The 144,179-nt window shown below is 28.9% G+C and overlaps 2 protein-coding genes and 3 long non-coding RNA genes across 6 annotated transcripts; 3 read left to right on the top strand and 2 right to left on the bottom strand.

Moving 5' to 3' along the window:
• The first annotated feature begins 3,064 nt into the window (after nt 1–3,064).
• LOC143922944 (integrator complex subunit 12-like) lies at nt 3,065–89,992 on the top strand. 2 transcript variants are annotated; one of them, XM_077446375.1, is made up of 3 exons: nt 3,065–3,187; nt 88,962–89,261; nt 89,331–89,976. In XM_077446375.1, exons 1-3 carry the CDS (start codon nt 3,086–3,088, stop codon nt 89,661–89,663), a joined length of 735 nt encoding a protein of 244 aa, XP_077302501.1. In that variant the 5' UTR covers nt 3,065–3,085; the 3' UTR covers nt 89,664–89,976. The 2 variants fall into 2 exon arrangements, with proteins under 2 accessions (XP_077302501.1, XP_077302500.1); XM_077446374.1 differs by lacking the exon at nt 3,065–3,187 and having other exon boundaries at nt 85,283–89,261; nt 89,331–89,992.
• On the bottom strand, nt 45,592–48,551 carry LOC143922657 (uncharacterized). Its single transcript, XR_013261612.1, has 2 exons — nt 48,264–48,551; nt 45,592–47,712 (listed from the first exon to the last, which is right to left on the bottom strand). It is a non-coding gene; the product is annotated as an uncharacterized LOC143922657 (long non-coding RNA).
• On the bottom strand, nt 72,777–75,786 carry LOC143922526 (uncharacterized). The gene is made up of 2 exons (XR_013261585.1): nt 75,567–75,786; nt 72,777–73,237 (listed from the first exon to the last, which is right to left on the bottom strand). It is a non-coding gene; the product is annotated as an uncharacterized LOC143922526 (long non-coding RNA).
• On the top strand, nt 82,679–86,384 carry LOC143922943 (uncharacterized). Its single transcript, XM_077446373.1, has 2 exons — nt 82,679–82,852; nt 82,947–86,384. The coding sequence occupies exon 2, from the start codon at nt 83,275–83,277 to the stop codon at nt 84,226–84,228; it is 954 nt and encodes a 317-aa protein (XP_077302499.1). The 5' UTR covers nt 82,679–82,852; nt 82,947–83,274; the 3' UTR covers nt 84,229–86,384.
• A 13,180-nt stretch (nt 89,993–103,172) lies between the features above and the next one.
• Nucleotides 103,173–104,390, top strand: LOC143922945 (uncharacterized). Its single transcript, XR_013261672.1, has 2 exons — nt 103,173–103,436; nt 103,949–104,390. It is a non-coding gene; the product is annotated as an uncharacterized LOC143922945 (long non-coding RNA).
• Nucleotides 104,391–144,179: the final 39,789 nt, after the last annotated feature.

Genomic DNA, 144,179 nt, shown 5'->3' on the forward strand with positions numbered 1-144,179 from the left:
ACCGAAAAATCAAGGTGGACAAAAAATGGTCAAGCATCAAAAAAAAAAAAAAAATAGCCAATGTTTGGGAATTCCGAGTCATATTATATTTACACGATCAATCATAAATTGGGATTTATTTCAGTGAATTAAGATTTCGAAACATACTTAAGTAATTATAACTCTATAAAATTGCATTATGATACAGTTATTTTCTTTCTTAATTATAACATGTAAATTAAAAAGCAGAAATAGTAGATTGTAAGCAGAATATACTACGATGACAATTCATATGTGTGTAGCGGCTGGCGAGCTTTTCTGAAATAAAATTATTGTGTGGAGCGAATAGCTTGTTACAGGGACGAGGAAGAGATGATACAAATTATAACCATTATTCTCAAATGCTTATATTATATTTTCCAAATAGCAGTTTTGTGTAAACAAGATTTAGGTAGACAAGTTTTGAAAGGAGTATCTATACAATCAGAATGATATTTGACAGTTTAGATTTGAATAGGATGTGTGATTGTAGAGTGTTGAAACAATAAAGGTTTTATTTGTTTATTTAAGATATAGCCAAGCTTAATAACTGATTATATTCAATCACACAAATAATAATGTATTAATATATTTATGTAAATGTAACCCTCTGTGGTGACCGCCGGGGTTCTGGCAGTACCAATGCGATGCACGGTCAGTCACCGTTTTGCGGGAAGCATTCTCTTCGTCAGAATAAACAACACCGTCACTGTTGCACTCGCCTTCCCCCATACCTCTAATAAAATATCTATCGAAATACCTAGGTAACATTTTCTTATCTAACTTATAAATAAAAACCAACATATATATACATATTTTCAGAGTATCATCAAATTTATTAAATACTTTAACACGGATCTTATACTAATATACCTATGTATTTATGTGCATCTAAGATACTCTTCGTGGCTCTATTCTGTAATGTTTGTAGCCTATCTTAGCCTAGCCTACAGAAAAGATCCACAACACATAAAATGTGGTCGGACAATTGCATTATATATGATAACTGCCTCCACCACATCCACTATACTATGAAAATAGCATTGAAATCACTTGGAAACGATCCACGTTGAATTTGATAGACCAGCATACAATGAAATCCATCCCGGCAAAAAGCTTTATGGATAAGCCTTGTGGAACTGATGTGGAACCCACGGGGGTTATGTTTGTATTCTTTTAAAAGATGGACATGATAGAGGAGGGGCAGTAGATGTTAGATATGCGTTCAGCTATATCAGCGGCTTCGAAGAAAAGTGACTGACTGACTGACTGACTCATGAATGGATTATATATGTCGCGGTCGGTATGAATGCACACACGTCAAATGTCAAATGTAAAAACGTAAACAAATGTCTGTTAGTGTGTGTGTGTGTGTGTGTGAGCTATCGACGCGAAACGGGTGGCGAGGAGTAGTAATAGCGTAAATTCGGATGGGAAACTTAGATATGCGCACAGTAAATACAATGATTTATTATGTTTTCAACACATTATACATAAACATATTCTTGAATATATATTATTTGGTTTGATTTTTAAATGCTTTTTATTATTACGAAATTATGTTCACAATACATATTATATCTACATATTTTAATAGCTACTGATCTACTGATCATTTTCTATTTTATTTGGTTAGTAATCATTTGTATTATATTGTGGCGGCTCGCTTATACGACATGGTCGAGTTTGGTTGCCTTCCTGCGAGTGGGAACCAACTCGGCTGGGTTCGGAGAGCCACTACTCACTCTTCCTTCAGCTGTCATATAATAAACACGTGCATTAACATGCCAGTCGTCTCATTGCGGTACGCCCTGCGCTACGCCCGACGAGAGTCGCCGCCAGGAGAGTCCAATTTGTATTTGAGTTGGATATTAGTTATTGTCGTTTTTTCGAAATGCAAGTGGCAAATATGTCGATCTCGGAATTCGAAATCGTTCCCCCCTTCCTCCTTGCTTGATCTCTGTATAATTTATATAAAATACAGTCGCCATACAAAAAGACTTACAACCTGTTGTTATTATATAATCTCCCGCCCTTTTTCCACATCACGCATCCCACGCACACTACACTAATACATAGATACCGATATTATTGACTTGGATGCTATAGACCAGTCCACTACTTCTGAATCTTCATGCATTGAATCTACTGCACGTTTACTTAGCATAAACCATAGGCGAATATAATCATATTTTGACAATATTACTGATTCTGAATGTCATCAACTTGATAGAGCATTTGCTAAAGCAATATACATATGTATCAAACTGTCCTTTATCTATTGTTAAAATATAAATACATACATAAAATTTTCAATGTTTAAGAGGATCTTGTATTACATATATTAAATGTATTTTATGCATAAATTTTGAATAAATATGATATTTGACATTCAAATAATTTTATAAAAAGTCTTATATTTAAATTAATATGACCTTTCTTTAATAATTACCTATGTACTAAAAGGTAATTGGACTATTCGTCACATTGCGGTGGTCACAAAGACAATTTTTCCATGAAAATCGCAAATACACAATATTTGGCACTCGAGTTCTCGTTAGTATGATAGTTATCGTTAGTATGATGGACTTTTCGGCTGCCAGATGTTCCATTATACAGATTTTTTTAATCTCTAGTCATATCCTTTATAGTGTTTACTTTTTTTGTCTTTTACCATATTAATGTTATGAGTAATTAGTGTTTTATCTCATTATCTATACTAAGCGATTAGGCCCCGTGGACCTATCGGCTTCCGCCGTCTTCCCCATATATTCTCATAAATAAATAATATAATTTGTAGAAAAACACCTGTTGCTTTGTTGTGTCTTAAATAAAATAGCAGTGAGATTTATTGACATCGTGTCTAGTAATGATTCGCAATAAAGAGCAACAGTTGGTTTTTGTACAAGTCATGCAGTAGTCGACCATTATACACCCATATCCCAATGAAGTATTGATTAATTCTGAAAACCTTTGGCCTTCAGTTAATATTGTATCGGCTAGCAACACAGAATTTTTTCACTATCGGTTTTTCGTCAGCCACAGCTTGTCAGTCTACGACGTCACGATGTGTGCCTTAGAGCTGGACCCCACCATCTGCCAAGCTCTGCGATTGCTGCACTCTTCGAGCAGCGATTCTACCGACCAATTGCGTTCAGCTTTAGATGAGGTGAAATATTTGGACACGGGGCGAGAGAAGAAAAAGGAACGCGAAAAGGAGAAAGATACTGATCTGGTTGAGGTACTGTTTAGTTTGAGATCTTAGCAACTTTTAACATATTGCATTTTTATATTCATATTTTTATATTTTCAAATTTTTATATTTTTATGTTTCATATTTTTATATATTTATCTTTCATATTATTATTTTTCATTATAATTTTATTTCTCATGTTTTTTATATTTCTATATTTCATGTATTTACAATTTTATATTTTTATTTTTACAATTTATATTTTTATATTTTATATTTTTACAATTTCGTATTTTTATATTTTTATATTTCATGTTTTAACAATTTTGTATTTTTGTATTTGTTTTATCCATATTTGTCTTTTAATTAATATATAATATTATTATAATATAATAGGAATTAATTTCCTTTTTATATAACCATAGTGTCGACTTGGAGTTGATCTGTAAAGTCACTATGGCAAATTTGTGAATAAATAAATAAATAAATAAATATATATATATATGTAAAAACATCTGATTAAATCTCATGACAAAAGAAACTCAACCTTTGACTTTTCTAGGAGTGTCACAGTCCAATTATAAGCAGTGTATGACTTGTCTCGACGCTCTAGACTTCGACAATGCGAGCAGCATTAATTCTCCGCCGATGGTGATCGAATGTTCTTCGTCGTCGACTGCCAGCGGTCCGATATCTCCGGAAAAAGCCAATTCTGTGAGCCCCCCGCCTCAAATCCCGTTGGACGAGCTGCCTACTCCTCCCAAGGTTGTAACACCGACTATAAACATCATATCGGGCGATCAGCGGCTTCAGATTGTCAAAAAGAAGTCGAACAAACACCGTGAAAATAAGCGAAACAATACAAAATAAACACATTGCAATTTTTGTTTATCGTTTAACTTGCATAATCATAATGTTACATTTGGCCTCTTGGTGGTATATTCGGTATGTTGACAAAATTGTGAAATGTAACAAGAAAGGTTGACAATGTTTCAAAATCATCTAAAAAAAAAAAAAAATTATCAAAAATTAAATAAGTTTATTTGTGAAATTTACTAAATGTTTAAAATAAATAATTTAATCTCAAAATTGATGTATTGTGCTCACTATTATTTATTGTAATGTTGTATCCTGAATAATATCAAATATTTTAATTTCAAAATTGATGTAATATGTATTGTAACAATATGTCCTCGATAAATTCAAATACAGGTATTCCTCGACTTACGACGGAGATACGTTCCTGAACCTCGGTCGTAAGTCGAATCCGTCGTAAGTCGAGGAATATATTTATATTTTTTTTTTCGGTGATTTTACTTACTTTTATTAATACAGTAATTCAAATGAATTCATATTTAAATTTAAAAAAAAATCTACATCATCCGTACTTATTAATTATAAATTATACATCCTCATCACTTATCACATAAGTACAATCCATTTCTTCATCTTCAGTTTGAGATACAGTCGTATGAGTTTTTTTGAAAAATGTGTCTAATTTTGTTTGAAAATTATCCTGTATTTTTTCTCTATATATTTCTTGGTAGCATGCAAGATTTTCTTGAATCCTGCGGTTCACATTTGAAAATCTTTCAATGTCTGGTTCCATCACTTCAAACTTTTGTATTCCTTGATTAATTAAATTAAAAGCAGCAGCCATTTATTTCAATACAAATTTTTTCAGCGGTTCCGCAGATGTGATTGATTTATTTTCATCAATATCCTCTTCTGCAACCATTTGAGTTTCAAGATCTAATAATTCTGCGTTGGTTACATCTTTTAAATCATTTTCAAGAAGTTGGTCGATGTCTTCGTTATCTACGTCAAATTGTAGACGTTCGCAAAATTGTACGATTAGGTTAGTAATATCCTCGACATTTTTTTTTCTTTTTCGTATATGCAAAGAGAAACGGGTTCAAATCGATAATTTTTAAATAATGAGCTTTAAGAGACGCAATGGAAATCGCTTTTCAATCTTGTCTTCGATCCAAATCACTAGTAATTTTACCATTTGTTGAATGGGTCCGAGTCTTTTTTTATTTATTATTTTAGATTTGAATGACAAGGACGATTTTAATTTGACGGCTTACGATTTTTTTTATTGTTTTATCACTTCAAGTTTCATTTCTAAGTCTATCACCTTTCTCTTTTTTTTAAAAAGAGTTTATTTATCAGTCACTATCACGTTTCTTTATCACACATTATAAATCTTCTTATAAATAAAAATTTGAGCATTAATCAACACGAAATTAAGAAAATAAACAACAAAAACAATAACGAACAGTTATGTAACAAACAGTAACGACCATATGAGTATGTTACCGTCGTGCTATTGGTGACGAAACCCAAAAGAATGAGTCATAACTTAATTTGTAAAACTACTGATATGTTTCATTTCTTCCGAAAGAGAATTCCCCGTTTTCATACCTCACATCCGCTTGAGATTTATCAATCAATTTTTGAAAAATAATTAATTAATAAATTTTTTTTTTTTCGGTCATAAGTGCGAACCGTCGTAAGTCGAGGACTACCTGTATTTGAATCTCAAATTGATGTATTGGGTTTACTATTATTTATTGTAATGTTGTATCCTGAATAATATCAAATACTTTAATCTCAAAATTGATGTAATATGTATTGTAACAATATGTCCTCGATAAATTAAAATATTTGAATCTCAGATTGATGTATTGTGCTCACTATTATTTATTGTAATGTTGTATCCCGAATAATATCAAATATTTTGTAGGCGGGGTAGGTAGTGTTGACCGTATCCCAGCCTAAAGAAACACTGTTGTGCTTGTTTTAAGTTGTTTTATTGTTTGCCCAAATATTGTACAAGTGTATTAGAATATTTGAGGAAGTTTTCTCGAAGCGGTTATTGGCTGTTGACTTGGTGTCGTGCTGGCCGCTGGATCTGCAATGTGGTAGCTGGTCAGATGCTGGATGTCGACTGCTGTCGTGGTGGATGCTGCCTGTTGACTGGTCTGCTGCTGTGTGTCGACTCTTGTTGCTGTGGGTCGACTGAAGTTGTTTGGGCTGGACCTCCTTTTATATTGTTTTTGGGGATCCACATGACCTGTGTTTGGCGATTGATTCCAAAAAGTGCACGTGGTGTTTACGTGTGCAAGTTATGCGAGGAATGTGGTTTGTTGTTTAGGGTGGACGTTTCTCGAATGTTTGGCGTCGTTTCACTCGATTTAGTTTAAAGGATACAGGTGTTCTTCGTGTCGTTCTGATTGGGTTGTTGGGGTGGAATATGCTCGAATGTTTGGCGTCGTTCCACTCGATATAGTTAAATGGATGCAGGTGTTCTTCGATTCCGTGTCGTTCTACTTGGTTTGTTGGGGTGGAATATGCTCGAATGTTTGGCGTCGTTCCACTCGATTTAAATTATTGGATGCAGGTGTTCTTCGTGTCGTTCTGCTTGGTTTGTTGGGGAGGAATATGCTCAAATGTTTGGCGTCGTTCCACTCGATTTAGTTAAATGGATGCAGGTGTTCTTCGACTTGAGATGACGTCAATGGTTGAGCGTGAGAAATGTATTCTCCGTCGCAATAGATTTCGATAGTTTCGATTTGCGGTGGCGAGATTTCTACAATTTTAATCTCAAAATTGATGTAAAATGGATTGGAACAATATGTCCTCGATAAATTAAAATATTTGAATATCAAATTGATGTATTGTGCTTACTATTATTTATTGTAATGTTGTATCCTGAATAATATCAAATATTTTAATCTCAAAATTCATGTTATATGTATTGAAACAATATGTCCTCGATAAATTAAAATATTTGAATCTCAAATTGATGTATTGTGCTCACTATTATTTATTGTAATGTTGTAATATCAAATATTTTAATAATATCAAATATTAAATATTTAATAATATCAAATATTTTAATCTCAAAATTGATGTAATATGTATTGTAACAATATGTCCTCGACAAATTAAAATATTTGAATCTCAAATTGATGTATTGTGCTTACTATTATTTATTGTAATGTTGTATCCTGAATGATATCAAATATTTTAATCTCAAATTTGATGTAATATGTATTGAAACAATATGTCCTCGACAAATTAAAGTATTTGAATCTCAAATTGATGTATTGTGCCTACTATTATTTATTGTAATGTTGTAATATCAAATATTTTAATAATATCAAATATTAAATATTTAATAATATCAAATATTTTAATCTCAAAATTGATGTAATATGTATTATAACAATATGTCCTCGATAAATTTAAATATTTTAATCTCAAACTGATGTATTGTGCTTACAATTATTTATTGTCATGGTGTTTCCTGAATAATATCAAATATTTTAATCTCAAAATTGATGTAATATGTATTGTAACAATATGTACTCAAAAAATTAAAATATTTGAATCGCAAATAGATGTATTGTGCTCACTATTATTTATTGTAATATTGTATCCTGAAAAATATCAAATATTTTAATCTCAAAATTGATGTAATATGTATTATAACAATATGTCCTCGATAAATTTAAATATTTGAATCTCAAACTGATGTATTGTGCTTACAATTATTTATTGTAATGTTGTTTCCTGAATTATATCAAATATTTTAATCTCAAAATTAATGTAATATGTATTGTAACAATATGTCCTCGATAAATTATAATATTTGAATCTCAAATTGATGTATTGTGCTCACCATTATTTATTGTAATGTTGTAATATCAAATATTTTAATAATATCAAATATTTAATATCTAATAATATCAAATATTTTAATCTCAAAATTGATGTAATATGTATTATAACAATATGTCCTCGATAAATTTAAATATTTTAATCTCAAACTGATGTATTGTGCTTACAATTATTAATTGTCATGTTGTTTCCTGAATAATATCAAATATTTTAATCGCAAAATTGATGTAATATGTATTGTAACAATATGTACTCAAAAAATTAAAATATTTGAATCGCAAATAGATGTATTGTGCTCACTATTATTTATTGTAATATTGTATCCTGAAAAATATCAAATATTTTAATCTCAAAATTGATGTTGTATGTATTGAAACAATATGTCCTCGATAAATTAAAATATTTTAATCTCAAATTGATGTATTGTGCTCACTATTATTTATTGTAATGTTGTAATATCAAATATTTTAATAATATCAAATATTTAATATTTAATAATATCAAATATTTTAATCTCAAAATTGATGTAATATGTATTATAACAATATGTCCTCGATAAATTTAAATATTTTAATCTCAAACTGATGTATTGTGCTTACAATTATTTATTGTAATGTTGTTTCCTGAATTATATCAAATATTTTAATCTCAAAATTATTGTAATATGTATTGTAACAATATGTCCTCGATAAAATAAAATATTTGAATCTCAAATTGATGTATTGTGCTCACTATTATTTATTGTAATGTTGTAATATCAAATATTTAATATTTAATAATATCAAATATTTTAATCTCAAAATTGATGTAATATGTATTATAACAATATGTCCTCGATAAATTTAAATATTTGAATGTCAAACTGATGTTTTGTGCTTACAATAATTTATTGTAATGTTGTTTCCTGAATTATATCAAATATTTTAATCTCAAAATTAATGTAATATGTATTGTAACAATATGTCCTCGATAAATTATAATATTTGAATCTCAAATTGATGAATTGTGCTCACCATTATTTATTGTAATGTTGTAATATCAAATATTTTAATAATATCAAATATTTAATATTTAATAATATCAAATATTTAATATTTAATAATATCAAATATTTTAATCTCAAAATTGATGTAATATGTATTATAACAATATGTCCTCGATAAATTTAAATATTTGAATCTCAAACTGATGTATTGTGCTTACAATTATTTATTGTAATGTTGTTTCCTGAATTAAATCAAATATTTTAATCTCAAAATTAATGTAATATGTATTGTAACAATATGTCCTCGATAAATTAAAATATTTGAATCTCAAATTGATGTATTGTGCTCACTATTATTTATTGTAATGTTGTAATATCAAATATTTAATATTTAATAATATCAAATATTTTAATCTCAAAATTGATGTAATATGTATTATAACAATATGTCCTCGATAAATTTAAATATTTGAATGTCAAACTGATGTTTTGTGCTTACAATAATTTATTGTAATGTTGTTTCCTGAATTATATCAAATATTTTAATCTCAAAATTAATGTAATATGTATTGTAACAATATGTCCTCGATAAATTATAATATTTGAATCTCAATAAATGTTGTAATGTAATTCTCAAGTAATGTTGTATCCTGAATAATATCAAATATTTTAATCTCAAAATTGATGTAATATGTATTATAACAATATGTCCTCGATAAATTTAAATATTTTAATCTCAAACTGATGTATTGTGCTTACAATTATTTATTGTCATGGTGTTTCCTGAATAATATCAAATATTTTAATCTCAAAATTGATGTAATATGTTTCGTAACAATATGTACTCAAAAAATTAAAATATTTGAATCGCAAATAGATGTATTGTGCTCACTATTATTTATTGTAATATTGTATCCTGAAAAATATCAAATATTTTAATCTCAAAATTGATGTAATATGTATTATAACAATATGTCCTCGATAAATTTAAATATTTGAATCTCAAACTGATGTATTGTGCTTACAATTATTTATTGTAATGTTGTTTCCTGAATAATATCAAATATTTTTATCTCAAAAATGATGTAATATTTATTGTAACAAAATGTCCTCGATAAATTAAAATATTTGAATCTCAATAAATGTTGTAATGTAATTCTCAAGTAATGTTGTATCCTGAATAATATCAAATATTTTAATCTCAAAATTGATGTAATATGTATTATAACAATATGTCCTCGATAAATTTAAATATTTGAATCTCAAACTGATGTATTGTGCTTACAATTATTTATTGTAATGTTGTTTCCTGAATAATATCAAATATTTTTATCTCAAAAATGATGTAATATTTATTGTAACAAAATGTCCTCGATAAATTAAAATATTTGAATCTCAATAAATGTTGTAATGTAATTCTCAAGTAATGTTGTATCCTGAATAATATCAAATATTTTAATCTCAAAATTGATGTAATATGTATTATAACAATATGTCCTCGATAAATTTAAATATTTTAATCTCAAACTGATGTATTGTGCTTACAATTCTTTATTGTCATGTTGTTTCCTGAATAATATCAAATAGTTTAATCTCAAAATTGATGTAATATGTATTGTAACAATATGTACTCAAAAAATTAAAATATTTGAATTGCAAATAGATGTATTGTGCTCACTATTATTTATTGTAATATTGTATCCTGAATAATATCAAATATTTTAATCTCAAAATTGATGTTGTATGTATTGAAACAATATGTCCTCGATAAATTAAAATATTTTAATCTCAAATTGATGTATTGTGCTCACTATTATTTATTGTAATGTTGTAATATCAAATATTTTAATAATATCAAATATTTAATATTTAATAATATCAAATATTTTAATCTCAAAATTGATGTAATATGTATTATAACAATATGTCCTCGATAAATTTAAATATTTTAATCTCAAACTGATGTATTGTGCTTACAATTCTTTATTGTCATGTTGTTTCCTGAATAATATCAAATAGTTTAATCTCAAAATTGATGTAATATGTATTGTAACAATATGTACTCAAAAAATTAAAATATTTGAATTGCAAATAGATGTATTGTGCTCACTATTATTTATTGTACTATTGTATCCTGAAAAATATCAAATATTTTAATCTCAAAATTGATGTTGTATGTATTGAAACAATATGTCCTCGATAAATTAAAATATTTTAATCTCAAATTGATGTATTGTGCTCACTATTATTTATTGTAATGTTGTAATATCAAATATTTTAATAATATCAAATATTTAATATTTAATAATATCAAATATTTTAATCTCAAAATTGATGTAATATGTATTATAACAATATGTCCTCTATAAATTTAAATATTTGAATCTCAAACTGATGTATTGTGCTTACAATTATTTATTGTAATGTTGTTTCCTGAATTATATCAAATATTTTAATCTCAAAATTAATGTAATATGTATTGTAACAATATGTCCTCGATAAATTAAAATATTTGAATCTCAAATTGATGTATTGTGCTCACTATTATTTATTTTAATGTTGTAATATCAAATATTTAATATTTAATAATATCAAATATTTTAATCTCAAAATTGATGTAATATGTATTATAACAATATGTCCTCGATAAATTTAAATATTTGAATGTCAAACTGATGTTTTGTGCTTACAATAATTTATTGTAATGTTGTTTCCTGAATTATATCAAATATTTTAATCTCAAAATTAATGTAATATGTATTGTAACAATATGTCCTCGATAAATTTAAATATTTGAATCTCAAACTGATGTATTGTGCTTACAATTATTTATTGTAATGTTGTTTCCTGAATTATATCAAATATTTTAATCTCAAAATTAATGTAATATGTATTGTAACAATATGTCCTCGATAAATTAAAATATTTGAATCTCAAATTGATGTATTGTGCTCACTATTATTTATTGTAATGTTGTAATATCAAATATTTAATATTTAATAATATCAAATATTTTAATCTCAAAATTGATGTAATATGTATTATAACAATATGTCCTCGATAAATTTAAATATTTGAATGTCAAACTGATGTTTTGTGCTTACAATAATTTATTGTAATGTTGTTTCCTGAATTATATCAAATATTTTAATCTCAAAATTAATGTAATATGTATTGTAACAATATGTCCTCGATAAATTATAATATTTGAATCTCAAATTGATGTATTGTGCTCACCATTATTTATTGTAATGTTGTAATATCAAATATTTTAATAATATCAAATATTTAATATTTAATAATATCAAATATTTTAATCTCAAAATTGATGTAATATGTATTATAACAATATGTCCTCGATAAATTTAAATATTTGAATCTCAAACCGATGTATTGTGCTTACAATTATTTATTGTAATGTTGTTTCCTGAATAATATCAAATATTTTTATCTCAAAAATGATGTAATATTTATTGTAACAAAATGTCCTCGATAAATTAAAATATTTGAATCTTAATAAATGTTGTAATGTAATTCTCAAGTAATGTTGTATCCTGAATAATATCAAATATTTTAATCTCAAATTTGATGTAATATGTATTGTGACAATATGTCCTCGATAAATTAAAATATTTGAATCTCAAACTGATGTATTGTGCTTACTATTATTTATTGTAATGATGTTTCCTGAAGAATATCAAATATTTTAATCTCAAAATTGATGTTATATGTATTGAAACAATATGTCCTCGATAAATTAAAATATTTGAATCTCAAATTTATGTATTGTTCTCACTATTATTTATTGTTATGTTGTAATATCAAATATTTAAATAATATCAAATATTTAATATTTAATAATATCAAATATTTTAATCTCAAATTTGATGTAATATGTATTATGACAATATGTCCTTTATAAATTAAAATATTTCGATCTCAAATTGATGTATTGTGCTCACTATTACTTATTGTAATGTTGTAATCGGAGTGACCTCACCCTAAAACCTGGGTAAGAAGCTAATAGAGAAGATGGAAGCTTGGGTAATCATCGACACGATCGCGTCAACGGTGATGCGCAAGAAGGAGGCGCATGAACGAGAGAGAAGAATGCACGCGAGATGAACGGAAGAAAGGAAAGAAAGAAGACTAGAAACAAAGAATGAATGAAGATGAATGAATGGACCACCACTCTTTGAAGTAATACACATAAGTCCCAGAGTGTGGAGGTCGGGGGTGGGGTTTAGCCGGTAAAAATCCGGCACTACCCTGCATGTCGGACTGTAGGCTGTCTTTCGAAGATTCCCCACCTCCAGCGCAGCGAAAAAAAAAAAAAAAAAAAAAATGTTGTATCCTGAATAATATCAAATATTCTAATCTCAAAATTGATGTTATATTTATTGTAACAATATGTCCTTAATAAAGTCAAATATTTGAATTTCAAATTGATGTATTGTGCTTATTGTTATTTATTGTGTATTCCACGCTTCTGTGGGATTTCGTAACTACCATGATTGCGACATCGTCCGCAAAAGCAACGGCGCTGGCATCCTCCGGGAGCTCCACACTCAGTAGCCCGTCATACTTAGCGTTCCACAGGACTGGTCCGAGGACAGAGCCCTGCGGGACGCCCGACGAGAGTCGCCGCCAGGACAGATCGGTTTTCACAGTATCTCTCCAGCAGTCTCGTCAGGTAGCGGGGTACCCGATGGTCCTCCCCCACGGCTCTTAGGATATTATCCCATCGAGCCGAGTTGAAGGCATTTCAGATATCCAGCGTCACCAACGCGACATGCTTGCTCCGCTTCACAGATCCTTCACATGCCGATCGTACTGTTCCGATGACATGGTCGAGAGCGTCAATCGTTGATCGGCCCCGCCTGAATCCGTATTGAAGCGGGGAGAGTCCCGTAGCGTCATCTTCGAGGAACGGCTGAAGTCTCTTAAGAGTCATTCTCTCCAGGAGCTTCTCGAATCCATCGAGCATACACAGCGGCCTGTAAGAGGACGGTCCCACCGCAGGGCTCTTCTTAGGTATTAGCACAAGCTTTTGCCTCTTCCAAACCCCGCCGAAAGTCCCCTCCCGCAGACACGCGTTGTAAACGTCGAGTAGGACATCGGGGAAGGCCCTCCCTATCGCCGAGACTATTTCGTTCGGGACTCCATCCGGGCCCGGAGCTTTGTGGGCCTTGCGGCCCTTCAGAGCCCTTTTGGAACAGCGGGCATTCTTCGCTATCAATTAAGACGTCGAGCGCTCGCGTTCGTTCCTGGTGTTCCGGAAAGAGCTTATCGACCACAGTTTTCAGATTCTCCGGATCGGCCGACCGACCGCGCAGTTTCTGTCGCACTATTTTGTACGGTAGTGAGTACTAGTAATTACGTCAATTCGGATGGGAAACTTAGATATGCTGACAGTTTAATTATTCAATTAATTTGACAGTTTTCATGAAAGCCTCATAGCGACAGCTAGCATTCGGCAATAGCATACGCCTACGCGTACAATATTGCGTTGTTATGGAAACGGTACGCGTGTTTTGAAACAAAAAATGTATTCGAAAGGGCACTTCTATTATTATAATATTGTAGCGTATGCTAAGTGCAAGTGGGCTAAACAATGAGAGACCCCCGATTGCACTTAGCGGCACTCGATCGCATTCCCGTGGAGTTCTTAGAACTGACAACGCCAAAGCGTGAGACTGCACATCCGCGTACGTGACTAAACAATGGGAAAGTAACCGGACGTCGAAGATATCCTTAGCGACCTGTCCTTTATAAGGAGGTACTTAGACCATATCAGTGGCGGCTCGTGACATTATGCTGCGTACGGACCAAACCAACGACGATTTTGGGCCAACTTTTAAAACCAGTAGCGTACAAAATATCGAAATAAAAATTAAATTAAATTAAAAAATTGAAATTAAATATCAAAATTAAGCTAAAGAGCGAGATTGAGCTAAAACTAGACCATCGTTGATGTTTTGAATTACAACAATGTTTTGAATTACGACGATACGCATTTACAACCAGAGAAATATTATAATTTCTCTGATTAAAAAAAAATCTTATTATTTCCTAAAAGTACTAATACATGATATATTCTCAGTAACTGTGCATTACGGGGAAGTAAAAATAATAATTCTTTGATTGTTTTTCGATCTTAGTGCGTATCTTCGTAAATCAAAACATCTTCGACAAACAAAAGTCGAGGAATACCTGTATGTGATTATTGATGATCTAATTTTAAGTCAATCTCAAAAATTTATTTAAATTGGGCATGTTCTTTTTTAACTTTCAATATTTTATTTTAATTTAATATAATGATTATAATTTTATTTTGATATTTGAATTTAATTTCAATATAATTATAATAGTTTTAATTTTGATATTTAATTTCAATTTTTAAATTCAATTTTTATTTCGATATTTTGTACGGGTAAACGGACTACTAGTCAAATGTGAACCTGTCACAGGACAACTGGTCGCTCTAGATCGGTCACTCGTGATCATCCGTCACGCTAAAACTGGTCACGAGAAAACTAGTCACACGCTAAAACTGGTCACGAGAAAACTGGTCACACGCTAAAACTGGTCAAACCCAAAAATTTAAAATTGGTCACACAAACAAAAATATTCTCAAATACTTTTTATTTACGAAATTTGTATTATTATCGACTAGACATATGTTCGAGCCAAAGGCCCTCGTGGCCGTTGTTTGTGGTCTTCGCGAGGAGTTCGCGGGAATCTGTTAGCCCATCTGACGTTCGCATCCGAGTTGGTTCGCATGGCAATCTTGGCATCCATGGCATTTCACCTTGACAGTTCGAATGTCAAATCAAAATTTAATCTTAATTCACCGCGGTAAATGTACCGCGGGAAGGTCTACGAAAACACTGATTGTGATAGTAAGAGGATCCTTTATTTATGTAAAAAAGAAGGTCGTTTTCGTTTCTCAGCTTCCGAGCCAATGGGACGTTGCCATCGGCTTCATCTTTAATATGGACGGTATCTAAAAGTGAATTCGTCATTTTATAATGAACTTGTTTCATCTCATCTACATAAATAAATCGTCGCTAACATTATTTGTTTATCTTTGTTACATTGTAAAACATTTTCTATATGTCATCTATATATTATAATATATATTCAATTGTAAATAGGTTTTTGAGCTCTTTCTCCTTTTTGTTGATGAAACTGGATGATGATATACACATAGTGCTGGATCTGCTTGGATTTCGAGTTGTACTCGTACGTGCTGCTAGTTCTGCGTCACGGACTTGCGATGTCACCGTCACAGGTTGCACCGTTTCCTTTGAAGATTCTATGGTAGATCTGCTCTCTCTGCATACTGTGAATTGGCTCTGCACACTGTCTGCTTTTTTGTCAGTTGTCCTGTTAGACGTCAGAAGTCTCCGCTTAGAAGATTCTGGCAGTTGGATTTTTCGCTAGATTCGAAAGGATGAAAATCCACCTTGTCCACTTCGAAGTTGTCTATACAACGGTTGTTCCTTCGTTTTAGTAGTGATGTCCAGTTGTTCAGCTATATCCGCACCAATTTTTATGTTACGGGGACAAGTAGGAGATGGTGTAGAATATTATAGTCACAGATTTTGTCAAATGATTATATTCTTTAATTAGCAGTAAATATAAACGAGATTAATGTACAAGTTACTAGTATCTCGAAGTGCTAGTTAGGCAGTTTAATCACAAGTGCCTTTTGAGACTCTGTTTGATCGCAAGTAACTATGTAGTAATCACAAGTTACTAGTGAGGCAGTTTAATCACAAGACTGTCAGAAATGTATTAAGTTAGTAAGAATTCAATAATATTTTTCTTCAAGTAATTAGTAATACATTGGTTTATTTAAAATCTATAACTATACTATAAATTAGAATAATATATTATCATTATTAAACATATATGTATATTCAATTAAATCATTGTTTTGTTACCGAGTTATTCAAGAATACACATAACAATAGTTTTTACTTGTTTGATAATTATTATATCAATATATTTTTATTTAATCAAGTAAGCAAACGGTTTGTTGAACTGCTAAATACAAATACAAATTTTAAAAGTCTAAGAATTAAAGATAAATTATATTATATAATTTTCAAATATAAAGTTTCAGTAAAAGTTTCAAATGATAATTTCATTTTAAATGTGTCTATAATAAAATTGTTCAACCAATTTTTTTCTAAAACATCCATTGAATTTCAACAGGCACAATAATAATTCATTAAAATGATAAAATAATGTTTCTGAATTATATAATATAAGATTTTTAAGTATAAACTACTTTCGAAGAGGAATTCGAATAGTTTTTTTTTATTTAACGTGTTGTTTATAGCGTTAACTTTTCGAATATAATATTCCATTACATTATTCTATGATGTATGGTATATTTTATTTTTGATGTCGTCAATATGTGATGACAATATAAGTACATGAGTAAATTGTCATTGCATTAAAATAATTCAAAAATCTTTTATTTATCAACAACTTTAGTTGTCTTCTTTCTTTTTATATTATATGTATACATAAGAGTTCAATAATGTTATACATATTTATTTTTAAATATTGTGTTCATAGTTCTGTCATAGAACTAAATTAATTGTTATTTTTAAATTTCTTTATATATTTTGCTGGTTATAAAATATTAATAAAATATAAATTTTAACGTTGAAACTAACATGTCGATATTAAACCTTTAGGTATCAGGATAACTGGTTTAAATAAATTTAAACAGTTTAATTAATTTTCAAGTCATATTTATTTATAGAATATAAAATATTTCATGAGATTCACTGTTATAATAAGATTTATATTTGTTTCTAAGAAATTTACTTTTAGCTTTAGATTTCGGTTTATTTAGGTTTTTATAACTACATATGTTGGTTTACGATTTATATAAGTTGTAGATTGCGAATCTAAATGGTTGTCGATTACTTACAATCTTCTTCTCGAAATTTCACATGGTTTTTTATTTGATTTATTTTTTATTCTATGATATTTAAAATCAGAATTCAATTTATTTTACGATTTACACTTGCCTATACATACATATGTATGTGTATGTAGTGTTTAAGAACATATCAATTACGTAATTTATATGTTTATATAATTCTATTCTAATCAGTTTGTTTATAATCCGTGTAACGAAGGTTTTATATAGTCATTTGAAATAGTTCGACTATGTTCAAAAGAATAGTTTATTTTTTAATTGACAATAAGTAGTTTGAATATATTGAATAATGACAAGTTTTACAACTACTGTCAAAATTAGATGTGAAATCTAGTTTTCGATTAATCTAATTATTATATGTATAACTTTAAAAATAAAGAAATTTCGAATTGTCTGTTGCAACAATTTAATATTGATTATAATGATTCTTAAAATAATGAGTTTATGAATATTAACTATCATCATTTGGAATTGTTTATTTTCGATTTAACTAATTGGATTTTTTTTTATTATTATTATTTTTTTTTAATATTTCAAAAGTTATTAGTAATATATTTTTTAATTCTTAATTAAATAATAATTATTATAATAGTTTTGATTATTCGTAATCAAATTATTCATTTCACGTCTATGTAAGTTGTAATAGTGAAACTGAATTTCTATATTTTTAAATATGTATAGGTTGTTTATAAATTTTATAAACTTAAGATTTTTAAATATATATATTTGAAATGTAAGATTTTCCATAATCTTTTATTCTTTTATGATGAAAAATTTTACACTGACCTTTCATTATTAATCTTTATACTCGATAATATATGATTCGAGTATAATAATTCGATAATAATTCCTTTATAGTATTTTAAAATATATTTGACTTTTCATTTGATATAATTTTTTTTTTCATAGATACTGATAATTTTAATTATTTATAATTTGAAATATTTTTTTTTATTTCTTCAACAATATAATGCAATGTCCTACATAATATATGATCTTTATGATCCAAAGAGATTCGTCAATCTTAATAAGATAATTTCATTAGTTTGGTAATGAAATTTGGTAATGAAATTTTAAAATTCGTAATAATTTAATTTATGTAGTTCTGATTCCATTATACCATTATATTATATCTGATTCTAATTCCATTATATGGACATACGTTATATGTACGTAGTCAAAACAGTAGTGTTGAAGTTAATTTTAAGAGATTTATGAACGATATTATAATCGTATTCTTCTAATAATGATTTGTGTTTGATGGACCTAGATTCAAGATCTTTGATTTAAAATAGCTATTGAAAAGTGATTTATAACAAATGTGAATTTTCAACAGATGAAGAATGTTCTAATGTTGAATAATTCCATCATTCTTATTTTATTTTATTTATTCTGAAAGTATACATTTATGTGAAAAGTAGATATTTAGATATCTTACTTTGTAATATGTAATATTACTAGCTTTTTTAGTGAAAAGAAAAGAGTTCAGAAAAATAAGGAGTTATAAAGTACGAAATTAGTTAAAAAAAATATAATTTTGTTGATCTGATCACTTCAATAGATTTTTATTTATTTAATAGAGATGTGAGGGTTTAAATGTTCCTCATCAAAACTTTGGATTTAAGATATTAATAATAAGTAAATAATCCTAGAGATATTATAATAAGCATCTTTCGCGTATTTGTATTTTATTTTGGAGCATTCGAATTTGTCGAATTATATTTTATTCCTTTCATTTTATTTTTCAAAATGAAATCCAAAAATGATTTTCAAGTTGATACATATTTATTGCTAAGTATCAGTAAGTCAATTGATACTTCTTATCTTATCTAATATAATAATTTTAAGTATCTAATAAAAATAATTTTTATTTATAGTACATATATTCATTATTTATAACTTCAAATCAATTTTCTAATTTTTTCATATATTGTATAAATGAGAGGGATCGTATAACCCTATTTATACGATAAATTTTATTATTATTGTTTATTATTAATTGTTTCAAAATAATCTTCGATATATGCAAATAAGTGGCTTGTCGATATATGATGCTTCGATATTGTATATGCTTCGTTTATTATTAATTGATTCGATATATGCTTAAATAATGTTTAATATTTAAATCCTTTTTTTTTATAACTAATTAATTGCTCTTATAAAATGTTAATAATAGCATACATCACTGTCTGTGATATAATTTAATTCATAATTGAAATTTTTAACTTTATCTGACAACTTTCTGCTTGAGTTTCTTAAAAAACATGTTTTTTTTTTTTTATTGAAAATAAAATGATAGATCAAAACAATAAATTAATTTGAATCTATGTATTTATGTTGATGATTTAAAGTTTAGTATACATACATGTAGAATGTACATACATATGTCATAAGTGATTTTAAAAAGAGAACACTAGTCATAAATCGTGATGTTATCCAATTTACGATTCTTCATTTGGGTACTATTTCCATTATCAGTTTTGTTTTTATTTTTATTTTTTTAAATACTTCCCAGATTAGTATTCGTCTACGGGATTTACGGTTTTACTTTGATTATCAATTTTTTATTTCGGAATTACCGAACTCAATAACACATTTTCAGTGAAATAGTTAAAACGAGTTGGTTTGATATATTGTCAATACAGGCGGACCTCAACTTTCGCACATTCGACTTTCGCACAATTCGCTATTTCGCACATTTTTAAAAAATCGTTTTTTTTTTTTTTTTTGGTGATAATGCAAAAATGTTTGTTTGCGTGCAATTCTTTCCCTCTCCTCCATTCCCTGTTGCACTATGAAATGCGTATGAACGAGCCCGTACTGTGAAAAGTGTTACATCCTGCACGGCATAATGATGGATGAAATCTTTGTCTTATTGGATAAGTGACCAAAATCAAAAAAAAATCCCTCTGAGTACTTCAATAATTCAAGCTAGAGCTCTTAGTTTGCATAAGGATTGGAAGGCTAGACTAAAAGAAGATTCTAACACGGTGTTTCATGCGGCTGGTTTTCAAATTTTAAAACAAGATATTCTTTACACAATATTAAATTCACTGGAGAATCAGCTGATGCGGATGAAGATGCTGCAAAAGACTTTATTTCCTCATTGTCCAAAATTATTGAAGATGGTGAATATTCCTCTAGTCAAATATTCAATGTAGATGAGACTGGTTTATTTTGGAAGAAGATGCCTAATCGTACATTCTTATCAAAGGAAGAATCAGTTGCCCCTGGTCATAAACCTTCTAAAAACCGATTGCTTCTTGGTGGAAATTTAGCTGGTGATTTAAAATTGATGCCAATGTTAATTTATCAAGCAGAAAATCCTAGAGCATTGAAAGGGAAAGATAAAAATTGCTTCCAGTCATTTGGAAATCAAATAAAAAAGCCTGGGTTACTGCTTTAATATTTAAAGATTGGTTCACTTCACATTTCGTACCAGCAGTAAAGCAATATTGTGAAGTTAATAATTTACCATTTTAAATATTATTAATCTTAGATAATGCTACAGGACTCTCATACAACCCATGGACCAAACAGTGATAGCTACGTTTAAACGATATTATATGAGGTCGATAATGAATCAGGCCATCAAGACAACTGACATGGAAGGTGGGCCCACATTAAAAGATTTCTGGAGGAATTATAACATATGGAACGCAATAAACAATATTGGAGACGCGTGGGCTGAAATAAAAGAGTCAACAATGAAAGGTTCATGGAGAAAACTATGCCCACAAATGATGGGTGATATAAATTTTGATGAAACTCCAGAAACTATCACACTTGAAATAGTTCACTTAATGAACGAACTTAACCTAGATGTTAACATTGAAGATATTAATGAGATGATTGAATCTCATTCTGAACCCATGACCAATGAATTTCTAATGGACCGACAAGAGAACGAGAATTATATACATATTGAAAGTGAGGAAGAAGAACCAGAAGAAATCATTAATACCTTAACTATAAAAAATATGAACGAAGCTTTTACGCATCTCGAAAAGTTTTTGAACATTATGGAAGACTGTGATCCCAATGGAGAACGAATATCTCAAGTACGTAGGGCTATTCATAAGAGTACTGTATGTTACAGAACACTATGAAGAAAAAAAAATTGTCATATTCAACTAACTCTTGACAAGTTCATTACGAGATTATAATTTGTCGTGCCTGAATACGATATTTTCCACCTAAGTGAGTGTAGATTATCGGATGTTATTTTAACATATGTATCTGGCAGCCTTCTCTTAATTTGAATGTGATGTGTGTGTGGAATCTTAATCTACTCTCTTCCATTTGGGCCTCGCTGTGATTTTTTTTTTACTATTTTTCTTTTGCAGAATGTAAAACTAAGAATAGGATTTAAGTATTTTATTTACGTGTTATTTTTCTTTTGTTTTTATTTTTTATTTTATCGTGTTTTTCTGCTTTTGCTTTTTTGCTTTTTATTTTATGTATTTACTTTACTTTTTAATGTATATAAATAATTTTTATTTAATGCATACATTTTTTGCTTTTTTTTTTTACATCCCTCTACTTTCGAACATTTAACTTTCGCACACATTTTCAGGAACCAATTATGTGCGAAAGTTGAGGTCCGCCTGTACATACAGATAGTTAAATTGTCAGTTAAATGCATTCAATGAAAATTATTTATTTTTTTATTCTGGATAACATGTTCGCATTCATGTCATTTAAATTTCCGTTACAATATCGATTATCGCGATGTTCTTGAACGAAAGTGACATGATTTTTCATTTTTATATTTCTTCGAAGTAAATTTATTTTTCTTTTTATTTTTACCGTAGGTTTGCATAACGTTTTGTTAGTGAATCGAAGTTCATTTATGAACTTCGATTCGTATGTTCGATTCGTTCATTTATGAACTTCGAAGTTCGGGGACAAGTAGGAGATGGTGTAGAATATTATAGTCACAGATTTTGTCAAATGATTATATTCTTTAATTAGCAGTATAAATTAGTATAAACGAGATTAATGTACAAGTTTGTATTACAAGTTACTAGTCTCGAAGTGCTAGTTAGGCAGTTTAATCACAAGTGCCTTGTGAGACTCTGTTTGATCGCAAGTAACTATGTAGTAATCACAAGTTACTAGTGAGGCAGTTTAATCACAAGACTGTTTGATCGCAAGTGAGGTTCAATAGATCTAACATGAGCATTTATACACAAAAGAATGATAAGTTTTAACCAATCACAGAATGTTGGTAAATAACAAAGTGATTAAGATACAGAGCAACATCCGTGTGTAAGACAGTTTTAATATTTGATTTATGTATCCTTTGAGAGTATCGAGACATTATTGAGTAGAAACACAATTTATCATAGAGATAAATAGTGATAATAATATATAAGGTTAAAGGGTATTATACATAAGTATATACATAGGTTGTAAGATCGTACCACATAACAATATAATACTATGATTACTAACCAAATAAAATAAAATTGTAAAATAGAAGATGATCAGTAGATCAGTAGCTATTAAAATATGTAGATATAAGATTTATTGTGAACATAATTTCGTAATAATAAAAAGCATTTAAAAATCAAACCAAATAATATATATTCAAGAATATGTTTATGTATAATGTGTTGAAAACATAATAAATCATTGTATTTACTGTGCATAAAAGGTTTTTTTTTTTAATTTTGTCCCTGTAATTTAGATTTAGGTACATACATATATATTTTCGAATTTTTATGTTATGCATTTCAAAGCAGCAAAATCGTAAACTTTGTGTTTGTTTTTAACAATACGGATAATCGTGGTTCTATTGTACATACATATTACTTACTTATCAATACATTGGTAATTAAATCGGTGATAGTCAGCAACTCGAAACAATATCACTTGTACTATTCCATATTTTTCACTTCTCATATTCAACAATTAGCAATGTTTTATATATGTACGAAACATGAAAATATAGGTCTGATGCATGGATCTTATCTCAAAGCTACGAATTGAATTGCTCCCGATGAAATATGAGCGATCAGGCTCGACGGCTGCAGTTTTTGACGGATTAGTGTATATATGTGGAGGCACCGAGGAGTATCCCAATGATTCTTCGATGTGTTTTCAATGTTACCAGCCAACATTAAATATTTATTTACATACTTACATACAAAGAATCTTTCGAAATTATATACTCAAAAGAAAGAAAATCAAGCCCACTAAAAGCTAACAATTAAAAAGTAAAAAAAAAACATTGTTTTTTTTACGAAGAATTTGAAAATTCTTATGATAGAGTTTTTTATTTACGATTTAATTATTATTCTTCCATAAAAATAAATACATAGAATGACCGTATATTTAAAGTAAATGATATAATAAATAAGTAGTTTGGGACGATTCAGACTTACCCATCAGCTGTCGTCATATCGCTTTGGACTTGCTCGATGTAATTATTAAAATTAATTTATTAAAAGTACCATAATGATCGTAAAGCAATACCACTTGCTTGGTAATTATACAATTTCAATTCTATGCAAAGTACTTCAAATCGCCGAGTGTTATTAGCATAAGATGAAACGTACAATAAAACAAAAATAAAAAATTATATATATATTTTTTTTATATGTGTATAATATTTAATAATATAAATATAAAATAATGATTTTAAACTGATTTTATTATTATTTTAAGAGTTTTTAATTTATTTTAAGAATTTAAGAATTTTTGTGTTTGTTTTTAATAATACGGATAATCGTGGTTCTATTGTACATACATATTACTTACTTATCAATACATTGGTAATTAAATCGGTGATAGTCAGCAACTCGAAACAATATCACTTGTACTATTCCATATTTTTCACTTCTCATATTCAACAATTAGCAATGTTTTATATATGTACGAAACATGAAAATATAGGTCTGGTGCATGGATCTTATCTCAAAGCTACGAACTGAATTGCTCCCGATGAAATATAAGCGATCAGGCTCGACGGCTACAGTTTTTAACGGATTAGTGCATGTATGTGGAGGAGTAGTTACGAAATCCCTCAGAAGCGTGGAACACACAATAAATAACAATAAGCACAATACATCAATTTGAAATTCAAATATTTTAATTTGTCGAGGACATATTGTTACAATACATATTACATCAATCTTGAGATTAAAATATTTGATATTCTTCAGGATACAACATTACAATAAATAATAGTAAGCACAATACATCAATTTGAGATTCAAATATATTAATTTATCGAGGACATATTGTTTCAATACATATTACATCAATTTTGAGATTAAAATATTTGATATTCTTCAGGATTAAACATTACAATAAATCATAGTAAGCACAATACATCAATTTGAGATTCAAAAATTTTAATTTATCGAGGACATATTGTTACAATACATATAACATCAATTTTGAGATTAAAATATTTGATATTGTTACGTACGCCGTGGATTGAGCGAGTTGTACTTAGACCAACGGATATCTGTTATCGGTTAACTAAATGCATGCACTTACTTCCAAAGATTATATCTGGACTCTAAGTGCATTTAGGCTAAACAATGACCGTTATTAGTTAGTTCTCAGAATCGATACGGGAAGACCCAATGTCTTGGAAATACATATCCGAATACGTGACTATACAACAGGTAAACAGATTAGGCGTCCTGAGAGATCTACCCTTTATAAGGCGGTACGTAGGCGATATAATTCATTCTGGACGGAGCAGTGACAGTGCGTGTAACTCCTGAATCATCAATAAATGCTGTGAAACGACTGTTGGCCTTTTTCTTGGATCCTCCACACACCCTTACGTAACACTGGTCGTCAGAAGTGGGATCCAAGATGGGCCGTGGAACAAAGTCACCAGTGAAGGAAGAGAAGCTACAGCGAAGCCATCCTCGGGAGCTGTAGGAGAGAGTTCGAGCCATGGAGACACGAAACAAAAAAACATACAGAATCGGTCATCACATATTCGGTTGTTGAATCGCAGTTATCACTGCAACTCGACTTTGACATTATCATTAGTGGCCGCCGAGAATTCATCGGGATGACGGAAGGAGGTTACGAAACGGGAGGTTTCGTACAAGTGCTGCCGGGAGAGGACAACTTGGGGCGCTGTCAAAGGCAACATCGAGGAGCAGCATCCGGCAATTGCAGAGTCATCCAAAGGGCGACCCTGGCGAGTGCAGTTCGCCAGTCTACTTACGCCGCAAGTAGCAAGAATTAGCGGCTGTAGGTGACGACGATCCACGGGAAAGCATCGTCGTCAGAAGAGGAGCGGAGATCGACTACAACTGAGAGATGTCGATTACAAGCCACTATTCCCTTCAACTGTTTGTTGAGGGCAGATGTCAACGAACTGAAAAAAAATCTAATTGGAAACTAGTCGAGTCTAATTGGAAGAGTCGGAAAGTAAACGGATTGAAATGGAATTCAATCGGAACCATGCAACGGCAGAGAGGCACATTTATCAGATTGGATAAATGTTGGTTGGTCAGTCGGCGGAGTCAATCAAGTCACTTTTGGGAGGATAGAGGCACCGCTTCAGAGGGAATGGCAACGGAAGCACGTTCTGTGTGGAACGTTGGTCTGCAGCAAGATGCTGGGCCACATGAGAGGAAGACGGGGCCACCGCAACAAATTTGGACGTTGGGGAAACGAGCGACTTGGATCAACCACGTGAGGGCATTTGAAACCGAAGAAACGCCAGATCGCGACTTCAACGAGAGAGAGTGGAACAATTGATATACGTCAACATCGAAAAAAATCTAGTTGGAAACTAGTGGAAACACGAGTACCTGAAAAAATACATGGACAGTTGCAGCAGTGTTTAGATCATCTCGCAGATGTAACGGGAAAATACATCAGAAAGAAATGGATTTCAGTTGGGTCAATGGAACGGAAAAGAAGCACATTCAACAGAGTGGCAGACTGTTGAGTGCACATTTACCAATGTCAATGGAACGGAAAAGAAACACAACCAGCAGAGTGGCAGACTGAGGTGTGCACATTTTCCAGGGTCAAGGGAACGGAAAAGAAGCACCACCAACAGAGTGGCAGACTGAGGGGTGCACATTACACACACACCCTTACGCAACAATATTATTCAGGAAACAACATTACAATAAATAAAAGTGAGCACAATACATCAGATGAGATTCAAATATTTTAATTTATCGAGGACATATTGTTTCAATACATATTACATCAATTTTGAGATTAAAATAATTGATATTATTAAATATTTAATATTTGATATTATAAAAATATTTGATATTACAACATTACAATAAATCATAGTAAGCACAATACATCAATTTGAGATTCAAATATTTTAATTTATCGAGGACATATTGTTACAATACATATTACATCAATTTTGAGATTAAAATAATTGATATTATTAAATATTTAATATTTGATATTATAAAAATATTTGATATTACAACATTACAATAAATCATAGTAAGCACAATACATCAATTTGAGATTCAAATATTTTAATTTATCGAGGAAATTTTGTTACAATACATATTACATCAATTTTGAGATTAAAATATTAGATATTATTCAGGATACAACATTTTTTTTTTTTTTTTTTTTTTCGCTGCGCTGGAGGTGGGGAATCTTCGAAAGACAGACTACAGTCCGAACTGCAGGGTAGTGCCGGATTTTTACCGGCTAAACCCCACCCCCGACCTCCACTCTCTGGGACTTCTGTGTATTACTTCAAAGAGTGGTGGTCCATTAATTCATCTCCATTCATTCTTTGTTTCTAGTCTTCTTTCTTTCCTTTCTTCCGTTCTTCTCGCGTGCATTCTTCTCTCTCGTTCATTCGCCTCCTTCTTGCGCATCACCGTTGACGCGATCGTGTCAATGATTACCCAAGCTTCCATCTTCTCTATTAGCTTCTTACCCAGGTTTTCGGGTGAGGTCACTCCGAATATACCATTACAATAAATAAAAGTGAGCACAATACATCAATTTGAGATTCAAATATTTTGATTTATCGCGGACATATTGTTTCAATACATATTACATCAATTTTGAGATTAAAATATTTGATATTCTTCAGGATACAACATTACAATAAATAATAGTGAGCACAATACATCAATCTGAGATTCAAATATTTTAATTTATCGAGGACATATTGTTACAATACATATTACATCAATTTTGAGATTAAAATATTTGATATTCTTCAGGATAAAACTGTACAATAAATCATAGTAGGAACAATACATCAAATCGAGATTCAAATATTTTAATTTATCGAGGACATATTGTTTCAATACATATAACATCAATTTTGGGATTAAAATATTTGATATTATTCAGGATAAAACATTACAATTAATAATAGTGAGCACAATACATCAATTTGAGATTCAAATATTGTAATTTATCGAGGACATATTGTTACAATACATATTACATCAATTTTGAGATTAAAATATTTGATATTATTCAGGAAACAACATTACAATTAATAAAAGTAAGCACAATACTTCAGATGAGATTCAAATATTTTAATTTATCGAGGACATATTGTTACAATACATATTACATCAATTTTGAGATTAAAATATTTGATATAATTAAATATTTAATATTTGATATTATTAAAATATTTGATATTACAACATTACAATAAATAATAGTAAGCACAAAACATAAATTTGGGTTTCAAATATTTTAATTTATCGAGGACATATTGTTACAATACATATTACATCATTTTTGAGATGAAAATATTTGATATTATTCAAGAAACAACATTACAATAAATAATTGTAAGCACAATACATCAGTTTGAGATTCAAATATTTAAATTTATCGAGGACATATTGTTATAATACATATCACATCAATTTTGATATTAAAATATTTAATAATATTCAGGATACAACATTACTTGAGAATTAAATTACAACATTTATTGAGATTCAAATATTTGAATTTATCGAGGACATTTTGTTACAATAAATATTACATCATTTTTGAGATAAAAATATTTGATATTAATCAGGAAACAACATTACAATAAATAATTGTAAGCACAATACATCAGTTTGAGATTCAAATATTTAGATTTATCGAGGACATATTGTTATAATACATATTAAATCAATTTTGAGATTAAAATATTTGATTTTATTAAATATTAAATATTTGATATTACAACATTACAATAAATAATAGTGAGCACAATACATCAATTTGAGATTCAAATATTATAATTTATCGAGGACATATTGTTACAATACATATAACATTAATTTTGAGATTAAAATATTTGATATAATTCAGGAAACAACATTACAATAAATAATTGTAAGCACAATACATCAGTTTGACATTCAAATATTTAAATTTATCGAGGACATATTGCTACAATACATATTACATTAATTTTGAGATTAAAATACTTGATATAATTCAGGAAACAACATTACAATAAATAATTGTAAGCACAATACATCAGTTTGAGATTCAAATATTTAAATTTATCGAGGACATATTGTTATAATACATATAACATCAATTTTGAGATTAAAATATTTGATATTATTAAATATTTAATATTTGATATTATTAAAATATTTGATATTACAACAATACAATAAATAATAGTGAGCACAATACATCAATTTAAGATTCAAATATTTTAATTTATCGAGGACATATTGTTTCAATACATACAACATCAATTTTGAGATTAAAATATTTGATATTTTTCAGGATACAATATTACAATAAATAATAGTGAGCACAAAACATCAATTTGCGATTCAAATATTTTAATTTATCGAGTACATATTGTTACAATACATATTACATCAATTTTGAGATTAAAATATTTGATATAATTCAGGAAACAACATTACAATAAATAATTGTAAGCACAATACATCAGTTTGAGATTCAAATTATTAAATTTATCGAGGACATATTGTTATAATACATAATACATCAATTTTGAGATTAAAATATTTGATATTATTAAATATTTAATATTTGATATTATTAAAATATTTGATATTACAACATTACAATAAATGATAGTAAGCACAATACATCAATTTGAGATTCAAATATTTTAATTTGCCGAGGACATATTGTTACAATAAATATTACATCAATTTCGAGATTAAAATATTTGATATTCTTCAGGATACAACATTACAATAAATAATAGTAAGCACAATACATCAATTTGAGATTCAAATATTTTAATTTATCGAGGACATATTGTTATAATACATAATACATCAATTTAGAGATTAAAATATTTGATATTATTATATATTTAATATTTGATATTATTAAAATATTTGATATTACCACATTACAATAAATAATAGTAAGCACAATACATCAATTTGAGATTCAAATATGTTAATTTGTCGAGGACATATTGTTACAATAAATATTACATCAATTTCGAGATTAAAATATTTGATATTCTTCAGGATACAACATTACAATAAATAATAGTAAGCACAATACATCAATTTGAGATTCAAATATTTTAATTTATCGAGGACATATTGTTACAATACATATTTCATCAATTTTGAGATTAAATTATTTGATATTTCTAAATATTTAATATTTGATATTATTAAAATATTTGATATTACAACATTACAATAAATAATAGCGAGCACAATACATCAATTTGAGATTCTAATATTTTAATTTATCGAGGACATATTGTTACAATACATATTAAATCAATTTTGAGATTAAAATATTTGATATTATTAAATATTTAATATTTGATATTATTAAAATATTTGATGTTACAACATAACAATAAATAATAGTAAGCACAATTCATCAATTTGAGATTCAAATATTTTAATTTATCGAGGACATATTGTTACAATACATATGACATTAATTTTGAGATTAAAATATTTGATATTATTCAGGAAACAACATTACAATAAATAATTGTAAGCACAATACATCAGTTTGAGATTCAAATATTTAAATTTATCGAGGACATATTGTTATAATACATATTACATCAATTTTGAGATTGAAATATTTGATATTCTTCAGGATACAACATTACAATAAATAATAGTAAGCACAATACATCAATTTGAGATTCAAATATTTTAATTTATCGAGGACATATTGTTACAATACATATTACATCAATTTTGAGATTAAAATATTTGATATTTCTAAATATTTAATATTTGATATTATTAAAATATTTGATATTACAACATTACAATAAATAATAGCGAGCACAATACATCAATTTGAGATTACAATATTTTAATTTATCGAGGACATATTGTTACAATACATATTAAATCAATTTTGAGATTAAAATATTTGATATTATTAAATATTTAATATTTGATATTATTAAAATATTTGATGTTACAACATAACAATAAATAATAGTAAGCACAATTCATCAATTTGAGATTCAAATATTTTAATTTATCGAGGACATATTGTTTCAATACATATAACATCAATTTTGGGATTAAAATATTTGATATTATTCAGGATAAAACATTACAATTAATAATAGTGAGCACAATACATCAATTTGAGATTCAAATATTGTAATTTATCGAGGACATATTGTTACAATACATATTACATCAATTTTGAGATTAAAATATTTGATATTATTCAGGAAACAACATTACAATAAATAATTGTAAGCACAATACATCAGTTTGAGATTCAAATATTTAAATTTATCGAGGACATATTGTTATAATACATATTACATCAATTTTGAGTTTAAAATATTTGATATTATTAAATATTTAATATTTGATATTATTAAAATATTTGATATTACAACAATACAATAAATAATAGTGAGCACAATACATCAATTTGAGATTCAAATATTTTAATTTATCGAGGACATATTGTTTCAATACATACAACATCAATTTTGAGATTAAAATATTTGATATTTTTCAGGATACAATATTACAAAAAATAATAGTGAGCACAAAACATCAGTTTGCGATTCAAATATTTTAATTTATCGAGTACATATTGTTACAATACATATTACATCAATTTTGAGATTAAAATATTTGATATAATTCAGGAAACAACATTACAATAAATAATTGTAAGCACAATACATCAGTTTGAGATTCAAATTATTAAATTTATCGAGGACATATTGTTATAATACATAATACATCAATTTTGAGATTAAAATATTTGATATTATTAAATATTTAATATTTGATATTATTAAAATATTTGATATTACAACATTACAATAAATGATAGTAAGCACAATACATCAATTTGAGATTCAAATATTTTAATTTGCCGAGGACATATTGTTACAATAAATATTACATCAATTTCGAGATTAAAATATTTGATATTCTTCAGGATACAACATTTCAATAAATAATAGTAAGCATAATACATCAATTTGAGATTCAAATATTTTAATTTATCGAGGACATATTGTTTCAATACATATTACATTAATTTTGAGATTAAAATATTTGATATTGTTCAGGAAACAACATTACAATAAATAATTGTAAGCACAATACATCAGTTTGAGATTCACATATTTAAATTTATCGAGGACATATTGTTATTATACATATTAAATCAATTTTGAGATTAAAATATTTGATATTATTAAATATTTAATATTTGATATTATTAAAATATTTGATGTTACAACATTACAATAAATAATAGTAAGCACAATTCATCAATTTGAGATTCAAATATTTTAATTTATCGAGGACATATTGTTACAATACATATTACATTAATTTTGAGATTAAAATATTTGATATTATTCAGGAAACAACATTACAATAAATAATTGTAAGCACAATACATCAGTTTGAGATTCAAATATATTAATTTATCGAGGACATATTGTTAGAATACATATTACATCAATTTTGAGATTAAAATATTTGATATTATTAAATATTTAATATTTGATATTATTAAAATATTTGATATTACAACAATACAATAAATAATAGTGAGCACAATACATCAATTTGAGATTCAAATATTTTAATTTATCGAGGACATATTGTTTCAATACATACAACATCAATTTTGAGAATAAAATATTTGATATTTTTCAGGATACAATATTACAATAAATAATAGTGAGCACAATACATCAATTTGAGATTCAAATATTTTAATTTATCGAGGACATATTGTTTCAATACATACAACATCAATTTTGAGATTAAAATATTTGATATTTTTCAGGATACAATGATACAAATAATAATAGTGAGCACAAAACATCAGTTTGCGATTCAAATATTTTAATTTATCGAGTACATATTGTTACAATACATATTACATCAATTTTGAGATTAAAATATTTGATATTATTCAGGAAACAACATTACAATAAATAATTGTAAGCACAATACATCAGTTTGAGATTAAAATATTTAAATTTATCGAGGACATATTGTTAGAATACATATTACATCAATTTTGAGATTAAAATATTTGATATTATTAAATATTAAATATTTGATATTGTTAAAATATTTGATATTACAACATTACAATAAATAATAGTGAGCACAATACATCAATTTGAGATTCAAATATTTTAATTTATCGAGGACATATTGCTACAATACATATTACATTAATTTTGAGATTAAAATATTTGATATAATTCAGGAAACAACATTACAATAAATAATTGTAAGCACAATACATCAGTTTGAGATTCAAATATTTAAATTTATCGAGGACATATTGTTATAATACATATTACATCAATTTTGAGATTAAAATTTTTGATATTATTCAGGAAACAACATTACTTGAGAATTACATTACAACATTTATTCAGATTCAAATATTTTAATTTATCGAGGACATTTTGTTACAATAAATATTACATCATTTTTGAGATTAATATATTTGATATTATTCAGGAAACAACATTACAATAAATAATTGTAAGCACAATACATCAGTTTGAGATTCAAATATTTAAATTTATCGAGTACATATTGTTACAATACATATTACATCAATTTTGAGTTCAAAATATTTGATATTATTCAGGAAACAACATTACAATAAATAATTGTAAGCACAATACATCAGTTTGAGATTCAAATATTTAAATTTATCGAGGACATATTGTTATAATACATATTACATCAATTTTGAGATTAAAATATTTGATATTCTTCAGGATACAACATTACAATAAATAATAGTAAGCACAATACATCAATTTGAGATTCAAATATTTTAATTTATCGAGGACATATTGTAACAATACATATTACATCAATTTTGAGATTAAAATATTTGATATTTCTAAATATTTAATATTTGATATTTTTAAAATATTTGATATTACAACATTACAATAAATAATAGCGAGCACAATACATCAATTTGAGATTCTAATATTTTAATTTATGGAGGACATATTGTTAGAATACATATTAAATCAATTTTGAGATTAAAATATTTGATATTATTAAATATTTAATATTTGATATTATTAAAATATTTGATGTTACAACATTACAATAAATAATAGTAAGCACAATTCATCAATTTGAGATTCAAATATTTTAATTTATCGAGGACATATTGTTACAATACATATTACATTAATTTTGAGATTAAAATATTTGATATTATTCAGGAAACAACATTACAATAAATAATTGTAAGCACAATACATCAGTTTGAGATTCAAATATATTAATTTATCAAGGACATATTGTTAGAATACATATTACATCAATTTTGAGATTAAAATATTTGATATTATTAAATATTTAATATTTGATATTATTAAAATATTTGATATTACAACAATACAATAAATAATAGTGAGCACAATACATCAATTTGAGATTCAAATATTTTAATTTATCGAGGACATATTGTTTCAATACATACAACATCAATTTTGAGAATAAAATATTTGATATTTTTCAGGATACAATATTACAATAAATAATAGTGAGCACAATACATCAATTTGAGATTCAAATATTTTAATTTATCGAGGACATATTGTTTCAATACATACAACATCAATTTTGAGATTAAAATATTTGATATTTTTCAGGATACAATATTACAAATAATAATAGTGAGCACAAAACATCAGTTTGCGATTCAAATATTTTAATTTATCGAGTACATATTGTTACAATACATATTACATCAATTTTGAGATTAAAATATTTGATATTATTCAGGAAACAACATTACAATAAATAATTGTAAGCACAATACATCAGTTTGAGATTAAAATATTTAAATTTATCGAGGACATATTGTTAGAATACATATTACATCAATTTTGAGATTAAAATATTTGATATTATTAAATATTAAATATTTGATATTATTAAAATATTTGATATTACAACATTACAATAAATAATAGTGAGCCCAATACATCAATTTGAGATTCAAATATTTTAATTTATCGAGGACATATTATTACAATACATATTACAATAATTTTGAGATTAAAATATTTGATATAATTCAGGAAACAACATTACAATAAATAATTGTAAGCACAATACATCAGTTTGAGATTCAAATATTTTAATTTATCGAGTACATATTGTTACAATACATATTACATCAATTTTGAGATTAAAATATTTGATATTATTCAGGAAACAACATTACAATAAATAATTGTAAGCACAATACATCAGTTTGAGATTAAAATATTTAAATTTATCGAGGACATATTGTTATAATACATATTACATCAATTTTGAGATTAAAATATTTGATATTCTTCAGGATACAACATTACAATAAATAATAGTAAGCACAATACATCAATTTGAGATTCAAATATTTTAATTTATCGAGGACATATTGTAACAATACATATTACATCAATTTTGAGATTAAAATATTTGATATTTCTAAATATTTAATATTTGATATTTTTAAAATATTTGATATTACAACATTACAATAAATAATAGCGAGCACAATACATCAATTTGAGATTCTAATATTTTAATTTATGGAGGACATATTGTTAGAATACATATTAAATCAATTTTGAGATTAAAATATTTGATATTATTAAATATTTAATATTTGATATTATTAAAATATTTGATGTTACAACATTACAATAAATAATAGTAAGCACAATTCATCAATTTGAGATTCAAATATTTTAATTTATCGAGGACATATTGTTACAATACATATTACATTAATTTTGAGATTAAAATATTTGATATTATTCAGGAAACAACATTACAATAAATAATTGTAAGCACAATACATCAGTTTGAGATTCAAATATATTAATTTATCGAGGACATATTGTTAGAATACATATTACATCAATTTTGAGATTAAAATATTTGATATTATTAAATATTAAATATTTCATATTATTAAAATATTTGATATTACAACATTACAATAAATAATAGTGAGCACAATACATCAATTTGAGATTCAAATATTTTAATTTATCGAGGACATATTGCTCCAATACATATTACATTAATTTTGAGATTAAAATATTTGATATAATTCAGGAAACAACATTACAATAAATAATTGTAAGCACAATACATCAGTTTGAGATTCAAATATTTAAATTTATCGAGGACATATTGTTATAATACATATTACATCAATTTTGAGATTAAAATTTTTGATATTATTCAAGAAACAACATTACTTGAGAATTACATTACAACATTTATTCAGATTCAAATATTTTAATTTATCGAGGACATTTTGTTACAATAAATATTACATCATTTTTGAGATTAAAATATTTGATATTATTCAGGAAACAACATTACAATAAATAATTGTAAGCACAATACATCAGTTTGAGATTAAAATATTTAAATTTATCGAGAACATATTGTTAGAATACATATTACATCAATTTTGATATTAAAATATTTGATATTATTAAATATTTAATATTTGATATTATTAAAATATTTGATATTACAACAATACAATAAATAATAGTGAGCACAATACATCAATTTGAGATTCAAATATTTTAATTTATCGAGGACATATTGTTTCAATACATACAACATCAATTTTGAGATTAAAATATTTGATATTTTTCAGGATACAATATTACAAATAATAAAAGTGAGCACAAAACATCAATTTGCGATTCAAATATTTTAGCTTATCGAGTACATATTGTTACAATACATATTACATCAATTTTGAGATTAAAATATTTGATATTATTCAGGAAACAACATTACAATAAATAATTGTAAGCACAATACATCAGTTTGAGATAAAAATATTTAAATTTATCGAGGACATATTGTTATAATACATAATACATCAATTTTGAGATTAAAATATTTGATATTATTAAATATTTAATATTTGATACAATACATCAATTTGAGATTCAAATATTTTAATTTGTCGAGGACATATTGTTTCAATACATACAACATCAATTTTGAGATTAAAATATTTGATATTTTTCAGGATACAATATTACAAATAATAATAGTGAGCACAAAACATCAGTTTGCGATTCAAATATTTTAATTTATCGAGTACATATTGTTATAATACATATTACATCAATTTTGAGATTAAAATTTTTGATATTATTCAGGAAACAACATTACTTGAGAATTACATTACAACATTTATTCAGATTCAAATATTTTAATTTATCGAGGACATTTTGTTACAATAAATATTACATCATTTTTGAGATTAAAATATTTGATATTATTCAGGAAACAACATTACAATAAATAATTGTAAGCACAATACATCAGTTTGAGATTCAAATATTTAAATTTATCGAGGACATATTGTTTTAATACATATAACATCAGTTTTGAGATTAAAATATTTGATATTCTACAGGATACAACATTAAAATAAATAATAGTAAGCACAATACATCAATTTGAGATTCAAATATTTTAATTTATCGAGGACATATTGTTACAATACATATTACATCAATTTTGAGATTAAAATATTTGATATTTCTAAATATTTAATATTTGATATTATTAAAATATTTGATATTACAACATTACAATAAATAAAAGCGAGCACAATACATCAATTTGAGATTCTAATATTTTAATTTATGAAGGACATATTGTTACAATACATATTAAATCAATTTTGAGATTAAAATATTTGATATTATTAAATATTTAATATTTGATATTATTAAAATATTTGATGTTACAACATTACAATAAATAAAAGTAAGCACAATTCATCAATTTGAGATTCAAATATTTTAATTTATCGAGGACATATTGTTACAATACATATTACATTAATTTTGAGATTAAAATATTTGATATTATTCAGGAAAAATCATTACAATAAATAATTGTAAGCACAATACATCAGTTTGAGATTCAAATATATTAATTTATCGAGGACATATTGTTAGAATACATATTACATCAATTTTGAGATTAAAATATTTGATATTATTAAATATTAAATATTTGATATTTTTAAAATATTTGATATTACAACATTACAATAAATAATAGCGAGCACAATACATCAATTTGAGATTCTAATATTTTAATTTATGGAGGACATATTGTTAGAATACATATTAAATCAATTTTGAGATTAAAATATTTGATATTATTAAATATTTAATATTTGATATTATTAAAATATTTGATGTTACAACATTACAATAAATAATAGTAAGCACAATTCATCAATTTGAGATTCAAATATTTTAATTTATCGAGGACATATTGTTACAATACATATTACATTAATTTTGAGATTAAAATATTTGATATTATTCAGGAAACAACATTACAATAAATAATTGTAAGCACAATACATCAGTTTGAGATTCAAATATATTAATTTATCGAGGACATATTGTTAGAATACATATTACATCAAATTTGAGATTAAAATATTTGATATTATTAAATATTAAATATTTGATATTATTAAAATATTTGATATTACAACATTACAATAAATAATAGTGAGCACAATACATCAATTTGAGATTCAAATATTTTAATTTATCGAGGACATATTGCTCCAATACATATTACATTAATTTTGAGATTAAAATATTTGATATAATTCAGGAAACAACATTACAATAAATAATTGTAAGCACAATACATCAGTTTGAGATTCAAATATTTAAATTTATCGAGGACATATTGTTATAATACATATTACATCAATTTTGAGATTAAAATTTTTGATATTATTCAGGAAACAACATTACTTGAGAATAACATTACAACATTTATTCAGATTCAAATATTTTAATTTATCGAGGACATTTTGTTACAATAAATATTACATCATTTTTGAGATTAAAATATTTGATATTATTCAGGAAACAACATTACAATAAATAATTGTAAGCACAATACATCAGTTTGAGATTAAAATATTTAAATTTATCGAGGACATATTGTTAGAATACATATTACATCAATTTTGAGATTAAAATATTTGATATTATTAAATATTTAATATTTGATATTATTAAAATATTTGATATTACAACAATACAATAAATAATAGTGAGCACAATACATCAATTTGAGATTCAAATATTTTAATTTATCGAGGACATATTGTTTCAATACATACAACATCAATTTTGAGATTAAAATATTTGATATTTTTCAGGATACAATATTACAAATAATAATAGTGAGCACAAAACATCAATTTGCGATTCAAATATTTTAGCTTATCGAGTACATATTGTTACAATACATATTACATCAATTTTGAGATTAAAATATTTGATATTATTCAGGAAACAACATTACAATAAATAATTGTAAGCACAATACATCAGTTTGAGATAAAAATATTTAAATTTATCGAGGACATATTGTTATAATACATAATACATCAATTTTGAGATTAAAATATTTGATATTATTAAATATTTAATATTTGATACAATACATCAATTTGAGATTCAAATATTTTAATTTGTCGAGGACATATTGTTTCAATACATACAACATCAATTTTGAGATTAAAATATTTGATATTTTTCAGGATACAATATTACAAATAATAATAGTGAGCACAAAACATCAGTTTGCGATTCAAATATTTTAATTTATCGAGTACATATTGTTATAATACATATTACATCAATTTTGAGATTAAAATTTTTGATATTATTCAGGAAACAACATTACTTGAGAATTACATTACAACATTTATTCAGATTCAAATATTTTAATTTATCGAGGACATTTTGTTACAATAAATATTACATCATTTTTGAGATTAAAATATTTGATATTATTCAGGAAACAACATTACAATAAATAATTGTAAGCACAATACATCAGTTTGAGATTCAAATATTTAAATTTATCGAGGACATATTGTTATAATACATATTACATCAATTTTGAGATTAAAATATTTGATATTATTAAATATTTAATATTTGATATTATTAAAATATTTGATATTACAACAATACAATAAATAATAGTGAGCACATTACATCAATTTGAGATTCAAATATTTTAATTTATCGAGGACATATTGTTTCAATACATACAACATCAATTTTGAGAATAAAATATTTGATATTTTTCAGGATACAATATTACAATAAATAAAAGTGAGCACAATACATCAATTTGAGAATCAAATATTTTAATTTATCGAGGACATATTGTTTCAATACATACAACATCAATTTTGAGATTAAAATATTTGATATTTTTCAGGATACAATATTACAAATAATAATAGTGAGCACAAAACATCAGTTTGCGATTGAAATATTTTAATTTATCGAGTACATATTGTTACAATACATATTACATCAATTTTGAGATTAAAATATTTGATATTTTTCAGGATACAACATTACAATAAATAATTGTAAGCACAATACATCAGTTTGAGATTAAAATATTTAAATTTATCGAGGACATATTGTTAGAATACATATTACATCAATTTTGAGATTAAAATATTTGATATTATTAAATATTAAATATTTGATATTATTAAAATATTTGATATTACAACATTACAATAAATAATAGTGAGCACAATACATCAATTTGAGATTCAAATATGTTAATTTGTCGAGGACATATTGTTACAATAAATATTACATCAATTTCGAGATTAAAATATTTGATATTCTTCAGGATACAACATTACAATAAATAATAGTAAGCACAATACATCAATTTGAGATTCAAATATTTTAATTTATCGAGGACATATTGTTACAATACATATTTCATCAATTTTGAGATTAAATTATTTGATATTTCTAAATATTTAATATTTGATATTATTAAAATATTTGATATTACAACATTACAATAAATAATAGCGAGCACAATACATCAATTTGAGATTCTAATATTTTAATTTATCGAGGACATATTGTTACAATACATATTAAATCAATTTTGAGATTAAAATATTTGATATTATTAAATATTTAATATTTGATATTATTAAAATATTTGATGTTACAACATAACAATAAATAATAGTAAGCACAATTCATCAATTTGAGATTCAAATATTTTAATTTATCGAGGACATATTGTTACAATACATATGACATTAATTTTGAGATTAAAATATTTGATATTATTCAGGAAACAACATTACAATAAATAATTGTAAGCACAATACATCAGTTTGAGATTCAAATATTTAAATTTATCGAGGACATATTGTTATAATACATATTACATCAATTTTGAGATTAAAATATTTGATATTCTTCAGGATACAACATTACAATAAATAATAGTGAGCACAATACATCAATTTGAGATTCAAATATTTTAATTTATCGAGGACATATTGCTCCAATACATATTACATTAATTTTGAGATTAACATATTTGATATAATTCAGGAAACAACATTACAATAAATAATTGTAAGCACAAAACATCAGTTTGAGATTCAAATATTTAAATTTATCGAGGACATATTGTTATATTACATATTACATCAATTTTGAGATTAAAATTTTTGATATTATTCAGGAAACAACATTACTTGAGAATTACATTACAACATTTATTCAGATTCAAATATTTTAATTTATCGAGGACATTTTGTTACAATAAATATTACATCATTTTTGAGATTAAAATATTTGATATTATTCAGGAAACAACATTACAATAAATAATTGTAAGCACAATACATCAGTTTGAGATTAAAATATTTAAATTTATCGAGGACATATTGTTAGAATACATATTACATCAATTTTGAGATTAAAATATTTGATATTATTAAATATTTAATATTTGATATTATTAAAATATTTGATATTACAACAATACAATAAATAATAGTGAGCACAATACATCAATTTGAGATTCAAATATTTTAATTTATCGAGGACATATTGTTTCAATACATACAACATCAATTTTGAGATTAAAATATTTGATATTTTTCAGGATACAATATTACAAATAATAATAGTGAGCACAAAACATCAATTTGCGATTCAAATATTTTAGCTTATCGAGTACATATTGTTACAATACATATTACATCAATTTTGAGATTAAAATATTTGATATTATTCAGGAAACAACATTACAATAAATAATTGTAAGCACAATACATCAGTTTGAGATAAAAATATTTAAATTTATCGAGGACATATTGTTATAATACATAATACATCAATTTTGAGATTAAAATATTTGATATTATTAAATATTTAATATTTGATACAATACATCAATTTGAGATTCAAATATTTTAATTTGTCGAGGACATATTGTTTCAATACATACAACATCAATTTTGAGAATAAAATATTTGATATTTTTCAGGATACAATATTACAATAAATAATAGTGAGCACAATACATCAATTTGAGAATCAAATATTTTAATTTATCGAGGACATATTGTTTCAATACATACAACATCAATTTTGAGATTAAAATATTTGATATTTTTCAGGATACAATATTACAAATAATAATAGTGAGCACAAAACATCAGTTTGCGATTCAAATATTTTAATTTATCGAGTACATATTGTTACAATACATATTACATCAATTTTGAGATTAAAATATTTGATATTATTCAGGAAACAACATTACAATAAATAATTGTAAGCACAATACATCAGTTTGAGATTCAAATATATTAATTTATCGAGGACATATTGTTAGAATACATATTACATCAATTTTGAGATTAAAATATTTGATATTATTAAATATTTAATATTTGATATTATTAAAATATTTGATATTACAACAATACAATAAATAATAGTGAGCACAATACATCAATTTGAGATTCAAATATTTTAATTTATCGAGGACATATTGTTGCAATACATACAACATCAATTTTGAGATTAAAATATTTGATATTTTTCAGGATACAATATTACAAATAATAATAGTGAGCACAAAACATCAATTTGCGATTCAAATATTTAAGCTTATCGAGTACATATTGTTACAATACATATTACATCAATTTTGAGATTAAAATATTTGATATTATTCAGGAAACAACATTACAATAAATAATTGTAAGCACAATACATCAGTTTGAGATTAAAATATTTAAATTTATCGAGGACATATTGTTATAATACATAATACATCAATTTTGAGATTAAAATATTTGATATTATTAAATATTTAATATTTGATACAATACATCAATTTGAGATTCAAATATTTTAATTTGTCGAGGACATATTGTTACAATAAATATTACATCAATTTCGAGATTAAAATATTTGATATTCTTCAGGATACAACATTACAATAAATAATAGTATGCACAATACATCAATTTGAGATTCAAATATTTTAATTTATCGAGGACATATTGTTTCAATACATATGACATCAATTTTGAGATTAAAATATTTGATATTCTTCAGGATAAAACATTACAATATATCGTAGTAAGCACAATACATCATTTTGAGATTAAAATATTTTAATTTGTCGAGGACATATTGTTACAATACATATGACATCAATTTTGAGATTAAAATATTTGTTATTATTGAGGATACAACATTACAATAAATAATAGTGAGCACATTACATCAATTTGAGATTCTTATAATTTAATTTATCGAGGACATATTGTTACAATACATATAACATCAATTTTGAGATTAAAATATTTGATATTATTAAATATTTAATATTTGATATTATTAAAATATTTGATGTTACAACATTACAATAAATAATAGTAAGCACAATACATCAATTTGAGATTCAAATGTTTTAATTTATCGAGGACATATTGTTACAATACATATTACATTAATTTTGAGATTAAAATATTTGATATAATTCAGGAAACAACATTACAATAAATAATTGTAAGGACAATACATCAGTTTGACATTCAAATATTTAAATTTATCGAGGACATATTGTTATAATACATATTACATCAATTTTGAGATTAAAATATTTGATATTATTAATTATTTGATATTATTAAAATATTTGATATTTCAACATTACAATAAATAATAGTGAGCACAATACATCAATTTGAGATTTAAATATTTTAATTTATCGAGGACATATTGTTTCAATACATATAACATGAATTTTGAGATTAAAATATTTGATATTATTCAGGATACAACATTACAATAAATAATAGTAAGCACAATACATCAATTTGATATTCAAATATTTTAATTTATCGAGGACATATTGTTACAATCCATTTTACATCAATTTTGAGATTAAAATTGTAGGAATCTCCGCAAATCGAAACTATCGAAAACTAATGCGACGGAGAATACATTTCTCACGCTCAACCATTGACGTCATGTCAAGTCGAAGAACACCTGCATCCATTAAATTAAATCGAGTGGAACGACGCCAAACATTTGAGCATATTCCACCCCAACAAACCAAGTAGAATGACACGAAGAACACCTGCATCCAATAATTTAAATCGAGTGGAACGACGCCAAACATTCGAGCATATTCCACCCCAACAAACCAAGCAGAACGACACGGAATCGAAGAACACCTGCATCCATTATACTAAATCGAGTGGAACGACGCCAAACAATCGAGCATATTCCACCCCAACAACCCAATCAGAATGACACGAAGAACACCCGTATCCTTTAAACTAAATCGAGTGAAACGACGCCAAACATTCGAGAAACGTCCACCCTAAACAACAAATTTCATTCATTCCTCGCATAACTTGCACACGTAAACACCACGTGCACTTCTCGGAATCAATCGCCAAACACAGGTCATGTGGATCCCCAAAAAGAATATAAAAGGAGGTCCATCCCAAACAACTTCAGTCGACCCACAGCAACAAGAGTCGACACACAGCAGCAGACTAGTCAACAGGCAGCATCCACCACGACAGCAGTCGACATCCAGCATCTGACCAGCTACCACATTGCAGATCCAGCGGCCCGCACATTGCAGATCCAGCGGCCCGCACGACACCAAGTCAACAGCCAATAACCGCTTCGAGAAAACTTCCTCAATTATTCTAATTCACTTGTACAATATTTGGGCAAACAATAAAACAACTTAAAACAAGCACAACAGTGTTTCTTTAGGCTGGGATACGGTCAACACTACCTACCCCGCCTACAAAATATTTGATATTATCCGGGATACAACATTACAATAAATAATAGTAAGCACAATTCATCAATTCGAGATTCAAATATTTTAATTTATCGAGGACATATTGTTACAATACATATTACATCAATTTTGAGATTAAATTATTTGTTATTATTCAGGATACAACATTACAATAAATAATAGTAAACTCAATACATCAATTTGAGATTCAAATACAGGTAGTCCTCGACTTACGACGGTTCGCACTTACGACCGAAAAAAAAAAATTTATTAATTAATTATTTTTCAAAAATTGATTGATAAATCTCAAGCGGATGTGAGTTATGAAAACGGGGAATTCTCTTTCGGAAGAAATGAAACATATCAGTAGTTTTACAAATTAAGTTATGACTCATTCTTTTGGGTTTCGTCACCAATCGCCCGACGGTAACATACTCATATGGTCGTTACTGTTTGTTACATAACTGTTCGTTATTGTTTTGGAATGTTTATTTTCTTAATTTCGTGTTGATTAATGCTCAAATTTTTATTTATAAGAAGATTTATAATGTGTGATAAAGAAACGTGATAATGACTGATAAATAAACTCTTGTTAAAAAAAGAGAAAGGTGATAGACTTAGAAATGAAACTTGAAGTGATAAAACAATAAAAAAAATCGTAAAGCCGTCAAAGGGTCCTTGTCATTCAAATCTAAAATAATAAATAAAAAAAAGACTCGGACCCATTCAACAAATGGTAAAATTACTAGTAATTTGGATCGAAGACAAGATTGAAAAGCGAATTCCATTGCGTATCTTAAAGCTCATTATTTAAAAATTATCGATTTGAACCCGTTTCTCTTTGCATATACGAAAAATAAAAAAAAATGTCGAGGATATTACTAACCTAATCGTACAATTTTGCGAACGTCTACAATTTGACGTAGATAACGAAGACATCAACCAACTTCTTGAAAATGATTTAAAAGATGTAACCAACGCAGAATTATTAGATCTTGAAACTCAAATGGTTGCAGAAGAGGATATTGATGAAAATAAATCAATCACATCTGCGGAAACGCTGAAAAAATTTGTATTGAAATAAATGGCTGCTGCTTTTAATTTAATTAATCAAGGAATACAAAAGTTTGAAGTGATGGAACCAGACATTGAAAGATTTTCAAATGTGAACCGCAGGATTCAAGAAAATCTTGCATGCTACCAAGAAATATATAGAGAAAAAATACAGGATAATTTTCAAACAAAATTAGACACATTTTTCAAAAAAACTCATACGACTGTATCTCAAACTGAAGATGAAGAAATGGATTGTACTTATGTGATAAGTGATGAGGATGTATAATTTATAATTAATAAGTACGGATGATGTAGATTTTTTTTTAAATTTAAATATGAATTCATTTGAATTACTGTATTAATAAAAGTAAGTAAAATCACCGAAAAAAAAAATATAAATATATTCCTCGACTTACGACGGATTCGACTTACGACCGAGGTTCAGGAACGTATCTCCGTCGTAAGTCGAGGAATACCTGTATTTGAATTTATCGAGGACATATTGTTACAATACATATTACATCAATTTTGAAATTAAAATATTTGATATTATTCAGGATACAACATTACAATAAATAATAGTGAGCACAATACATCAATTTTGAGATTAAATTATTTATTTTAAACATTTAGTAAATTTCACAAATAAACTTATTTAATTTTTGATAATTTTTTTTTTTTTTTAGATGATTTTGAAACATTGTCAACCTTTCTTGTTACATTTCACAATTTTGTCAACATACCGAATATACCACCAAGAGGCCAAATGTAACATTATGATTATGCAAGTTAAACGATAAACAAAAATTGCAATGTGTTTATTTTGTATTGTTTCGCTTATTTTCACGGTGTTTGTTCGACTTCTTTTTGACAATCTGAAGCCGCTGATCGCCCGATATGATGTTTATAGTCGGTGTTACAACCTTGGGAGGAGTAGGCAGCTCGTCCAACGGGATTTGAGGCGGGGGGCTCACAGAATTGGCTTTTTCCGGAGATATCGGACCGCTGGCAGTCGACGACGAAGAACATTCGATCACCATCGGCGGAGAATTAATGCTGCTCGCATTGTCGAAGTCTAGAGCGTCGAGACAAGTCATACACTGCTTATAATTGGACTGTGACACTCCTAGAAAAGTCAAAGGTTGAGTTTCTTTTGTCATGAGATTTAATCAGATGTTTTTACATATATATATATTTATTTATTTATTTATTTATTCACAAATTTGCCATAGTGACTTTACAGATCAACTCCAAGTCGACACTATGGTTATATAAAAAGGAAATTAATTCCTATTATATTATAATAATATTATATATTAATTAAAAGACAAATATGGATAAAACAAATACAAAAATACAAAATTGTTAAAACATGAAATATAAAAATATAAAAATACAAAATTGTAAAAACATGAAATATAAAAATATAAAAATACGAAATTGTAAAAATATAAAATATAAAAATATAAATTGTAAAAATAAAAATATAAAATTGTAAATACATGAAATATAGAAATATAAAAAACATGAGAAATAAAATTATAATGAAAAATAATAATATGAAAGATAAATATATAAAAATATGAAACATAAAAATATAAAAATTTGAAAATATAAAAATATGAATATAAAAATGCAATATGTTACAAGTTGCTAAGATCTCAAACTAAACAGTACCTCAACCAGATCAGTATCTTTCTCCTTTTCGCGTTCCTTTTCCTTCTCTCGCCCCGTGTCCAAATATTTCACCTCATCTAAAGCTGAACGCAATTGGTCGGTAGAATCGCTGCTCGAAGAGTGCAGCAATCGCAGAGCTTGGCAGATGGTGGGGTCCAGCTCTAAGGCACACATCGTGACGTCGTAGACTGACAAGCTGTGGCTGACGAAAAACCGATAGTGAAAAAATTCTGTGTTGCTAGCCGATACAATATTAACTGAAGGCCAAAGGTTTTCAGAATTAATCAATACTTCATTGGGATATGGGTGTATAATGGTCGACTACTGCATGACTTGTACAAAAACCAACTGTTGCTCTTTATTGCGAATCATTACTAGACACGATGTCAATAAATCTCACTGCTATTTTATTTAAGACACAACAAAGCAACAGGTGTTTTTCTACAAATTATATTATTTATTTATGAGAATATATGGGGAAGACGGCGGAAGCCGATAGGTCCACGGGGCCTAATCGCTTAGTATAGATAATGAGATAAAACACTAATTACTCATAACATTAATATGGTAAAAGACAAAAAAAGTAAACACTATAAAGGATATGACAAGAGATTAAAAAAATCTGTATAATGGAACATCTGGCAGCCGAAAAGTCCATCATACTAACGATAACTATCATACTAACGAGAACTCGAGTGCCAAATATTGTGTATTTGCGATTTTCATGGAAAAATTGTCTTTGTGACCACCGCAATGTGACGAATAGTCCAATTACCTTTTAGTACATAGGTAATTATTAAAGAAAGGTCATATTAATTTAAATATAAGACTTTTTATAAAATTATTTGAATGTCAAATATCATATTTATTCAAAATTTATGCATAAAATACATTTAATATATGTAATACAAGATCCTCTTAAACATTGAAAATTTTATGTATGTATTTATATTTTAACAATAGATAAAGGACAGTTTGATACATATGTATATTGCTTTAGCAAATGCTCTATCAAGTTGATGACATTCAGAATCAGTAATATTGTCAAAATATGATTATATTCGCCTATGGTTTATGCTAAGTAAACGTGCAGTAGATTCAATGCATGAAGATTCAGAAGTAGTGGACTGGTCTATAGCATCCAAGTCAATAATATCGGTATCTATGTATTAGTGTAGTGTGCATGGGATGCGTGATGTGGAAAAAGGGCGGGAGATTATATAATAACAACAGGTTGTAAGTCTGTTTGTATGGCGACTGTATTTTATATAAATTATACAGAGATCAAGCAAGGGGGAAGGGGGGAACGATTTCGAATTCCGAGATCGACATATTTGCCACTTGCATTTCGTAAAAACGACAATAACTAATATCCAACTCAAATACAAATTGGACTCTCCTGGCGGCGACTCTCGTCGGGTGTACCGCAGGGCTCTGTCCTCGGACCATTCCTGTGGAACGCTATGTATGACGGGCTACTGAGTGTAGAGCTCCCGGAGGGTGCCAGTGCCGTTGCTTTTGCGGACGATGTCGCAATCACGGTATTTGCGAAATCCCTCAGAAGCGTGGAGATCTGCGGCAATGATGCGCTCTATCGGGTGAAGACATGGCTAAATCGCGCTGGGCTGGAACTAGCAGTCCAGAAGGCGGAGGCAGTGTTCTTCACCAGACGAAGAGGTTTCGGCCCACCGAAATTGGAGCTGGAGGGTTTGTAGGTACCGTTCCGTAACTCGGCGCGATACCTCGGAATCCAGCTCGACCGGAAGCTCAGGATCACGGAGCATGTGGAGCGGGCAGACATGTGGATCCACCAGGGCAGACGTGACTGCCTGTCAGTTAGCCCACCTCACGCCGAATGTAGGGGGGCCTAAGAGTGTTAGGAGGATACTCCTGAACTCGGTGGTCCACTCTGTACTCCTATACGGCGCTCCTGTCTGGTGTGACTCCCTTAAAGTGGTGCGCACTAGGCGGAAAACGGCTGGAGTGCAGAGGCGGAGTGCTCTGAGGGTCGTCTCGGCGTACCGCACGGTATCGGAAGATGCCGCACTGGTGCTCGCTGGCACACCGCCTGTGGACCTGCTTGCGGTTGAGCGAAAGGCGACACACGGCGGGCTGAAAAAAAGCGAAGTGAGGGATGCCACCATGATACAGTGGCAGCAGCGGTGGGAGTCAGCCACTGGGGGAAGGTGGACGCAAAAGCTCGTCGGGGACCTGAAGCAATGGTGCGGAAGGAAACACGGTGACCTGAACTTCCACCTCACCCAGTTGTTGACAGGACACGGTTGCTTCGGAACCTATCTGCACAAGATAGGGAAAGAAGCAACACCAAGCTGCCACCACTGTGAAGCAGCTGACGATGACGCAGAGCACACATTGCTTCACTGTCCTGCGTGGGACGCCCCAAGGGAGGCCCTCAAAGCCGTGATCGGGGAGGAAACGCTATGGACGGGGATGGTGATGGGTTCGATGCTCCGCGACAGAGGGAGCTGGCCGGCTTGGGAGGCCTTTGCTGCCTCTGTGATCGGGGAGAAGTTACAGTTCGAAAGGGAAAGGAGACGCCAGGGGCGCTTTTCTGAGACGTAGGACTCGATAAGAGCACCGCGACCTGAGGTGGGTCTCTGCTGTCTCCTGCGTGAGCGTATTGCGCAGATTGTGGCGCTTGTGATTTTGTGCTTGTGACAGATTGTGGCGCTTGTGTAAGCTTGACAGATTTTTAAATTTCCGGGGGACAACCCGGTTTATTCCTGGGAATAAAACGGGTTTTTCCTGTTGGCACAACTCTAGTTACGACTACCTATTTTTTATTCAATTATTTTAACTACAACACTGATCAATCGCGCTGACAACACTGTATCAAGTAGCCAAATCTACCGGATTCACTGTAAGTTCGCCTAATGCAATTCACCTAATTCGAGTATAACTAAGCGAGCCGCCACATCACTCCCCCCCCCCCCCATCACGTCGGGGTCACCAGTTATGGAGGATGAACGAATGAGACGACTGGCATGTTAATGCACGTGTTTATTATATGACAGCTGAAGGAAGAGTGAGTAGTGGCTCTCCGAACCCAGCCGAGTTGGTTCTCACTCGCAGGAAGGCAACCAAACTCGACCATGTCGTATAAGCGAGCCGCCACAATATAATACAAATGATTACTAACCAAATAAAATAGAAAATGATCAGTAGATCAGTAGCTATTAAAATGTGTAGATATAATATGTATTGTGAACATAATTTCGTAATAATAAAAAGCATTTAAAAATCAAACCAAATAATATATATTCAAGAATATGTTTATGTATAATGTGTTAAAAACATAATAAATCATTGTATTTACTGTGCGCATATCTAAGTTTCCCATCCGAATTTACGCTATTACTACTCCTCGCCACCCGTTTCGCGTCGATAGCTCACACACACACACACACACTAACAGACATTTGTTTACGTTTTTACATTTGACATTTGACGTGGGTGCATTCATACCGACCGCGACATATATAATCCATTCATGAGTCAGTCAGTCAGTCAGTCACTTTTCTTCGAAGCCGCTGATATAGCTGAACGCATATCTAACATCTACTGCCCCTCCTCTATCATGTCCATCTTTTAAAAGAATACAAACATAACCCCCGTGGGTTCCACATCAGTTCCACAAGGCTTATCCATAAAGCTTTTTGCCGGGATGGATTTCATTGTATGCTGGTCTATCAAATTCAACGTGGATCGTTTCCAAGTGATTTCAATGCTATTTTCATAGTATAGTGGATGTGGTGGAGGCAGTTATCATATATAATGCAATTGTCCGACCACATTTTATGTGTTGTGGATCTTTTCTGTAGGCTAGGCTAAGATAGGCTACAAACATTACAGAATAGAGCCACGAAGAGTATCTTAGATGCACATAAATACATAGGTATATTAGTATAAGATCCGTGTTAAAGTATTTAATAAATTTGATGATACTCTGAAAATATGTATATATATGTTGGTTTTTATTTATAAGTTAGATAAGAAAATGTTACCTAGGTATTTCGATAGATATTTTATTAGAGGTATGGGGGAAGGCGAGTGCAACAGTGACGGTGTTGTTTATTCTGACGAAGAGAATGCTTCCCGCAAAACGGTGACTGACCGTGCATCGCATTGGTACTGCCAGAACCCCGGCGGTCACCACAGAGGGTTACATTTACATAAATATATTAATACATTATTATTTGTGTGATTGAATATAATTAGTTATTAAGCTTGGCTATATCTTAAATAAACAAATAAAACCTTTATTGTTTCAACACTCTACAATCACACATCCTATTCAAATCTAAACTGTCAAATATCATTCTGATTGTATAGATACTCCTTTCAAAACTTGTCTACCTAAATCTTGTTTACACAAAACTGCTATTTGGAAAATATAATATAAGCATTTGAGAATAATGGTTATAATTTTTATCATCTCTTCCTCGTCCCTGTAACAAGCTATTCACTCCACACAATAATTTTATTTCAGAAAAGCTCGCCAGCCGCTACACACATATGAATTGTCATCGTAGTATATTCTGCTTACAATCTACTATTTCTGCTTTTTAATTTACATGTTATATTTAAGAAAGAAAATAACTGTATCATAATGCAATTTTATAGAGTTATAATTACTTAAGTATGTTTCGAAATCTTAATTCACTGAAATAAATCCCAATTTATGATTGATCGTGTAAATATAATATGACTCGGAATTCCCAAACATTGGCTATTTTTTTTTTTTTTTTTGATGCTTGACCATTTTTTGTCCACCTTGATTTTTCGGTTTTAAATTGAAATAAGAGTCAGGTAATTGGGTTTAAATACAGGCCACTCAAGCAACAGAATAGCATTTATTCATATAAAAGCATTAAAATATAATTTTAATAACATTTAAAACAATCGTAACAAAAAATATATATTCATTAATGTAAAACACAAAAAAGACACATGAAATAAGTGATTTCAACATTGAATCATTGAAGAATCACCAAATAAAAAAAAATCAGATGTCTCCGTTCTTCGGTGAATTCTTTTCATGAGTTTTAAGACACAATATCGATAATGGACTTTTCGCAAGAGAATAGGTAAAAGAGAATGATTAGAACTATTAAATTATTTTAATTAAAAGAGATAAACTTTATATGGTGAGTGATTAGCTGATTAATATTTAAGTCATATATGTAATTATGAGAATAACAGAGAATTACACATCTTAAGAAAAATTGCATTATAACAATATAAATAAGTAATAAAGGTAAAACATTATAAACAAACAATATATGTAAAACATTAATTATTTAGAAAAGGTAAAAACATATATACATAATTTAAAAAATATGAAGATACATACATATATACAAGAAAACTTATGTATAAATTTTAAGTTCTGGTAGAACAATGTGAATACAAGGTTATAATCTAATCGTGATATTTTAGTCAGTTTGGAACTATAAATAAACAATATTTTTATGGAAAACAAAAGTTTAAACCAGTCTAAGTATTTTCTGCATACCTCTGAACTATTAAATATAATATAGTTTATTTCAGCTTCGTGAGATGGGATGAGTTGGAAATAATTATATTTTTAAATAATCTATATAATATCTGTCTATCCACGTTAATATGGACGGTATCTGTTAATATGCACGGTATCTAAAAGTGAATTCGTCATTTGATAATGAACTTGTTACATCTCATCTACATAAATAAATCGTCGGTAATATTATTTGTTTATCTTTGTTACATTGTAAAACATTTTCTATATTTCATCTATATATTATAATATATATTCAATTGTAAATAGGTTTTTGAGCTCTTTCTCCTTTTTGTTGATGAAACTGGATGATGATATACACATAGTGCTGGATCTGCTTGGATCTCGAGTTGTACTCGTACGTGCTGCTAGTTCTGCGTCACGGACTTGCGATGTCACCGTCACAGGTTGCACCGTTTCCTTTGAAGATTCTATGGTAGATCTGCTCTCTCTGCATACTGTGAATTGGCTCTGCACACTTTCTGCTTTTTTGTCAGTTGTCCTGTTAGACGTCAGAAGTCTCCGCTTAGAAGATTCTGGCAGTTGGATTTTTCGCTAGATTCGAAAGGATGAAAATCCACCTTGTCCACTTCGAAGTTGTCTATACAACGGTTGTTCCTTCGTTTTAGTAGTGATGTCCAGTTGTTCAGCTATATCCGCACCAATTTTTATGTTACGGGGACAAGTAGGAGATGGTGTAGAATATTATAGTCACAGATTTTGTCAAATGATTATATTCTTTAATTAGCAGTAAATATAAACGAGATTAATGTACAAGTTGTATTACAAGTTACTAGTCTCGAAGTGCTAGTTAGGCAGTTTAATCACAAGTTTTTCGCTCGTAATCAGAGAAATTATAATATTTCTCTGGTTGTAAATGCGTATCGTCGTAATTCAAAACATTGTTGTAATACAAAACATCAACGATGATCTAATTATAGCTCAATCTCGCTCTTTAGCTTAATTTTGATATTTAATTTAATTTTTTTAATTTAAATTTTAATTCGATATTTTGTACGCTACTGGTTTTAAAAGTTGGCCCAAAATCGTCGTTGGTTTGGTCCGTACGCAGCATAATATCACGAGCCGCCACTGATATGGTCTAAGTACCTCCTTATAAAGGACAGGTCGATCAGGACATCTTCGACGTCCGGTTACTTTCCCATTGTTTAGTCACGTACGCGGATGTGCAGTCCCACGCTTTGGCGTTGTCAGTTCTAAGAACTCCACGGGAATGCGATCGAGTGCCACTAAGTGCATTCGGGGGTCTCTCATTGTTTAGCCCACTTGCACTTAAGCCTGGAGATAATCCTCGAAACCAATTATAGCGGCGGCTCCTTTTAGCATACGCTACAATATTATAATAATAGAATTGCCCTTTCGAATACATTTTTTGTTTCAAAACACGCGTACCGTTTCCATAACTACGCAATATTGTACGCGTATGCTATTGCCGTATGTATTGTAGGCGTATGCTATTGCCGAATGCTAGTTGTCGCTTAGACGCCTTCATGAAAACTGTCAAATTAATGGAATAATTAAACTGTCAAATTAAACTCAAATTAATTGCTACTTAAATGATCAATTTATTTATAAAAATGTATCCCGTGTTGTTTATTGTGTGTTTTCATGAATGCATCGTGCAATTTTCAACGATGCACTTGCCCATTGGCGTCGTCCACACACACGGTATCTACACCCGATATTTACGAAATTTTCCACAACCAGTTCCTAAATAGCAACCACAGTTTGCAATGTGGGAACTGGATATGGAAAATTTCGTAAATATCGGGTGTAGATACCGTGTGTGTGGACGACGCCATTGCCCTTGTCCAGATAAGTGACGATTGTTCACATACAACAATACAACACCCGGAACGAACGCGAGCGCTCGACGTCTTAATTGATGGCGAGACTGAAGCTTAATTGAAGCTCCTGGAGAGACTGACTTTTAAGAGACTTCAGCCGTTCCTCGAAGATGACGCTACGAGACTCTCCCCGCTTCAATACGGATTCAGGCGGGGCCGATCAACGATGGAAGCTGTCGACCATGTCATCGGAACAGTACGATCGGCATGTGAAGGATCTGTGAAGCGGAGCAAGCATGGCGCGTTGGTGACGCTGGATATCAGAAATGCCTTCAACTCGGCTCGATGGGATAATATCCTAAGAGCCGTGGGGGAGGACCGTCGGGTGCCCCGCTACCTGACGAGACTGCTGGAGAGATACTGTGAAAACCGATCTGTCCTGGCGGCGACTCTCGTCGGGCGTCCCGCAGGGCTCTGTCCTCGGACCAGTCCTGTGGAACGCTATGTATGACGGGCTACTGAGTGTGGAGCTCCCGGAGGGTGCCAGCGCCGTTGTTTTTGCGGACGATGTCGCAATCATGGTAGTTACGAAATCCCACAGATGCGTGGAACACACAATAAATAACAATAAGCACAATACATCAATTTGAAATTCAAATATTTGACTTTATTAAGGACATATTGTTAAAATAAATATAACATCAATTTTGAGATTAGAATATTTGATATTATTCAGGATACAACATTACAATAAATAATAGTAAGCACAATACATCAATTTGAGATTCAAATACTTTATTTTATCGAGGGCATATTGTAAAAATACATATTACATAAATTTTGAGATTAAAATATTCGATATTATTCAGGATACAACATTCCTTGAGAATTACATTACAACATTTATTGAGATTCAAATATTTTAATTTATCGAGGACATTTTGTAACAATACATATTACATCAATTTTGAGATTAAAGTATTTGATATTATTCAGGATACAACATTTTTTTTTTTTTTTTTTTTTTCGCTGCGCTGGAGGTGGGGAATCTTCGAAAGACAGCCTACAGTCCGAACTGCAGGGCAGTGCCGGATTTTTACCGGCTAAACCCCACCCCCGACCTCCACTCTCTGGGACTTGTGTGTATTACTTCAAAGAGTGGTGGTCCATTCATTCATCTTCATTCATTCTTTGTTTCTAGTCTTCTTTCTTTCCTTTCTTCCGTTCATCTCGCGTGCATTCTTCTCTCTCGTTCATGCGCCTCCTTCTTGCGCATCACCGTTGACGCGATCGTGTCGATGATCACCCAAGCTTCCATCTTCTCTATTAGCTTCTTACCCAGGTTTTCGGGTGAGGTCACTCCGATTACAACATTACAATAAATAATAGTGAGCACAATACATCAATTTGAGATTCAAATATTTTAATTTATCGAGGACATATTGTTTCAATACATATTACTTCAATTTTGAGATTAAAATATTTGATATCATTCAGGATACAACATAAACATAAATAATAGTGAGCACAATACATCAATTTGAGATCCATATATTTTAATTTATCGAGGACATATTGTTTCAATACATAAAACATCAATTTTGAGATTAAAATATTTGATATTCTTCAGGAAACAACATTACAATAAATAATAGTAAGCACAATACATCAGTTTGATATTCAAATATTTAATTTATCGAGGACATATTGTTACAATACATCTTACATCCATTTTGAGATTAAAATATTTGATATTCTTCATGATAAAACATTACAATAAATCATAGTAGGAACAATATATCAATTTGAGATTCAAATATTTCAATTTATCGAGGACATATTGTTTCAATACATATTACATCAATTTTGGGCATAAAATACTTGATATTATTCAGGATACAACATTACAATAAATCATAGTAGGAACAATACGTCAATTTGAGATTCAAATATTTTAATTTATCGAGGACATATTGTTACAATACATATTACATCAATTTTGAGATAAAAATATTTGATAATCTTCAGGATACAACATTACAATAAATAATAGTGAGCACAATACATCAATTTGAGATCCAAATATTTTAATTTATCGAGGACATATTGTTTCAATACATATAACATCAATTTTGAGATTAAAATATTTGATATTCTTCATGATAAAACATTACAATAAATCATAGTAGGAACAATATATCAATTTGAGATTCAAATATTTCAATTTATCGAGGACATATTGTTTCAATACATATTACATCAATTTTGGGCATAAAATACTTGATATTATTCAGGATACAACATTACAATAAATCATAGTAGGAACAATACGTCAATTTGAGATTCAAATATTTTAATTTATCGAGGACATATTGTTACAATACATATTACATCAATTTTGAGATAAAAATATTTGATAATCTTCAGGATACAACATTACAATAAATAATAGTGAGCACAATACATCAATTTGAGATCCAAATATTTTAATTTATCGAGGACATATTGTTTCAATACATATAACATCAATTTTGAGATTAAAATATTTGATATCATTCAGGATACAACATAACAATAAATAATAGTGAGCACAATACATCAGTTTGAGATTCAAAAATTTTAATTTATCGAGGACATATTGTTACAATACATATAACATCAATTTTGATATTCTTCAGGATACAACATTACAATAAATAATAGTGAGCACAATACATCAATTTGAGATCCAAATATTTGAATTTATCGAGGACATATTGTTACAATACATATTACATCAATTTTGAGATTAAAATATTTGATATTCTTCAGGATACAACATTACACTAAATAATAGTGAGCACAATACATCAATTTGAGATCCAAATATTTTTGTTTATCGAGAACATATTGTTTCAATACATATTACATCAATTCTGAGATTAAAATATTTGATATTATTAAATATTTAATATTTGATATTATTAAAATATTTGATATTACAACATTACAATAAATATTGGTGAGCACAATACATCAATTTGAGATTCAAATATTTAAATTTATCGAGGACATATTGTTACAATACATATAACATCAATTTTGAGATTAAAATATTTGATATTATTCAGGATACAACATTACAATAAATAATAGTAAGCACAATACATCAGTTTGATATTCAAATATTTTAATTTATCGAGGACATATTGTTACAATACATCTTACATCCATTTTGAGATTAAAATATTTGATATTCTTCATGATAAAACATTACAATAAATCATAGTAGGAACAATATATCAATTTGAGATTCAAATATTTCAATTTATCGAGGACATATTGTTTCAATACATATTACATCAATTTTGGGCATAAAATACTTGATATTATTCAGGATACAACATTACAATAAATCATAGTAGGAACAATACGTCAATTTGAGATTCAAATATTTTAATTTATCGAGGACATATTGTTACAATACATATAACATCAATTTTGATATTCTTCAGGATACAACATTACAATAAATAATAGTGAGCACAATACATCAATTTGAGATCCAAATATTTTAATTTATCGAGGACATATTGTTTTAATACATATAACATCAGTTTTGAGATAAAAATATTTGAATTTATCGAGGACATATTGTTACAATACATATTACATCAATTTTGAGATTAAAATATTTGATATTCTTCAGGATACAACATTACACTAAATAATAGTGAGCACAATACATCAATTTGAGATCCAAATATTTTAGTTTATCGAGAACATATTGTTTCAATACATATTACATCAATTCTGAGATTAAAATATTTGATATTATTAAATATTTAATATTTGATATTATTAAAATATTTGATATTACAACATTACAATAAATATTGGTGAGCACAATACATCAATTTGAGATTCAAATATTTAAATTTATCGAGGACATATTGTTACAATACATATAACATCAATTTTGAGATTAAAATATTTGATATTATTCAGGATACAACATTACAATAAATAATTGTAAGCACAATACATCAGTATGAGATTCAAATATTTGAATTTATCGAGGACATGTTACAATACATATTACATCCATTTTGAGATAAAAATATTTGATATTATTAAATATTTTATATTTGATATTATTAAAATATTTGATATTACAACATTACAATAAATAATGGTGAGCACAATACATCAATTTGAGATTAAAATATTTTAATTTATCGAAGACATATTGTTACAATACATATTACATCAATTTTGAGATTAAAATATTTGATATTCTTCAGGATACAACATATCAATAAATAATAGAGAGCACAATACATCAATTTGAGATCCAAATATTTTAATTTATCGAGGACATATTGTTTTAATACATATAACATCAGTTTTGAGATTAAAATATTTGATATTCTACAGGATACAACATTACAATAAATAAAAGTGAGCACAATACATCAATTTGAGATCCAAATATTTTAATTTATCGAGGACATATTGTTACAATACATATTACATCAATTTTGAGATTAAAATATTTGATATTCTTCAGGATACAAGATTACACTAAATAATAGTGAGCACAATACATCAATTTGAGATCCAAATATTTTAGTTTATCGAGAAAATATTGTTTCAATACATATTACATCAATTCTGAGATTAAAATATTTGATATTATTAAATATTTAATATTTGATATTATTAAAATATTTGATATTACAACATTACAATAAATATTGGTGAGCACAATACATCAATTTGAGATTCAAATATTTAAATTTATCGAGGACATATTGTTACAATACATAGAACATCAATTTTGAGATTAAAATATTTGATATTATTCAGGATACAACATTACAATAAATAATTGTAAGCACAATACATCAGATTGAGATTCAAATATTTGAATTTATCGAGGACATAATGTTACAATACATATAACATCCATTTTGAGATAAAAATATTTGATATTATTAAATATTTAATATTTGATATTATTAAAATATTTGATATTACAACATTACAATAAATAATGGTGAGCACAATACATCAATTTGAGATTAAAATATTTTAATTTATCGAAGACATATTGTTACAATACATATTACATCAATTTTGAGATTAAAATATTTGATATTCTTCAGGATACAACATTACAATAAATAATAGTGAGCACAATACATCAATTTGAGATCCAAATATTTTAATTTATCGAGGACATATTGTTTTAATACATATAACATCAGTTTTGAGATTAAAATATTTGATATTCTACAGGATACAACATTACAATAAAAAAAAGTGAGCACAATACATCAATTTGAGATCCAAATATTTTAATTTATCGAGGACATATTGTTTCAATACATATTACTTCAATTTTGAGATTAAAATATTTGATATCATTCAGGATACAACATAAACATAAATAATAGTGAGCACAATACATCAATTTGAGATCCATATATTTTAATTTATCGAGGACATATTGTTTCAATACATAAAACATCAATTTTGAGATTAAAATATTTGATATTCTTCAGGAAACAACATTACAATAAATAATAGTAAGCACAATACATCAGTTTGATATTCAAATATTTAATTTATCGAGGACATATTGTTACAATACATCTTACATCCATTTTGAGATTAAAATATTTGATATTCTTCATGATAAAACATTACAATAAATCATAGTAGGAACAATATATCAATTTGAGATTCAAATATTTCAATTTATCGAGGACATATTGTTTCAATACATATTACATCAATTTTGGGCATAAAATACTTGATATTATTCAGGATACAACATTACAATAAATCATAGTAGGAACAATACGTCAATTTGAGATTCAAATATTTTAATTTATCGAGGACATATTGTTACAATACATATTACATCAATTTTGAGATAAAAATATTTGATAATCTTCAGGATACAACATTACAATAAATAATAGTGAGCACAATACATCAATTTGAGATCCAAATATTTTAATTTATCGAGGACATATTGTTTCAATACATATAACATCAATTTTGAGATTAAAATATTTGATATTCTTCATGATAAAACATTACAATAAATCATAGTAGGAACAATATATCAATTTGAGATTCAAATATTTCAATTTATCGAGGACATATTGTTTCAATACATATTACATCAATTTTGGGCATAAAATACTTGATATTATTCAGGATACAACATTACAATAAATCATAGTAGGAACAATACGTCAATTTGAGATTCAAATATTTTAATTTATCGAGGACATATTGTTACAATACATATTACATCAATTTTGAGATAAAAATATTTGATAATCTTCAGGATACAACATTACAATAAATAATAGTGAGCACAATACATCAATTTGAGATCCAAATATTTTAATTTATCGAGGACATATTGTTTCAATACATATAACATCAATTTTGAGATTAAAATATTTGATATTCTTCATGATAAAACATTACAATAAATCATAGTAGGAACAATATATCAATTTGAGATTCAAATATTTCAATTTATCGAGGACATATTGTTTCAATACATATTACATCAATTTTGGGCATAAAATACTTGATATTATTCAGGATACAACATTACAATAAATCATAGTAGGAACAATACGTCAATTTGAGATTCAAATATTTTAATTTATCGAGGACATATTGTTACAATACATATTACATCAATTTTGAGATAAAAATATTTGATAATCTTCAGGATACAACATTACAATAAATAATAATGAGCACAATACATCAATTTGAGATCCAAATATTTTAATTTATCGAGGACATATTGTTTCAATACATATAACATCAATTTTGAGATTAAAATATTTGATATCATTCAGGATACAACATAACAATAAATAATAGTGAGCACAATACATCAGTTTGAGATTCAAAAATTTTAATTTATCGAGGACATATTGTTACAATACATATAACATCAATTTTGATATTCTTCAGGATACAACATTACAATAAATAATAGTGAGCACAATACATCAATTTGAGATCCAAATATTTGAATTTATCGAGGACATATTGTTACAATACATATTACATCAATTTTGAGATTAAAATATTTGATATTCTTCAGGATACAACATTACACTAAATAATAGTGAGCACAATACATCAATTTGAGATCCAAATATTTTAGTTTATCGAGAACATATTGTTTCAATACATATTACATCAATTCTGAGATTAAAATATTTGATATTATTAAATATTTAATATTTGATATTATTAAAATATTTGATATTACAACATTACAATAAATATTGGTGAGCACAATACATCAATTTGAGATTCAAATATTTAAATTTATCGAGGACATATTGTTACAATACATATAACATCAATTTTGAGATTAAAATATTTGATATTATTCAGGATACAACATTACAATAAATAATAGTAAGCACAATACATCAGTTTGATATTCAAATATTTTAATTTATCGAGGACATATTGTTACAATACATCTTACATCCATTTTGAGATTAAAATATTTGATATTCTTCATGATAAAACATTACAATAAATCATAGTAGGAACAATATATCAATTTGAGATTCAAATATTTCAATTTATCGAGGACATATTGTTTCAATACATATTACATCAATTTTGGGCATAAAATACTTGATATTATTCAGGATACAACATTACAATAAATCATAGTAGGAACAATACGTCAATTTGAGATTCAAATATTTTAATTTATCGAGGACATATTGTTACAATACATATAACATCAATTTTGATATTCTTCAGGATACAACATTACAATAAATAATAGTGAGCACAATACATCAATTTGAGATCCAAATATTTTAATTTATCGAGGACATATTGTTTTAATACATATAACATCAGTTTTGAGATTAAAATATTTGAATTTATCGAGGACATATTGTTACAATACATATTACATCAATTTTGAGATTAAAATATTTGATATTCTTCAGGATACAACATTACACTAAATAATAGTGAGCACAATACATCAATTTGAGATCCAAATATTTTAGTTTATCGAGAACATATTGTTTCAATACATATTACATCAATTCTGAGATTAAAATATTTGATATTATTAAATATTTAATATTTGATATTATTAAAATATTTGATATTACAACATTACAATAAATATTGGTGAGCACAATACATCAATTTGAGATTCAAATATTTAAATTTATCGAGGACATATTGTTACAATACATATAACATCAATTTTGAGATTAAAATATTTGATATTATTCAGGATACAACATTACAATAAATAATTGTAAGCACAATACATCAGTATGAGATTCAAATATTTGAATTTATCGAGGACATGTTACAATACATATTACATCCATTTTGAGATAAAAATATTTGATATTATTAAATATTTTATATTTGATATTATTAAAATATTTGATATTACAACATTACAATAAATAATGGTGAGCACAATACATCAATTTGAGATTAAAATATTTTAATTTATCGAAGACATATTGTTACAATACATATTACATCAATTTTGAGATTAAAATATTTGATATTCTTCAGGATACAACATTACAATAAATAATAGAGAGCACAATACATCAATTTGAGATCCAAATATTTTAATTTATCGAGGACATATTGTTTTAATACATATAACATCAGTTTTGAGATTAAAATATTTGATATTCTACAGGATACAACATTACAATAAATAAAAGTGAGCACAATACATCAATTTGAGATCCAAATATTTTAATTTATCGAGGACATATTGTTACAATACATATTACATCAATTTTGAGATTAAAATATTTGATATTCTTCAGGATACAAGATTACACTAAATAATAGTGAGCACAATACATCAATTTGAGATCCAAATATTTTAGTTTATCGAGAAAATATTGTTTCAATACATATTACATCAATTCTGAGATTAAAATATTTGATATTATTAAATATTTAATATTTGATATTATTAAAATATTTGATATTACAACATTACAATAAATATTGGTGAGCACAATACATCAATTTGAGATTCAAATATTTAAATTTATCGAGGACATATTGTTACAATACATAGAACATCAATTTTGAGATTAAAATATTTGATATTATTCAGGATACAACATTACAATAAATAATTGTAAGCACAATACATCAGATTGAGATTCAAATATTTGAATTTATCGAGGACATAATGTTACAATACATATAACATCCATTTTGAGATAAAAATATTTGATATTATTAAATATTTAATATTTGATATTATTAAAATATTTGATATTACAACATTACAATAAATAATGGTGAGCACAATACATCAATTTGAGATTAAAATATTTTAATTTATCGAAGACATATTGTTACAATACATATTACATCAATTTTGAGATTAAAATATTTGATATTCTTCAGGATACAACATTACAATAAATAATAGTGAGCACAATACATCAATTTGAGATCCAAATATTTTAATTTATCGAGGACATATTGTTTTAATACATATAACATCAGTTTTGAGATTAAAATATTTGATATTCTACAGGATACAACATTACAATAAAAAAAAGTGAGCACAATACATCAATTTGAGATCCAAATATTTTAATTTATCGAGGACATATTGTTTCAATACATATTACATCAATTTTGAGATTAAAATATTTGATATCATTCAGGATACAACATAACAATAAATAATAGTGAGCACAATACATCAATTTGAGATTCAAATATTTTAATTTATCGAGGACATATTGTTTTAATACATATAACATCAGTTTTGAGATTAAAATATTTGATATTCTACAGGATACAACATTACAATAAATAAAAGTGAGCACAATACATCAATTTGAGATCCAAATATTTTAATTTATCGAGGACATATTGTTACAATACATATTACATCAATTTTGAGATTAAAATATTTGATATTCTTCAGGATACAACATTACAATAAATAATAGTGAGCACAATACATCAATTTGAGATCTAAATATTTTAATTTATCGAGGACATATTGTTTTAATACATATAACATCAGTTTTGAGATTAAAATATTTGATATTCTACAGGATACAACATTACAATAAATAAAAGTGAGCACAATACATCAATTTGAGATCCAAATATTTTAATTTATCGAGGACATATTGTTACAATACATATTACATCAATTTTGAGATTAAAATATTTGATATTATTCAGGATACAACATTACAATAAATAATTGTAAGCACAATACATCAGTATGAGATTCAAATATTTGAATTTATCGAGGACATGTTACAATACATATTACATCCATTTTGAGATAAAAATATTTGATATTATTAAATATTTTATATTTGATATTATTAAAATATTTGATATTACAACATTACAATAAATAATGGTGAGCACAATACATCAATTTGAGATTAAAATATTTTAATTTATCGAAGACATATTGTTACAATACATATTACATCAATTTTGAGATTAAAATATTTGATATTCTTCAGGATACAACATTACAATAAATAATAGAGAGCACAATACATCAATTTGAGATCCAAATATTTTAATTTATCGAGGACATATTGTTTTAATACATATAACATCAGTTTTGAGATTAAAATATTTGATATTCTACAGGATACAACATTACAATAAATAAAAGTGAGCACAATACATCAATTTGAGATCCAAATATTTTAATTTATCGAGGACATATTGTTACAATACATATTACATCAATTTTGAGATTAAAATATTTGATATTCTTCAGGATACAAGATTACACTAAATAATAGTGAGCACAATACATCAATTTGAGATCCAAATATTTTAGTTTATCGAGAAAATATTGTTTCAATACATATTACATCAATTCTGAGATTAAAATATTTGATATTATTAAATATTTAATATTTGATATTATTAAAATATTTGATATTACAACATTACAATAAATATTGGTGAGCACAATACATCAATTTGAGATTCAAATATTTAAATTTATCGAGGACATATTGTTACAATACATAGAACATCAATTTTGAGATTAAAATATTTGATATTATTCAGGATACAACATTACAATAAATAATTGTAAGCACAATACATCAGATTGAGATTCAAATATTTGAATTTATCGAGGACATAATGTTACAATACATATAACATCCATTTTGAGATAAAAATATTTGATATTATTAAATATTTAATATTTGATATTATTAAAATATTTGATATTACAACATTACAATAAATAATGGTGAGCACAATACATCAATTTGAGATTAAAATATTTTAATTTATCGAAGACATATTGTTACAATACATATTACATCAATTTTGAGATTAAAATATTTGATATTCTTCAGGATACAACATTACAATAAATAATAGTGAGCACAATACATCAATTTGAGATCCAAATATTTTAATTTATCGAGGACATATTGTTTTAATACATATAACATCAGTTTTGAGATTAAAATATTTGATATTCTACAGGATACAACATTACAATAAATAAAAGTGAGCACAATACATCAATTTGAGATCCAAATATTTTAATTTATCGAGGACATATTGTTTAATACATATTACATCAGTTTTGAGATTAAAATATTTGATATCATTCAGGATACAACATAACAATAAATAATAGTGAGCACAATACATCAATTTGAGATTCAAATATTTTAATTTATCGAGGACATATTGTTACAATACATATTACATCAATTTTGAGATTAAAATATTTGATATTCTTCAGGATACAACATTACAATAAATAAAAGTGAGTACAATACATCAATTTGAGATCTAAATATTTTAATTTATCGAGGACATATTGTTTTAATACATATAACATCAGTTTTGAGATTAAAATATTTGATATTCTACAGGATACAACATTAAAATAAATAATAGTGAGCACAATACATCAATTTGAGATCCAAATATTTTAATTTATCGAGGACATATTGTTTCAATACATATTACATCAATTTTGAGATTAAAATATTTGATATTCTACAGGATACAACATTACAATAAATAATAGTGAGCACAATACATCAGTTTGAGATTCAAATATTTAAATTTATTGAGGACATATTGCTTCAATACATATTACATCAATTTTGAGATTAAAATATTTGATATCATTCAGGATACAACATTACACTAAATAATAGTGAGCACAATACATAAATTTGAGATCCAAATATTTTAGTTTATCGAGAAAATATTGTTTCAATACATATTACATCAATTCTGAGATTAAAATATTTGATATTATTAAATATTTAATATTTGATATTACAACATTACAATAAATATTGGTGAGCACAATACATCAATTTGAGATTCAAATATTTAAATTTATCGAGGACATATTGTTACAATACATATAACATCAATTTTGAGATTAAAATATTTGATATTATTCAGGATACAACATTACAATAAATAATAGTGAGCACAATACATCAATTTGAGATCTAAATATTTTAATTTATCGAGGACATATTGTTTTAATACATATAACATCAGTTTTGAGATTAAAATATTTGATATTCTACAGGATACAACATTAAAATAAATAATAGTGAGCACAATACATCAATTTGAGATCCAAATATTTTAATTTATCGAGGACATATTGTTTCAATACATATTACATCAATTTTGAGATTAAAATATTTGATATTCTTCAGGATACAACATTACACTAAATAATAGTGAGCACAATACATCAATTTGAAATCCAAATATTTTAGTTTATCGAGAACATATTGTTTCAATACATATTACATAAATTCTGAGATTAAAATATTTGATATTATTAAATATTTAATATTTGATATTATTAAAATATTTGATATTACAACATTACAATAAATATTGGTGAGCACAATACATCAATTTGAGATTCAAATATTTAAATTTATCGAGGACATATTGTTACAATACATATAACATCAATTTTGAGATTAAAATATTTGATTTTATTCAGGATACAACATTACAATAAATTATTATAAGCACAATACATCAGTTTGAGATTCAAATATTTGAATTTATCGAGGACATAATGTTACAATACATATTACATCCATTTTGAGATAAAAATATTTGATATTATTAAATATTTAATATTTGATATTATTAAAATATTTGATATTACATCATTACAATAAATAATGGTGAGCACAATACATCAATTTGAGATTCAAATATTTTAATTTATCGAGGACATATTGTTACAATACATATTACATCAATTTTGAGATTAAAATATTTGATATTATTCAGGATACAACATTACAATAAATAATTGTAACCACAATACATCAGTTTGAGATTCAAATATTTGAATTTATCGAGGACATATTGTTTCAATACATATGACATATATTTTGGGATTAAAATATTTGATATTATTCAGGATAAAACATTACAATAAATAATAGTGAGCACAATACATCAATTTGAGATTCAAATATTTTAATTTATCGAGGACATATTGTTACAATACATATTACACCAATTTTGAGATTAAAATATTTGATATTAATCAGGATACAACATTACAATAAATAATAGTGAGCACAATACATCAGTTTGAGATTCAAAAATTTTAATTTATCGAGGACATATTGTTACAATACATATTACATCAACTTTGAGATTAAAATATTTGATATTCTTTAGGATACAACATTACAATAAATAACAGTGAGCACAATATATTTATTTATTTATTTATTTATTTATTTTTTTATTTTACATATATACCAGGAAGGCCTTACAGGTAAATCCCAATGCGCCTTCCTGGCCAATTACAAATACAAATGCAGCATTTTTTTTTTTTTATTATAAGTCGTTGAATTGCGAGACACTGAAAAAACTCGCAAATTAACGAGACATCTATGAATTGTACATAAATTTTTATTGTACATCCATCAAATTTCAAATAGTGGTGACATAGTAGGTAGGAAGGATTTTTAGCCAATTTTTTTTTTCCGGGAACCGTTTCAACAATGAAATCAGAGAAAATTGGCAAACTCTGATAGGAAACGATCAACCTGGAGTCACAAATCCAGGTCTAACCAACAGCATACTCTGAAAAATTCATTTTCATTCAGGGATAGAACCCGGCACCTTCTTGACGGTAAGCAGAAGCTTAACGTCCGAGCTATGCTGCTGGCTATCAATTTGAGATCCAAATATTTTAATTTATCGAGGACATATTGTTACAATACATTTTACATCAATTTTGAGATTAAAATTGTAGGAATCTCGCCACCGCAAATCGAAACTATCGAAATCTATTGCGACGGAGAATACATATCTCACGCTTAACCATTGACGTCATCTCAAGTCGAAGAACACCTGCATCCATTTAACTCAATCGAGTGGAACGACGCCAAACATTCGAGCATATTCCACCCCAACTAACCAATCAGAACGACACGAAGAACACCTGCATCCATTAATTATAATCGATTGGAACGAGGCTAAACATTCGAGCATATTCCACCCCAAAAAACCAAGCAGAACGACACGAAGAACACCAGCATCCAATAATTTAAATCGAGTGGAACGACGCCAAACATTCGAGCATATTCCACCCTAACAAACCAAGCAGAACGACACGGAATCGAAGAACACCTGCATCCATTAAACTAAATCGAGTGGAACGACGCCAAACATTCGAGCATATTCCACCCCAACAAACCAAGTAGAACGACTCGAAGAACACTTGTATCCATTAAACTAAATCGAGTGAAACGACGCCAAACATTCGAGAAACGTCCACCCTAAACAACAAACCACATTCCTCGCATAACTTCCACACGTAAACACCACGTGCACTTCTCGGAATCAATCGCCAAACACAGGTCACGTGGATCCCCAAAAACAATATAAAAGGAGGTCCACCCCAAACAACTTCAGTCGACCCACAGCAACAAGAGTCGACACACAGCAGCAGACCAGTCAACAGGCAGCATCCACCACGACAGCAGTCGACATCCAGCATCTGAGCAGCTACCACATTGCAGATCCAGCGGCCCGCACATTGCAGATCCAGCGGCCCGCACGACACCAAGTCAACAGCCAATAGCCGCTTCGAGAAAACTTCCTCAAATATTCTAATACACTTGTACAATATTTAGGCAAACAATAAAACAACTTAAAACAAGCACAACAGTGTTTCGTTAGGCTGGGGTACGGTCAACACTACCTACCCCGCCTACAAAATATTTGATATTATTCAGGATACGACATTACAATAAATTATAGTAAGCACAATTCATCAATTTGAGATTCAAATATTTTAATTTATCGAGGACATATTGTTACAATACATATTACATCAATTTTGAGATTAAATTATTTGATATTATTCAGGATTCAACATTAATCAATTGATTGATAAATCTCAAGCGGATGTGAGTTATGAAAACGGGGAATTCTCTTTCGGAAGAAATGAAAAAAAAAACAGAAAAACTGAAAAAAATGAAAAAACTGAAAAAAGGAAAAAAAATGAAAAAACTGAAAAAATGAAAAAATGAAAAAAATGAAAAAAATGAAAAAACTGAAAAAATGAAAAAAAATAAAGGAAAAAACTGTAAAAATGAAAAAAAAAAAAAACTGAAAAAATTAAAAAAATGAAAAAACTGAAAAACTGAAAAACTGAAAAACTGAAACACACACACACACACACACACACACACACACACACACACACACACACACACACACACACACACACACACACACACACACACACACACACACACACACACACACACACACACACACACACACACACACACACACACACACACACACACACACACACACACACACACACACACACACACACACACACACACACACACACACACACACACACACACACACACACACACACACACACACACACACACACACACACACACACACACACACACACACACACACACACACACACACACACACACACACACACACACACACACACACACACACACACACACACACACACACACACACACACACACACACACACACACACACACACACACACACACACACACACACACACACACACACACACACACACACACACACACACACACACACACACACACACACACACACACACACACACACACACACACACACACACACACACACACACACACACACACACACACACACACACACACACACACACACACACACACACACACACACACACACACACACACACACACACACACAGAGATTACAGTCCTTATATATATGATGATTATCGATTTGAACCTGTTTCTCTTTGCATATACGAAAAAGAAAAAAAAATCGAGGATATTACTAACTTAATCGTACAATTTAGCGAACGTCTACAATTTGACGTAGATAACGAAGACATCGAAACCGCTGAAAAAATTTGTATTGAAATAAATGGCTGCTGCTTTTAATTTAATTAATCAAGGAATACAAAAGTTTGAAGTGATGGAACCAGACATTGAAAGATTTTCAAATGTGAACCGCAGGATTCAAGAAAATCTTGCATGCTACCAAGAAATATATAGAGAAAAAATACAGGATAATTTTCAAACAAAATTAGACACATTTTTCAAAAAAACTCATACGACTGTATCTCAAACTGAAGATGAAGAAATGGATTGTACTTATGTGATAAGTGATGAGGATGTCTAATTTATAATTAATAAGTACGGATGATGTAGATTTTTTTTTAAATTTAAATATGAATTCATTTGAATTACTGTATTAATAAAAGCAATATATTCCTCGACTTACGACGGATTCGACTTATGACCGAGGTTCAGGAACGTATCTCCGTCGTAAGTCGAGGAATACCTGTATTTGAATTTATCGAGGACATATTGTTACAATACGTATTACATCAATTTTGAAATTAAAATATTTGATATTATTCAGGATACAACATTACAATAAATAATAGTGAGCACAATACATCAATTTTGAGATTAAATTATTTATTTTAAACATTTAGTAAATTTCACAAATAAACTTATTTAATTTTTGATAATTTTTTTTTTTTTTAGATAATTTGAAACATTATCAACCTTTCTTGTTACATTTCACAACTTTGTCAACATACCGAATATACCACCAAGAGGCCAAATGTAACATTATGATTATGCAAAGACGTTAAACAAAAATTGCAATGTGTTTATTTTGTATTGTTTCGCTTATTTTCACGGTGTTTGTTCGACTTCTTTTTGACAATCTGAAGCCGCTGATCGCCCGATATGATGTTTATAGTCGGTGTTACAACCTTGGGAGGAGTAGGCAGCTCGTCCAACGGGATCTGAGGCGGGGGGCTCACGGAATTGGCTTTTTCCGGAGATATCGGACCGCTGGCAGTCGACGACGAAGAACATTCGATCACCATCGGCGGAGAATTAATGCTGCTCGCATTGTCGAAGTCTAGAGCGTCGAGACAAGTCATACAAGCCAGGCAGATTCTGCATCGGTCCGCTTATAATTGGACTGTGACACTCCTAGAAAAGTCAAAGGTTGAGTTTCTTTTGTCATGAGATTTAATCAGATGTTTTTACATATATATATGTAGGAATGATTTTTAAACGAGCCGTAATTGTGGTTGGTCAAACTGCAAGGGATAAAGTATGAGTGTGGTATGCATGGGAAAGACCGGATGCGTGTTGTTATGGTCACTTGTTGGAGAACAAGCCCGAAGCATGTGTTAATAAATACATAGTTCTGACTTAATCTGCGTTTCACTTGGAATCCTTCACATCCGGATCCTATATTTGGGGGCTCGTCCGGGATGCCCGAAGACATTCCAGTGACAGCCAGAAGCGGTCAGACGACGACGCGGAGTTTTGACAGTTGAGGTTAGGACGATGCAAACATGGCTGATGGAGGTGTGAACCTGGCTGATGTAAGTGTGAACAGTGATGGTTTGCACAGAAAAAGACCTTTGCAGCAACGGGCTTCACGAGAGATGTCTGCTCAAAGAGAACTCATTGTTTCCAATGATGAAGAGGACGATGCGAACATGGCTGATGGAGGTGTGAACCTGGCTGATGGAAGTATGGACGGTGATGGATTGCAAAGAAGAAGACTTTGGGACTACGGAGACATACCGTTTTCAAATACAGATGAACCACCCGATGATCAATTTGGAAAAGGATCTAAGGATTATAGTCATTTGAAGAATTCTGAAGATGAGAATAAAGAAAAGGAAAAACATAAAGACAAAGAGAAAGATATGGCTAAATCACAAGAAGGATTAAGGGACCCAGTCAAAATTTCAACACCAAAAGACACTGTATTCACTTTCAAGCTCAGTCGTAGTCGGATTGATGTTAATTCAATGGAAAAGAAAATAGAACCATGGATTGAGAAAAGACTTACTGGATGTATCAGTGAGCTAGAACCAATATGTGTTGACTTCATTTATGGTAAATTACTAGCAGAATATCTGTGGGGTGACGGCAGATTCCTCGGACAGTCACAGAGAATCGCCGAGGGCATTGGATAGAATTTAAGTTGCACCGATGGAAGTGAAGTGTGCGTTTGTGAATTAGAGAATAAGTGAAATACCTGGAGGGTTTTTAGTTAAGCCTTACTTGTAATTTGATGATTGAAAAGTGTAATGTTTTATTGCTTATTCTAGTATTTTTTGGGAAGTGCTTGGTACATTGAATCATGTTTTAATGTGGTTACATGCTTAGAAGAATATAAGATAACTGTATTGAAATGTAATTCTAGTAATGTTTTAAAATGTGATTGTTTCTGGTGTAAAGATTTAACCTGTCATTGTAAAGGTATTGATTTTAATGTTTTATTGCTAATTCTAGTAATGTTTTAAAATGTGATTGTTTCCGGGGTAAAAATTTAACTTGTCATTGTAAAGGTTGTGATACCTTTCTGTTTTGTATTGCTTGTAATAATTTTACATAGTAATTGTGATGATTTATGTGTAACTTTAATTGTGATGATTTATGTGTAACTTTAATTGTGATGATTTATGTGTAACTTTATTGAAGATTGAATTGTGTTGAAATGAAAAATTGATTTGTAGTGAAATGTGTAACGATTAATTTGTTATAATTGTAATTGTTATGTAAATTGTAAAATGATTGATGTATAAGTGTATTGAAATGTAGTTGTGATGATGATTGTAATTGTGATGTAAATTGTAATTGTGACAATTGAAAGCATGTTTAGAAGAATATAAGATGATTTTATGGAATGGAAGATGAAACATTGTTGAGGATGATAGAGGAAATGTTTTAAAAGAATGTGAGATGAAACATTGTTGAGGATGATAGAGGAAATGTTTTAAAAGAATGTAAGATGATATATTGTATAGAGTAGAAGATGAAATGTAAAAGAATGTGAGATGAAATGCTGTAAAAATATAAAAGACAGAATGTCATCCGAGGGCGAATGACAGTCAGGAATGACCGAAATGTAGGAATGATTTTTAAACGAGCCGTAATTGTGGTTGGTCAAACTGCAAGGGATAAAGTATGAGTGTGGTATGCATGGGAAAGACCGGATGCGTGTTGTTATGGTCACTTGTTGGAGAACAAGCCCGAAGCATGTGTTAATAAATACATAGTTCTGACTTAATCTGCGTTTCACTTGGAATCCTTCACATCCGGATCCTATATATATATACATATATATATTTATTTATTTATTTATTCACAAAGTTGCCATAGTGACTTTACAGATCAACTCCAAGTCGACACTATGGTTATATAATAAGGAAATTAATATAAAAATTTGAAAATATAAAAATATGAATATAAAAATGCAATATGTTACAAGTTGCTACGATCTCAAACTAAACAGTACCTCAACCAGATCAGTATCAGATCAGTATCTTTCTCCTTTTCGCGTTCCTTTTCCTTCTCTCGCCCCGTGTCCAAATATTTCACCTCATCTAAAGCTGAACGCAATTGGTCGGTAGAATCGCTGCTCGAAGAGTGCAGCAATCGCAGAGCTTGGCAGATGGTGGGGTCCAGCTCTAAGGCACACATCGTGACGTCGTAGACTGACAAGCTGTGACTGACGAAAAACCGATAGTGAAAAAATTCTGTGTTGCTAGCCGATACAATATTAACTGAAGGCCAAAGGTTTTCAGAATTAATCAATACTTCATTGGGATATGGGTGTACAATGGTCGACTACTGCATGACTTGTACAAAAACCAACTGTTGCTCTTTATTGCGAATCATTACTAGACACGATGTCAATAAATCTCACTGCTATTTTATTTAAGACACAACAAAGCAACAGGTGTTTTTCTACAAAATATATTATTTATTTATGAGAATACATGGGGAAGACGGCGGAAGCCGATAGGTCCACGGGGCCTAATCGCTTAGTATAGATAATGAGATAAAACACTAATTACTCATAACATTAATATGGTAAAAGACAAAAAAAGTAAACACTATAAAGGATATGACTAGAGATGATAAAAAATCTGTATAATGGAACATCTGGCAGCCGAAAAGTCCATCATACTAACGATAACTATCATACTAACGAGAACTCGAGTGCCAAAAATTGTGTATTTGCGATTTTCATGGAAAAATTGTCTTTGTGACCACCGCAATGTGACGAATAGTCCAATTACCTTTTAGTACATAGGTAATTATTAAAGAAAGGTCATATTAATTTAAATATAAGACTTTTTATAAAATTATTTGAATGTCAAATATCATATTTATTCAAAATTTATGCATAAAATACATTTAATATATGTAATACAAGATCCTCTTAAACATTGAAAATTTTATGTATGTATTTATATTTTAACAATAGATAAAGGACAGTTTGATACATATGTATATTGCTTTAGCAAATGCTCTATCAAGTTGATGACATTCAGAATCAGTAATATTGTCAAAATATGATTATATTCGCCTATGGTTTATGCTAAGTAAACGTGCAGTAGATTCAATGCATGAAGATTCAGAAGTAGTGGACTGGTCTATAGCATCCAAGTCAATAATATCGGTATCTATGTATTAGTGTAGTGTGCGTGGGATGCGTGATGTGGAAAAAGGGCGGGAGATTATATAATAACAACAGGTTGTAAGTCTTTTTGTATGGCGACTGTATTTTATATAAATTATACAGAGATCAAGCAAGGGGGAAGGGGGGAACGATTTCGAATTCCGAGATCGACATATTTGCCACTTGCATTTCGAAAAAACGACAATAACTAATATCCAACTCAAATACAAATTGGACTCTCCTGGCGGCGACTCTCGTCGGGTGTACCGCAGGGCTCTGTCCTCGGACCATTCCTGTGGAACGCTATGTATGACGGGCTACTGAGTGTAGAGCTCCCGGAGGGTGCCAGCGCCGTTGCTTTTGCGGACGATGTCACAATCACGGTGGTTGCGAAATCCCTCAGAAGCGTGGAGATCTGCGGCAATGATGCGCTCTATCGGGTGAAGACATGGCTAAATCGCGCTGGGCTGGAACTAGTGTGAGATCACAGTTATCGTCATGATCATGGTATCACAGTTATCGTCGTAGGGAGGCAATCTGCTTTAGAGAATATGTCAAGATTAAAAATGCTGAATTCCATAATTTATTGATAAATATTACTTATACTATGCTATTTTTAAATTTTTCGTTCTAGTATATTTAGAACTGAAATTTGGATTTAATGTACGTTTAGAATCCTAGCTCCACGCTTGAAACCCAATTATAAATGTGATATTAAATTCTGAACTAAAAAAGTAATTCGAAAAAATATGTGGCTTCAAATTTTTAAACTCTTTCCAATGTTAAATTTTATTTATCGCTGTGTGAATGAGCTGATAAGCATTAAATATTGTGCGAAACAATTAGACATGTCACAAGCTACAGTTATTGATTGAAATCATTATTTACTTAGGGTCTGTGTGGTGTCGCAAATAGAACAACCAAATACCATGATCGGTGGAGAAGAGATGGTCATTGAAATTAGCAAACGTCTTTTCGTTTATATACGTACCAAATTTTTTGTAAAAAACTTCTATAGCTTCACACAAGAGTATTTTTAATACATGACTTGATACAATAGTCAATTTTCTTTAACGTTAGTTGTTTTACATATTGATTATTCATATATTGAAAAGAATATATGTGTTCTGTGTGCATATCTAAGTTTCCCATCCGAATTTACGTTGTTACTACTACGACATTTGTTTACGTTTTTACATTTGACATTTGACGTGTGTGCATTGATACCGCGACATATATAATCCATTGAGGAGTCAGTCAGTCAGTCAGTCACTTTTCTTCGAAGCCGCTGATATAGCTGAACGCATATCTAACATCTACTGCCCCTCCTCTATCATGTCCAACTTGTCTAAAGAATACAAACATAACCCCGTGGGTTCCACATCAGATGACGGTTTATCCATAAAGCTTTTTGCCGGGATGGATTTCATTGTATGTTGGTCTAACAAATTCAACGTGGATCGTTTCCAAGTCGAAAAACATTCCCGTGATTGGGTTCCACTGATTTCAATGCTATTTTCATAGTGTAGTGGATGTGGTGGAGGCAGTTCAACAGCATGCTGCATTTTTATATGAAAGAGGTGGAAAAATGACTAGTATGATCAAGGTAATGAATATTATGACAATGAACATTTTATAAAGCTACATATGTACATAATAAATTTAAAATTCTTTTCTTACAGAAAATATACATTCAATGTATAGGGAGAATAGGAGGCGCCAAAATTAAATTTATAGAAAATCCCTTTACTGTAATAATCACAACTCGGCTAATGAAGAGAGACCAAACCATAATAACATTATATTTATTGACTCAACGTCATCCTGTGATTTGCAACAACACACTATAACTTTTGTTCTGACAGAAAGTATAGCCAGCGCTGTTCCATTAGCAGTTATCACTACTAAAGTCTAACAACTTTTGAGAATTTTTCAGCATTTTCAGCTCTTTTGAAAGATTTCTGGGGAACATAAATCCAAAATATATAGTGACTGCCGATTCTCATGCCGAACGCTTAGCTCTCAGTAATGTTGTTAAGGATTTGGAGATGGATCTATGATTGGAGTTTTAATAGTGGATAGACAGATATTATATAGATTATTTAAAAATATAATTATTTCCAACTCATCCCATCTCATGAAGCTGAAATAAACTTTATTATATTTAATAGTTCAGAGGTATGCAGAAAATACTTAGACTGGTTTAAACTTTTGTTTTCCATAAAAATATTGTTTATTTATAGTTCCAAACTGACTAAAATATCACGATTAGATTATAACCTTGTTTTCACATTGTTCTACCAGAACTTAAAATTGATACATAATTTTTTTTGTATATATGTATGTACATATCTTCCTATTTTTTAAATTATGTATATATGTTTTTAACTTTTCTAAATAATTAATGTTTTACATATATTGTTTGTTTATAATGTTTTACCTTTATTACTTATTTATATTGTTAAAAGCAATTTTTCTTAAGATGTGTAATTCTGTTATTCTCATAATTACATATATGACTTAAATATTAATCAGCTAATCACTCACCATATAAAGTTTATCTCTTTTAATTAAAATAATTTAATAGTTCTAATCATTGTCTTTTACCTATTCTCTTGCGAAAAGTCCATTATCGATATTGTGTCTTAAAACTCATGAAAAGAATTCACCGAAGAATGGAGATATCTGATTTTTTTTTATTTGGTGATTCTTCAATGATTCAATGTTGAAATCACTTATTTCATGTGTCTTTTTTGTGTTTTACATTAATGAATATATATTTTTTGTTACGATTGTTTTAAATGTTATTAAAATTATGTTTTAATGCTTTTATATGAATAAATGCTATTCTGTTGCTTGAGTGGCCCGTATTTAAACCCAATTACCTGACTCTTATTTCAATTTAAAACCGAAAAATCAAGGTGGACAAGAAATGGTCAAGCATCAAAAAAAAAAAAAAAATAGCCTATGTTTGGGAATTCCGAGTCATATTATATTTACACGATCAATCATAAATTGGGATTTATTTCAGTGAATTAAGATTTCGAAACATACTTAAGTAATTATAACTCTATAAAATTGCATTATGATACAGTTATTTTCTTTCTTAAATATAACATGTAAATTAAAAAGCAGAATATACTACGATGACAATTCATATGTGTGTAGCGGCTGGCGAGCTTTTCTGAAATAAAATTATTTTGTGGAGCGAGTAGCTTGTTACAGGGACGAGGAAGAGATGATAAAAATTATAACCATTATTCTCAAATGCTTATATTATATTTTCCAAATAGCAGTTTTGTGTAAACAAGATTTAGGTAGACAAGTTTTGAAAGGAGTATCTATACAATCAGAATGATATTTGACAGTTTAGATTTGAATAGGATGTGTGATTGTAGAGTGTTGAAACAATAAAGGTTTTATTTGTTTATTTAAGATATAGCCAAGCTTAATAACTAATTATATTCAATCACACAAATAATAATGTATTAATATATTTATGTAAATGTAACCCTCTGTGGTGACCGCCGGGGTTCTGGCAGTACCAATGCGATGCACGGTCAGTCACCGTTTTGCGGGAAGCATTCTCTTCGTCAGAATAAACAACACCGTCACTGTTGCACTCGCCTTCCCCCATACCTCTAATAAAATATCTATCGAAATACCTAGGTAACATTTTCTTATCTAACTTATAAATAAAAACCAACATATATATACATATTTTCAGAGTATCATCAAATTTATTAAATACTTTAACACGGATCTTATACTAATATACCTATGTATTTATGTGCATCTAAGATACTCTTCGTGGCTCTATTCTGTAATTTTTGTAGCCTATCTTAGCCTAGCCTACAGAAAAGATCCACAACACATTATGGAGGATGAACGAATGAGACGACTGGCATGTTAATGCACGTGTTTATTATATGACAGCTGAAGACAGAGTGAGTAGCAGCACTCCGAACCCAGCCGGGTTGGTCCCCACTCGCAGGAAGGCAACCAAACTCGACCATGTCGTATCAGCGAGCCGCCACATCACTCCCCCCCCAGCATCAGCGATACCAAAATTACAAAGAAACAAATTTTACAAAAGAAAAAAATTATTGTTACACAAAGAGAAAAAATTATTACGTGGGGAGAAAAAAAAATGTTGACGTGGGTCATCCGCTGTGTACATAGGTGTACCGCCCTGAATGGTCGGTAGATTCGAGGGCGGTGACGTCGCGAGCAGGACGGTGGGTGGTCCGATGGTCGCGCGATGCGATGCTGCGGCGGCGCCGCTCTTCCGAGGCTGATGTCGGTTGGTGGGGCGGCGGGGGCGGCAGGGGCATCGATGTGGTTGATGATACTCCGAGCTGGACTGTGAGTCGTTGTGGCTCGTGGAGGTGTTGTAGCGCTACCGCCCGTCTCGGCGTGACGACGCTCGTGGGGACGGACGGGGCCTTGATGATGATGATGATGATGATGGTGCTGAGGTGGTGTATGTCTTGTGGTGCTGGATGACCGTTCTATGTGTAGTGGATCGCGCATGACTCCACATCCAGCTGTCAAGATCGTCGTCTCATTCGCTCCCCCATTTTTTAAAAGCACCTGTCGTCGACGTTGTGGCTGGACGTCGGTAGGTAGGTAGCCGTGTCTGCTCGTTTATTGTCACCCGCGGGCCGCGACGCGCTGTGTTGATGGCGATGGGGGCGCGGCGGGTAGCTTCCCCCGCCTGGCTCGGCGAGGCAGGGATGAGCGGCATGTTGAAATTGATCGAGGCTGCGTGGCTCGATGTCGGGGGTCACCAGTATGGAGGATGAACGAATGAGACGACTGGCATGTTAATGCACGTGTTTATTATATGACAGCTGAAGACAGAGTGAGTAGCAGCACTCCGAACCCAGCCGGGTTGGTCCCCACTCGCAGGAAGGCAACCAAACTCGACCATGTCGTATCAGCGAGCCGCCACAACATAAAATGTGGTCGGACAATTGCATTATATATGATAACTGCCTCCACCACATCCACTATACTATGAAAATAGTATTGAAATCACTTGGAAACGATCCACCTTGAATTTGTTAGACCAGCATACAATGAAATCCATCCCGGCAAAAAGCTTTATGGATAAACCGTCATCTGATGTGGAACCCACGGGGTTATGTTTGTATTCTATAGAAAAGTTGGACATGATAGAGGAGTTAGATGGTGTTCAGCTATATCAACGGCTTCGAAGAAAAGTGTACACTGACTCATTAATGTATTATATATGCCGCATTTTGGAGTACACACACGTCAACTGTCAAAAGTGAAAACGTAAACAAATGTCTGTTAGTGTGTCTGAGCTATCGACGCGGCACCGGTGGCAAAGCAAAAACGGACGGGAAACTTAGATATGCTGGCCGTTGTTTGTGGTCTTCGCGAGGAGTTCGCGGGAATCTGTCAGCTCATCCGAAAAAGGTTCGCATGGCAATCGCTTTTGCGTTCATTTCACTTTGACAGTTCGAATATCAAATCAAAATTTAATCTTAATTCACCGCGCTAAATGTACCGCAGAGAGGTACGAGGTATGAAAACACTGATTGTGTACTAACACTAAGAGGATCCTTTATTTATGTTCACTTGTTACAATAGTAATTATATGTAAAAAAGAAGGTCGTTTTCGTTTCTCAGCTTCGGAGCCAATGGGACGCTGCCAGAGATTCATTCTGCATGTTTGTACAAGAGCGATGATTATGCCATCGGCTTCATCTTTAATATGGACGGTATCTACAAGTGAATTCGTCATTTTATAATGAACTTGTTACATCTCATCTACATAAATAAATCGTCGCTAACATTATTTGTTTATCTTTGTTACATTGTAAAACATTTTCTATATGTCATCTATATATTATAATATATATTCAATTGTAAATAGGATGTCCGAGCCAAAAAACCCACATGGCCGTGTTTTGGGCTCTTACGGGCGCGCACTCATTTTACGAGGCGCGCTCATCTGTCAAAATCAAACGCCCGCCATCCGCCAGCCGAGACGGTCTTGGCGTGGCTGGTCTACCTTGCCTGACCAGCCTGACCTCATCCTCATCTTGCCTGACCTCATCCACAGCCCCCGCCATAAAGGGACACAGGTGCCGAGAAACTCCCCGGCTCGCCATCTACTCCTTAATAAACGAGGATAAAACCGACTTGACGTGTCTAATTCCCCACCCCGCCCTGTTTCAGCACGTGCTCCAGAGCGAGCTGAACACACACAGACGACGACACACACACACAGCCATTGGTCATCCATACATCTACACACATTACAGCTCCTGCAGCTATCGTTCATGGTCCTTCGAATCGGGATGATCTCAGCGCTGGATTCTGTCGTCAGAGCACCAGGTTGGTCGTCAGCCATTTTGCCTCTCCCGTTATCCCTTTGTTCGGGCTCCCGCCATTTTGTGATCCCGCTTCTCTTTGTTTAAACTCCCGCCATTTTCGTTTGGCCTTCGGCATCACGGCGTGCCCCCCCCCTCTCTTCTCGTTTCACCCCTTACAGTTTCTCGGAGTCATGGCGACTCAATTGCGAAGTCGTCGTGGCGCCCTTCGGGGAATGCTGACGAGAAACGCGAATCTGGTCGAGCAATTACCGCTGAGCGTGGCCCGACTCGAATATAAGCTCGAGGAGGCGCGCCAACTGCGTCTCGATTTTCTGGACACGCAGTCCGAGTTAGAAGCGTTGGAGCCCACAGAGGCGGAGGATTCCGTGCGAACATGGGACGATTTTGAGGACGCCTATTTGGCATATACAGATGCAGTGCTGGACAAACTAGATGCCGCAAAGCGCATCACCTTGTCGGGAGGAACCTCCCCCCCAAGTGACCTTCTCCCGGTCGATCAAACCGTCCGTCGCACTGTTGACCAACTCGCTACTCCCCCAGTGGACCAACCCATTCGTCTCCCGGCACTGGAACTGCCAACATTCGATGGGAAGCTCGAAGATTGGCCCCAGTTCTCCCAACGCTTCCAAGCCGCAATAGACGGCAGTAAGGTGGATTCAGTCCGCTTCCAATATCTTACTGCCAGTCTTACCGGTGAGGCCCGCAACATTATCCGCGGCCTCGACTGTGCGGAAGGGGCCTTCACCACCGCTTGGTCCATTCTCGAGAACCGGTACAACAACAAGAGGTTGTTGGTCCCGAGACACGTGCAAGCATTGCTCAACGCTGAGCCTGTGGGCCGTCACGTCGGTCAAGGGTTGCGGCGGCTGGTGGATGACATCACCATGCATATCCGCACCCTCGGTTCCATGGGCATCCCCGTCGACAAATGGGACGACGTCCTCGTGACTTCCCTGTCGTCCAAGCTAGACCGGTACACGGCCCGGCAATGGGACATGCAGTCGGTCAAGTACGAGGACTGGACCTTCGAAAAATTTCTGAGTTTCCTCAAGTTTCAGTGCCAGGTGCAAATGAACGGTGAGGCCATCCAGAGGCTTTCGTTCACCACGCGAGAGTCAAGGTAGCTCCCTGCCCTAAGTGTCGGGGTGACCACTTGCTCCACTCATGCTCATCGTTCCGGAAGCTGGCCCTACCAGAGCGAATCAGCCTGGTCAAAAGGGTAAACCTCTGCATGAACTGTCTGCGTCCTGGCCACAATACGACAGCATGCAAGAGCCAAACTCGTTGCTCCCACTGTCGCAACCCACACCACATACTTCTGCACGCCGAGTTTACTCGGACTTCTAAGTACCTCAACGCTGCTCCTGCCCCAAGGGAAGCAAGCTTCGCTAACGAAGCGCCACACGCGCCTAGCCTTCATTCCCTGCATTCAACCGTCAGGGCAGCAACAGCCCCTCGCACCGTTCTGTTATCCACAGTGGTGCTGTCTGCCCGTGGAGGCGATGGGCGTTGGCATAAGTGTCGAGCACTGCTCGACAGTGGGTCAGAGATGAACATCATCTTCAATGACCTGCGTCAGCGGTTGAACGTCCAACCGCATGCATTGAATGCAAGCATGGTCGGGATAGGCTGTAAGGAAACGCCAATCTCCCAGGGCGTAGTCTTGCACGTTGCTCCTCGGGGGTCGAGGAGCCATGCCAAAATAAAGGAGATGGAGTTTTTAGTGATCCCTAAGATCACGAACAATGCTCCATCCAGAGACCTGTCGGAATTACGGCTGGGGTTGCCCCAGCGTATTTACCTGGCTGACCCCACATTTGATTCGCCGGGGGCAGTCGACATGGTCCTCGGATGCTTGGCATTCCATCAGTCCCTTAAAGACGGTAGGAGGAATATTTCCATTCCTCCCTCACTCGCCAGCGAACGGGGCTCTACCATTCACCTGTTGAACACTTCGTTCGGCTGGGTTGTTAGTGGGGAACTGGGCTCAGTCCCAACAACCAACCGCTCCGGGAACTGCCATCAAAAAGCTTCTCGTGATCCGTCGGCGGACCGAAGAGTTCCGTTGCCAAAGCCTAGGGAACCCGCTTCTAAAAGAAGCCGCGGTAAACCCGCACCCGTTGTTCCTCATTTCATCCGACCTTCCCAACCCAGCTCCAAAAACTCCTGGTCAATTCCTAGCTGGCGAACCACTGGTTGCTCAACAGCGGGAGGATCTGCTCAATCAGCCCGCAGCACGGGCGCTGCCGCACCAGCATCTGCAGCAGCGGGCAGAGATGGTCACTGGAGGAGTGCGGCACACTCCTTCAACAGCAACACCAGGAAGGCAGCCCAACGAGTAGCTCGACTGCCGATCGTGCGGCATGGAGAACATGGGGCGAGTCACGTTGGTGCTTCCTGGGCACGACGGCTTCGCACGAATTATCACCCTGTGCACTCAGAGGGGCATCACCGACAGGGCAGCTGGCGAGACGCTCGTTGGCCCCCTGACCAGCCGACTAGGCCTGGGTGCACTCACTGTTCTCCCGCCCCCATATAATTTTGTGTTTGTGTTTTGTTCTGTGGTGATGGTAAAACTTATGACAAAAATGCCATTGCCGGTGTAGTAGTGGTTTGGTTGTGGTGCGCTAATTGACGCTTTATCCTTTAATTTTGTTTTGTGTTTGTGATGGTGAATTCATACCACCCCGGCTAGTTAGCGCGGTATTAGTGATTCATTGTTTAATGAATTTTGTCCTAGTTTAATAAGCCAATCTCTGCTATGCACTCAATGTTTAATATTGTATTCTTATTTTACAGCTTCATATATGTTTGAAGGCTATTTCTTTTCTATTAGCTTTATGATGGCCTGCCGTGTAAGCGGTGCCCTACTTTATTTTACCACTAAAATAGACAAAAATGTTGATGTTTGTTACCACTGCTCGGAGCTCAACATATTAGCTTTGCAAATGATTGCAAAGACCTCTTATCTGTATCATTTGAATTGTTTATGTTGATTCTTGAAATATTTGTTAATATTCCAACCCCGGGGAGTATGTCCGAGCCAAAAAACCCACATGGTCGTGTTTTGGGCTCTTACGGGCGCGCACTCATTTTACGAGGCGCGCTCATCTGTCAAACGAGACGCCCGCCATCCGCCGGCCGAGACGGTCTTGGCGTGGCTGGTCTACCTTGCCTGACCAGCCAGTGTACTCATCCACAGCTCCCGCCATAAAGGGGCACAGGCGCCGAGAAACTCCCCGGCTCGCCGTCTACTCCTTAATAAACGAGGATAAAACCGACTTGACGTGTCTAATTCCCCACCCCGCCCTGTTCCAGCACGTGCTCCAGAGCGAGCTGAACGAGAGACGACGACACACACACACACAGCCACTGGTCACCCATACATATACACACATTACAGCTCCTGCAGCTATCGTTCATAGGTTTTTGAGCTCTTTCTCCTTTTTGTTGATGAAACTGGATGATGATATACACATAGTGCTGGATCTGCTTGGATCTCGAGTTGTATTCGTACGTGCTGCTAGTTCTGCGTCACGGACTTGCGATGTCCTCAGAGGTTGCACCGTTTCCTTTGAAGATTCTATGGTAGATCTGCTCTCTCTGCATACTGTGAATTGGCTCTGCACACTGTCTGCTTTCTTGTCAGTTGTCCAGTTAGACGCCAGAAGTCTCCGCTTAGAAGATTCTGGTAGTTGGATTTTTCGCTAGATTCGAAAGGATGAAAATCCACCTGGTCCACTTCGAAGTTGTCTATACAACGGTTGTTCCTTCGTTTTAGTAGTGATGTCCAGTTGTTCAGCTATATCCGCACCCGCTGCCACCAATTTTTATGTTACGGTGACAAGTAGGAGATGGTGTAGAATATTATAGTCACAGATTTTGTCAAATGATTATATTCTTTAATTACCAGTAAATATAAACGAGATTAATGTACAAGATTGTATTACAAGTTACTAGTCTCGAAGTGCTAGTTACGCAATTTAATCACAAGTGCCTTGTGAGACTGTTTGATCGCAAGTAACTATGTAGTAATCACAAGTTACTAGTCAGGCAGTTTAATCACAAGACTGTTTTACCCCCGAATGGACTAAGTGGTCGGTAACGGCATTCGGTCACTTCCCGCTAGAGTTCTCAGAGGTGACAGCGCGAAAACGTGGGACTGCATATCTAGTACATGACTATATAACAATAAGTAAACAAACGCATCGAGGAAGATGCAGTGAGCGACCTGCCTTTTATGTGCAGGTACTTAGGCCATATGAAGGCATTCTGGACGGACTGGCTGTACTGGCAGTGCGTGGATATCCTTGGATCACCCAATAAATGCTGTGAAGTGATTTTGGCCTTTAATGTGGATCATCCACCCATCTCTACGCAACAATACCATTGACACATGCAACACTTTATAGGGCGGGTGATAGGTTTCGACCGTTTCCCGGTCTATGAAAACTCAGTTGGGTTTTGAAGAGGATCTTTATTGCTCGATTAATACGGTTCGGTGATTATTGGTTACAAAACGCTCGCCCAAAAGTCACTCTCTATAACGGAACATCTGGCAGCCAAAAAATCCATCATACTAACGATAACTATCTTACTAACGAGAACTCGAGTGCCAAATATTCCGTATTCGCGTTTTCATGGCAAAAATTTTCTTTTGGGAGATCATGTTCTGGAAGATTCCTAAAGGGTCCAAGGTCTTCCTTTGTGTGCTATGTTTGATGCGTTGTTAGTTGGCTCCTTGGGGGTTCCAGTGTACTCGTAATTGCGTATCTGGAGCGAGTTTATGGTGCCTTTGCCCTAGTTCGGCCAAGGATGACTTTCGTGTTAGCAGGATGTCATTTGTACAGCTTAAGTTCGATGAGGAAAATAGGTGATATCATCGACCTAGTTTCGTATAGTACAAGTTGTGCTATATTCCTACAACTTGAATGAATCTAAACGTTTTCGTGTAGTGGCAGTACTTTAAATGTCCAATTTGTATTTGAGTTGGATATTAGTTATTGTCGTTTGTTCGAAATGCAAGTGGCAAATATGTCGATCTCGGAATTTGAAATCGTGGATATAAAGAGTTTATTTTTTCATCCAAAGTAATAAATTATTTTCAATATCGTTATCTTATGTGTGGACGGCCCCATTCTCAATTAAAAAATACAGTTTTATGTAAAAAAAACTGTATTTTAAATACAGTTTTTATAAAAGCGAATATGTACAAATACACAATTTTTGGCACTCGAGTTCTCGTTAGTATGATAGTTATCGTTAGTATGATGGACTTTTCGGCTGCCAGATGTTCCATTATACAGATTTTTTATCATCTCTAGTCATATCCTTTATAGTGTTTACTTTTTTTGTCTTTTACCATATTAATGTTATGAGTAATTAGTGTTTTATCTCATTATCTATACTAAGCGATTAGGCCCCGTGGACCTATCGGCTTCCGCCGTCTTCCCCATGTATTCTCATAAATAAATAATATATTTTGTAGAAAAACACCTGTTGCTTTGTTGTGTCTTAAATAAAATAGCAGTGAGATTTATTGACATCGTGTCTAGTAATGATTCGCAATAAAGAGCAACAGTTGGTTTTTGTACAAGTCATGCAGTAGTCGACCATTATACACCCATATCCCAATGAAGTATTGATTAAATCTGACAACCTTTGGCCTTCAGTTAATATTTTATCGGCTAGCAACACAGAATTTTTTCACTATCGGTTTTTCGTCAGTCACAGCTTGTCAGTCTACGACGTCACGATGTGTGCTCTAAAGCTGGACCCCAACATCTGCGAAGCTCTGCGATTGCTGCACTCTTCGAGCAGCGATTCTACCGACAAATTGCGTTCAGCTTTAGATGAGCTGATCGCTAAAGTTGACCCATCGCGCACCATGGCCAACGTCTTGCCGAAGAAATATTTGGATATAGGGCGAGAGAAGGAAAAGGAACGCGAAAAGGAGAAAGATAAGGAAATGGATCGGGAAATGGAAAGGGAACGGGAGCGAGAACGTGAAAGGGAACGTGAACGTGAACGTGATTGTGATGAGATTTCCCTGGAGTTGCTGGAATTGGAGCTCACCTGTGCTGTCTGTCGCCATCTAGCCACACAAGCAGGCAACAAACTCGTAGAATGTGATTTCTGCCATAAACTCTATCACCAGGTATGTATATATGTAAAAACATCTGATTAAATCTCATGACAAAAGAAACTCAACCTTTGACTTTTCTAGGAGTGTCACATTCCAATTATAATCGAGACCAATGCAGAATCTGCCTGGCAGTGTATGACTTGTCTCGACGCTCTGGACTTCGACAATGCGAGCAGCATTAATTCTCCGCCGATGGTGATCGAATGTTCTTCGTCGTCGACTGCCAACGGTCCGATATCTCCGGAAAAAGCCAATTCCGTGAGCCCCCCGCCTCAAATCCCGTTGGACGAGCTGCCTACTCCTCCCAAGGTTGTAACACCGACTATAAACATCATATCGGGCGATCAGCGGCTTCGGATTGTCAAAAAGAAGTCGAACAAGCATCGTGAAAATAAGCGAAAGAATAAAAAATAAACACATTGCAATTTTTGTTTAACGTTTAACTTGTATAATCGTAATGTTACATTTGGCCTCTTGGTGGTATATTTGGAATGTTGAGAAAATTGTGAAATGTAACAAGAAAGGGTAGCCCTGAAATACTACATTCTTTAGATTTAATTTAATTGAATGTTTCAAATTATCTAAAAAAAAAAAAAAAAATTATCAAAAATTAAACAAGTTTATTTGTGAAATTTACTAAATGTTTAAAATAAATAATTTAATCTCAAAATTGATGTAATATTTATTGTAACAATATGTCCTTAATAAAGTAAAATATTTGAATTTCAAATTGATGTATTGTGCTTATTGTTATTTATTGTGTGTTCCACGCTTCTGATGGATTTCGTAACTACTCCTCGGTGCCTCCACATGCATGCACTAATCCGTCAAAAACTGCAGCCGTCGAGCCTGATCGCTTATATTTCATCGGGAGCAATTCAGTTCGTAGCTTTGAGATAAGATCCATGCACCAGACCTATATTTTCATGTTTCGTACATATATAAAACATTGCTAATTGTTGAATATGAGAAGTGAAAAATATGGAATAGTACAAGTGATATTGTTTCGAGTTGCTGACTATCACCGATTTAATTACCAATGTATTGATAAGTAAGTAATATGTATGTACAATAGAACCACGATTATCCGTATTATTAAAAACAAACACAAAAATTCTTAAATTCTTGAAATAAATAAAAAATTCTTAAAATAATAATAAAATCAGTTTAAAATCATTATTTTATATTTATATTATTAAATATTATACACATATAAAAAAAATATATATATATAATTTTTTATTTTTGTTTTATTGTACATTTCATCTTATGCTAATAACACTCGGCGATTTGAAGTACTTTGCATAGAATTGAAATTGTATAATTACCAAGCAAGTGGTATTGCTTTACGATCATTATGGTACTTTTAATAAATTAATTTTAATAATTACATCGAGCAAGTCCAAAGCGATATGACGACAGCTGATGGGTAAGTCTGAATCGTCCCAAACTACTTATTTATTATATCATTTACTTTAAATATACGGTCATTCTATGTATTTATTTTTATGGAAGAATAATAATTAAATCGTAAATAAAAAACTCTATCATAAGAATTTTCAAATTCTTCGTAAAAAAAACAATGTTTTTTTTTTACTTTTTATTTGTTAGCTTTTAGTGGGCTTGATTTTCTTTCTTTTGAGTATATAATTTCGAAAGATTCTTTGTATGTAAGTATGTAAATAAATATTTAATGTTGGCTGGTAACATTGAAAACACATCGAAGAATCATTGGGATACTCCTCGGTGCCTCCACATATATACACTAATCCGTCAAAAACTGCAGCCGTCGAGCCTGATCGCTCATATTTCACGGGAGCAATTCAATTCGTAGCTTTGAGATAAGATCCATGCATCAGACCTATATTTTCATGTTTCGTACATATATAAAACATTGCTAATTGTTGAATATGAGAAGTGAAAAATATGGAATAGTACAAGTGATATTGTTTCGAGTTGCTGACTATCACCGATTTAATTACCAATGTATTGATAAGTAAGTAATATGTATGTACAATAGAACCACGATTATCCGTATTGTTAAAAACAAACAAAGTTTACGATTTTGCTGCTTTGAAATGCATAACATAAAAATTCGAAAATATATATGTATGTACCTAAATCTAAATTACAGGGACAAAATTAAAAAAAAAAACCTTTTATGCACAGTAAATACAATGATTTATTATGTTTTCAACACATTATACATAAACATATTCTTGAATATATATTATTTGGTTTGATTTTTAAATGCTTTTTATTATTACGAAATTATGTTCACAATAAATCTTATATCTACATATTTTAATAGCTACTGATCTACTGATCATCTTCTATTTTACAATTTTATTTTATTTGGTTAGTAATCATAGTATTATATTGTTATGTGGTACGATCTTACAACCTATGTATATACTTATGTATAATACCCTTTAACCTTATATATTATTATCACCATTTATCTCTATGATAAATTGTGTTTCTACTCAATAATGTCTCGATACTCTCAAAGGATACATAAATCAAATATTAAAACTGTCTTACACACGGATGTTGCTCTGTATCTTAATCACTTTGTTATTTACCAACATTCTGTGATTGGTTAAAACTTATCATTCTTTTGTGTATAAATGCTCATGTTAGATCTATTGAACCTCACTTGCGATCAAACAGTCTTGTGATTAAACTGCCTCACTAGTAACTTGTGATTACTACATAGTTACTTGCGATCAAACAGAGTCTCACAAGGCACTTGTGATTAAACTGCCTAACTAGCACTTCGAGACTAGTAACTTGTAATACAAACTTGTACATTAATCTCGTTTATACTAATTTATACTGCTAATTAAAGAATATAATCATTTGACAAAATCTGTGACTATAATATTCTACACCATCTCCTACTTGTCCCCGAACTTCGAAGTTCATAAATGAACGAATCGAACATACGAATCGAAGTTCATAAATGAACTTCGATTCACTAACAAAACGTTATGCAAACCTACGGTAAAAATAAAAAGAAAAATAAATTTACTTCGAAGAAATATAAAAATGAAAAATCATGTCACTTTCGTTCAAGTACATCGCGATAATCGATATTGTAACGGAAATTTAAATAACATGAATGCGAACATGTTATCCAGAATAAAAAAATAAATAATTTTCATTGAATGCATTTAACTGACAATTTAACTATCTGTATGTATCGACAATATATCAAACCAACTCGTTTTAACCATTTCATAGAAAATGTGTTATTGAGTTCGGTAATTCCGAAATAAAAAATTGATAATCAAAGTAAAACCGTAAATCCCGTAGACGAATACTAATCTGGGAAGTATTTAAAAAAAATAAAAATAAAAACAAAACTGATAATGGAAATAGTACCCAAATGAAGAATCGTAAATTAGATAACATCACGATTTATGACTAGTGTTCTCTTTTTAAAATCACTTATGACATATGTATGTACATTCTACATGTATGTATACTAAACTTTAAATCATCAACATAAATACATAGATTCAAATTAATTTATTGTTTTGATCTATTATTTTATTTTCAATAAAAAAAAAAAACATGTTTTTTAAGAAACTCAAGCAGAAAGTTGTCAGATAAAGTTAAAAATTTCAATTATGAATTAAATTATATCACAGACAGTGATGTATGCTATTATTAACAATTTATAAGAGCAATTAATTAGTTATAAAAAAAAGGATTTAAATATTATACTATGCTAAACATTATTTAAGCATATATCGAATCAATTAATAATAAACGAAGCATATACAATATCGAAGCATACATATATCGACAAGACACTTATTTGCATATATCGAAGATTATTTTGAAACAATTAATAATAAACAATAATAATAAAATTTATCGTATAAATAGGGTTATACGATCCCTCTCATCTATACAATATATGAAAAAATTAGAAAATTGATTTGAAGTTATAAATAATGAATATATGTACTATAAATAAAAATTATTTCTATTAGATACTTAAAATTATTATATTTGATAAGATAAGAAGTATCAATTGACTTACTGATACTTAGGAATAAATATGTATCAACTTGAAAATCATTTTTGGATTTCATTTTGAAAAATAAAATGAAAGGAATAAAATATAATTCGACCAATTCGAATGCTCCAAAATAAAATACAAATACGCGAAAGATGCTTATTATAATATCTCTAGGATTATTTACTTAGTATTAATATCTTAAATCCAAAGTTTTGATGAGGAACATTTAAACCCTCACATCTCTATTAAATAAATAAAAATCTATTGAAGTGATCAGATCAACAAAATTATATTTTTTTTAACTAATTTCGTACTTTGAAACTTCTTATTTTTCTGAACTCTTTTCTTTTCACTAAAAAAGCTAGTAATATTACATATTACAAAGTAAGATAACTAAATATCTACTTATCACATAAATGTATACTTTCAGAATAAATAAAATAAAATAAGAATGATGGAATTATTCAACATTAGAACATTCTTCATCTGTTGAAAATTCACATTTGTTATAAATCACTTTTAAATAAAATCAAAGATCTTGAATCTAGGTCCATCAAACACAAATCATTATTAGAAGAATACGATTATATGTAATATCGTTCATAAATCTGTTAAAATTAACTTCAACACTACTGTTTTGACTACGTACATATAACGTATGTCCATATAATGGAATTAGAATCAGATATAATATAATGGTATAATGGAATCAGAACTACATAAATTAAATTATTACGAATTTTAAAATTATTACGAATTTTAAAATTTTATTACCAAACTTTTGAACTAATGAAATTATCTTATTAAGATTGACGAATCTCCTTGGATCATAAAGATCATATATTATGTAGGACATTGCATTATATTGTTGAAGAAATAAAAAAAAATATTTCAAATTATAAATAATTAAAATTATTAGTATCTATGAAAAAAAAAATTATATCAAATGAAAAGTCAAATATATTTTAAAATACTATAAAGGAATTATTATCGAATTATTATACTCGAATCATATATTATCGAATATAAAGATTAATAATGAAAGGTCAGTGTAAAATTTTTCATCATAAAAGAATAAAAGATTATGGAAAATCTTACTTTTCAAATATAGATATTTAAAAATCTTAAGTTTATAAAATTTATAAACAACCTATACATATTTAAAAATATAGAAATTCAGTTTCACTATTACAACTTACATAGACGTGAAATGAATAATTTGATTACGAATAATTAAAACTATTATTTAATTAAGAATTAAAAAATATATTACTAATAACTTTTGAAATATTAAAAAAAAATAATAATAAAAATAAAAAAATCCAATTAGTTAAATCGAAAATAAACAATTCCAAATGATGATAGTTCATATTCATAAACTCATTATTTTAAGAATCATTTTAATCAATATTAAATTGTTGCAACAGACAATTCGAAATTTCTTTATTTTTAAAGTTCTACATAAAATAATTAGATTAATCGAAAAATAGATTTCACATCTAATTTTGACAGTAGTTGTAAAACTTGTCATTATTCAATATATTCAAACTATGTTCTTAAACACTACATACACATACATAAGTATGTATACGCAAGTGTAAATCGTAAAATAAATTAAATTCTGATTTTAAATAATATAGAATAAAAAATAAATAAAATAAAAAACCATGTGAAATTTCGAGAAGAAGATTGTAAGTAATCGACAACCATTTAGATTCGCAATCTACAACTAATATAAATCGTAAACCAACATATGTAGTTATAAAAACCTAAATAAACCGAAATCTAAAGCTAAAAGTAAATTTCTTAGAAACAAATATAAATCTTATTATAACAGTGAATCCCATGAAATATTTTATATTCTATAAATAAATATGACTTGAAAATTAATTAAACTGTTTAAATGTAATTACACCAGTTATCCTGATACCTAAAGGTTTAATATCGACATGTTAGTTTCAACGTTAAAATTTATATTTTATTAATATTTTATAACCAGCAAAATATATAAAGAAATTTAAAAATAACAATTAATTTAGTTCTATGACAGAACTATGAACACAATATTTAAAAATAAATATGTATAACATTATTGAACTCTCATGTATACATATAATATAAAAAGAAAGAAGACAACTAAAGTTGTTGATAAATAAAAGATTTTTGAATTATTTTAATGCAATGACAATTTATTCATGTACTTATATTGTCATCACATATTGACGACATCAAAAATAAAATATACCATACATCATAGAATAATGTAATGGAATATTATATTCGAAAAGTTAACGCTATATACAACACGTTAAATAAAAAAAACTATTCGAATTCCTCTTCGAAAGTAGTTTATACTTAAAAATCTTATATTATATAATTCAGAAACATTATTTTATCATTTTAATGAATTATTATTGTGCCTGTTGAAATTCAATGGATGTTTTAGAAAAAAATTGATTGAGCAATTATATTATAGACACATTTAAAATGAAATTATCATTTGAAACTAATTATAAAATTTGATTTCATATGTGGAAATCAATATTTTAACTTTTATCAATCCAATCTCTTATTGAAAGGTTACAAATACCTTACTAAGAAAAGTAAATAAACTTTTAATCTTAATAATTATAATGTTTTATATAATAAAATACTTTTCTTAAACTTTTAAAATTTGTATTTGTATTTAGCAGTTCAACAAACCGTTTGCTTACTTGATTAAATAAAAATATATTGATATAATAATTATCAAACAAGTAAAAACTATTGTTATGTGTATTCTTGAATAACTCGGTAACAAAACAATGATTTAATTGAATATACATATATGTTTAATAATGATAATATATTATTCTAATTTATAGTATAGTTATAGATTTCAAATAAACCAATGTATTACTAATTACTTGAAGAAAAATATTATTGAATTCTTACTAACTTAAAACATTTCTGACAGTCTTGTGATTAAACTGCCTTACTAGTAACTTGTGATTACTACATAGTTACTTGCGATCAAACAGAGTCTCACAAGGCACTTGTGATTAAACTGCCTAACTAGCACTTCGAGACTAGTAACTTGTAATACAAACTTGTACATTAATCTCGTTTATATTTACTGCTAATTAAAGAATATAATCATTTGACAAAATCTGTGACTATAATATTCTACACCATCTCCTACTTGTCCCCGTAACATAAAAATTGGTGGCAGCGGGTGCGGATATACATAGCTGAACAACTGGACATCACTACTAAAACGAAGGAACAACCGTTGTATAGACAACTTCGAAGTGGACCAGGTGGATTTTCATCCTTAAAATCTAGCGAAAAATCCAACTACCAGAATCTTCTAAGCGGAGACTTCTGACGTCTAACGGGACAACTGACAAGAAAGCAGACAGTGTGCAGAGCCAATTCACAGTATGCAGAGAGAGCAGATCTACCATAGAATCTTCAAAGGAAACGGTGCAACCTGTGACGGTGACATCGCAAGTCCGTGACGCAGAACTAGCAGCACGTATGAGTACAACTCGAGATCCAAGCAGATCCAGCACTATGTGTATATCATCATCCAGTTTCATCAACAAAAAGGAGAAAGAGCTCAAAAACCTATTTACAATTGAATATATATTATAATATATAGTTGACATATAGAAAATGTTTTACAATGTAACAAAGATAAACAAATAATGTTACCGACGATTTATTTATGTAGAAGAGATGTAACAAGTTCATTATAAAATGACGAATTCACTTTTAGATTCCGTCCATATTAAAGATGAAGCCGATGGCAACGTCCCATTGGCTCGGAAGCTGAGAAACGAAAACGACCTTCTTTTTTACATAAAATTACTATTGTAACAAGTGAACATAAATAAAGGATACTCTTACTAACACAATCAGTGTTTTCGTAGACCTCCCCGCGGTACATTTACCGCGGTGAATTAAGATTAAATTTTGATTTAACATTCGAACTGTCAAGGTGAAATGCCATGGATGCCAAGATTGCCATGCGAACCTTCTCGAACGTCAGATGGGCTGACAGATTCCAGCGAACTCCTCGCGAAGACCACAAACAACGGCCAGCATATCTAAGTTTCCCGTCCGTTTTTGCTTTGCCACCGGTGCCGCGTCGATAGCTCAGACACACTAACAGACATTTGTTTACGTTTTCACTTTTGACAGTTGACGTGTGTGTACTCCAAAATGCGGCATATATAATACATTAATGAGTCAGTGTACACTTTTCTTCGAAGCCGTTGATATAGCTGAACACCATCTAACTCCTCTATCATGTCCAACTTTTCTAAAGAATACAAACATAACCCAGTGGGTTCCACATCAGATGACGGTTTATCCATAAAGCTTTTTGCCGGGATGGATTTCATTGTATGCTGGTCTAACAAATTCAAGGTGGATCGTTTCCAAGTGATTTCAATACTATTTTCATAGTATAGTGGATGTGGTGGAGGCAGTTATCATATATAATGCAATTGTCCGACCACATTTTATGTGTTGTGGATCTTTTCTGTAGGCTAGGCTAAGATAGGCTACAAACATTACAGAATAGAGCCACGAAGAGTATCTTAGATGCACATAAATACATAGGTATATTAGTATAAGATCCGTGTTAAAGTATTTTATAAATTTGATGATACTCTGAAAATATATATATGTTGGTTTTTATTTATAAGTTAGATAAGAAAATGTTACCTAGGTATTTCGATAGATATTTTATTAGAGGTATGGGGGAAGGCGAGTGCAACAGTGACGGTGTTGTTTATTCTGACGAAGAGAATGCTTCCCGCAAAACGGTGACTGACCGTGCATCGCATTGGTACTGCCAGAACCCCGGCGGTCACCACAGAGGGTTACATTTACATAAATATATTAATACATTATTATTTGTGTGATTGAATATAATTAGTTATTAAGCTTGGCTATATCTTAAATAAACAAATAAAACCTTTATTGTTTCAACACTCTACAATCACACATCCTATTCAAATCTAAACTGTCAAATATCATTCTGATTGTATAGATACTCCTTACAAAACTTGTCTACCTAAATCTTGTTTACACAAAACTGCTATTTGGAAAATATAATATAAGCATTTGAGAATAATGTTTATAATTTTTATCATCTCTTCCTCGTCCCTGTAACAAGCTATTCGCTCCACACAATAATTTTATTTCAGAAAAGCTCGCCAGCCGCTACACACATATGAATTGTCATCGTAGTATATTCTGCTTACAATCTACTATTTCTGCTTTTTAATTTACATGTTATATTTAAGAAAGAAAATAACTATCATAATGCATTTTTATAGAGTTATAATTACTTAAGTATGTTTCGAAATCTTAATTCACTGAAATAAATCCCAATTTATGATTGATCGTGTAAATATAATATGACTCGGAATTCCCAAACATTGGCTTTTTTTTTTTTTTTTTGATGCTTGACCATTTCTCGTCCACCTTGATTTTTCGGTTTTAAATTGAAATAAGAGTCAGGTAATTGGGTTTGAATACGGGCCACTCAAGCAACAGAATAGCATTTATTCATATAAAAGCATTAAAATATAATTTTAATAACATTTAAAACAATCGAAAAAAAAAATATATATATTCATTAATGTAAAACACAAAAAAGACACATGAAATAAGTGATTTCAACATTGAATCATTGAAGAATCACCAAATAAAAAAAATCAGATGTCTCCGTTCTTCGGTGAATTCTTTTCATGAGTTTTAAGACACAATATCGATAATGGACTTTTCGCAATAGAATAGGTAAAAGAGAATGATTAGAACTATTAAATTATTTTAATTAAAAGAGATAAACTTTATATGGTGAGTGATTAGCTGATTAATATTTAAGTCATATATGTAATTATGAGAATAACAGAGAATTACACATCTTAAGAAAAATTGCATTTTAACAATATAAATAAGTAATAAAGGTAAAACATTATAAACAAACAATATATGTAAAAAAATGTATGTATCAATTTTAAGTTCTAGTAGAACAATGTGAAAACAAGGTTATAATCTAATCGTGATATTTTAGTCAGTTTGGAACTATAAATAAACAATATTTTTATGGAAAACAAAAGTTTAAACCAGTCTAAGTATTTTCTGCATACCTCTGAACTATTAAATATAATAAAGTTTATTTCAGCTTCATGAGATGGGATGAGTTGGAAATAATTATATTTTTAAATAATCTATATAATATCTGTCTATCCACTATTAAAACTCCAATCATAGATCCATCTCCAAATCCTTAACAACATTAGTGAGAGCTAAGCGTTCGGCATGAGAATCGGCAGTCACTATATATTTTGGATTTATGTTCCCCAGAAATATTTCAAAAGAACTGAAAATGCTGAAAAATTCTCAAAAGTTGTTAGACTTTAGTAGTGATAACTGCTAATGGAACAGCGCTGGCTATACTTTCTGTCAGAACAAAAGTTATAGTGTGTTGTTGCAAATCAGAGGATGACGTTGAGTCAATAAATATAATGTTATTATGGTTTGGTCTCTCTTCATTAGCGGAGTTGTGATTATTACAGTAAAGGGATTTTCTATAAATTTAATTTTGGCGCCTCCTATTCTCCCTATACATTGAATGTATATTTTCTGTAAGAAAAGAATTTTAAATTTATTATGTACATATGTAGCTTTATAAAATGTTCATTGTCATAATATTCATTACCTTGATCATACTAGTCATTTTTCCACCTCTTTCATATAAAAATGCAGCATGCTGTTGAACTGCCTCCACCACATCCACTACACTATGAAAATAGCATTGAAATCAGTGGAACCCAATCACGGGAATGTTTTTGCGACTTGGAAACGATCCACGTTGAATTTGTTAGACCAACATACAATGAAATCCATCCCGGCAAAAAGCTTTATGGATAAGCCGTCATCTGATGTGGAACCCACGGGGTTATGTTTGTATTCTTTAGACAAGTTGGACATGATAGAGGAGGGGCAGTAGATGTTAGATATGCGTTCAGCTATATCAGCGGCTTCGAAGAAAAGTGACTGACTGACTGACTGACTCCTCAATGGATTATATATGTCGCGGTATCAATGCACACACGTCAAATGTCAAATGTAAAAACGTAAACAAATGTCGTAGTAGTAACAACGTAAATTCGGATGGGAAACTTAGATATGCACACAGAACACATATATTCTTTTCAATATATGAATAATCAATATGTAAAACAACTAACGTTAAAGAAAATTGACTATTGTATCAAGTCATGTATTAAAAATACTCTTGTGTGAAGCTATAGAAGTTTTTTACAAAAAATTTGGTACGTATATAAACGAAAAGACGTTTGCTAATTTCAATGACCATCTCTTCTCCACCGATCATGGTATTTGGTTGTTCTATTTGCGACACCACACAGACCCTAAGTAAATAATGATTTCAATCAATAACTGCAGTTTGTGACATGTCTAATTGTTTCGCACAATATTTAATGCTTATCAGCTCATTCACACAGCGATAAATAAAATTTAACATTGGAAAGAGTTTAAAAATTTGAAGCCACATATTTTTTCGAATTCCTTTTTTAGTTCAGAATTTAATATCACATTTATAATTGGGTTTCAAGCGTGGAGCTAGGATTCTAAACTTACATTAAATCCAAATTTCAGTTCTAAATATACTAGAACGAAAAATTTAAAAATAGCATAGTATAAGTAATATTTATCAATAAATTATGGAATTCAGCATTTTTAATCTTGACATATTCTCTAAAGCAGATTGCCTCCCTACGACGATAACTGTGATACCATGATCATGACGATAACTGTGATCTCACACTAGTTCCAGCCCAGCGCGATTTAGCCATGTCTTCACCCGATAGAGCGCATCATTGCCGCAGATCTCCACGCTTCTGAGGGATTTCGCAACCACCATGATTGCGACATCGTCCGCAAAAGCAACGGCGCTGGCACCCTCCGGGAGCTCTACACTCAGTAGCCCGTCATACATAGCGTTCCACAGGAATGGTCCGAGGACAGAGCCCTGCGGTACACCCGACGAGAGTCGCCGCCAGGAGAGTCCAATTTGTATTTGAGTTGGATATTAGTTATTGTCGTTTTTTCGAAATGCAAGTGGCAAATATGTCGATCTCGGAATTCGAAATCGTTCCCCCCTTCCCCCCTGCTTGATCTCTGTATAATTTATATAAAATACAGTCGCCATACAAACAGACTTACAACCTGTTGCTATTATATAATCTCCCGCCCTTTTTCCACATCACGCATCCCACGCACACTATACGAAAGAGAAGGAGATAGAGCAGAGCAGCCATCATCAGCAGAGACCAGACCACCGAAGACGAAGGAAGATACCGTGAGGAAACCAGCCCCGCCCACGCTAACCACGAGCTATCTCATAAACCGACATCAGGTGACTCTCGATTAAGAACCCCTGGCGTCCGTACAATTGTCGTTTGTTCGAAATGCAAGTGGCAAATATGTCGATCTCGGAATTCGAAATCGTGGATATAAAGAATTTATTTTTTCATCCAAAGTAATAAATTCTTTTCAATATCATTTGCTTTCATTAATTCAAAAATATAATTCTATTATTCATTCATATTTTAATCCCATTATAAAATGGTAAGACCAAAATCAGCAGTTTGGAATCACTTTAAAAGAATTCTGCAAGAATGCGGAACAAGTAAGAAGTTTGCAGCTGTATGTAGATATTGTGATACGAAATGTAACTGTATGGACGCCAGGGGTTCTCAATCGAGAAGCCACTTGGACGTGATGTTTGTAGAATTGCTCAGCGGTAAGAGTAGCGTGGCTTTGGCCTCACGGTGTCTTCCTTCGTCGTCTGTGGTCTGGTCTCCGCTGATGATGGCTCTGCTCTGTCTCCCTCTCTCGTACCGTGTGCGTATGTGAGCGCGATAAATCATATACATACATATCTACCTGCACTAAATATCAAGAAAAAAGAAAAAAAATCACGTAGTTGAGACATCACTTTTAATACATAGATACCGATATTATTGACATGGATGCTATAGACCAGTCCACTACTTTTGAATCTTCATGCATTGAATCTACTGCACGTTTACTTAGCATAAACCATAGGTGAATATAATCATATTTTGACAATATTACTGATTCCGAATGTCATCAACTTGATAGAGCATTTGCTAAAGCAATATATGTATCAAACTGTCCTTTATCTATTGTTAAAATATAAATACATACATAAAATTTTCAATGTTTAAGAGGATCTTGTATTACATATATTAAATGTATTTTATGCATAAATTTTGAATAAATATGATATTTGACATTCAAATAATTTTATAAAAAGTCTTATATTTAAATTAATATGACCTTTCTTTAATTATTACCTATGTACTAAAAGGTAATTGGACTATTCGTCACATTGCGGTGGTCACAAAGACAATTTTTCCATGAAAATCGCAAATACACAATTTTTGGCACTCGAGTTCTCGTTAGTATGATAGTTATCGTTAGTATGATGGACTTTTCGGCTGCCAGATGTTCCATTATACAGATTTTTTATCATCTCTAGTCATATCCTTTATAGTGTTTACTTTTTTTGTCTTTTACCATATTAATGTTATGAGTAATTAGTGTTTTATCTCATTATCTATACTAAGCGATTAGGCCCCGTGGACCTATCGGCTTCCGCCGTCTTCCCCATATATTCTCATAAATAAATAATATATTTTGTAGAAAAACACCTGTTGCTTTGTTGTGTCTTAAATAAAATAGCAGTGAGATTTATTGACATCGTGTCTAGTAATGATTCGCAATAAAGAGCAACAGTTGGTTTTTGTACAAGTCATGCAGTAGTCGACCATTATACACCCATATCCCAATGAAGTATTGATTAAATCTGACAACCTTTGGCCTTCAGTTAATTTTTCGTCAGTCACAGCTTGTCAGTCTACGACGTCACGATGTGTGCCTTAGAGCTGGACCCCACCATCTGCCAAGCTCTGCGATTGCTGCACTCTTCGAGCAGCGATTCTACCGACCAATTGCGTTCAGCTTTAGATGAGCTGAAATATTTGGACACGGGGCGAGAGAAGGAAAAGGAACGCGAAAAGGAGAAAGATACTGATCTGGTTGAGGTACTGTTTAGTTTGAGATCTTAGCAACTTGTAACATATTGCATTTTTATATTCCTATTTTTATATTTTCAAATTTTTATATTTTTATGTTTCATATTTTTATATATTTATCTTTCATATTATTATTTTTCATTATAATTTTATTTCTCATGTTTTTTATATTTCTATATTTCATGTATTTACAATTTTATATTTTTATTTTTACAATTTATATTTTTATATTTTATATTTTTACAATTTCGTATTTTTATATTTTTATATTTCATGTTTTAACAATTTTGTATTTTTGTATTTGTTTTATCCATATTTGTCTTTTAATTAATATATAATATTATTATAATATAATAGGAATTAATTTCCTTTTTATATAGCCATAGTGTCGACTTGGAGTTGATCTGTAAAGTCACTATGGCAAATTTGTGAATAAATAAATAAATAAATAAATATATATATATGTAAAAACATCTGATTAAATCTCATGACAAAAGAAACTCAACCTTTGACTTTTCTAGGAGTGTCACAGTCCAATTATAAGCAGTGTATGACTTGTCTCGACGCTCTAGACTTCGACAATGCGAGCAGCATTAATTCTCCGCCGATGGTGATCGAATGTTCTTCGTCGTCGACTGCCAGCGGTCCGATATCTCCGGAAAAAGCCAATTCTGTGAGCCCCCCGCCTCAAATCCCGTTGGACGAGCTGCCTACTCCTCCCAAGGTTGTAACACCGACTATAAACATCATATCGGGCGATCAGCGGCTTCAGATTGTCAAAAAGAAGTCGAACAAACACCGTGAAAATAAGCGAAACAATACAAAATAAACACATTGCAATTTTTGTTTAACGTTTAACTTGCATAATCATAATGTTACATTTGGCCTCTTGGTGGTATATTCGGTATGTTGACAAAATTGTGAAATGTAACAAGAAAGGTTGACAATGTTTCAAAATCATCTAAAAAAAAAAAAAAATTATCAAAAATTAAATAAGTTTATTTGTGAAATTTACTAAATGTTTAAAATAAATAATTTAATCTCAAAATTGATGTATTGTGCTCACTATTATTTATTGTAATGTTGTATCCTGAATAATATCAAATATTTTAATTTCAAAATTGATGTAATATGTATTGTAACAATATGTCCTCGATAAATTCAAATACAGGTATTCCTCGACTTACGACGGAGATACGTTCCTGAACCTCGGTCGTAAGTCGAATCCGTCGTAAGTCGAGGAATATATTTATATTTTTTTTTTCGGTGATTTTACTTACTTTTATTAATACAGTAATTCAAATGAATTCATATTTAAATTTTAAAAAAAATCTACATCATCCGTACTTATTAATTATAAATTATACATCCTCATCACTTATCACATAAGTACAATCCATTTCTTCATCTTCAGTTTGAGATACAGTCGTATGAGTTTTTTTGAAAAATGTGTCTAATTTTGTTTGAAAATTATCCTGTATTTTTTCTCTATATATTTCTTGGTAGCATGCAAGATTTTCTTGAATCCTGCGGTTCACATTTGAAAATCTTTCAATGTCTGGTTCCATCACTTCAAACTTTTGTATTCCTTGATTAATTAAATTAAAAGCAGCAGCCATTTATTTCAATACAAATTTTTTCAGCGGTTCCGCAGATGTGATTGATTTATTTTCATCAATATCCTCTTCTGCAACCATTTGAGTTTCAAGATCTAATAATTCTGCGTTGGTTACATCTTTTAAATCATTTTCAAGAAGTTGGTCGATGTCTTCGTTATCTACGTCAAATTGTAGACGTTCGCAAAATTGTACGATTAGGTTAGTAATATCCTCGACATTTTTTTTTCTTTTTCGTATATGCAAAGAGAAACGGGTTCAAATCGATAATTTTTAAATAATGAGCTTTAAGAGACGCAATGGAAATCGCTTTTCAATCTTGTCTTCGATCCAAATCACTAGTAATTTTACCATTTGTTGAATGGGTCCGAGTCTTTTTTTATTTATTATTTTAGATTTGAATGACAAGGACGATTTTAATTTGACGGCTTACGATTTTTTTTATTGTTTTATCACTTCAAGTTTCATTTCTAAGTCTATCACCTTTCTCTTTTTTTTAACAAGAGTTTATTTATCAGTCATTATCACGATTCTATATCACACATTATAAATCTTCTTATAAATAAAAATTTGAGCATTAATCAACACGAAATTAAGAAAATAAACATTCTAAAACAATAACGAACAGTTATGTAACAAACAGTAACGACCATATGAGTATGTTACCGTCGTGCGATTGGTGACGAAACCCAAAAGAATGAGTCATAACTTAATTTGTAAAACTACTGATATGTTTCATTTCTTCCGAAAGAGAATTCCCCGTTTTCATACCTCACATCCGCTTGAGATTTATCAATCAATTTTTGAAAAATAATTAATTAATAATTTTTTTTTTTTTCGGTCGTAAGTGCGAACCGTCGTAAGTCGAGGACTACCTGTATTTGAATCTCAAATTGATGTATTGGGTTTACTATTATTTATTGTAATGTTGTATCCTGAATAATATCAAATACTTTAATCTCAAAATTGATGTAATATGTATTGTAACAATATGTCCTCGATAAATTAAAATATTTGAATCTCAGATTGATGTATTGTGCTCACTATTATTTATTGTAATGTTGTATCCCGAATAATATCAAATATTTTGTAGGCGGGGTAGGTAGTGTTGACCGTATCCCAGCCTAAAGAAACACTGTTGTGCTTGTTTTAAGTTGTTTTATTGTTTGCCCAAATATTGTACAAGTGTATAAGAATATTTGAGGAAGTTTTCTCGAAGCGGTTATTGGCTGTTGACTTGGTGTCGTGCTGGCCGCTGGATCTGCAATGTGGTAGCTGGTCAGATGCTGGATGTCGACTGCTGTCGTGGTGGATGCTGCCTGTTGACTGGTCTGCTGCTGTGTGTCGACTCTTGTTGCTGTGGGTCGACTGAAGTTGTTTGGGCTGGACCTCCTTTTATATTGTTTTTGGGGATCCACATGACCTGTGTTTGGCGATTGATTCCAAAAAGTGCACGTGGTGTTTACGTGTGCAAGTTATGCGAGGAATGTGGTTTGTTGTTTAGGGTGGACGTTTCTCGAATGTTTGGCATCGTTTCACTCGATTTAGTTTAATGGATACAAGTGTTCTTCGTGTCGTTCCACTCGATTTAAATTATTGGATGCAGGTGTTCTTCGTGTCGTTCTGTTTGGTTTGTTGGGGTGGAATATGATCGAATGTTTGGCGTCGTTCCACTCGATTTAAATTATTGGATGCAGGTGTTCTTCGACTTGAGATGACGTCAATGGTTGAGCGTGAGAAATGTATTCTCCGTCGCAATAGATTTCGATAGTTTCGATTTGCGGTGGCGAGATTCCTCCAATTTTAATCTCAAAATTGATGTAAAATGTATTGTAACAATATGTCCTCGATAAATTAAAATATTTGAATCTCAAATTGATGAATTGTGCTCACTATTATTTATTGTAATGTTGTATCCTGAAAAATTTCAAATATTTTAATCTCAAAATTCATGTTATATGTATTGAAACAATATGTCCTCGATAAATTAAAATATTTGGATCTCAAATTGATGTATTGTGCTCACCATTATTTATTGTAATGTTGTAATATCAAATATTTTAATAATATCAAATATTAAATATTTAATAATATCAAATATTTTTATCTCAAAATGGATGTAATATGTATTGTAACATTATGTCCTCGATAAATTCGAATATTTGAATCTCAAACTAATGTATTGTGCTTACAATTATTTATTGTAATGTTGTATCCTGAATAATATCAAATATTTTAATCTCAAAATTGATGTAATATGTATTGTAACAATATGTCCTCGATTAATTTAAATATTTGAATCTCAAATTGGTGTATTGTGCTCACCATTATTTATTGTAATGTTGTAATATCAAATATTTTAATAATATCAAATATTAAATATTTAATAATATCAAATATTTTAATCTCAAAATTGATGTAATATGTATTGTTACAATATGTCCTCGATAAATTAAAATATTTGAATCTCAAATTGATGTATTGTGCTCACTATTATTTATTGTTATGTTGTATCCTGAATGATATCAAATATTTTAATCTCAAAATTGATGTAATATGAATTGAAACAATATGTCCTCGATAAATTAAAATATTTGAATCTCAAATTGATGTATTGTTCCTACTATGATTTATTGTAATGTTTTATCCTGAAGAATATCAAATATTTTAATCTCAAAATTGATGTAATATGTATTATAACAATATCTCCTCGATAAAATTAAATATTTGAATGTCAAACTGATGTATTGTGCTTACAATTATTTATTGTAATGTTGTTTCCTGAATTATATCAAATATTTTAATCTCAAAATTAATGTAATATGTATTGTAACAATATGTCCTCGATAAATTATAATATATGAATCTCAAATTGATGTATTGTGCTCACTATTATTTATTGTAATGTTGTAATATCAAATATTTTAATAATATCAAATATTTAATATTTAATAAAATCAAATATTTTAATCTCAAAATTGATGTAATATGTATTATAACAATATGTCCTCGATAAATTTAAATATTTGAATCTCAAACTGATGTATTGTGCTTACAATTATTTATTGTAATGTTGTTTCCTGAACAATATCAAATATTTTTATCTCAAAAATGATGTAATATTTATTGTAACAAAATGTCCTCGATAAATTAAAATATTTGAATCTCAATAAATGTTGTAATGTAATTCTCAAGTAATGTTGTATCCTGAATAATATCAAATATTTTAATATCAAAATTGATGTAATATGTGTTGTAACAATATGTCCTCGATAAATTAAAATATTTGAATCGCAAATTGATGTTTTGTGCTCACTATTATTTATTGTAATATTGTATCCTGAAAAATATCAAATATTTTAATCTCAAAATTGATGTTGTATGTATTGAAACAATATGTCCTCGATAAATTAAAATATTTGAATCTCAAATTGATGTATTGTGCTCACTATTATATATTGTATTGTTGTAATATCAAATATTAAATATTTAATAATATCAAATATTTTAATCTCAAAATTGATGTAATATGTATTGTAACAATATGTCATCGATAAATTAAAATATTTGAATCTCAAACTGATGTATTGTGCCAACTATTATTTATTGTAATGTTGTATCATGAATAATATCAAATTTTTTAATCTCAAAACTGATGTAATATGTATTGTAACAATATGTCCTCGATAAATTAAAATATTTGAATCTCAAATTGATGTATTGTGCTTACTATTATTTATTGTAATTATTTAATATCAAATATTTTAATAATATCAAATATTAAATTTTGAATAATATCAAATATTTTAATCTCAAAATTGATGTAATATGTATTGTCACAATATGTCCTCGATAAATTAAAATATTTGAATCTCAAACTGATTTATTGAGCTTACTATTATTTATTGAAATGTTGTTTCCTGAAGAATATCAAATATTTTAATCTCAAAATTGATGTAATATGTATCGTAACAATATGTCCTCGATAAATTAAAATATTTGATTCTCAAACTGATTTATTGAGCTTACTATTATTTATTGTAATGTTGTAATATCAAATATTTTAATAATATAAAATATTTTAATCTCAAAATTGATGTAATATGTATTATAACAATATGTCCTCGATAAATTTAAATATTTAAATCTCAAACTGATGTATTGTGCTTACAATTATTTATTGTAATGTTGTTTCCTGAATAATATCAAATATTTTAATCTCAAAATTGATGTTGTATGTATTGAAACAATATGTCCTCGATAAATTAAAATATTTGAATCTCAAATTGATGTATTGTGCTCACTATTATTTATTGTATTGTTGTAATATCAAATATTTTAATAATATCAAATATTAAATATTTAATAATATCAAATATTTTAATCTCAAAATTGATGTAATATGTATTATAACAATATGTCCTCGATAAATTTAAATATTTAAATCTCAAACTGATGTATTGTGCTTACAATTATTTATTGTAATGTTGTTTCTTGAATAATATCAAATATTTTTATCTCAAAAATGATGTAATATTGATTGTAACAAAATGTCCTCGATAAATTAAAATATTTGAATCTCAAAAAATATTGTAATGTAATTCTCAAGTAATGTTGTATCCTGAATATTATCAAATATTTTTATATCAAAATTGATGTAATTTGTATTGTAACAATATGTCCTCGATAAATTAAAATATTTGAATCTCAAATTGATGTATTGTGCTTACTATTATTTATTGTAATGTTGTAATATCAAATATTTTAATAATGTCAAATATTAAATATTTAATAATATCAAATATTTTAATCTCAAAATTGATGTAATATGTATTGTAACAATATGTCATCGATAAATTAAAATATTTGAATCTCAAACTGATGTATTGTGCCAACTATTATTTATTGTAATGTTGTATCCTGAATAATATCAAATATTTTAATCTCAAAACTGATGTAATATGTATTGTAACAATATGTCCTCGATAAATTAAAATATTTGAATCTCAAATTAATGTATTGTGCTTACTATTATTTATTGTAATTATTTAATATCAAATATTTTAATAATATCAAATATTAAATTTTTAATAATATCAAATATTTTAATCTCAAAATTGATGTAATATGTATTGTCACAATATGTCCTCGATAAATTAAAATATTTAAATCTCAAACTGATTTATTGAGCTTACTATTATTTATTGTAATGTTGTTTCCTGAAGAATATCAAATATTTTAATCTCAAAATTGATGAAATATGTATTGTAACAATATGTCCTCGATAAATTAAAATATTTGAATCTCAAACTGATTTATTGAGCTTACTATTATTTATTGAAATGTTGTTTCCTGAAGAATATCAAATATTTTAATCTCAAAATTGATGTAATATGTATCGTAACAATATGTCCTCGATAAATTAAAATATTTGATTCTCAAACTGATTTATTGAGCTTACTATTATTTATTGTAATGTTGTAATATCAAATATTTTAATAATATAAAATATTTTAATCTCAAAATTGATGTAATATGTATTATAACAATATGTCCTCGATAAATTTAAATATTTAAATCTCAAACTGATGTATTGTGCTTACAATTATTTATTGTAATGTTGTTTCCTGAATAATATCAAATATTTTAATCTCAAAATTGATGTTGTATGTATTGAAACAATATGTCCTCGATAAATTAAAATATTTGAATCTCAAATTGATGTATTGTGCTCACTATTATTTATTGTATTGTTGTAATATCAAATATTTTAATAATATCAAATATTAAATATTTAATAATATCAAATATTTTAATCTCAAAATTGATGTAATATGTATTATAACAATATGTCCTCGATAAATTTAAATATTTAAATCTCAAACTGATGTATTGTGCTTACAATTATTTATTGTAATGTTGTTTCTTGAATAATATCAAATATTTTTATCTCAAAAATGATGTAATATTTATTGTAACAAAATGTCCTCGATAAATTAAAATATTTGAATCTCAAAAAATATTGTAATGTAATTCTCAAGTAATGTTGTATCCTGAATATTATCAAATATTTTTATATCAAAATTGATGTTATTTGTATTGTAACAATATGTCCTCGATAAATTAAAATATTTGAATCTCAAATTGATGTATTGTGCTTACTATTATTTATTGTAATGTTGTAATATCAAATATTTTAATAATGTCAAATATTAAATATTTAATAATATCAAATATTTTAATCTCAAAATTGATGTAATATGTATTGTAACAATATGTCATCGATAAATTAAAATATTTGAATCTCAAACTGATGTATTGTGCCAACTATTATTTATTGTAATGTTGTATCCTGAATAATATCAAATATTTTAATCTCAAAACTGATGTAATATGTATTGTAACAATATGTCCTCGATAAATTAAAATATTTGAATCTCAAATTAATGTATTGTGCTTACTATTATTTATTGTAATTATTTAATATCAAATATTTTAATAATATCAAATATTAAATTTTTAATAATATCAAATATTTTAATCTCAAAATTGATGAAATATGTATTGTAACAATATGTCCTCGATAAATTAAAATATTTGAATCTCAAATTGATGTATTGTTCCTACTTTGATTTATTGTAATGTTTTATCCTGAAGAATATCAAATATTTGAATCTCAAAATTGATGTAATATGTATTGTAACAATATGTCCTCGATAAATAATAATATTTGAATCTCAAATTGATGTATTGTGCTCACCATTATTTATTGTAATGTTGTAATATCAAATATTTTAATAATATCAAATATTAAATTTTTAATAATATCAAATATTTTAATCTCAAAATTGATGTAATATGTATCGTAACAATATGTCCTCGATAAATTAAAATATTTGATTCTCAAACTGATTTATTGAGCTTACTATTATTTATTGTAATGTTGTAATATCAAATATTTTAATAATATCAAATATTTTAATCTCAAAATTGATGTAATATGTATCGTAACAATATGTCCTCGATAAATTAAAATATTTGATTCTCAAACTGATTTATTGAGCTTACTATTATTTATTGTAATGTTGTAATATCAAATATTTTAATCTCAAAATTGATGTAATATGTATTATAACAATATGTCCTCTATAAATTTAAATATTTAAATCTCAAACTGATGTATTGTGCTTACAATTATTTATTGTAATGTTGTTTCCTGAATAATATCAAATATTTTAATCTCAAAATTGATGTAATATGTATTGTAACAATATGTACTCGATAAATTAAAATATTTGAATCGCAAATTGATGTTTTGTGCTCACTATTATTTATTGTAATATTGTATCCTGAAAAATATCAAATATTTTTATCTCAAAATTGATGTTGTATGTATTGAAACAATATGTCCTCGATAAATTAAAATATTTGAATCTTAAATTGATGTATTGTGCTCACTATTATTTATTGTATTGTTGTAATATCAAATATTTTAATAATATCAAATATTAAATATTTAATAATATCAAATATTTTAATCTCAAAATTGATGTAATATGTATTATAACAATATGTCCTCGATAAATTTAAATATTTGAATCTCAAACTGATGTATTGTGCTTACAATTATTTATTGTAATGTTGTTTCCTGAATAATATCAAATATTTTTATCTCAAAAATTATGTAATATTTATTGTAACAAAATGTCCTCGATAAATTAAAATATTTGAATCTCAAACTGATGTATTGTGCCAACTATTATTTATTGTTATGTTGTATCCTGAATAATATCAAATATTTTCATCTCAAAACTGATGTAATATGTATTGTAACAATATGTCCTCGATAAATTAAAATATTTGAATCTCAAATTGATGTATTGTGCTTACTATTATTTATTGTAATTATTAATTATCAAATATTTTAATAATATCAAATATTTTAATCTCAAAATTGATGTAATATGTATTGTCACAATATGTCCTCGATAAATTAAAATATTTAAATCTCAAACTGATTTATTGAGCTTACTATTATTTATTGTAATGTTGTTTCCTGAAGAATATCAAATATTTTAATCTCAAAATTGATGAAATATGTATTGTAACAATATGTCCTCGATAAATTAAAATATTTGAATCTCAAATTGATGTATTGTTCCTACTTTGATTTATTGTAATGTTTTATCCTGAAGAATATCAAATATTTGAATCTCAAAATTGATGTAATATGTATTGTAACAATATGTCCTCGATATATTAAAATATTTGAATCTCAAATTGATGTATTGTGCTTACTATTATTTATTGTAATGTTGTAATATCAAATATTTCAATAATATCAAATATTAAATATTTAATAATATCAAATATTTTAATCTCAAAATTGATGAAATATGTATTGTAACAATATGTCATCGATAAATTAAAATATTTGAATCTCAAACTGATGTATTGTGCCAACTATTATTTATTGTAATGTTGTATCCTGAATAATATCAAATATTTTAATCTCAAAACTGATGTAATATGTATTGTAACAATATGTCCTCGATAAATTAAAATATTTGAATCTCAAATTAATGTATTGTGCTTACTATTATTTATTGTAATTATTTAATATCAAATATTTTAATAATATCAAATATTAAATTTTTAATAATATCAAATATTTTAATCTCAAAATTGATGTAATATGTATTGTCACAATATGTCCTCGATAAATTAAAATATTTAAATCTCAAACTGATTTATTGAGCTTTCTATTATTTATTGTAATGTTGTTTCCTGAAGAATATCAAATATTTTAATCTCAAAATTGATGAAATATGTATTGTAACAATATGTCCTCGATAAATTAAAATATTTGAATCTCAAACTGATTTATTGAGCTTACTATTATTTATTGAAATGTTGTTTCCTGAAGAATATCAAATATTTTAATCTCAAAATTGATGTAATATGTATCGTAACAATATGTCCTCGATAAATTAAAATATTTGATTCTCAAACTGATTTATTGAGCTTACTATTATTTATTGTAATGTTGTAATATCAAATATTTTAATAATATAAAATATTTTAATCTCAAAATTGATGTAATATGTATTATAACAATATGTCCTCGATAAATTTAAATATTTAAATCTCAAACTGATGTATTGTGCTTACAATTATTTATTGTAATGTTGTTTCCTGAATAATATCAAATATTTTAATCTCAAAATTGATGTTGTATGTATTGAAACAATATGTCCTCGATAAATTAAAATATTTGAATCTCAAATTGATGTATTGTGCTCACTTTTATTTATTGTATTGTTGTAATATCAAATATTTTAATAATATCAAATATTAAATATTTAATAATATCAAATATTTTAATCTCAAAATTGATGTAATATGTATTATAACAATATGTCCTCGATAAATTTAAATATTTGAATCTCAAATTGATGTATTGTGCTCACTATTATTAATTGTAATGTTTTATCCTGAATAATATCAAATATTTTAATCCCAAAATTGATGTTATATGTATTGAAACAATATGTCCTCGATAAATAAAAATATTTGAATCTCAAATTGATGTATTGTTCCTACTATGATTTATTGTAATGTTTTATCCTGAAGAATATCAAATATTTTAATCTCAAAATTGATGAAATATGTATTATAACAATATGTTCTCGATAAATTTAAATATTTGAATGTCAAACTGATGTATTGTGCTTACAATTATTTATTGTAATGTTGTTTCCTGAATTATATCAAATATTTTAATCTCAAAATTAATGTAATATGTTTTGTAACAATATGTCCTCGATAAATTATAATATTTGAATCTCAAATTGATGTATTGTGCTCACTATTATTTATTGTAATGTTGTAATATCAAATATTTTAATAATATCAAATATTTAATATTTAATAAAATCAAATATTTTAATCTCAAAATTGATTTAATATGTATTATAACAGTATGTCCTCGATAAATTTAAATATTTGAATCTCAAACTGATGTATTGTGCTTACAATTATTTATTGTAATGTTGTTTCCTGAATAATATCAAATATTTTTATCTCAAAAATGATGTAATATTTATTGTAACAAAATGTCCTCGATAAATTAAAATATTTGAATCTCAATAAATGTTGTAATGTAGATCTCAAGTAATGTTGTATCCTGAATAATATCAAATATTTTAATATCAAAATTGATGTAATATGTATTGTAACAATATGTCCTCGATAAATTAAAATATTTGAAACCCAAATTGATGTTTTGTGCTTACTATTATTTATTGTAATGTTGTAATATCAAATATTTTAATAATATCAAATATTAAATATTTAATTATATCAAATATTTTAATCTCAAAATTGATGTAATATGTATTGTAAGAATATGTCCTCGATAAATTACAATATTTGAATCTCAAATTGATGTATTGTGCTCACTATTATTAATTGTACTGTTTTATCCTGAATAATATCAAATATTTTAATCCCAAAATTGATGTTATATGTATTGAAACAATATGTCCTCGATAAATTAAAATATTTGAATCTCAAATTGATGTATTGTTCCTACTATGATTTATTGTAATGTTTTATCCTGAAGAATATCAATTATTTTAATCTCAAAATTGATGTAATATGTATTATAACAATATGTCCTCGATAAATTTAAATATTTGAATGTCAAACTGATGTATTGTGCTTACAATTATTTATTGTAATGTTGTTTCCTGAATTATATTAAATATTTTAATCTCAAAATTAATGTATCATGTTTTGTAACAATATGTCCTCGATAAATTATAATATTTGAATCTCAAATTGATGTATTGTGCTCACTATTATTTATTGTAATGTTGTAATATCAAATATTTTAATAATATCAAATATTTAATATTTAATAAAATCAAATATTTTAATCTCAAAATTGTTTAAATATGTATTATAACAATATGTCCTCGATAAATTTAAATATTTGAATATCAAACTGATGTATTGTGCTTACAATTATTTATTGTAATGTTGTTTCCTGATTAATATCAAATATTTTTATCTCAAAAATGATGTAATATGTATTGTAACAAAATGTCCTCGATAAATTAAAATATTTGAATCTCAATAAATGTTGTAATGTAGATCTCAAGTAATGTTGTATCCTGAATAATATCAAATATTTTAATATCAAAATTGATGTTGTATGTATTGAAACAATATGTCCTCGATAAATTAAAATATTTGAATCTCAAATTGATGTATTGTGCTCACTATTATTTATTGTATTGTTGTAATATCAAATATTTTAATAATATCAAATATTAAATATTTAATTATATCAAATATTTTAATCTCAAAATTGATGTAATATGTATTGTAAGAATATGTCCTCGATAAATTACAATATTTGAATCTCAAATTGATGTATTGTGCTCACTATTATTAATTGTAATGTTTTATCCTGAATAATATCAAATATTTTAATCCCAAAATTGATGTTATATGTATTGAAACAATATGTCCTCGATAAATTAAAATATTTGAATCTCAAATTGATGTATTGTTCCTACTATGATTTATTGTAATGTTTTATCCTGAAGAATATCAAATATTTTAATCTCAAAATTGATGTAATATGTATTATAACAATATGTTCTCGATAAATTTAAATATTTGAATGTCAAACTGATGTATTGTGCTTACAATTATTTATTGTAATGTTGTTTCCTGAATTATATCAAATATTTTAATCTCAAAATTAATGTAATATGTTTTGTAACAATATGTCCTCGATAAATTATAATATTTGAATCTCAAATTGATGTATTGTGCTCACTATTATTTATTGTAATGTTGTAATATCAAATATTTTAATAATATCAAATATTTAATATTTAATAAAATCAAATATTTTAATCTCAAAATTGATTTAATATGTATTATAACAGTATGTCCTCGATAAATTTAAATATTTGAATCTCAAACTGATGTATTGTGCTTACAATTATTTATTGTAATGTTGTTTCCTGAATAATATCAAATATTTTTATCTCAAAAATGATGTAATATTTATTGTTACAAAATGTCCTCGATAAATTAAAATATTTGAATCTCAATAAATGTTGTAATGTAGATCTCAAGTAATGTTGTATCCTGAATAATATCAAATATTTTAATATTAAAATTGATGTAATATGTATTGTAACAATATGTCCTCGATAAATTAAAATATTTGAAACCCAAATTGATGTTTTGTGCTTACTATTATTTATTGTAATGTTGTAATATCAAATATTTTAATAATCTCAAATATTAAATATTTAATTATATCAAATATTTTAATCTCAAAATTGATGTAATATGTATTGTAAGAATATGTCCTCGATAAATTACAATATTTGAATCTCAAATTGATGTATTGTGCTCACTATTATTAATTGTAATGTTTTATCCTGAATAATATCAAATATTTTAATCCCAAAATTGATGTTATATGTATTGAAACAATATGTCCTCGATAAATTAAAATATTTGAATCTCAAATTGATGTATTGTTCCTACTATGATTTATTGTAATGTTTTATCCTGAAGAATATCAATTATTTTAATCTCAAAATTGATGTAATATGTATTATAACAATATGTCCTCGATAAATTTAAATATTTGAATGTCAAACTGATGTATTGTGCTTACAATTATTTATTGTAATGTTGTTTCCTGAATAATATCAAATATTTTTATCTCAAAAATGATGTAATATGTATTGTAACAAAATGTCCTCGATAAATTAAAATATTTGAATCTCAATAAATGTTGTAATGTAGATCTCAAGTAATGTTGTATCCTGAATAATATCAAATATTTTAATATCAAAATTGATGTAATATGTATTGTAACAATATGTCCTCGATAAATTAAAATATTTGAAACCCAAATTGATGTTTTGTGCTTACTATTATTTATTGTAATGTTGTAATATCAAATATTTTAATAATATCAAATATTAAATATTTAATTATATCAAATATTTTAATCTCAAAATTGATGTAATATGTATTGTAACAATATGTCCTCGATAAATTAAAATATTTGAATCTCATCTGAAGTATTGTGCTTACTTTTATTAATTGTAATGTTGTTTCCTGAATAATATCAAATATTTTATTCTCAAAATTGATGTAATATGTATTGTAACATTATGTCCTCGATAAATTACAATATTTGAACCTCAAATTGATGTATTGTGCTCACTATTATTAATTGTAATGTTTTATCCTGAATAATATCAAATATTTTTATCCCAAAGTTGATGTTATATGTATTGAAACAATATGTCCTCGATAAATTAAAATATTTGAATCTCAAATTGATGTATTGTTCCTACTATGATTTATTGTAATGTTTTATCCTGAAGAATATCAAATATTTTAATCTCAAAATTGATGTAATATGTATTGAAACAATATGTCCTCGATAAATTAAAATATTTGATTCTCAAATTGATGTATTGTGCTCACTTTTATTTATTGTAATGGTATAATCGGAGTGACCTCACCCGAAAACCTGGGTAAGAAGCTAATAGAGAAGATGGCAGCTTGGGTAATCATTGACACGATCGCGTCAACGGTGATGCGCAAGAAGGAGGCGAATGAACGAGAGAGAAGAATGCACGCGAGAAGAACAGAAGAAAGGAAAGAAAGAAGACTAGAAATAAAGAATGAATGGAGATGAATTAATGGACCACCACTCTTTGAAGTAATACACAGAAGTCCCAGAGAGTGGAGGTCGGGGGTGGGGTTTAGCCGGTAAAAATCCGGCACTACCCTGCAGTTCGGACTGTAGTCTGTCTTTCGAAGATTCCCCACCTCCAGCGCAGCGAAAAAAAAAAAAAAAAAAAAAATGTTGTATCCTGAATAATATCAAATATTTTAATCTCAAAATTGATGTAATATGTATTGTAACAAAATTTCCTCGATAAATTTAAATATTTGAATTTCAATAAATGTTGTAATGTAATTCTCAAGTAATGTTGTTTCCTGAATAATATCAAATATTTTTATCTCAAAATTGATGTAATATGTATTGTAACAATATGTCCTCGATAAATTAAAATATTTGAATCTCAAATTGATGTATTGTGCTTACTATGATTTATTGTAATGTTGTAATATCAAATATTTTTATAATATCAAATATTAAATATTTAATAATATCAATTATTTTAATCCCAAAATTGATGTAATATGTATTGAAACAATATGTCCTCGATAAATTAAAATATTTGAATCTCATCTGATGTATTGTGCTCACTTTTATTTATTGTAATGTTGTTTCCTGAATAATATCAAATATTTTAATCTCAAAATTGATGTTATATGTATTGTAACAATATGTCTTCGATAAATTAAAATATTTGAATCTCAAATTGATGTATTGTGCTTACTATGATTTATTGTAATGTTGTAATATCAAATATTTTTATAATATCTCCCAAGGTTGTAAGACCGACTATAAACATCATATCTGGCGATCAGCGGCTTCGGATTGTCAAAAAGAAGTCGAACAAGCATCGTGAAAATAAGCGAAAGAATAAAAAATAAACACATTGCAATTTTTGTTTAACGTTTAACTTGTATAATCGTAATGTTACATTTGGCCTCTTGGTGGTATATTTGGAATGTTGAGAAAATTGTGAAATGTAACAAGAAAGGGTAGCCCTGAAATACTACATTCTTTAGATTTAATTTAATTGAATGTTTCAAATTATCTAAAAAAAAAAAAAAAATTATCAAAAATTAAACAAGTTTATTTGTGAAATTTACTAAATGTGTTCCACGCTTCTGAGGGATTTCGTAACTACTCCTCGGTGCCTCCACATGCATGCACTAATCCGTCAAAAACTGCAGCCGTCGAGCCTGATCGCTTATATTTCATCGGGAGCAATTCAGTTCGTAGCTTTGAGATAAGATCCATGCACCAGACCTATATTTTCATGTTTCGTACATATATAAAACATTGCTAATTGTTGAATATGAGAATTGAAAAATATGGAATAGTACAAGTGATATTGTTTCGAGTTGCTGACTATCACCGATTTAATTACCAATGTATTGATAAGTAAGTAATATGTATGTACAATAGAACCACGATTATCCGTATTATTAAAAACAAACACAAAAATTCTTAAATTCTTGAAATAAATAAAAAATTCTTAAAATAATAATAAAATCAGTTTAAAATCATTATTTTATATTTATATTATTAAATATTATACACATATAAAAAAAAATATATATATAATTTTTTATTTTTGTTTTATTGTACATTTCATCTTATGCTAATAACACTCGGCGATTTGAAGTACTTTGCATAGAATTGAAATTGTCTAATTACCAAGCAAGTGGTATTGCTTTACGATCATTATGGTACTTTTAATAAATTAATTTTAATAATTATATCGGGCAAGTCCAAAGCGATATGACGACAGCTGATGGGTAAGTCTGAATCGCCCCAAACTACTTATTTATTATATCATTTACTATAAATATACGGTCATTCTATGTATTTATTTTTATGGAAGAATAATAATTTAATCGTAAATAACAAACTCTATCATAAAAACAATGTTTTTTTTTTTACTTTTTAATTGTTAGCCTTTAGTGGGCTTGATTTTCTTTCTTTTGAGTATATAATTTCGAAAGATTCTTTGTATGTAAGTATGTAAATAAATATTTAATGTTGGCTGGTAACATTGAAAACACATCGAAGAATCATTGGGATACTCCTCGGTGCCTCCACATACATACACTAATCCGTCAAAAACTGCAGCCGTCGAGCCTGATCGCTCATATTTCATCGGGAGCAGTTCAATTCGTAGCTTTGAGATAAGATCCATGCATCAGACCTATATTTTCATTTTTCGTACATACATATATAAAACATTGCTAATTGTTGAATATGAGTAAATTGAGTAATTGTTGAATATGAGAAGTGAAAAATATGGAATAGTACAAGTGATATTGTTTCGAGTTGCTGACTATCACCGATTTAATTACCAATGTATTGATAAGTAAGTAATATGTATGTACAATAGAACCACGATTATCCGTATTGTTAAAAACAAACACAAAGTTAACGATTTTGCTGCTTTGAAATGCATAACATAAAAATTCTAAAATATATATGTACCTAAATCTAAATTACAGGGACAAAATTAAAAAAAAAACCTTTTATGCACAGTAAATACAATGATTTATTATGTTTTCAACACATTATACATAAACATATTCTTGAATATATATTATTTGGTTTGATTTTTTAATGCTTTTTATTATTACGAAATTATGTTCACAATACATCTTATATCTACATATTTTAATAGCTAATGATCTACTGATCATTTTCTATTTTACAATTTAATTTTATTTGGTTAGTTTGTTCTTGTCGTGATCGTGTACAGAACAAACGTGTGTGGCGATTTGGGCAACGAAATTGTAACAATTAAAAAAATAAAAATAAATTTGTAATATATAATTATGTGTACGTTCTAAGTGTATAATAATGGCATCAGAACGCATAAGTGAAGTAATAACAATTGAAAAAAAAATTATGGACATTTTGACCACAAAAACTAACAGTATATCAAATGACAATAAAACATTTTTAATTACATCAGTTAAAAAATTAGTTGAATATATTTGTGAAAATGAAAATAATGATAAGGAACAATTTTTGGATGTGATATGTGAATTAAGAAGTGTAACGCGACGTTCTCCCAAGTGTCCCTTAAGTTGGTAGCGGTGGTAACCTTTAGGTTGGCACCAACTACTTTACCGCGCGAAACACACTACCCGCCTCGAGAAGGATCGAGACGTGCTCTCTTCTTCGCCAGCTTCCAACCGGGAAGGACCTCCCTCCAGCACCTCCGCCGAGCGCTTCAGAGACGCCCAGAGGTCGCCATCTTGTGTCCACACGAGGCAGTACGGAGTTTGTCTCCTGCCTCCCCCTCCCGCTGCTGTGACGAAACCACAGGGCCAGCTTCTGGAGAAGCTGTTATCAACGCACACGACTTGCAGTCAGGAACCTCCCAGACTATATACATTAATACAACTACCCCAAGGTTAGTCCACGTTTCCACCTAACTTGACTCTTTGGAAGAATAACGATATATCACGCCCTCTGCATAAAGACGCGCGTAATATCGTTCATTACAGAAGTGAATTTAAAAATTTGAAAAACAATATACAAAAAGACATAAATATATTAAAAAGCAACAGTGAATTAAACATTTTAAAAAGGGGTGTAAATAAGAATGAAAATAATTTAAGTTATGCAAATGCACTTAAAAATAATAATAAAGATGTAACAATAATAGTTCCAAAAAAAATTCAAGAAACGGACAAAACAAAAGAAGAGTGCAAAAATGTAATAAAACCCAAGGAACTAAAAATAGGAATACAAGGGATTAAAAAAATCGGTAAAGGGGGTATCGTTGTAACGTGTAACAGTGCACAGGATAGTATTAAATTAATAAAAGAAGTAGAAAATAAATTAGGGGAGAATTACAATGTTAAAAGAGGGGAATTAAAAAATCCCAAAATTAAAATTGTAGATATGTCGGAGGAACTTACAAGTGAACAGTTGGCTGAGTGTTTGATGAATCAAAATCAAGAAGTTATAAACGATGGTGAATTGAAGGTGTTAAAAGGTGAAAAAATAATAAATATAATGCGATAGTGGAAGTAGATTGCAATACATTTAAAAGATTAATTGAAGATGGAAAAGTAAATATAAATTGGGATAGATGTAGGGTTTTTGAAGAAATTAATATTCTAAGATGTCTAAATTGTTACGGATTTAATCACAAAGCGGTGGATTGTAGAAACAAGGTGACATGTGCGAAATGTGGAGAAGAAGGGCACAAAAGCGAGGGATGTAACAATAAAATAATAAAATTGATAAATTAGGATTTATCAGACAGGTAACAGAGACGTTGTGCAAGTGTTATGGTCAAAAACGAAAACAATTGGTCGGTCCCATTCAGACCCGGCAAAGTTAATCAAAATCAAAACGAAGTTGGAAGACATTTGATATTGGTCAAACAGAAAAGGAGAAATTGTGAACACTGTAAAAATAAAACGTTTTCCGCTTGTGATAACTGTGAAATTCCATTGCATGACAAATGTTTTGTACCGTATCATAATAATTAATTATTTTGTCTTCATGTATTTTGTTTTTACGACTTTTGAACTCAAAATCTCATTTATGACATTTCTTCTTTTAAAAGGGTGCACCCTTTTTTTGTTGACGATGTGTATATGTCACAATATATGTACCTACGTGTGTTATGTTATGCGATTTGAAAATATCATTTTATCGAAGAGATGCGTGTTTGTTATTTTTAAAATTAATTTTATAAATTTCTTAACAATAAAATTACAAATAACCAGTGAGAAAGTATTATAACTGATTATGTGACTCCATTGTAATTTTTTTTTTATTTCTAAGAACATGTTTCATTAGCCCCAAAGGTCGTTCACGACACCACCTTGAAAAAAATTAAAAATGTTGAAAAATCAATTAATTATCCATCCCTATCCTATAAAAAATATTTCCCATGAAATAACTCAAAGATTTTGGAAAATAAACGAAAAAATAGTCCTGGGCACATGGGACATGTGTTTTCACGCGAGCTCTGGGTTCAAATGGGTTAAAGGAGTGTGTATGGGGAAAGGATGGTGATAGTGTGAATGAAATGTGGGAGATAATGTATCGTAATATAACATATTCTAAAAGTAAATGCGTAAAAACCACAAGAATCATGCATAAGCATAAGCTGAAACCTTGGTTTACCAAGGAAGTAAAGGAAAGCTTAGTTGATAAGAATGTTAGTTATAAAAGATATAAAATTATTAAGGCTATGGATGGAATCCAATTAGAAAAGGCTTGGTTAGAGTATAAAAGAAAGAGGAATAAATGTGTGAATGTTTTACGTAATGCGAAGAGGGATTGGCATGAAAGAAATATTGATGGTGCAAAAAAAGATCCCACAAAAATGTGGCGAATAATTAAAACTTTGATTTCCGGGGGAAAAAATGTTTCTTTGAATGAATTAGAAGTCGAGGGAGTAGTATATAATGATAAAGAGGATATGGTTGAAAGATTGAATGAGTTTTACATCAATAGTGTGAATGATATAGTTAATTCAATACAAACAAGGCATAATAGTGTGAATGATGATATTAATTTGGGTTTAAATAAGTTTGAAAGGTTTAAATTAGTGGAAATGGGGGGATGAAATGGTGTATTGAAGGGCATGAAATCAGTTTCTAGTATGGATGGATTGACTCTAGATATTTTAATCAACACTTGGGACATGGTTGGACCTCAGTTACTGAAATTAATAAATGAATCGTTAGAAGTGGGATCCGTCCCGAATGCATGGAAGGTGTCTACTATTGTACCGGTACCAAAGGTTACTGGCACACATAAAGCCAGTGAAATGAGGCCCATCAATATGTTACCAATTGTTGAGAAGATGCTGGAGGAAATCGTTATGATTCAATTGAAAGAGTTCATTAGTATAAATGATTGTTTGGTTGTGGAACAGTCTGGATTTAGAGTGAAACATTCAACAGAAACCGCTATCCAATTGGTGGTTTCTGATTGGATGGAGACGATGGATGAATCTAGCATGGTTGTTGGAGCAGTTTTTCTAGATTTTAAGCGAGCGTTCGAGACAGTAGATAGGAATATTTTATTACAAAAATTATATAAGTTAGGAATAAATGGTATAGTATTAAAGTGGCTTCAATCATACTTAAATAATAGAAGGCAAAGAGTAAAAATTGATAAGGTGTTATTCTCTGAATTTGTGACACCTCATGGAGTGCCGCAAGGGTCCAAATTGGGACCCTTATTATTTATATTATATATAAACGATATTGTTAAGGTAATTAAGATGTGTAAAATAAATTTGTTTGCAGATGATACATTGATATATATAATTGGAAAGAATTTTGATGTAATGTCTGAGATTTTAAATATAGAATTAAATTATGTGAATGACTGGTTGTGTGAAAATAAATTAAAGTTGAATGTGAATAAAACAAAAATGATGTGGTTGAATGGTAAAAATAAAAATATATTGAATGACATTAGAATTGATGATAAGTTAATTGAAAAAGTTGAAAATATAAAATACTTAGGTGTATACATAGATTCGGGACTAAATTTTAAAATGCACGCTGACTATATAATAAAAAAAATGGCTAGAAAAGTTGGTGTATTATGTAGATTAAGAAATATTTTAAGTAATAAAAGTAAAATTTTAGTGTTTAATTCAATTGTCTTGCCACATGTGGTTTATTGTGCCACTGCGCTTAATTTGTTTAGTGGCCAAGATTTAGAAAAAATGCAAAAAATACAGAATAAAGCTATGAGAGCTATTTTGAATGTGAGTAGATTTAAGAGTATTGGAAGTATGTTAGATGAATTAGGATGGATGAGTATTAGAATTAGTCTAAATATTAGTACATTGTCTTTTGTTTATAAGTTAGATCATAAGTTATTACCTAAGTATTTTGATGATTATATAATAAGGAATAGAGATAAACATAGTTTTTATACTAGAAATAAGGACAAACTAGTTGTAAGTAGAGTAAGAAAGAATAAGACGGCTGGGGGTGTTTTTCACAGGGGTGTGCTCATGTATAATGCCCTCCCTGAGTGCGTCAGGTCTGCTAAAAACATGGATGCATTCCTGCGAGGTGCGAAGAGACACCTCTGTGAGGGACAGTACATATAAGTTAATTATAAATTTTAGAGTTAAGTATAATAATTAAGATGTATTTTTAAATTAGCTTGATAGCTAAAATATATATAAATAAATAAAATAAATAAAATAGTAATCATAGTATTATATTGTTATGTGGTACGATCTTACAACCTATGTATATACTTATGTATAATACCCTTTAACCTTAAGTTTGAACATCCGTTTCATTTTTAACTACTTATGATGTTATCTCTTAAAGTTATCCCTCATTATTTATGAGACTTTCAATATCTTTATTGCTTCCACACTGTACAATCAACTATTCTGTTCAATCCTATCTACTTAACTTTTATCTATTATAATTTATACGAGTTTCTAACACGATTGTTATATAAGACGATATAGTTAATGACCCGTTGAAATCCAAAGTATTACTTTTAATAATCTTTATTGCTATAGCTGCATTTTGTCCCACGATACGTGTAAACCCTAAAATATTATTATCACTATTATTATCTCTATGATAAATTGTGTTTCTACTCAATAATGTCTCGATACTCTCAAAGGATACATAAATCAAATATTAAAACTGTCTTACACACGGATGTTGCTCTGTATCTTAATCACTTTGTTATTTACCAACATTCTGTGATTGGTTAAAACTTATCATTCTTTTGTGTATAAATGCTCATGTTAGATCTATTGAACCTCACTTGCGATCAAACACTCTAACTGATCACTTGCGATCAAACAGTCTTGTGATTAAACTGCCTCACTAGTAACTTGTGATTACTACATAGTTACTTGCGATCAAACAGAGTCTCAAAAGGCACTTGTGATTAAACTGCCTAACTAGTACTTCGAGATACTAGTAACTTGTACATTAATCTCGTTTATATTTACTGCTAATTAAAGAATATAATCATTTGACAAAATCTGTGACTATAATATTCTACACCATCTCCTACTTGTCCCCGTAACATAAAAATTGGTGCGGATATAGCTGAACAACTGCACATCACTACTAAAACGAAGGAACAACCGTTGTATAGACAACTTCGAAGTGGACCAGGTGGATTTTCATCCTTAAAATCTAGCGAAAAATCCAACTGCCAGAATCTTCTAAGCGGAGACTTCTGACGTCTAACAGGACAACTGACAAAAAAGCAGACAGTGTGCAGAGCCAATTCACAGTATGCAGAGAGAGCAGATCTACCATAGAATCTTCAAAGGAAACGGTGCAACCTGTGACGGTGACATCGCAAGTCCGTGACGCAGAACTAGCAGCACGTACGAGTACAACTCGAGATCCAAGCAGATCCAGCACTATGTGTATATCATCATCTAGTTTCATCAACAAAAAGGAGAAAGAGCTCAAAAACCTATTTACAATTGAATATATATTATAATATATAGATGACATATAGAAAATGTTTTACAATGTAACAAAGATAAACAAATAATATTACCGACGATTTATTTATGTAGATGAGATGTAACAAGTTCATTATCAAATGACGAATTCACTTTTAGATACCATGCATATTAACAGATACCGTCCATATTAACGTGGATAGACAGATATTATATAGATTATTTAAAAATATAATTATTTCCAACTCATCCCATCTCACGAAGCTGAAATAAACTATATTATATTTAATAGTTCAGAGGTATGCAGAAAATACTTAGACTGGTTTAAACTTTTGTTTTCCATAAAAATATTGTTTATTTATAGTTCCAAACTGACTAAAATATCACGATTAGATTATAACCTTGTATTCACATTGTTCTACCAGAACTTAAAATTTATACATAAGTTTTCTTGTATATATGTATGTATCTTCATATTTTTTAAATTATGTATATATGTTTTTACCTTTTCAAAATAATTAATGTTTTACATATATTGTTTGTTTATAATGTTTTACCTTTATTACTTATTTATATTGTTATAATACAATTTTTCTTAAGATGTGTAATTCTCTGTTATTCTCATAATTACATATATGACTTAAATATTAATCAGCTAATCACTCACCATATAAAGTTTATCCCTTTTAATTAAAATAATTTAATAGTTCTAATCATTCTCTTTTACCTATTCTCTTGCGAAAAGTCCATTATCGATATTGTGTCTTAAAACTCATGAAAAGAATTCACCGAAGAACGGAGACATCTGATTTTTTTTTATTTGGTGATTCTTCAGTCAATGATTCAATGTTGAAATCACTTATTTCATGTGTTTTTTTTGTGTTTTACATTAATGAATATATATTTTTTGTTACGATTGTTTTAAATGTTATTAAAATTATATTTTAATGCTTTTATATGAATAAATGCTATTCTGTTGCTTGAGTGGCCCGTATTTAAACCCAATTACCTGACTCTTATTTCAATTTAAAACCGAAAAATCAAGGTGGACAAAAAATGGTCAAGCATCAAAAAAAAAAAAAAAATAGCCAATGTTTGGGAATTCCGAGTCATATTATATTTACACGATCAATCATAAATTGGGATTTATTTCAGTGAATTAAGATTTCGAAACATACTTAAGTAATTATAACTCTATAAAATTGCATTATGATACAGTTATTTTCTTTCTTAATTATAACATGTAAATTAAAAAGCAGAAATAGTAGATTGTAAGCAGAATATACTACGATGACAATTCATATGTGTGTAGCGGCTGGCGAGCTTTTCTGAAATAAAATTATTGTGTGGAGCGAATAGCTTGTTACAGGGACGAGGAAGAGATGATACAAATTATAACCATTATTCTCAAATGCTTATATTATATTTTCCAAATAGCAGTTTTGTGTAAACAAGATTTAGGTAGACAAGTTTTGAAAGGAGTATCTATACAATCAGAATGATATTTGACAGTTTAGATTTGAATAGGATGTGTGATTGTAGAGTGTTGAAACAATAAAGGTTTTATTTGTTTATTTAAGATATAGCCAAGCTTAATAACTGATTATATTCAATCACACAAATAATAATGTATTAATATATTTATGTAAATGTAACCCTCTGTGGTGACCGCCAGGGTTCTGGCAGTACCAATGCGATGCACGGTCAGTCACCGTTTTGCGGGAAGCATTCTCTTCGTCAGAATAAACAACACCGTCACTGTTGCACTCGCCTTCCCCCATACCTCTAATAAAATATCTATCGAAATACCTAGGTAACATTTTCTTATCTAACTTATAAATAAAAACCAACATATATATACATATTTTCAGAGTATCATCAAATTTATTAAATACTTTAACACGGATCTTATACTAATATACCTATGTATTTATGTGCATCTAAGATACTCTTCGTGGCTCTATTCTGTAATGTTTGTAGCCTATCTTAGCCTAGCCTACAGAAAAGATCCACAACACATAAAATGTGGTCGGACAATTGCATTATATATGATAACTGCCTCCACCACATCCACTATACTATGAAAATAGCATTGAAATCACTTGGAAACGATCCTCGTTGAATTTGTTAGACCAGCATACAATGAAATCCATCCCGGCAAAAAGCTTTATGGATAAGCCGTCATCTGATGTGGAACCGACGGGGTTATGTTTGTATTCTTTAGAAAAGTTGGACATGATAGAGGAGTTAGATGGTGTTCAGCTATATCAACGGCTTCGAAGAAAAGTGACTGACTGACTGACTGACTCATGAATGGATTATATATGTCGCGGTCGGTATGAATGCACACACGTCAAATGTCAAATGTAAAAACGTAAACAAATGTCTGTTAGTGTGTGTGTGTGTGTGTGAGCTATCGACGCGAAACGGGTGGCGAGGAGTAGTAATAGCGTAAATTCGGATGGGAAACTTAGATATGCGCACAGTAAATACAATGATTTATTATGTTTTCAACACATTATACATAAACATATTCTTGAATATATATTATTTGGTTTGATTTTTAAATGCTTTTTATTATTACGAAATTATGTTCACAATACATATTATATCTACATATTTTAATAGCTACTGATCTACTGATCATTTTCTATTTTATTTGGTTAGTAATCATTTGTATTATATTGTGGCGGCTCGCTTATACGACATGGTCGAGTTTGGTTGCCTTCCTGCGAGTGGGAACCAACTCGGCTGGGTTCGGAGAGCCACTACTCACTCTTCCTTCAGCTGTCATATAATAAACACGTGCATTAACATGCCAGTCGTCTCATTGCGGTACGCCCTGCGCTACGCCCGACGAGAGTCGCCGCCAGGAGAGTCCAATTTGTATTTGAGTTGGATATTAGTTATTGTCGTTTTTTCGAAATGCAAGTGGCAAATATGTCGATCTCGGAATTCGAAATCGTTCCCCCCTTCCTCCTTGCTTGATCTCTGTATAATTTATATAAAATACAGTCGCCATACAAAAAGACTTACAACCTGTTGTTATTATATAATCTCCCGCCCTTTTTCCACATCACGCATCCCACGCACACTACACTAATACATAGATACCGATATTATTGACTTGGATGCTATAGACCAGTCCACTACTTCTGAATCTTCATGCATTGAATCTACTGCACGTTTACTTAGCATAAACCATAGGCGAATATAATCATATTTTGACAATATTACTGATTCTGAATGTCATCAACTTGATAGAGCATTTGCTAAAGCAATATACATATGTATCAAACTGTCCTTTATCTATTGTTAAAATATAAATACATACATAAAATTTTCAATGTTTAAGAGGATCTTGTATTACATATATTAAATGTATTTTATGCATAAATTTTGAATAAATATGATATTTGACATTCAAATAATTTTATAAAAAGTCTTATATTTAAATTAATATGACCTTTCTTTAATAATTACCTATGTACTAAAAGGTAATTGGACTATTCGTCACATTGCGGTGGTCACAAAGACAATTTTTCCATGAAAATCGCAAATACACAATATTTGGCACTCGAGTTCTCGTTAGTATGATAGTTATCGTTAGTATGATGGACTTTTCGGCTGCCAGATGTTCCATTATACAGATTTTTTTAATCTCTAGTCATATCCTTTATAGTGTTTACTTTTTTTGTCTTTTACCATATTAATGTTATGAGTAATTAGTGTTTTATCTCATTATCTATACTAAGCGATTAGGCCCCGTGGACCTATCGGCTTCCGCCGTCTTCCCCATATATTCTCATAAATAAATAATATAATTTGTAGAAAAACACCTGTTGCTTTGTTGTGTCTTAAATAAAATAGCAGTGAGATTTATTGACATCGTGTCTAGTAATGATTCGCAATAAAGAGCAACAGTTGGTTTTTGTACAAGTCATGCAGTAGTCGACCATTATACACCCATATCCCAATGAAGTATTGATTAATTCTGAAAACCTTTGGCCTTCAGTTAATATTGTATCGGCTAGCAACACAGAATTTTTTCACTATCGGTTTTTCGTCAGCCACAGCTTGTCAGTCTACGACGTCACGATGTGTGCCTTAGAGCTGGACCCCACCATCTGCCAAGCTCTGCGATTGCTGCACTCTTCGAGCAGCGATTCTACCGACCAATTGCGTTCAGCTTTAGATGAGGTGAAATATTTGGACACGGGGCGAGAGAAGGAAAAGGAACGCGAAAAGGAGAAAGATACTGATCTGGTTGAGGTACTGTTTAGTTTGAGATCTTAGCAACTTGTAACATATTGCATTTTTATTTTCATATTTTTATATTTTCAAATTTTTATATTTTTATGTTTCATATTTTTATATATTTATCTTTCATATTATTATTTTTCATTATAATTTTATTTCTCATGTTTTTTATATTTCTATATTTCATGTATTTACAATTTTATATTTTTATTTTTACAATTTATATTTTTATATTTTATATTTTTACAATTTCGTATTTTTATATTTTTATATTTCATGTTTTTACAATTTTGTATTTTTATATTTTTATATTTCATGTTTTAACAATTTTGTATTTTTGTATTTGTTTTATCCATATTTGTCTTTTAATTAATATATAATATTATTATAATATAATAGGAATTAATTTCCTTTTTATATAACCATAGTGTCGACTTGGAGTTGATCTGTAAAGTCACTATGGCAAATTTGTGAATAAATAAATAAATAAATAAATATATATATATGTAAAAACATCTGATTAAATCTCATGACAAAAGAAACTCAACCTTTGACTTTTCTAGGAGTGTCACAGTCCAATTATAAGCAGTGTATGACTTGTCTCGACGCTCTAGACTTCGACAATGCGAGCAGCATTAATTCTCCGCCGATGGTGATCGAATGTTCTTCGTCGTCGACTGCCAGCGGTCCGATATCTCCGGAAAAAGCCAATTCTGTGAGCCCCCCGCCTCAAATCCCGTTGGACGAGCTGCCTACTCCTCCCAAGGTTGTCAAAAAGAAGTCGAACAAACACCGTGAAAATAAGCGAAACAATACAAAATAAACACATTGCAATTTTTGTTTATCGTTTAACTTGCATAATCATAATGTTACATTTGGCCTCTTGGTGGTATATTCGGTATGTTGACAAAATTGTGAAATGTAACAAGAAAGGTTGACAATGTTTCAAAATCATCTAAAAAAAAAAAAAAATTATCAAAAATTAAATAAGTTTATTTGTGAAATTTACTAAATGTTTAAAATAAATAATTTAATCTCAAAATTGATGTATTGTGCTCACTATTATTTATTGTAATGTTGTATCCTGAATAATATCAAATATTTTAATTTCAAAATTGATGTAATATGTATTGTAACAATATGTCCTCGATAAATTCAAATACAGGTATTCCTCGACTTACGACGGAGATACGTTCCTGAACCTCGGTCGTAAGTCGAATCCGTCGTAAGTCGAGGAATATATTTATATTTTTTTTTTCGGTGATTTTACTTACTTTTATTAATACAGTAATTCAAATGAATTCATATTTAAATTTAAAAAAAAATCTACATCATCCGTACTTATTAATTATAAATTATACATCCTCATCACTTATCACATAAGTACAATCCATTTCTTCATCTTCAGTTTGAGATACAGTCGTATGAGTTTTTTTGAAAAATGTGTCTAATTTTGTTTGAAAATTATCCTGTATTTTTTCTCTATATATTTCTTGGTAGCATGCAAGATTTTCTTGAATCCTGCGGTTCACATTTGAAAATCTTTCAATGTCTGGTTCCATCACTTCAAACTTTTGTATTCCTTGATTAATTAAATTAAAAGCAGCAGCCATTTATTTCAATACAAATTTTTTCAGCGTTTCCGCAGATGTGATTGATTTATTTTCATCAATATCCTCTTCTGCAACCATTTGAGTTTCAAGATCTAATAATTCTGCGTTGGTTACATCTTTTAAATCATTTTCAAGAAGTTGGTTGATGTCTTCGTTATCTACGTCAAATTGTAGACGTTCGCAAAATTGTACGATTAGGTTAGTAATATCCTCGACATTTTTTTTTATTTTTCGTATATGCAAAGAGAAACGGGTTCAAATCGATAATTTTTAAATAATGAGCTTTAAGATACGCAATGGAATTCGCTTTTCAATCTTGTCTTCGATCCAAATCACTAGTAATTTTACCATTTGTTGAATGGGTCCGAGTCTTTTTTTTATTTATTATTTTAGATTTGAATGACAAGGACCCTTTGACGGCTTTACGATTTTTTTTATTGTTTTATCACTTCAAGTTTCATTTCTAAGTCTATCACCTTTCTCTTTTTTTAACAAGAGTTTATTTATCAGTCATTATCACGTTTCTTTATCACACATTATAAATCTTCTTATAAATAAAAATTTGAGCATTAATCAACACGAAATTAAGAAAATAAACATTCCAAAACAATAACGAACAGTTATGTAACAAACAGTAACGACCATATGAGTATGTTACCGTCGGGCGATTGGTGACGAAACCCAAAAGAATGAGTCATAACTTAATTTGTAAAACTACTGATATGTTTCATTTCTTCCGAAAGAGAATTCCCCGTTTTCATAACTCACATCCGCTTGAGATTTATCAATCAATTTTTGAAAAATAATTAATTAATAAATTTTTTTTTTTTCGGTCGTAAGTGCGAACCGTCGTAAGTCGAGGACTACCTGTATTTGAATCTCAAATTGATGTATTGAGTTTACTATTATTTATTGTAATGTTGTATCCTGAATAATAACAAATAATTTAATCTCAAAATTGATGTAATATGTATTGTAACAATATGTCCTCGATAAATTAAAATATTTGAATCTCGAATTGATGAATTGTGCTTACTATTATTTATTGTAATGTTGTATCCCGGATAATATCAAATATTTTGTAGGCGGGGTAGGTAGTGTTGACCGTATCCCAGCCTAAAGAAACACTGTTGTGCTTGTTTTAAGTTGTTTTATTGTTTGCCCAAATATTGTACAAGTGAATTAGAATAATTGAGGAAGTTTTCTCGAAGCGGTTATTGGCTGTTGACTTGGTGTCGTGCGGGCCGCTGGATCTGCAATGTGCGGGCCGCTGGATCTGCAATGTGGTAGCTGGTCAGATGCTGGATGTCGACTGCTGTCGTGGTGGATGCTGCCTGTTGACTAGTCTGCTGCTGTGTGTCGACTCTTGTTGCTGTGGGTCGACTGAAGTTGTTTGGGATGGACCTCCTTTTATATTGTTTTTGGGGATCCACATGACCTGTGTTTGGCGATTGATTCCGAGAAGTGCACGTGGTGTTTACGTGTGCAAGTTATGCGAGGAATGAATGAAATTTGTTGTTTAGGGTGGACGTTTCTCGAATGTTTGGCGTCGTTTCACTCGATTTAGTTTAAAGGATACGGGTGTTCTTCGTGTCATTCTGATTGGGTTGTTGGGGTGGAATATGCTCGATTGTTTGGCGTCGTTCCACTCGATTTAGTATAATGGATGCAGGTGTTCTTCGATTCCGTGTCGTTCTGCTTGGTTTGTTGGGGTGGAATATGCTCGAATGTTTGGCGTCGTTCCACTCGATTTAAATTATTGGATGCAGGTGTTCTTCGTGTCATTCTACTTGGTTTGTTGGGGTGGAATATGCTCAAATGTTTGGCGTCGTTCCACTCGATTTAGTTTAATGGATGCAGGTGTTCTTCGACTTGACATGACGTCAATGGTTGAGCGTGAGAAATGTATTCTCCGTCGCATTAGTTTTCGATAGTTTCGATTTGCGGAGATTCCTACAATTTTAATCTCAAAATTGATGTAAAATGGATTGTAACAATATGTCCTCGATAAATTAAAATATTTGAATATCAAATTGATGTATTGTGCTTACTATTATTTATTGTAATGTTGTATCCTGAATAATATCAAATATTTTAATCTCAAAATTCATGTTATATGTATTGAAACAATATGTCCTCGATAAATTAAAATATTTAAATCTCAAATTGATGTATTGTGCTCACTATTATTTATTGTAATGTTGAAATATCAAATATTTTAATAATATCAAATAATTAATAATATCAAATATTTTAATCTCAAAATTGATGTAATATGTATTATAACAATATGTCCTCGATAAATTTAAATATTTGAATGTCAAACTGATGTATTGTGCTTACAATTATTTATTGTAATGTTGTTTCCTGAATTATATCAAATATTTTAATCTCAAAATTAATGTAATATGTATTGTAACAATATGTCCTCGATAAATTAAAACATTTGAATCTCAAATTGATGTATTGTGCTTACTATTATTTATTGTAATGTTGTAACATCAAATATTTTAATAATATCAAATATTAAATATTTAATAATATCAAATATTTTAATCTCAAAATTGATGTTATATGTATTGTAACAATATGTCCTCGATAAATTAAATTATAAGAATCTCAAATTGATGTAATGTGCTCACTATTATTTATTGTAATGTTGTATCCTCAATAATAACAAATATTTTAATCTCAAAATTGATGTCATATGAATTGTAACAATATGTCCTCGACAAATTAAAATATTTTAATCTCAAAATGATGTATTGTGCTTACTACGATATATTGTAATGTTTTATCCTGAAGAATATCAAATATTTTAATCTCAAAATTGATGTAATATGTATTGAAACAATATGTCCTCGATAAATTAAAATATTTGAATCTCAAATTGATGTATTGTGCATACTATTATTTATTGTAATGTTGTATCCTGAAGAATATCAAATATTTTAATCTCGAAATTGATGTAATATTTATTGTAACAATATGTCCTCGACAAATTAAAATATTTGAATCTCAAATTGATGTATTGTATCAAATATTAAATATTTAATAATATCAAATATTTTAATCTCAAAAATGATGTAATATTTATTGTAACAAAATGTCCTCGATAAATTAAAATATTTGAATCTGAATAAATGTTGTAATGTAATTCTCAAGTAATGTTGTTTCCTGAATAATATCAAAAATTTTAATCTCAAAATTGATGTATTATGTATTATAACAATATGTCCTCGATAAATTTAAATATTTTAATCTCAAACTGATGTATTGTGCTTACAATTATTTATTGTAATGTTGTTTCCTGAATAATATCAAATATTTTAATCTCAAAATTGATGTAATATGTATTGTAACAATATGTACTCGATAAGCTTAAATATTTGAATCGCAAATTGATGTTTTGTGCTCACTATTATTATTTGTAATATTGTATCCTGAAAAATATCAAATATTTTAATCTCAAAATTGATGTTGTATGTATTGAAACAATATGTCCTCGATAAATTAAAATATTTGAATCTCAAATTGATGTATTGTGCTCACTATTATTTATTGTATTGTTGTAATATCAAATATTTTAATAATATCAAATATTAAATATTTAATAATATCAAATATTTTAATCTCAAAATTGATGTAATATGTATTCTAACAATATGTCCTCGATAAATTAATATATTTGAATCTCAAACTGATGTATTGTGCTTACAATTATTTATTGTAATGTTGTTTCCTGAATAATATCAAATATTTTAATCTCAAAATTGATGTAATATGTATTGTAACAATATGTACTCGATAAATTAAAATATTTGAATCGCAAACTGATGTTTTGTGCTCACTATTATTATTTGTAATATTGTATCCTGAAAAATATCAAATATTTTAATCTCAAAATTGATGTTGTATGTATTGAAACAATATGTCCTCGATAAATTAAAATATTTGATTCTCAAATTGATGTATTGTGCTCACTATTATTTATTGTAATATTGTATCCTGAAAAATATCAAATATTTTATTCTCAAAATTGATGTTGTATGTATTGAAACAATATGTCCTCGATAAATTAAAATATTTGAATCTCAAATTGATGTAATGTGCTCACTATTATTTATTGTATTGTTGTAATATCAAATATTTTAATAATATCAAATATTAAATATTTAATAATATCAAATATTTTAATCTCAAAAATGATGTAATATTTATTGTAACAAAATGTCCTCGATAAATTAAAATATTTGAATCTGAATAAATGTTGTAATGTAATTCTCAAGTAATGTTGTTTCCTGAATAATATCAAAAATTTTAATCTCAAAATTGATGTAATATGTATTATAACAATATGTACTCGATAAATTAAAATATTTGAATCGCAAACTGATGTTTTGTGCTCACTATTATTATTTGTAATATTGTATCCTGAAAAATATCAAATATATTAATCTCAAAATTGATGTTGTATGTATTGAAACAATATGTCCTCGACAAATTAAAATATTTGAATCTCAAATTGATGTATTGTATCAAATATTAAATATTTAATAATATCAAATATTTTAATCTCAAAATTGATGTATTATGTATTATAACAATATGTCCTCGATAAATTTAAATATTTTTATCTCAAACTGATGTATTGTGCTTACAATTATTTATTGTAATGTTGTTTCCTGAATAATATCAAATATTTTAATCTCAAAATTGATGTAATATGTATTGTAACAATATGTACTCGATAAGCTAAAATATTTGAATCGCAAATTGATGTTTTGTGCTCACTATTATTATTTGTAATATTGTATCCTGAAAAATATCAAATATTTTAATCTCAAAATTGATGTTGTATGTATTGAAACAATATGTCCTCGATAAATTAAAATATTTGAATCTCAAATTGATGTATTGTGCTCACTATTATTTATTGTATTGTTGTAATATCAAATATTTTAATAATATTAAATATTAAATATTTAATAATATCAAATATTTTAATCTCAAAATTGATGTAATATGTATTCTAACAATATGTCCTCGATAAATTTAAATATTTTAATCTCAAACTGATGTATTGTGCTTACAATTATTTATTGTAATGTTGTTTCCTGAATAATATCAAATATTTTAATCTCAAAAATGATGTAATATTTATTGTAACAAAATGTCCTCGATAAATTAAAATATTTGAATCTGAATAAATGTTGTAATGTAATTCTCAAGTAATGTTGTTTCCTGAATAATATCAAAAATTTTAATCTCAAAATTGATGTAATATGTATTATAACAATATGTCCTCGATAAATTTAAATATTTGAATCTCAAACTGATGTATTGTGCTTACAATTATTTATTGTAATGTTGTTTCCTGAATTATATCAAATATTTTAATCTCAAAATTAATGTAATATGTATTGGAGCAATATGTCCTCGATAAATTAAAATATTTGAATCTCAAATTGATGTATTGTGCTCACTATTATTTATTGTAATGTTGTAATATCAAATATTTTAATAATATCAAATATTTAATATTTAATAATATCAAATATTTTAATCTCAAAATTGATGTAATATGTATTCTAACAATATGTCCTCGATAAATTAATATATTTGAATCTCAAACTGATGTATTGTGCTTACAATTATTTATTGTAATGTTGTTTCCTGAATAATATCAAATATTTTAATCTCAAAATTAATGTAATATGTATTGTAACAATATGTCCTCGATAAATTAAAATATTTGAATCTCAAATTGATGAATTGTGCTTACTATTATTTATTGTAATGTTGTAACATCAAATATTTTAATAATATCAAATATTAAATATTTAATAATATCAAATATTTTAATCTCAAAATTGATTTAATATGTATTGTAACAATATGTCCTCCATAAATTAAAATATTAGAATCTCAAATTGATGTATTGTGCTCGCTATTATTTATTGTAATGTTGTAATATCAAATATTTTAAAAATATCAAATATTTAATATTTAATAATATCAAATATTTTAATCTCAAAATTGATGTAATATGTATTCTAACAATATGTCCTCGATAAATTAATATATTTGAATCTCAAACTGATGTATTGTGCTTACAATTATTTATTGTAATGTTGTTTCCTGAATAATATCAAATATTTTAATCTCAAAATTAATGTAATATGTATTGTAACAATATGTCCTCGATAAATTAAAATATTTGAATCTCAAATTGATGAATTGTGCTTACTTTTATTTATTGTAATGTTGTAACATCAAATATTTTAATAATATCAAATATTAAATATTTAATAATATCAAATATTTTAATCTCAAAATTGATTTAATATGTATTGTAACAATATGTCCTTCATAAATTAAAATATTAGAATCTCAAATTGATGTATTGTGCTCGCTTTTATTTATTGTAATGTTGTAATATCAAATATTTTAATAATATCAAATATTAAATATTTAGAAATATCAAATATTTTAATCTCAAAATTGATGTAATATGTATTGTAACAATATGTCCTCGATAAATTAAAATATTTGAATCTCAAATTGATGTATTGTGCTAACTATTATTTATTGTAATGTTGTATCCTGAAGAATATCAAATATTTTAATCTCAAAATTGATGTAATATGTATTATAACAATATGTCCTCGATAAATTTAAATATTTGAATCTCAAACTGATGTATTGTGCTTACAATTATTTATTGTAATGTTGTTTCCTGAATAATATCAAATATTTTAATCTCAAAATTAATGTCATATGTATTGTAACAATATGTCCTCGATAAATTAAAATATTTGAATCTCAAATTGATGAATTGTGCTAACTATTATTTATTGTTATGTTGTAACATCAAATATTTTAATAATATCAAATATTAAATATTTAATAATATCAAATATTTTCATCTCAAAATTGATTTAATATGTATTGTAACAATATGTCCTCGATAAATTAAAATATTAGAATCTCAAATTGATGTATTGTGCTCGCTATTATTTATTGTAATGTTGTAATATCAAATATTTTAATAATATCAAATATTAAATATTTAGAAATATCAAATAATTTAATCTCAAAATTGATGAAATATGTATTGTAACAATATGTCCTCGATAAATTAAAATATTTGAATCTCAAATTGATGTATTGTGCTTACTATTATTTATTGTAATGTTGTATCCTGAAGAATATCAAATATTTTAATCTCGAAATTGATGTAATATTTATTGTAACAATATGTCCTCGACAAATTAACATATTTGAATCTCAAATTGATGTATTGTGCTCACTATTATTTATTGTAATGTTGTAATATCAAATATTTTAATAATATCAAATATTTAATATTTAATAATATCAAATATTTTAATCTCAAAATTGATGTAATATGTATTCTAACAATATGTCCTCGATAAATTTAAATATTTTAATCTCAAACTGATGTATTGTGCTTACAATTATTTATTGTAATGTTGTATCCTGAATAATATCAAATATTTTAATCTCAAAATTGATGTAATATGTGTTGTAACAATATGTACTCGATAAATTAAAATATTTGAATCGCAAACTGATGTTTTGTGCTCACTATTATTATTTGTAATATTGTATCCTGAAAAATATCAAATATTTTAATCTCAAAATTGATGTTGTATGTATTGAAACAATATGTCCTCGATAAATTAAAATATTTGATTCTCAAATTGATGTATTGTGCTCACTATTATTTATTGTAATATTGTATCCTGAAAAATATCAAATATTTTATTCTCAAAATTGATGTTGTATGTATTGAAACAATATGTCCTCGATAAATTAAAATATTTGAATCTCAAATTGATGTAATGTGCTCACTATTATTTATTGTATTGTTGTAATATCAAATATTTTAATAATATCAAATATTAAATATTTAATAATATCAAATATTTTAATCTCAAAATTGATGTAATATGTATTATAACAATATGTCCTCGATAAATTTAAATATTTGAATCTCAAACTGATGTATTGTGCTTACAATTATTTATTGTAATGTTGTTTCCTGAATAATATCAAATATTTTAATCTCAAAAATGATGTAATATTTATTGTAACAAAATGTCCTCGATAAATTAAAATATTTGAATCTGAATAAATGTTGTAATGTAATTCTCAAGTAATGTTGTTTCCTGAATAATATCAAAAATTTTAATCTCAAAATTGATGTAATATGTATTATAACAATATGTACTCGATAAATTAAAATATTTGAATCGCAAACTGATGTTTTGTGCTCACTATTATTATTTGTAATATTGTATCCTGAAAAATATCAAATATTTTAATCTCAAATTTGATGTTGTATGTATTGAAACAATATGTCCTCGACAAATTAAAATATTTGAATCTCAAATTGATGTATTGTATCAAATATTAAATATTTAATAATATCAAATATTTTAATCTCAAAATTGATGTATTATGTATTATAACAATATGTCCTCGATAAATTTAAATATTTTTATCTCAAACTGATGTATTGTGCTTACAATTATTTATTGTAATGTTGTTTCCTGAATAATATCAAATATTTTAATCTCAAAATTGATGTAATATGTATTGTAACAATATGTACTCGATAAGCTAAAATATTTGAATCGCAAATTGATGTTTTGTGCTCACTATTATTATTTGTAATATTGTATCCTGAAAAATATCAAATATTTTAATCTCAAAATTGATGTTGTATGTATTGAAACAATATGTCCTCGATAAATTAAAATATTTGAATCTCAAATTGATGTATTGTGCTCACTATTATTTATTGTATTGTTGTAATATCAAATATTTAAATAATATCAAATATTAAATATTTAATAATATCAAATATTTTAATCTCAAAATTGATGTAATATGTATTCTAACAATATTTCCTCGATAAATTTAAATATTTTAATCTCAAACTGATGTATTGTGCTTACAATTATTTATTGTAATGTTGTTTCCTGAATAATATCAAATATTTTAATCTCAAAAATGATGTAATATTTATTGTAACAAAATGTCCTCGATAAATTAAAATATTTGAATCTGAATAAATGTTGTAATGTAATTCTCAAGTAATGTTGTTTCCTGAATAATATCAAAAATTTTAATCTCAAAATTGATGTAATATGTATTATAACAATATGTCCTCGATAAATTTAAATATTTGAATCTCAAACTGATGTATTGTGCTTACAATTATTTATTGTAATGTTGTTTCCTGAATTATATCAAATATTTTAATCTCAAAATTAATGTAATATGTATTGGAGCAATATGTCCTCGATAAATTAAAATATTTGAATCTCAAATTGATGTATTGTGCTCACTATTATTTATTGTAATGTTGTAATATCAAATATTTTAATAATATCAAATATTTAATATTTAATAATATCAAATATTTTAATCTCAAAATTGATGTAATATGTATTCTAACAATATGTCCTCGATAAATTTAAATATTTTAATCTCAAACTGATGTATTGTGCTTACAATTATTTATTGTAATGTTGTATCCTGAATAATATCAAATATTTTAATCTCAAAATTGATGTAATATGTGTTGTAACAATATGTACTCGATAAATTAAAATATTTGAATCGCAAACTGATGTTTTGTGCTCACTATTATTATTTGTAATATTGTATCCTGAAAAATATCAAATATTTTAATCTCAAAATTGATGTTGTATGTATTGAAACAATATGTCCTCGATAAATTAAAATATTTGATTCTCAAATTGATGTATTGTGCTCACTATTATTTATTGTAATATTGTATCCTGAAAAATATCAAATATTTTATTCTCAAAATTGATGTTGTATGTATTGAAACAATATGTCCTCGATAAATTAAAATATTTGAATCTCAAATTGATGTAATGTGCTCACTATTATTTATTGTATTGTTGTAATATCAAATATTTTAATAATATCAAATATTAAATATTTAATAATATCAAATATTTTAATCTCAAAATTGATGTAATATGTATTATAACAATATGTCCTCGATAAATTTAAATATTTTAATCTCAAACTGATGTATTGTGCTTACAATTATTAATTGTCATGTTGTTTCCTGAATAATATCAAATATTTTAATCTCAAAATTGATGTAATATATATTGTAACAATATGTACTCAAAAAATTAAAATATTTGAATCGCAAATAGATGTATTGTGCTCACTATTATTTATTGTAATATTGTATCCTGAAAAATATCAAATATTTTAATCTCAAAATTGATGTTGTATGTATTGAAACAATATGTCCTCGATAAATTAAAATATTTTAATCTCAAATTGATGTATTGTGCTCACTATTATTTATTGTAATGTTGTAATATCAAATATTTTAATAATATCAAATATTTAATATTTAATAATATCAAATATTTTAATCTCAAAATTGATGTAATATGTATTATAACAATATGTCCTCGATAAATTTAAATATTTGAATCTCAAACTGATGTATTGTGCTTACAATTATTTATTGTAATGTTGTTTCCTGAATTAAATCAAATATTTAAATCTCAAAATTAATGTAATATGTATTGTAACAATATGTCCTCGATAAATTAAAATATTTGAATCTCAAATTGATGTATTGTGCTCACTATTATTTATTGTAATGTTGTAATATCAAATATTTAATATTTAATAATATAAAATATTTTAATCTCAAAATTGATGTAATATGTATTATAACAATATGTCCTCGATAAATTTAAATATTTGAATGTCAAACTGATGTTTTGTGCTTACAATAATTTATTGTAATGTTGTTTCCTGAATTATATCAAATATTTTAATCTCAAAATTAATGTAATATGTATTGTAACAATATGTCCTCGATAAATTATAATATTTGAATCTCAATAAATGTTGTAATGTAATTCTCAAGTAATGTTGTATCCTGAATAATATCAAATATTTTAATCTCAAAATTGATGTAATATGTATTATAACAATATGTCCTCGATAAATTAAAATATTAGAATCTCAAATTGATGTATTGTGCTCGCTATTATTTATTGT

The sequence above is a fragment of the Arctopsyche grandis genome, chromosome 2, assembly GCF_051622035.1.
Source record: "Arctopsyche grandis isolate Sample6627 chromosome 2, ASM5162203v2, whole genome shotgun sequence".
NCBI classification, from domain to species: Eukaryota; Metazoa; Arthropoda; class Insecta; order Trichoptera; family Hydropsychidae; genus Arctopsyche; species Arctopsyche grandis.

Coding starts and splice junctions, on each gene's coding strand:
- LOC143922944 (XM_077446375.1), top strand. CDS start 3,086: ATGTGTGCCTTAGAGCTGGACCCCACCATCTGCCAAGCTCTGCGATTG. Junction 3,188..88,961: donor TGCGTTCAGCTTTAGATGAG/GTGAAATATTTG, acceptor GCTTTAGATGAG/CTGATCGCTAAAGTTGACCC. Junction 89,262..89,330: donor GCCATAAACTCTATCACCAG/GTATGTATATAT, acceptor TGACTTTTCTAG/GAGTGTCACATTCCAATTAT.
- LOC143922943 (XM_077446373.1), top strand. CDS start 83,275: ATGGCGACTCAATTGCGAAGTCGTCGTGGCGCCCTTCGGGGAATGCTG.